General features: G+C 41.1%; 12 protein-coding genes and 2 non-coding genes across 14 annotated transcripts; 6 read left to right on the top strand and 8 right to left on the bottom strand.

The window, feature by feature from the left end:
• The first annotated feature begins 25303 nt into the window (after nt 1–25303).
• slc43a1a (solute carrier family 43 member 1a) lies at nt 25304–47253 on the top strand. The gene is made up of 15 exons (XM_070837018.1): nt 25304–25346; nt 30467–30630; nt 30738–30930; nt 32175–32230; nt 33349–33425; nt 40783–40875; nt 41242–41375; nt 41495–41622; nt 41962–42108; nt 42226–42261; nt 42366–42501; nt 43004–43133; nt 43273–43346; nt 44102–44225; nt 44556–47253. Exons 2-15 carry the CDS (start codon nt 30477–30479, stop codon nt 44751–44753), a joined length of 1680 nt encoding a protein of 559 aa, XP_070693119.1. The 5' UTR covers nt 25304–25346; nt 30467–30476; the 3' UTR covers nt 44754–47253.
• A 201-nt stretch (nt 47254–47454) lies between these two features.
• med19a (mediator complex subunit 19a) lies at nt 47455–50506 on the bottom strand. The gene is made up of 6 exons (XM_070836836.1): nt 50149–50506; nt 49577–49699; nt 48710–48843; nt 48412–48508; nt 48238–48332; nt 47455–47872 (listed from the first exon to the last, which is right to left on the bottom strand). The coding sequence occupies exons 1-6, from the start codon at nt 50366–50368 to the stop codon at nt 47807–47809; spliced, it is 735 nt and encodes a 244-aa protein (XP_070692937.1). The 5' UTR covers nt 50369–50506; the 3' UTR covers nt 47455–47806.
• A 121-nt stretch (nt 50507–50627) lies between these two features.
• pmf1 (polyamine modulated factor 1) lies at nt 50628–53069 on the bottom strand. The gene is made up of 5 exons (XM_070837268.1): nt 52722–53069; nt 51887–51992; nt 51692–51792; nt 50901–51096; nt 50628–50778 (listed from the first exon to the last, which is right to left on the bottom strand). The coding sequence occupies exons 1-5, from the start codon at nt 52934–52936 to the stop codon at nt 50713–50715; spliced, it is 684 nt and encodes a 227-aa protein (XP_070693369.1). The 5' UTR covers nt 52937–53069; the 3' UTR covers nt 50628–50712.
• Nucleotides 53070–53122: 53 nt separating this feature from the next.
• On the top strand, nt 53123–56541 carry tmx2a (thioredoxin-related transmembrane protein 2a). The gene is made up of 8 exons (XM_070837267.1): nt 53123–53311; nt 53431–53491; nt 53998–54111; nt 54424–54500; nt 54862–54968; nt 55495–55560; nt 55722–55851; nt 55960–56541. The coding sequence occupies exons 1-8, from the start codon at nt 53123–53125 to the stop codon at nt 56137–56139; spliced, it is 924 nt and encodes a 307-aa protein (XP_070693368.1). The 3' UTR covers nt 56140–56541.
• Nucleotides 56542–56582: 41 nt separating this feature from the next.
• Nucleotides 56583–68457, bottom strand: zdhhc5b (zinc finger DHHC-type palmitoyltransferase 5b). Its single transcript, XM_070836612.1, has 12 exons — nt 68368–68457; nt 65448–66890; nt 64745–64866; nt 64383–64540; nt 63685–63857; nt 63424–63526; nt 63197–63288; nt 62763–62895; nt 61342–61450; nt 61118–61209; nt 59348–60282; nt 56583–58851 (listed from the first exon to the last, which is right to left on the bottom strand). Exons 2-12 carry the CDS (start codon nt 65594–65596, stop codon nt 58746–58748), a joined length of 2172 nt encoding a protein of 723 aa, XP_070692713.1. The 5' UTR covers nt 65597–66890; nt 68368–68457; the 3' UTR covers nt 56583–58745.
• Nucleotides 68458–69936: 1479 nt separating this feature from the next.
• Nucleotides 69937–72601, bottom strand: clp1 (cleavage factor polyribonucleotide kinase subunit 1). The gene is made up of 6 exons (XM_070836835.1): nt 72532–72601; nt 71966–72237; nt 71679–71786; nt 71459–71578; nt 71044–71181; nt 69937–70901 (listed from the first exon to the last, which is right to left on the bottom strand). Exons 2-6 carry the CDS (start codon nt 72233–72235, stop codon nt 70215–70217), a joined length of 1323 nt encoding a protein of 440 aa, XP_070692936.1. The 5' UTR covers nt 72236–72237; nt 72532–72601; the 3' UTR covers nt 69937–70214.
• A 433-nt stretch (nt 72602–73034) lies between these two features.
• selenoh (selenoprotein H) lies at nt 73035–76474 on the bottom strand. The gene is made up of 5 exons (XM_070837190.1): nt 76409–76474; nt 76149–76284; nt 74963–75105; nt 74111–74230; nt 73035–73292 (listed from the first exon to the last, which is right to left on the bottom strand). The coding sequence occupies exons 1-4, from the start codon at nt 76422–76424 to the stop codon at nt 74124–74126; spliced, it is 402 nt and encodes a 133-aa protein (XP_070693291.1). The 5' UTR covers nt 76425–76474; the 3' UTR covers nt 73035–73292; nt 74111–74123.
• An 8261-nt stretch (nt 76475–84735) lies between these two features.
• Nucleotides 84736–88927, bottom strand: rtn4rl2b (reticulon 4 receptor-like 2b). The gene is made up of 4 exons (XM_070837124.1): nt 88882–88927; nt 87267–87493; nt 86923–87153; nt 84736–85608 (listed from the first exon to the last, which is right to left on the bottom strand). The coding sequence occupies exons 1-4, from the start codon at nt 88925–88927 to the stop codon at nt 84736–84738; spliced, it is 1377 nt and encodes a 458-aa protein (XP_070693225.1).
• A 6061-nt stretch (nt 88928–94988) lies between these two features.
• LOC139207686 (equilibrative nucleobase transporter 1-like) lies at nt 94989–102943 on the bottom strand. Its single transcript, XM_070837426.1, has 13 exons — nt 102769–102943; nt 102506–102635; nt 100744–100790; nt 100549–100625; nt 99195–99287; nt 98979–99118; nt 98387–98496; nt 98055–98198; nt 97746–97853; nt 96167–96353; nt 95675–95798; nt 95424–95545; nt 94989–95118 (listed from the first exon to the last, which is right to left on the bottom strand). The coding sequence occupies exons 1-13, from the start codon at nt 102941–102943 to the stop codon at nt 94989–94991; spliced, it is 1587 nt and encodes a 528-aa protein (XP_070693527.1).
• Nucleotides 102944–110626: 7683 nt separating this feature from the next.
• Nucleotides 110627–118735, bottom strand: LOC139206888 (equilibrative nucleobase transporter 1-like). The gene is made up of 13 exons (XM_070836488.1): nt 118673–118735; nt 117903–118224; nt 117616–117745; nt 115734–115780; nt 115548–115624; nt 113907–113999; nt 113671–113810; nt 113366–113478; nt 113064–113207; nt 112821–112928; nt 112504–112690; nt 110955–111078; nt 110627–110825 (listed from the first exon to the last, which is right to left on the bottom strand). Exons 2-13 carry the CDS (start codon nt 118087–118089, stop codon nt 110703–110705), a joined length of 1473 nt encoding a protein of 490 aa, XP_070692589.1. The 5' UTR covers nt 118090–118224; nt 118673–118735; the 3' UTR covers nt 110627–110702.
• Nucleotides 118736–125803: 7068 nt separating this feature from the next.
• On the top strand, nt 125804–125875 carry trnaw-cca (transfer RNA tryptophan (anticodon CCA)). Its single transcript has one exon. It is a non-coding gene; the product is annotated as a tRNA-Trp (tRNA).
• Nucleotides 125876–126148: 273 nt separating this feature from the next.
• Nucleotides 126149–126220, top strand: trnaw-cca (transfer RNA tryptophan (anticodon CCA)). Its single transcript has one exon. It is a non-coding gene; the product is annotated as a tRNA-Trp (tRNA).
• A 3238-nt stretch (nt 126221–129458) lies between these two features.
• smtnl1 (smoothelin-like 1) lies at nt 129459–134041 on the top strand. The gene is made up of 5 exons (XM_070837131.1): nt 129459–129588; nt 131327–131985; nt 132092–132206; nt 132352–132503; nt 133351–134041. Exons 1-5 carry the CDS (start codon nt 129508–129510, stop codon nt 133733–133735), a joined length of 1392 nt encoding a protein of 463 aa, XP_070693232.1. The 5' UTR covers nt 129459–129507; the 3' UTR covers nt 133736–134041.
• A 2256-nt stretch (nt 134042–136297) lies between these two features.
• On the top strand, nt 136298–139741 carry LOC139207452 (oocyte zinc finger protein XlCOF8.4-like). The gene is made up of 4 exons (XM_070837176.1): nt 136298–136641; nt 137798–137898; nt 137999–138074; nt 138636–139741. The coding sequence occupies exons 1-4, from the start codon at nt 136347–136349 to the stop codon at nt 139436–139438; spliced, it is 1275 nt and encodes a 424-aa protein (XP_070693277.1). The 5' UTR covers nt 136298–136346; the 3' UTR covers nt 139439–139741.
• The last annotated feature ends 1559 nt before the right edge of the window (nt 139742–141300 follow it).

The following is a 141300-nucleotide window of genomic DNA, read 5'->3' as shown; positions in this document are numbered from 1 at the left end:
TTCTCTCTCCTATTTGCTCTTTATCCTTTTTTGTCACACTCTGACTCCCAATCTTTTTGCCATATGTCTCTCTGTCTTCCTTCACCGTGGCCATCCACATGCCATCCTCTCTAACTGCATGAGTAGGCATTTTGTGTCATTTTGTGTCATTTTTGCTTCATTTTCACAACATGTGTCCCCTTTTCTCTGCCACAATCAAACCCTTTCACGCTCTCCTCAAATTCCCTCGGCCACCCCCGCGTTCTCTCCCTCTTTTTCCATCTGTCTATCTCCTTGTCTCCTCTTCTCTCCGTCTCCTCTTCCCTCTCCCTCCCTTTCTGTTCTGCTCACCTGCAGCACATAAAAATTCCTCTTTTCTTTCTCCAGAGGATTGTTCAGTCGCTTAGGGATTTACTGCATTCCTCTATGTTTTCTCTCCATATCTGTCTCCCCTTGTTTCTCTCCCTTTTGGCAACACTACACAGCGCTTAATTCAGCCTATCCTCTCCTTTATCTTTTTAACACATTTATGTCCCTCTTTAAGCCCTTATGTGTTTTCTTCCTCCATCCCTCCCTGTTGTTACAATAACACATACTAATCCTATACCTGTGGTTTCCATGGCCCCACCTTATTATTATTTTTTTTTACTCAGGAGCAGCCGCTGTACCTGCCCCACCTGGCCTATCCCTCCTGCTGGGTTTCTGCCATATGATGGAACAACCCGCCTCCACTTACTTAGCTGGAGGGTGCAGGGTTGGGCTGCAGCTTCTCAATCCGTTTTTGGGTTGGTGGAGGTGGAGGGGCGCTCCAGGGCCCGGGGCCTGGGATGAGGTTGATTTATGAGTTAATCAATTGGTCGTCCGTGTGAGTGAGCAAAACCGCAGAGCTCTTTCATGTCACTGTCTGTGCTTGTTGACTTAGACCTTTAGGAAAACACCAGGAGCTGTCATTCCCCATGTTGCTCAGCTCCTCGACATGTTTTCAAATGCAATTAAGGAGAAAATGGGGCTGGGTGCTCATTCATCTGATGGTTGAATGGCTTCTATGTGTGGATGTTGTGTGGGTGTTAAGGTTTTACAGAAGTCTTACCTGACCATGAAAAGCAGTGACATCACACACGGTCATAGGGTAAATTTTGGCCTTCTAAAAAACTTTTTTTCATTTACTATATAATGTGGGATCATGTAAAGGGGTTGGCAACATGAGTGACTCAAACATTTGATTCTTATCGACTGGAGAACCCAAACAATGACCTAAAAGCAGTATTGTTCACACTGGTTGTTGATTCTCAGTGAGATCGGCTGCACTGATATCTCTTTTCTGTTCAGAAGAGGAAGCAACAAAGCCCATACTCCGCATGGTTTCTTCTTGTCTTCTCCATTGTATCCACCCATCAGTACCTCTGAAGTTATGGTAGTTGATGGTATGACATCAAAATGCTCACAGATACATCAAGCATAAATCAGGCAATACAGAGAAGGTCATGGAGGTAGGTCATTTAATCCCCTGGACAGGCCTCCTAGCATTTTAAAATCCAGTATTGTTCCAGTAGGAATTCCAGGATTGCTTGTGGATTTTGGCCAGGCACGTACACCCATTTTAAGGATTTCTGTGCTTCGTGTGAAACAGGTTAGATAAATTAACACAGGGGAGTTGCCCATGCCCAGCTTCAGACATTCAATGAAATTGAGACACCATTTGGTAGAACAGGAATGGATGTAGTGGGGACCAGAGAGAGACGTTTTTTAGGAAATCTGCATCTTGGCCTTTTCCTCTAAGATATATTAAGGTCAGACAGGTTCTGAATTGTCTTTTGTAGCTGTGTTTTGCTGCAGCAACTTTATTAGTTGTTGGTAGTGAAGGACATCAAGACCATCCCATACCACTCCAGACGGATGGGCTGGTTGACAGAAAGCCCAGGGACAGGACTTTTCATCCAAGCCAGCAGGTGTTCCCAACCACTGACTGTAAGTCGTTGGCCAAATAGCACCAAATCACCAAGCATCAGGGTAAGGCAACCTATGCACTGTACATGCCTCATGAACTGAAAAAAACATGTTTTCAAAACTGTTTTCATGTGAACCTGTTGAGGAAGTGTCAGGTGCTAGCACCGCCAATCCAGCAGCTTTTCCAGCAGCATCTCCTGATCCGTGCCTTTGACAAGGAGGAAGAGAGAGAACAGTCGTTCACCACCAACATCTCTGAGCCCAGTATGTCCCATGTGTCCCATTTCCCCTCTGTCCTGCAGGGGGAGACAAGATTGTTGCTGGATCCAGAGCTTTTCCAAGAAAAACCTGGCTTTACAACTCCGGTCCAGCACAAGATCCACCTGAAGAAAAATGCTACTCCCCAGTGGTAGTGCTACAGGATCCCTGAATGTTTGGTGCTAAAGGTCAAGAAGGAGAGTGTATGGATGTTGCAGCTGAATCCTACCCAGTGCCCCACATCGATGAGCTGCTGGAACGAGTGGCAACACCAGCAATTTTTCAACCATTCATGAACCAATTGTTGAGGGAGGTGCCACAGTTTGCAGCCACCTACTTGGAGGATGATGTCATCTTTAGCCAGACCTGAGAGAAACATGTTGCTCACCTTTAATGGGTCCTCGACCTATTCAAGAGAACTGGGCTTACCATCAATCCACACAAATGTACCAACCACTCGTAACCTGTGCCCACCACCAAAACGAAGTCGTGTGCCTGTCTGATGGTGGAGTACAGTACGTTTCCACACACTTTTCTGAGAAGTCACCCATCCTCAATGACCACAGAATATTTGTTAAGTGAATAGTGCCATGTAAGACTATAGCAATGTGTTACAGTAAATTGAACTCTGTTTTTATGCCACAGTGTAAAAGTTGGTTGCAGATTACAGTCAGGGACAATTACACTCAAACTTTCTCATCTTCAGATGTGTCCAGCTTCAAATGCGGTAAAAACTAAACATGTTTGATGAAATTATGATGGCCGATATTGATCAGAGGCTTGGTCAGGAGGCAAGAGGCTCAAATCTTAAATCCCCACATATTACAAAACAAACCAACTGTTCATAATGTCTTTAGCAGAACAGTTAAGACTCAGAGTAATCTTGAAAATCTGGTGTTTTAGTTTCTGAGAGGCATTGTCTGCCTCTTTTTCATGCAGTTGCTCTGCTTGTCATTTTCCTATTTTCTCTTTGTGTCTCTTCCTTTCTGCGTACTTGTCTCGCCAGTGTTTGCATTACTATGTATGTCTGTGTATGTGGTGAGAGTATTGAAACGAGAAAACAAGCAGCAGCTACTTTTAAGGAGAGAGAAAGATGGAGGGAAAGCAGAGCCAAATGACAGGGAGATGATAGAGGAGACGTTTGATGGCATCTAATAAGTCTGATAACTGACATGCATCCTGGCAAAAGCACTGACGCTTAAATGCAAAACAGAGGGGAAGCAGCAGGAACAGAACGAGGTAAACACACGCATCCAAACACAGGGTATATCTCAGCACCTTTGTTCCTTGAGCCAAGCTATCCTGAGGCGATTCCAGCAGCTATAGCCAGGAACTTCCCTCCACGCATTTGTTTTGCTCATTTTATGACAATCATATTCTTCGCCATCCCTCGTAAAATTTCATTTATGATTAATGGCTGCAGTTGTGTGTGAGCAAAAAAATTTTTTTTTCACTTTTCTTTTCCCTGAGGCTTTGGGTGGGAGTCAATGAGGCATTTTACGTGTTGCTGTGTCGCGGTCTACGTTACATGTTTGACGTGTCACGGTTTGTTAGAGACTAAAACGCCTGTTTTGGACCAGCTGTCCACCCACACAAGGAAGACTTACAGTGCTCTCTCTCTCACTCTTTCACACGCACACACACACACACACACACACACACACACACCTTTATCCTGCTCTGCGACCTGAAAATGGGAGAATGGTGCGAAAGGTAAATAGAAAGCTTTTAAACTGTCTGCATGACACACAAAGACAGGAGATTATGGAAGAACTACAGACTCCCTCCCTCACACACACAGTCGCACACTTGTTTTTGTCACATAGGGGTAGACATTACATTGACTTACATTCATTCCCTGGAGACCTATCCTAATCTTAACCCTAACAACTACAGGCCACACAACCAAACCTTAAATCTAAAAAAAATTAATGGTGATATTCTGTAAATAAATATATTCTGTAAATAATAATAAATCAAATTCAATAAATTCAACCTTTTGATAGCTGCCTGTATAGCCAAAGTCTGATACAGCTTATTCTTCATTCTCATAGACCTCTATTCCATCCTGCTGACATACTCATTAGAGCACCACATATTATATCAGACCATGGCTGAAAATGTTAAAAATTACAGTGGCCATTTTTTCAATGTTAATTAAAGCACATTTTAAAAATGTGTGACTTCAAGAAACGTCAGGTTTGCAGCCGTAGTCGGAGCCAGAACATTTTGAGATGGACTGATGCATCGTTGGTTTTGGCCTATGGGAAAACCCATGAAAATTAATAGAGTAACTAAATCTAAGGCAATTCCCCAAAATGTGACTGTATAAAATGATAACTATATGATGTATATAATTTTGCCCCCACAACACGTGTTATAAAAGAACATACACAAATACATTCATAAGCAGACCACTTTATTTCCACCCCTCCAACCCTTCAGTGTCTTGTGCACACCTGCAGAGACACATACTTGTCTACAGCTTCCTCTTTTGTTCACAAACAGGACTATTTTCTTTTCCTCTCCCACAGTGCACCATTTCAAAAGTGTAGGACAAGCAGACCCAAGCATTTTCCTATTTTCAGGCGTGGAAAGTACACAGGGCAGATCTTTTTACGGTCCTTTTAAGAAACCCCACAGTAATGTGATGCTATTTCTTCATTCCATCATGCTGTCTGAGTTTCCTTTTCTTTAATTCCTTTTTGGCCTTTCACCATTTGAACACAATAAGACAAGACCGGACCAAAACAAACACAAGCAAGACATGCCTGTGTCTGCCTGGAAGGACGGACAAGGATGAGCAAGTAAGAAAAGTTAAGAGAGAGAGGATCTAGATTCAGCTTTTTCCTCTTTCTGACCGACCAGACGGAGGAATGAGTCTGAGTGGTTTTGATTCACATCCTATTTGTGGCACCAGTTTGATGTTTGACAGAGATCTGAACTCTTCATCTCAAACCTGCAGAACCAACACACCACTGCAGACATCGAGAGGAGAGGTTCCCACAGTGTGTGACAAGGCTCTGTTTCTCTCTGTCTCTGTTTTTCTCGGTGTTGGCAGTTCGGATCCGGAGAGGTTTGACATCTTGAATGTTTAAATGCCATGCAGCCCTGCTATGCAAGTATTTACTGCTAGGAGCAAGAATATTCAAAGGGATCCAGAACAAGTTGTTTTGAATAAGTTTGTGCTTTCAAGTTCGGTTACTTGTTAGATGGAACAAAGATCAGATGCGCTGGTCCGTTTCGCCCGGGGTTCCTTGGTTCTGTGTGACAGTCAGAGTTAATCCCTCGGCAAAGAGCTCAGTGGGAGCTGAAATAACGAGTGACTAGAATTAGATTTTGAGCAACGTGCCCCAGCTTGATTGACACATTCTACAATCAAATTAAAGTGCTGACAGCTGGGACTGATTTCCCACAACTGTTGTGGTTTAGGGACAGAGAACCGAACGAATAGGAAAGCAAAATACAGAGAAACACAGCAAAACAGAGACAGGGCTGGAAATAAGGGTAAAGAATGGGACTTCTCTTTTTCCTGACGTGACATGAGATTATTATTTGGAGCTTGGGTGCTATTTGTTTCCTATTAGGTTGACTTTTGTCATTTTTGACTGGGAATTGTGACTGAAAAGTAGGAAATTGAACTGTGCCACAGAGATGCTCAGATACAGTTGTTTCATAAGCCACAGCAGCTAGCCGACAAGAGGCTCATTTTATTATCCTCTTATTAGTTCAACATGAATGTGTAAGAAGTTTATAGTTTCAGATCCCACGAGTAGAAGCTGAGGACAACACTGATATATTATCACCTTAGAAAGTTTAGTTGGCTAACTAAACTTGGCAAACTTGTCAGCAAACAGTTGCTTTACACATCCAGCTGACACAGAAAAACATTAGCATTTATTCACAGTCGTCTTTCTGGTCTTAATTAATGTAAGGCCAATATACACTCTTCTTTTAGTTCTGTTTTCGCTCTCTACCAACTCCTGAGGCAAATGTCTGGCTCTTAAGCTGCTAAATTATCCACTATATTCATCAGCTACTAGCTAACTAGTACTACTGACATGACTGACATGTGCTACTGCTACGCCTCGTGGAGCTGAGGGGACTGTAGTGATGGATGATAAATGTCACTTGTACGAGTGGCCCCTTCCACGTTACACATAGTCATCTGACTGTTTGTTAAAAGATGGAAATATTGATTGGAGCAGCTTCGGGTTCGGTTTATTTAAATCAAACAAGACTATACAATTTAGTGTTGAACCATATCCGAACACAAAAGTGTTCATACCTTTTTTCAAACTCTAATACAGGACATGAAGCTGGACGTCATAGCTTCTGCCAGATTGCATCACACTGCATCGTTGAACTCTTTACAAGACTTCTGTGAATTTTGCACGTCTTTGTAATCTTGACCTGGTGAATCATACAAATGGGGATAACAGTGATGGCGGTACATCAGTGCTGACATTTCAGCATGCTTGTTTGTACTGGAAGAGAGAGCTTTCTGCAGTTTGTACCTTTTTTTTCTTTTACATTTTTTTGTATCTGTCAGTGTTTGTTCATATTCTTTTGTAAATTGTGATTTTAGGCTACATAAAAGCCTTTGCTTGACTTATGAAGTAGCTCTATAGGAAAATAAAAAAACACAGTCTGACAAGCACTTTGTTTGAAACATACTGAGGTCCTTACTCTGACACATGAGATTCCAATAAGGGTCAAAGTTTAGAGTTGACTCAATCACTGTTGATTTGAACCCAGTGACGCGGTCACGGTTGTTGTGAATCCTGAAATTGTTGTGCCCTTTCAAGGCTATTTGAAGTCCCAACATTTACACAAGGAAGTTTGGGATCTCTTTTACATTTTTCTCTGCTGCAGATTTTGAAAAAAAAAGGTGAAGAAAGATGGGAATCCTACTGCAGCCGTTCAGACTGTAAATAGAGAAACCTGGTGAGTGTGAAGAATGGTGAGAAGGGTTTAAATGCAAAATCGTGAACTAAAAAACATCTATCATGAACATGTATTTTCCTAACCTGCACGGGACCCGTCTTTGCTTCTCTCTCTCTCTAAAGCTCTTGGTGCATTTTCATTAAAGTATGCTTTTAAGTTAATGCAAGATGTTATCTGGCATCTCCACTCAGCTCAGCTCCTCTCTGCCTCTCTCACTTCATTTGTTATCACTTCTAATCTTCTTCTTCCTTCCACTGTTTCCCACTGTCTCGCTCGATGCACCCTCACCCTCCTCCCCTCACACACACCTTGTCTCCCTCCCTTCGTTGTTCACTGTCTGATTTACTCAGCCTGCTTCAAGGCACTCATTATCTACTTGAGGTTATGGAGTTCCTTAAAAGGCAGAAATAGAAGAAGGTTGAGGGGAGAGGGGTAATACTTGCGGCCTGAGACACTAAGACCTCCACCATTCTCCTTCAATCCATCTTTTGTTTTGCTTTTCATTCCCATCCCTCTGTCCACAGTTTGTGTTACACCAGTAACCCTGTCCCTTTCTCCGCTCGCCTTGTTCATGTTTTCTCTCTCTGGCTCATCAATCATGTGCTGTCGCCGGCGGTTGTGACGCCGTCATGTAATTATCTCATATTTATGCGAATATGCTTGTTCTGTACTAGAGCTGCCTTAGTTTTATGCGCACTCAGGGTTCCTTTGACTCCATGCCCCTGGCTTAAAAAGCTTCATGTCATAATTCAAGCCAGAGGGAGACACTTGATTGGCCCACAGGCCCAACGGCGCAGTGGGATCTCTTTGATTTGATCATTTTCAGACAACAAGAGTGCCAGCGGGAAAAAAACATGAATGTGCTAATTACTTTTAGGCACCTACTTGCCTCACCGGGTACAGATGCACCACAAGCACTTTGGAGGATACATTTTATTATTGGTCTTTCAGTACATGCAAACATACAGTTTTAATTTGAGGAGCCACAGTGGGAGCGTAGCCCCTAACCACAGAACGTCTGGTGCCATGCTTTGCCCATTGAGCTTCAGAGCAGGAGCGTGTGGAGGAACAGCAGGGAGACTAATCACAGCCTACGCTCAATGCCCTGAGGATCCAAATGCCCCTCGAAAGTATAAATCAGACTGTGTCCAACCTGGACTCCATTTTCACATCTTCTTTCAATTCTGACCAAAGTCTTGTTTGGTTATAATAAATCTCTGTATATCTTTCTTGCCAGCATGCCTGGCTCCTCACTCCGAAAAACAGCCTCAAAAGCCCCCAAGGCCTGCTTGGTCTGTAATGGTGGATAATGCAACAAGATTTAAAGTCAAATGAAAATTTAAATTTTCTTCACTTTTTGTGTCAAGAAATATGAACTATGGTGCAGCTATTATGGACATTTTTCCATCTTTCAAAAAAGAATAAAGCAGTTGGTGGATATTTCTGTAGAAGCTTCTGCATTTCTAGAGGAGGCTTTCTCAATGTCTGTAAGGAACCTCTGACCGAAACACATCATAGCTCTGTAAAGCCTAAAACACTGATACAAGCTGTTTGATTCCCCTCTTGCACATATCAGTGTTTATGCAACATGATGTTGCGCTTCACTCTACGGTGAATAGCACATGATGAAGACCGCATGTTTCTTTGTCTGTGGAACTATTGGACTCCATTCCCCAGTGTCCCCCAGTTTCACAGATAGGTGTGAAATCACCCCCGCACCCAGCTCCACAGTCACCATTGGCCGGAGTGGGACATATGATTTTACGACCTCAGGCCAACAAAACCAGTTCACCCCCACTGAACTTTCTCTTTTCCCATTGTTTCTCCTGGAGGAGAGACGTCTGTCCTGAGGAGGACAGACCAGCTCTTTTTCCTGGACCTCTACTCACAAGAGCAGGCCACCTCCTTCATGGTAGCGACACAAGGTCCTGCCTATACTAAATAGATCAGCGCCAGCAGGTACGACCCAGAGTCTGCCAGCTGATAACCAGAACCAACAACAGGAGCACACCAGCAAGTTGGTATCAAGCTGCTAACTAGCCAGAATCAAGGAGCAACCGGATTCCTCCAGCCTGTAACCACAGCAAGGACACAACCAAACCCCTTTTCTCCAGCAACCAGCAACTCATCTCAATGACTCCTCTTCTCCCCCTTTAAGGACTGGTAACAAACTCTAACTGGGCATAATTAGCATAACATTAATGCATACATGGTCTACCCCTGTTAATGTATTTGATTTGCTTTAATGTACAGTGAGTTATATTATTGTGATGTGTTGTAGTTACTGTGTACTGTACTGTACTGTACTGTGCTAAGCTAACAGCTTAGCTTTCCTTTGTCTCCTGTGCCCCACACCCCAGGGGGTCTGGCCATCACCATTTGGGCTCTTCCCCCCACCCTTGTGGGCCCATCTCACATTCCTCAGCCTTATCACACACACACACACACACACACACACACACACACACACTCTTCCTATTATTTGTTAGTTTAGTCATAGAGACTTAGTTAGATTGTTTGATTGATTTTGTTCTGTTTTAATAAATGTTTTAAACCTTTAAGCACCAAAGTCGCAAAATTGCAACAAGCAACATTGCTGAATAAAACAGGCTGTATCTATAAATGTGGTGCCGAATCTTGTTATTACTTTTCACCAGGACATGGCGGACATGTGTGCCTGTAATCTGAGCAGCATTTGTGGGCGTGGTTCTATTAAAAGTTTTACAGTAAAAAGAGTTTGTAAAACACCCTCCGGCGCAGAGACGCGGCGGCGAAGCAGAAGTAGTAGTGCAGAGTGTAGCGAGAGCGAAAGAGTGTTTTTTCATTTACTCACAATGCCGAGAGGTCGGTTTATCATCGACGAAGTACTTTGTCAGGTACTGGCTGACTCCGATTCCGATGAGGAAGACATGCAGTTGTCCAGTGAAGCAGAAACTGACATTAGTAGTGACGGCGAGTCCGCGCGCCATAGTCTACAATCAGCACATGGTATAGCGGGTGCTTCACCTCAGCGTGGCCGGGGTAGAAGCATTCTGTGAACGTCAAGCAGGGGACGTGGTCGAGGTGGCAGGGGGGCTCATAACACCGCAAATATGGGTGAATGTGGCGGGGATGAAAACAACCGCGGTTGTCGTGGCAGACGTGGGAGAAGCCGCGGGAAAAAACACACCGCTAAAAGCGGCGGAGGTGGCGTTCATTGCAGCACCGTAAATCGCGGCGATGATAATGATGATGATGGCTGGCAGTTCTTGAGAGAAGAGGAAGAGTATCAAAAGTGGATCCGAAATTTTGATGAGCCTGTTGGTTATTGTGGAGACGATCTGACAAATTCTGAGCCCATTGATTTCATCTCTCTTTTTCTGAATGATGAATTCTGGAGCCTATCCCAAATTTCGTTTCATACTAAAGATATTTCACATTTACAGTATGCCTTTATCTCAAACCACTTTAAAGTTATAGCCTTTTGAAACCTTGATATCAAAATTGAACATTTTCCAATATGTCCGCCACCTTGTGACATCATAATATGCAAATTAGATGAACAATTCCACTCCCATCACAGACTTTGAGTCATACTGAACAATTTTCTCATTGACAGTATACCTTTATCTCAAACTACTTTCAAGTTATAGCCTTTTGAAATCTTGATATCAAAATTGTATATTTTCTTGAAAAAACTCTGGCGCCTAAAGGGTTAATACCTGCTGTCTCCTTTAATGTTGTACAAGGGTGAACACTGCCAACCTCTACACTGTCGAGAACTCCAAAGTCCTTCAGCTACCTATCAATGTGGTAATTTTGGTAGTAATTATTAAATTCATTATAAAACATAATTCCAAATTGATAGTTCAGTATTTTTATGAGACTACATCAATTAAAACGGCTATCTTTTCCTCGTTTTTCGAGGTGGTGCCCCAATCGAGGTGGACTTTATTCAAAGTTCATTTATTTTAATGATTATTAATTATCTTTGATAATTATTAATTATTTCTGATAGCCAAATTGAACTTTACCACTTGTTAAACCCCAACAATGATGTTTATCCTTTTGCAACATTAAACATTTGAGAGGACCAAGGTTGCATTTTGTCCGGAAAGTTGAAGCTACCATGCTAATCTAACTAGCCTCCATGAGCTATTACTTATAATGTTTGTGTTATTTCAACACCTTCTTAGTGCCATTGTCAAGATCCGGCACAGTAAGTGTTGTATTCGATCCTGTTGATAAAATCTCTCGGTAACCCTGCTACCCCCGCACTCCATATGTTGACCTGTGATTAAAAACACAACACTCTCAGAGTAAAGATTAGCCCCACAGCCGGCCTTGTAGACACCAAATAAATACATTAGATTAGCTACTTTTACATATTTGTAGCATTTTGTTGGCAGGTGACCCCAGATACAGACAGACATTGTATGGCACCATTTTTATAATCTGAATCTAGTGTATCAATGCTAATATTTGGGCTGATTGAGGGGTAGCCATGTTCCCTGTGGTTTGTTGACACTTGTGTGTGAGATTCAGAGATTCACGGTTTTCCCCCCACAGCAGCTCATAATGGCAGTGTTCATAATTTGACGTAAACATGACAGCAACAGCCCAGCTGGTACACTGTTAAAATGTTATGTTAAACTACTGTATAGTGCCCCTCTACATGCAAGATGTACCAATCAAGTTACCAGTACCAACATTGTCAATTATCAAAGATTCGTGACCAATAAAAATATAGGGGGTGCAGCCACACCAGATATATGAATAAAATGTAAAATTCTTCTTTTGAGGATTTTGACCAAAGCTATTCTCAAGTCAAAACAAGCACCAAGGCGAACTCAAGAGGTTTAACTTATTTGAATTATCAGTAATTAAAAAGAATTTTAATAGAAGTTCAACTTAAAACAAAACAAAAACTAAACTAAACCAAATTAAACAAAAAACACATTCAGTTTTGTTGTGATCATTATTGCCCAGGTGTACATTAGTTTGTCAGTTTAGTGTGTTGGGGCTGCTCTTGGGGTTGATCTTTTCTGTAAATCCTTTAACTTTATAGGATTGACGGAGTGCACTCACATGAGGACGATGTATGAAGCTCTGCAGTGAAGCAACAGATGAGATATTGGGCAGAATCAGTGTAATGAAGAAAAATGGGACAGCATGTTCCAAGTTGGATAAGGCAAGAGTTATGTGGACTGAGAGGCAATAGAAGCACTTCCCAAGTTACTGCAGGGAACAAGAGGCTGGAACCAAGGAGATGTGTCAAAAAAGCTTATTCGTGCTTTGTTTTTTGTGTTAGTAGAGAGCACTGGATTACATTAAGGAGTAAGCTCCTGCTCCAAAACTTGCCAGGGGGTAAATAACCCAACTGGAAACTGTTTTGTTTCATCCCACAGTACTGTTTCCTAAATGACTGGCCAATAGTTAAAGAGGTTAAATAGACTTCTCTTGTAAAAAGTAGCACCATGTTGTTTTTTACAGGCCTCTGTTGCCCTCCTGTGGCGAGCGGTGAGCATTACTATTCGCATTTAATGATTTCTCAGGAGCTGTGAGCGTGTTTGACCACCTGTGTGTAGTTTTGAGCTGAGAAGAATGATGTGTTATGGTCCTCTGCTAATGGAATCATGGGATTAGATATGTTTTATGTTTCAGGTACCGTGAGACTTGCCCACTCCCCTGCCAACCCACCAACCTTCCCCATATTAATGAAAATTAAGACCACATTGAGCTTGAGTGTGTGTGTGTGTGTGTGTGTGTGTGTGTGTGTGTGTGTGTTCACTGATTGCTGTCTGGACCTTATAAGTAGAAACAGATTGAAGAATGATAATTAGGTATAATAAGATGGAATTTCCCTAACTATGTCAAAAAGCAGCCGCATCATTGGGCTGCTTTTAAAGGGGCTTCAGGTCAATTGGAACCACACACACACACTCACACACGCATACACACACACACACATACACAAGTTATATGAGGCCTTTGATACCGTGATACCTCTTTCTACTGCTATCTTCATGGCAAAAATGTTTTTCAAAAATCTTATCTTATCTTGTCTTAAATCGTGTGGGTTCTGCAACATATGCATGCTTAATGTGAACTTAACACAATAATTTGACATTATGGGATGTACACTTATTTACTTTACTGTCAAGAGTTGAATAAGATGATTGATACCTATGTACCACTGGACCTCTGTACAGTAAATATGAACCTATAGTAAGCAGCTGGTTAGTTTAGCTTAGCATTGGGACTGGACACAGGAGGAAACAGCTTGCCTGGCTGTCTACCAGTACCTCAGGAAGTCACTGCACCAGCCCAAGAAATATTCCAGCACATAACTCCCTGTAAAACCACAACTTGTCATTTTCACACTTTGATTAGTCATCCGTTGCTAGTCTTTATGCTAAGCTAAGATGCTGTCCATGACCATGTTGTCTTATGCTTATTTGTTCCAGAAGGTAAAATGAGGGTGATGTTAGATGAGAAGATTGAAACCACTCTCATATCTGTAAGGTGAATATAGCCAGCAGTCAATTAGCTTAGCTGAGTGCGAAGACTGGAAACAGCTAGCCTGGCTCTGTCCAAAAGTAACAAAATCTGCTTATCAGCACCTCTGAAGTTCATTTGTTGAATTTGTATGGAATACAGAAGTGTAAAAACTAAAACTTTTTAAGAGGGGTTTGGTGCCTGACTATCTGTTGGCCAGGACCACTTACCAGGCAACCAAGCAAAGAGTCCAGGAAGTTACTGCTCAGTCGAGAAATCATCACATATCTCCTTGTAAAATAGTACAAAAGTAGCAGCAAATTTACTGTTTGGTTTTTGTAGGGATTAAACAAACAAGATATATGTTTATTAATGAGCTTTAGATATCTTCTGACAGAGCCAGGCTAACTGTTTCTCCTTGTTTCTAGAGTTAAAGCTAAGATAATTTCCTGCTTGCCATAATCTTAAATAAAAACATTTCACAAAATGTGAAACTTTTCCTTTAAATGCTAACTTTACCCAATTTACTGACATTGAAATTAGTCAGATCAGTAGGCGTCAAAGATAAGATTAGGTTATTTTCTGCCTCTTTTTTAGATTATTAATAACTAATATTCCTTAACTCTTTCACAAACATAGCAGCTGTCCTGTCTGATCTGGAGAACTGGTCAGCAGACATCTGAGAAACTTTGGCCTTTACCGTGAGAGAAAACCACACAGGTTTGAGAACCAGGTCACTTCATGATCAAACATAATCCCTCAACATCTCCAGAGGGACGAAGTTGACGCCTGTCAGTCTGGAAAATCTTCCAAAGTCATTCCAAAAACTCCAGGGCTCCACTGAATCCCAGCCAACTACATGCCGTACAAGTGAAGAAGCTCTAGCACAGTCGTGAATCCTCCAAGAAGTGCTCATCCTGCCAAATCTCTCCAAGAGCAATGTATAAAAATCATACAGGAAGTCAAAAAGAACGCTGTTTCAACACCCAGGGGTCTGTAGACTTCTTTTGTCCTTGGCTTTGGTCTGCGTTCATGAGTCCACCATCAAAAAGAAGCTGAAGAAAAATGAGATTCGTGGCAGGGTACCAAGACAGAAACCACTGCTCACTGGGAAGAAAAATGAATGCTTGTCTGAAGTTTGCCAAAAAGCACCTAGGTGATCCTTAAGAGTGAAATCTTTTTGGCAAACACACATACAGTAGCCTTCATAACAAAATCCTTGCTGTTTATAGAGGAAAAACAAAGTGCGTTCATATTGAGATGTGCTGTGTATTCACAGTTAAACATTGTACGAGGTATTGCTGTCGCAGCATTGTCAGTGCATCTGGATTCAACAGGCTTTGATTAAGCCTCTCTGTCCATGAAGCCAGAACCAGAAAATCTGCAGATGACTGTATCAAAGCCAGAAGTTTTGGAAAGGGTCTGGATACTCCATTAGCGCAGTTATTTTTGTTCCTTTGTTATCAGGACTGACGTTTTTGACTCAAGCAGTTAGAAAAGCAGAAATATCTGCAGTCATAGACCTATTTTAATTTCTAGTTTCCGACTTAGAAATAGCGTTCACGTCAACTTTCAGGTTGTAATTATGAGTGGAAATCTCTGATTTTTCTGAAAGCTACAGTATATGTGACTTGGCAAAATATCAGAAAAAAAGGAAGCCTCACGTTAGACCATCATTCATTGTGATTAAACACAAATGTAATTGATATGTTGTTTGTATGCATTTTCAAAGGCACAGTATAGTAATCCTCACATGACCAACTCTGTAATCATACAACCATGTTGATGATACTGGCAGGTCTTTCCCATCTCTACCATCCATCTCATATGATGAGAACATGCAAGGCAAAAGCACAGGTGTAACTGATGACATTAACATTTAGGTGCTCCATGGTCCTGGTGTAGTGCTCACTTTCATGACCTACTGGGACACCTGATGGAGCAGAGTCGTTGTTGAGGAAATGCGTTTCATCTGTGCTTTTGTTTCTGCTATGAAAAGGGCCATATTCACTAAAATGTTGGAACCACAAACGTCCCCTGGGTTGAATCAGTTCTGACTTTGAGAGCGGGTCAAAGTTCCTCAGTGGGAAGAATGCGCACTGTGAGAGGGATCAGTTTCTAAATATTTGGCTGCTAAAGCTTTTTCTAAATGTGATAACTGCTGCTTGAGTTTAACCCTGACCCTTTTGAGCAAGTTCCAAAACCGTGATTTCTTTAAAGCCGTCTATCTTAAGGAGGGACACTACAGGTGAACGGGGTAAAAAAAAAAAAGATTAGCTAATGCATATCACCATGAAACTTCAGCAACTTACATTAAGACATTTATTTTAATTTTTCTGAAATGTTATGTATGATACTGAAATACGGTGGTTTCCATACATTTCAGAAAAGTAATCTTAACATTAGATAAAACCAGGTTCAAAATTCTGACATTGACATATCAGTGCCAAAGGTTTTTACAGAGGAAACTTTGGAAATCTTTTTTAATCTTTTATTTTAATCACTCAGAAAATGCTGTCAATAGCAACAAAAACACTTTACATCAGGCTATGAATGATACATGAACAATTCCCTCTGAACTTTCAGAATATAGAAGAAGAAGAAGAAAAAGTTTGGTAAGTGCTACTGTTGCGGAGAAACTACCCTTACGCGTATGAATTTAGGAGAGAAGTGTATTTAAGGAAAAGCCTAAATGAGCATTTTAAACTTTTTCTCCTCCACTAGTCTGAAAAAAGATGTGTTCTGAAAGCAAAATAGCCAAACTTGACCAGTGCATGAATGAACATTGTTTTTTCCTGTGGTTTCTCATTTGAAAAGATGCGACTTCAAACAGAAAAAAGGCATTTTGAAATCAGTGTTGCAGAGGAACATACCATTATTATGTTGTTGTTTTTTAGAAAAGGTGGAAGATGAAAAGCAAGAGGTGGCATTTGTCATATTGTATCAGGCACAGATTTCTCCATAAATCAGTTCCTGCAGCTCTTAGTTAAAAACAAATTGTTGCATCTCACATATTTTCTGTGGAGAGATTGAGGACTCTGGTCCGAAAGTTAGACTACGTTGTGAATGACACCCAAAGTTGGTTGACTTTTTATCTCGTAATTATGACTTTTTATCTCATCTTTTTTACGTTTCCGCCAGTGAAAAAAAAAAGATGAGCTAAAAAGTCATAATTACGAGATAAAAAGTCGATATTACGAGAAAGGAAATACGCATGCGCTTGAGTTGTACCGACAGAGCAGCAGTTCTTTGTATGAATCCTGTATAGTTTGACAGAAATGGACTGCCAGTACATTGAGGACTACTTTAAACGGGGCTTTACAACGGATGAAATACTTCATTTACTCTCTGATTTGCATTGGATTATACTGAGCAAACGCACACTAGAAAGGATTTTAAGCAAGAAGAACCTTTGGCGTAGAAAGAATAAGACGGATGTGGCAGAAGTAGCATCCTTCATTGAGCAACAGCTGGAAACATCTGGTCAGTGTCATGGATATAGATGGATGCACCAAAAGTGTTGGTTACATGGAATTGTGACTGACAGAGAGACAGTCCGATGTTTGTTACGGCTTTTGGATGGGGGAGGTGTGGATCTGAGGTTTACCACAGTTGTGGTCCGAACTATGTCTGGCACATTGATGGCTATGACAAGCTTAAGCCATTTGGACTTGCAATCAGTGGATGTTGACGGATTTTCCAAAAAGATGATATGGCTTGAAGCTTATAAAACAAACAATGACCCAAAAACTATTGCTGGCTACTTTATGGATGCAGTGATTAATGCTGGTGGGTGCCCTGCTAGACTCAGACTTGATTTAGGAACAGAAAATGGCCATATAGCGGAAATGCAGCGGTTTTTGATTTTCTCTGAGAACCAAGCTGAGAGGGACTGTGTAACCTTTGGTACCAGCACTGGAAACCAGCGCATTGAACGATGGTGGCTGATCTTACGAAGTGAGTGCGTCCAGTTCTGGATTGACCAATTTGACAAACTGAGAGTAGATGGCTATTTCTCCGACAACTTCTTGGACAAGTCCTTGATCCAGTTTTGCTTTCTTCAGACAATACAGGTAATTGACAAAGTGTGAGACGAAGACCTTTCCAATTAGATTTTAAGTCACAAATAACCATATGCAAAAGAAAGTAATTCACAGTTTTTTTGTGCAGAGAGCATATATAAACAATAATGTAAGATGCAACAGAACAGCTCTGTATCAAATAAGTAGGCATCATTGTCTATCCATCATTGTCCCGTGTGATGAATGTCATGAAATAATTAAGCAAAAGCACTTTTGTGTTTTGGGTTCTGCAGCATTTTGATAGCTGTAAAAATATAACTGCAACATTAACTGGCCTGCAGTGACTTAAATTTGATTTTTTTTCCCCCTAAATTATTTTCTAATAGTTGTTGAATATTATTTGGCCCCCACAGGAAGAACTTTATGAGGCTGTTATGACATGGAACAACCACAGAGTCCATCAGGTCCACAACTCACGATCACCTCATGGACGTCCCTCCATTCTACATGCAGTCCCTCACCTTTATGGAGGCAGGGATTATTTGCACCACGTGGACCTGGAAAAAGCCCATGTCTGCCTTGAAGAATGTGTGTTTAAGGACTTCCACTGTGATGAAGACATTTTCCATATCTGTGTGGACCTGATGTCAGAGTATGATCTGAGAATAACAAATGATGTGTTTGAAACAGTACATCTCTACATCACACTTAGACAGCTGATATACAATGAACTGGATTTAGATCATTAACTGTCTTGGGTCTGTAACAGTGTGTATTTACAAAGTCTTTCATTTTTTATTTCGTCTTCCATTCCAACCAAATATTACAGTCTGACTGAAAATGTCAAAATCATTTTTTGAACTGCGATAACTGCAAAAATAAAAAGCTTAGCTATGAAATTAATGTTGTAACAAATATTTCCAGGTCAAAATAGATACAAAAAGTACTTTAGTGGTCTAACATTTAGGATTTGTAAAAGCAGAGTGAAAATGAAAAATGCAGACACGTATTCACTAACTTTGTTAAAATATTTGATTCCAGGACACAACACAGCAAACATGGTTACATTTTCTTTTGCCATGGCAGGGAACCTTTGGTAGTAGCCCATGTATGTGTATGAATGATTGACAATGCCCAGCTATCTTTTGTAGAGAACAATAACAGGACATAATTTCAACATGTGTGCTTATTCTTTTGTAAAGAAGAAGAATTTTACATGAAAATATTTTGAGACTCTCTCTCTCTCTGAACTTCCTTGTGTTTCAGTCAGAACGCTGAAAGCAGTTGATGTTTTATGTGCATAGTAATTTCAAAGAACTTGTAACAATAGCAGTTATGTGAACATAATGAAAAGCCTTTAATTATGAATTAAATGAAAACAATACAAATAAGCAGTCTTGGTATATCTGTAAGCAGCTAAATGCAGTTTCTTTTGGTACCCTTTGTGACATGGGCTCACTTATGTGCACACAAGTCATAAACTAAACTTGGCATAAAATGCTGCTTAAATGAACTGGTAGTACACTTTGGACTGCATTAAATGTGGATTTACATCACAAAAAAAAAGGTTATACTGAACACACACACACACACCTGAAAGGTGTTATTTAACAAGAGGCACCTCTCGTGTAGAGAAACTTTTGTGGCAGAGGTGGCAACCATTATTGAACAACTGGAAATATCTTGTCAGTATAACTGAAAACCAAATGATTGAACGGTAGTGGTGGATCTTGTGAAATGACTATCCAAAACGATCCTTTCTCAAAGAGTCAAGAGTCAGTTCTTGTTCCTGTAATCTGCATACATTAAACAATGTCCATTACCCACATGTTGCTCTCCAAGACTTTATTCATTTCATGTCTAAAATCTGGGTAGCTGTCATAACTGACTGGCAGCTCCAAGTAACAGCCACACGTATGAGCCACAGGTCTTCTCTGAAATCCCTAAACCTGTGTGAAGCTGACAGTAATACTCTTCCCTGTGAACAAGTCTGACCCAGTGCAAAATCTAAGGAAAGATGATAGGTGCTTGGTGTCTGACTCTCTAAGGTATGCAGCCATATACTTGACAATTTGTTTCTCCTGAGCATTTGGGGAAGTGGGGTAAGTGATTGATCTTGTGATCTTTCGCGAAGTTGGCTGTAGCTCCTCATAGATGGCTGTAATGCCTTTCAAGTCTGATTTGACAGGTCCAAGTGTGGTGCTCCACTGTTCGATCACAAAAGCGGGCTCTTGAATCAGTTTTTGATGGGCAATCTCCTGCGAGATTTGCTCCATGTTATCTGCTGTTGGAAGCCTGCGACATATCCATGGTTTCCAACAGTTCTTCTTGGTCAACATTTTCAAAATCTGAAGGACAAGATTCTAAGATCACTCGGTCAGACTCTGACACATACTTTAAAAAGCTCTCCACAAGATCGCTCTCCACAAAGCCTAAAACAGCTTACTCTAGAAGCACAAGTGAAAGCTTTACAGGAAGATACTTCTCTTTTTGCCAGCCAAATGTGATAATTCTGCCAACACTTTCCCATTCTTGTTTACCAAAATCATGACGTAGGTATGGCACTTTGAAGCCATTGCCCATAGTGCACTGCTCATAACATCATCTCTCAAAACACCTCCATCATCTAGTAAATGTCACTGTCCAAGATACTTTCCTCAGAAAACACTTGAATAAGTTCTTTCAGTATCTGTCCACGATGAAGAACAATAATTTTCTTGACTCTTTCTCTCCGATTGGCTTGCTCTTGCACCATATCCATGGAATGTGGCAAGGGTGATTCAAAAGATGGCTCCTGAGAGAGAGGCAAGGTATCATCAAGACTGACTAACTCCATCCCAGAGACATTTTCTGGGGGGAAAGTTACAATGCCACTATCTTCTAAAGCATCAACATGAAGTGTTGTTTCATGTTCTACCAAGAATGATGCCTCAGTTGGGTTGACTGTCATGTAAGAATTGCTTGTATTTGCAAATACTGTGGTGTTTTCAACATAAATGACATCTGAAGTATCTATCCCCACATCATCTGTTGCAAAGGTGTCAGGGTTATGGATGTCAGGTCTGTGATGTGTTTGTTCAACATCTTGTGCAGCAGGATCAGTATTTTGTTCCTCCACATTAATGTGACTGACAATGTCCCTCTTCTTGGTTGTTAAATAGAAACGCAAGAGAGGTAACTTTGTCTTTTCATACAGTTCACCAACAGTGATACCATCTTCTAATGAATTCTGCTGAAAGTCCAATAAGTCAACGTCTAAATCAGCAATGCTGCCCTCTGAATTTTTTCCACCTGGAAAAAACAACTCAACAGCTTTTTCAGTTAAGTTCTGTTTGTTACTGTCTTTTGGGACACTCATTTTTCTGGTTCCCCCACCCTTTTTGGTGCGAACTTGCACAAATGTGTCTTCTCTGAAATGCAGCCATCCCATTTCAATTTTTCGGTAATTCTTCTCAGCATTCTTTGCAGGATTTTGATGCTCTCTAACAAACCCTTGCTCAAGATCACCTTTGCTTTTTGAAAGCTTTCCTCTGAGTCGCTCAAAGAGCTTTGACTTGCGACTGCAGGGTTCTTTTCCTTCCGTCTGCAGAATCCAAAAACAGCTATTCGATCACCATAGGATGGCAGACAGTCTCTTAGCTGGTCATCTGTCATGAAGTGTATGACACTGGAATCAATCTAAATTAAAGAAGTATACATTTTTAGGTCAAGTTCAATAAATGACCACAAACACACACCTTTGTGTAACACCAGATATCATACAACAAGGTACAACAAATGTTAGAATTGCCAGAATTTAGCATTTCCCATATTAAGTACCTTCTCCTGTTCCATTCATTGTAACCTCTGCTGAATAAAATCAAAGCTTAAGTGACCTTAAAGCAATTAAATCTGTATTTACTTTTTTGCAAAATATTTTTTTAACCCGGGCGCTCAATACATTATCAAAGTGTAAAACTACAAGCACCTGTTTACATGTTATTTGTAAATATGAAAATGGTTTATGTTATGAATTTGTTGGCAATGTAAATAGTCTGGATTTATGTCAGCAATTTGCAGTAAAAAGGAGTTTGTACAAAAGGGTTATTATTTGCTTGTACTGGTATCATATGATAAAATTAGCCAACCAACTTTTGATTTAAAAGTTTTGTGGATGTTGGACTGACGTAAAGTAAGTCCCTGCAGCAGCAGCAGCAGCAGCAGCAGCAGAGCTGACACTGTAACGGCGACCACAGAGTTAGACATTAGAAGATAATTTCAAAAAACATTAAAGAAATTCTCGCAACTTGTTTTGCTCCCTGCAACAATGAACTAATTTAATATTTCAAAGCTATATCATGCAGTCATGAAGTCAATTGTAATAGCGACCTTTCAACCACAGGGTAGCGTCATTGCTGTAGCTGGACAAGCGAGGCGTTCATGGACCCCTTTCTCTGTCGGTACAACTGAAGCGCATGCGCATTTCCTTTCTCGTAATTTCGACTTTTTATCTCGTAATTATGACTTTTTATCTCGTAATTTCGACTTTTTATCTGGTAATTATGACTTTTTATCTCGTAATTATGACTTTTTATCTCATCTTTTTTTTTTTCACTGGCGGAAACGGGCTTCCATAAGAACGAGTATCTGACTCCATGTAGAACAAAAACATATAATAATCTAAACAAAAACTGTGCACACATTAATGTTATTAATCTAAACTGTCTGAACATTGTCAAACTTATACTTTAATGTGAAAGTTGAGCTACTGATGTGTTCAATAAATGGTCTGTATTTGTATATCGCCTTTCTAGTCATTTCGACTACTCAAAGCGCTTTTACATCACATCCTCGTTCACCAGACTATTCTTTCACACACATTCACAGCAAGTTGGGGTTCAGTGTCTTGCCCAAGGACACTTCGACATGCTGACTTATAGCGAACCACCAACCTTCCAATCGAGGGATGACCCACTCTACCTCTGAGCCACAGCCAAATATAGGTATGTAACACATACATTAAGTAGTCATATAAATGAAGCCATGTCAAATCAAAGTAGTGACTGTGTGAATAAATTAATTTTGCCACTTAACAGCCCAAAGGACACCACAGCAGCAATATCTGCACAACCTGATGTAATTCAATACTACACGTCACAGTAAGGCCTCAAGAATGAAGGTAGAATTGAACACAGTTGAAAAACGTGGACTTCTGTAACATAAAATGTTTCAGTCTGACAAACCAAGTTTGGATAAAAGCTGAGGAGCCTGTGTAAAGCTCACAAAAAGAAAACTGCAATCATTGCTGCTGAGTGTCAGACTGAAAGTCCTGATGGTAAAACACACAGGCTGCCTCTCTATAGCAAGCACATGAGAAGAAGTGTATGATACAGAGGCGGTAACTTGGAGAAAAAGGCAATTCTCCTGACTTGGTGTTTCAGGAGAACATTTTGCAGTTGTTGAACAGATCTCTGTGGAGCCAAAGATGGCTTTGAGCCAGAAAGTGATGATCTATCAGTGGCACGCTGACTCACACATGGTGTAGAAAACGGTCTTTTATTAGTATTAGCTCTCAGCCATGGTGGCAGCCGCTTGTTTCAGAAACAGTCCCTAGAAAACAGAGGTATTAATTAATGGAGGTTGTGAAACCTGTGGAGGTGTTTCTGCACTGTGTCCACTCTGTGTAGAATCGCTCAGCTACATATTTCTGTCAGGCTTCCCTGCTGTGGGGTGAGTACAGTATGACTTTGTCAACCTTAGTACAAACTGTCCATACTTTTACTTGTTCTCATGGACATGCGGTGTGCAGGTGGGGTTAAAGGGGACATTTCCAGGTGTCCACAGCTGGAGAGAGCTCACACAAATTCCTACAGGATTATTTTATTAAGAAATTGGGGCCCAGGGTTCCTAGATTTGCTCCTGCAGCTGGAACAAATGTTTCGTGAACGACTGTAAAGCAGTGACTGTCAGGAACCAACACTGGCAAATTGCTATATGTCTGAAATGGAAAACTGGACACTTCCCCATAGAGCCCAGCAGGGTGCAGATTTTCTTTTGAGGTGTGAGCACTGTTGGAGCGAGCAATAAGCAGGACTAATGCTTCTGTATGGAAACCAGACTTAACAAAAGGATTATTAGAGCTCAGCTATCAATCCAAGAAAGTAATAAAGATGGAAGTTGGATGTTCTGTTCATACAGAAAAGTTAAGATGATATAAGCTGATGTACACCATGTTCTAAATGACTGACGTCTTTGCTTTTAGCTTCCCTGAAATCTTAAGTTTGGAAGGGCCCAGTAGGAGTTTTGACCACAAGTAGCACTAGGGAGCAATGTTTGTATGCTTGGATCCCCATTTTATTTGTTTTTGTGCATAAGGGCGCATGTGATGGGATACACATTTGCTGCCAATGGTTTATGATAAAAATAACAACCTTTTTTTATAGAGCACTTTAGAAATAGTCAGCTAAAAGAACAATTTATTATACAAAAGATTACAACATACAAGAATAAAGGAGAAGTACTTAGAAGCACAAAGCCGTCCTGATTGACAGCAGGACCCAAATGTGCCTGTTGCACACGTCCTCTGATCAAAGAGTGTTTGTGATTTGACAAACGCTAGAAACAGTAAAGGTAAACAGAAACTTTGTCTATTTACAATGAACCTCCAAAGGGCACATTTAAGTTTTAAATTTCAACTTTAATTTTTCAGTTGAGTATTTCTCCTGAAAACTGCCTGCTGAAGGCCACAGTAAAAACATAAAGCTAATATCAATGTTTAGTTTCCAAGAAGATGAATCTCAGAACACATAGTTCTGTGTGGACTATGCATAAATTATGGGCCACAATAGCAGTAACATGTGTTTTCTCTTTTAAACGTGACTATCTCTAATCAAAAAGTGTGTTTATTCCTTTAAATGACAGTTTAGATAAGATAGGATAAGATGTGTTACAGCAGCAAGTAAGCAAAAGTAAAAGAACAGCAGAAATACAACTTCAATAAAACAATAGATAATAAACCAGAGGACAGAGATATACACATAAAAAGTATGAACAATTTAAACAAGAAGAAAGTATTGCAAAGTATTGATGTGACTAATTGTGAGACATCTCAGTGGCTCGATGATGTTTGCTTTGGCACACTGTTTTCCTACTTAGTAGCTTTAAATATTATCATCAGCAGCAGCAGCAGCACATGCACATTCAAGATATCACATATAACATTAACTGTGTGGGAAATAACAGGCATGAGGTTTCTTGAATCCATCTCTTCTAGACAGAAATGACAAAAACTAGTAAAGCTTGCTTTTGCTGTAATAAAAGCCTGATCTTCATGACTTCTTTTTTCTATCTTAAGTCTTTTAGAATCTCCAGCTGCGGGCTGCGAGGGCGGCATTTGCATGGGGGAGTGGGGACATTTGTTGTAAGCAGGGTGGTGACTGAGAAAGTCACACAGAAAGAGGGAGGGAGTTAGAATCAAATTAGGAGGAGAGGGGGAGTCTGCGATGAAACCCGAGAGAGAAAAGAAGTGTGGAGTCTCGTAGGGACAACCACGACACCTCCAGAGCACAGAGAGGAAGCAGAGGGAGAGAGAAAAGGTTTCATTCAGGAGGTCAGAGAAAAGCAAGCAGCCGCCAGAGCAGATTTTTAATCCTCATTTTTACACTTAATGAGCAACAAACGTTTCTAGAAGAAACATCAGACGCGTTTTTTTCCTCATTGAGAAGACACACAACCAAAGTAAGTAAAAACCTTAAATAATCTGTGTTGCTGCTCCACGTTAATGCGTGTTATTAGGTGTAATGTGTAACGTGTGTATAGAGGCGGAGTGAGGCGGAAGTAGGACCAAATCGGGTCACACGTGGCAGGAGACTTGACATCTTCTACTTTAGAAACAAAAGGAGGTCTTTACTCATGACTATGTGATTAACCAACATTGATTTATAATGGTAACAATAAAATGTGTGGCTCGTCCACAGACAGACTGAAAGTGTCAATAAAACCTCTAACTGAGGCTGAATGACTAACCTGAGAGAAGCGGGCTGCTGAGGAGCTACTATTCAAATGACTGCCACTGTTTTTACTGCTGCCTCTTCAACTCTCCATCCTGATCTGTTATTAACTACTAAACTCCTGCTCCTTTGTGATGGTGCTCATTTGTAACTATATAAGCACGCAGCTATAATTACACCCAGTTGGCTACAATTGCGCACACGTGTTGAATTAAACTCTTAATTTTTAAAGGTTCTCAGGCAGAAGCAGGCACGTTTGGGTCAGTAAGATAAAGACACAGCCTTTGTTGCCTTCATGGACACCCCGTGAAATCAGCTTACAGCATACAACCCTTTTATGATTTCAATAACTTTAGAGTTAAAGGCTTGTAACAAACGATGATTTTGAGTGGGATGTGTTTCACAACTCAGAAAGTTTGTGCAGAAGTGGTGGTCATCAAATTAACAAAAGGTAGCCTGTGCTTAGGCCCATACATCGTGTTTCCTTACCAGTATGTCAGTGAAGATTCTCAGTCATCCAGGTCATAGTTATTCCTTAGGAGTTGAGCAAAAAATCAACTGGACTTGTTGAAGGTACTTGAAGACGTTTCGCCTCTCATCCAAGAGGATTCTTCAGTTCCAGTTTCAGTAACAGTAATTTTCTTAATTGAAATATCTCGATCTATCAGAAAGAAAGAAAAAACTGACTGGGTGGCAAATTTAATTTCTTTAGTTTTTCTGAGCACCAGTCTAAAACACCAAGATATTAAATGTAACACTGATGTAAAACACAGAAAAGCAGCAGGATCTTGTACGTGTTTGGTATTTTCCGTTCGTGAGGCGAATTATAGGCTATGATTAATCAATTAGTAAAATCCTGGGGGTTCAGTTTCTGTTTATTAATCGATCAATCAGGTCTAATCATTGCAGCACAACTATAAATCCATTTTGCCACATGTTGTTGACTGACATCACCTCTCTTGCTGCCTCCTTTGCTGGGACACCTATAGGCAGGTGTGGTATTTAGGGGAAACAGATGATGTCTGACACTTTTATGGGGAGGGGTCGTTGGTTTGTGCACAATTCCGACTTTTCGGACAGCACTTGAAGGCGGCAGCAGACTTCCGCCGGGACGGGCCTTTTCAGCTCGCCGGTAACCAGACTCCGGGTTGAGGTCATGCCCACGGTGAGACAGCTGCTCGCCGGCCGGGCAGCCTCTTTTCTGGACTCCTCTGGACACAGATGCTCCTACAGCGCCTGGTTTATTTTGCTAGAAAGTTGTGAGGATAAAGAGTTTGGCTTGCGGCCTTTTGTGTCCTGCAGAGGTTGATAAACACGACTGGTCAAGGTCAGAAACATCCCCGCGGGGAATAAAGAGCAGGACTGGATGGGAGCAACAACACAGAGACTTAAAAGAAAGCAGGACACGTGATGAATTGAAAATGTGACAGTCAGATTGTAACACAGAAGCAGGAGAAACAATCTGTTTTCATCATAATAATCCAAAATATAACACACAGCCCTCCCTCATCTAAATATAAAACTCTCCATGACCATGACAGTGGCAACATTGCATCATTCAGCTGCTTGTGCTCAGGTATTTCAGGAAGCAGCTTCCCTATATGGTGTTTCTCTCAGCCCAGACTTCACCTGCTCCACCCCCCTCCACACACACACACACACTTCACAGTGTTATGACAATGCCTCACAAGTGCCTGCAAACCCTTAAAAGACGTTTAATTTTCACGTCTTAGCTTGTTTGCCAGTGTGTGTTGTGTGCAGGCCTTCCCTCATCACTACCAGGACGCTCCTTACTATCATTAGGGCCTTGTTGTAGTAATTGTTGAGCAGCAACTGCTGCAGCACATATCGGGCGGGAAACGAGCGTAACAATGTGTGATAAGTAGAAGTAGAGGCGGAGGCAGCAGCGCCAAACGCTGTGTGAACTTGCATGACTTGTGTGTCATGCATTAGTCCACGTGGTCACACAACCTGAGCTCAAACGCACACTGATGTTACCCCTTTATTGCTGACACACACTCTGTTCTCATCACATCAAGTAGCCATGACTCCGTGTTGCATTTATAACACTGTCTCCTGAGCAGTGAATGCCCACAGTGTGCGTGTGAGACATGTGTTTATTGTGTGTTGCAGCCACAGCACCGTAAATCCAACCCATGTGACACTGGGCTCTATACTTAGGCCTTTAACGGAGTGTGTCCGTTCATTCATGTTTGAGCGACTGGCCTGCCTGTCTGTTCTGCTGGATTAACACATAAACACACTTTATAAATGTTATATCCTGGTTACTACACACAGACACTTTTGAGACCAGTTCTGCACTTAATATTTGTCTAAAATGTTAAACAAAGATGCACGACTGTATCTTTTAGTGCTTTGGTCAATCAAAGGGAACGTGGAGAGGATTAATGGCGTGCAAAGTGATTGGCATTCAGCAGAGAAACTCCGCATGGTGCTGCCAGCTTTATTTATTAAAATAACGAATTAAAATCCAGACATCTGTAGTTTGAATCCACTCTCCTGCTGCTGTGACATCAGCGTCTTTGCTGTTTTCACCCAGCAGCTTGGAAACGTCCACCACTGCTTTGCTATCATTAGCAGCTGTAGCTCCGACTGATTCATCATCTTGCGTTTGTTTTACTGACTTCAGGCATCTTTTACAGTTTGTTGCAGTAATCAGATACTAACGCAGAAATGCTCTTTTAGCTGTCAGAAAAAGTCGTTGCAAGATTTGTAACCTGATAACCTTCTCCTACGTGCATTCCAAACAGGAAGTCTTTGCTATTTTCAACATCACAGGATGTTCACAAGTAAATGTTATGTTTTGACATCAACAGTCCACGTGTTTTCTGTGACTCATTAGGAGAACAACCTTATTATTGACATTAAGAAGGTTAAGTAGGACCCACTGGTGGTTCTTATATGTGGCCCATGGTAATGAGTGTGTCATAATAAAGCTGATTTCTGATAATCTGAGAAGTATCCATATTAATGCTGATTAATCATGTAGTTGATCGAGAGAAAATTCATATACAACTGTTTCAATAATTGATTAAGTCATTTTGCAAGCAAAAATGGCCACAAGAGTGGTTATTCTTAGCTTCTCTAGTGAGAGAATTTGCTGCTTTCTTGGTTTTACGTCGCAGTGAAGTGAGTTTTTGACTGTTGTTTGGACAAAACAAGACATTTTCCAAGGTCATCTTGGACCTTTGGCAACTGTGATCAGCATGTTTTTAATGTTAGGCCAAAAAAAAAACAAAAACGGAATTTTCAAAGAACAAACATTAAGATTGAAGCTCCAGTTTCATTACCAGTTATAATGTCACCTCTGAATATAAACACCCACAGCCAAACCGTTAGCCTTTTCACTGTCTGTGCACTCATGTGATTTAATGAACAAGTTAACACACACACACACACATTTAAAGGACTTGGAGAGGGTTTGTGTGTGCTGAAGGGGTTTTCAGCATGGGGTGTCAGTTACATAGAAATCCCCTATTTTCAAACTCTTTTCAGCACAAAGGGAGTTCACTGGGCTGTGGATAATCGCATTACATGCACGCCTCATGAGCACATACGCAGACTCATGGGCACACGCAGAGATGAATCTGCCCCATCAGATCCCCTCTACTTCTCCATACAACACACACTTGATGAAGAGACGTCCTCATTAGGACTTAGTGAAAGTGTTTCCTGTTTGCGGCCTTGACTGCACCCCTACCCCCCACCTCCCCGCCTCTCCTCAAATCAAGCGGCTGAGACTTTTCCTCCCTCTGTTCCTTTCCACTTCTTCTCTGGTTTGCCTCCAAATAAAATAGCTGGTTATATTTGGATCTTTGTTTCATGCTTAGATGTTTTCCAGATGTGTGTGACCCTGTCAGGGCGATCGGACTGGGTTCTGTGTGTCGGTCAGTCGTGTCCCAGGTTATAACGACATGTCCTGTGGGCGTGTGTGTGTGTGTGCACTTTTCTAGGTGGTCATGACTAACCTAGCATAGTTTGGTCAGTCACGTCATGACTTCCAGTGTTCTCTTTTATTTGTGTGTGTGTTGTTTACATAAAAGCTGCATCATCACTCACTTTTGACCCATTGATCCCAGTGAGATAAACCCAACGCTTAACTGTGGTCACATGCTGTTGAAAGACTCCTCGAATCCAACTCTGAGCTGCTTTCAGATGGAAATGTCTCCCTTTTATGATACTATCCCTGTTTCCACAATAAAAGCAGACAGATCGAATGCCCTGCATTGTTTCCTCCAGTAAAAATCAAATGTGAAATGGCTGCAATGTTGACAGCACAGTGGGAGGATTTCTGAGGACAATGCAGTGCAAGGCGTCAGATACCCAACTGTGATCTACAAAACAATGACTGGTCACATGGGTGCTCATTAGGCCAACTGAGAGGAAAATGTCCTGTGTCGAGGGAGTGTCTCAGGTCTCCCCAGTGAATTAAACATAATGAAATAACACAAAATGCTATATTTTGTCAAAAGAAGAGAAAAAGAAAGTCAAAACCAAAATGGATCATGCTATTTTGCTTCCATAGCATTTGCTCTTTCAGACAAGTGGAAAGAAAATATCCAAAATACACATTTAGATGTTTATTTTACTACTGTTTATCTATTTGCGTCTTTAGAGTTCTCCAAAATTCATTTCTTTAAAGGCCGTTTTCTCAGGGTTTGTTGTCAAGGCTAGTTGCGGTTGTGGTATCACATCGTCTCTAAAATGTGAAAATACCATCAAACTTGAAGCCCAGATATACTCAGTTCATTATCATATATAAGACTCTTCTTATCCACCCCTCCACATCTTCTTCCTCTGTCTCCCACCATCCATCCTCCACCTCAGAGCAGCAGCGATGGCGCCCTCTCTGCTCCAGGCCTACAGGAGGCGCTGGTGGATGGCGGTGACGGCGGTGATTGAAAACCTGCTGTGTTCTGCTGTGCTGCTGGGCTGGGGCTCCCTGCTCATCATGCTGAAGAGGGAGGGCTTCTACTCCCACCTGTGCTCAGGTAAAATCAGCAGCTCTGCATCTCGTAACCCACCCATGAACATGAACAGCTCCATGACTTTTCCTAATTTTAGGAGAACTGACTCCTCTCCTCTCCTCTCCATACAGTGAACGAGTCCATGGTCATGACTTTGAGCAACTCCTCCAGCGGTGAGGTGGATGAGTGGCTCCGCTGTGTGGACCAGGAGGAGATGCTGAATCTGGGCTTCACCATCGGCTCTTTCTTGCTCAGCGCCACCACCTTGCCACTTGGTATCCTGATGGACAAGTTTGGGCCGCGCCCAATTCGCCTGGTGGGCAGGTAATGGTTGTTAAATACTTACGGATGAGTCACATTTGTCAAAGAATGTGCACACCTGCAGGGTGCAGGAATCTTTCATAATTCAGAAACCGCTTTTTATAGATATAGATTTACTTCATGAAAAGTTTGTCAAGTTTTTAGATTTGATTTTCACATTTCTTTTATAAATGTTATGATGTTGAGAATCTGGAGTGAAAGCTGCATAAAACAGTAGTTAATTCCTCAACTACTACTGAGGTTTTAGCCAATAGAAAAGCAGACAGATCACATTCCCAAAGAGGGAGGAGGGACATTGTGTCTTTTGTTTTCTCAATGTGTGAATATGAATGTAGGTGAGGCACTACAGTGTGTGTAGTTGTGAAATTCCTTCTAACTGGGCTGTGGAGACACTACCATATTTTCTCATATATCAATCAATCAATCAATTTTTATTTATAGAGCGCCAATTCATAAGAGCGTTATCTCAAGACGCTTTACATAAAGAGCAGGTCTAGACCAAACTCTTTAATTACAGAGAGACCCAACGATTCAGGAATTCAAAATTAAGGATTCAAGAATTCCCACATGAGCAGCATCAGATATTACATTGAGCAACAGTGACAAGGAAAAACTCCCCTTTAACAGGAAGAAACCTCGAACAGACCCAGGCTCAATGTGGGCGGCTTCTGTCAGGGTCCGCGCTGGGTGGAGGTTTGGACAGAGAGAGACATATAATATACCACACATAATTATGTGGTACTGCACGCACACACACACACACACACACACACACACACACACACACACACACACACACACACTTTTCTCATTCACCAGTAGTGACATCACATAGCTTTGCAGTTGGTCATAAGATGAAAGCTGAAAGACATGGAGTTTATCTTGAGCTGCACGCGTTCAAAACGTTCAGGCCGTTAAACCACTTTTCAATCTGTGGCAGATAACTAATGAATTACCTGTCGTTATGTGAACGGTACCTCTAAGTCTTAAAATATTGTTTAACTTGTGCTGGTGGATACACATCTGCCGGCAGACGCTCACTTATCAACGTGGCGCTTGTGTGACATGTACAAACACAGAGACCGCTGAGTCAGCAGTTAACTATCCTGGGCTATTTGTATCCTATTCCATCCTTCTTGTCGCCTCTTATGATTTTTTTTGTATGTATATATGTGTGACTTTCAGCATGCTAAGATATGATTTAGTATGCAATAATTAAAAATAATTTTGTTGTTCTTTTGTCACAGTTCGTGTTTCGGTCTGTCCTGTGTTATGATGGCTGTGTCTGCCTATGACCCTCTTGGTGAGTTCACTGACACACAAATGGTAGATATCAATTAATCACCTGCAAAATGTGACATAAGAAATATGTAAATCTCAAATACTTCTGGCCAATGTGGCCATCAGGTTTATCAAAGTGTTGTGTAGCATGTAGCGTCTGGAAGAGCAACATTCTCCATGTTAACACACTTTTCTGAGGATTTGTTCATGTACCTTTATTATATAACACAATGCTCACAGCTAAGACAAGAAGGGCAGAGTTTGGAGTATTTAGTTAACTGGAACTAAATAAAACTTTGCCTCCAAAGGGCCAGAGATGAAAGAGAAATAGTGCAATATACATACAGTAGGATATATTGGATTTTGTAAGCTGAGTTATGGTCTTTAGATTCATCTAAACAGCAGCAGGATGATCTGTGTGGTAAACTTTTAGACACAGACATTTGGACAGCCACACCAGGTGAAATTGGACAACTGTTCAGAGACATTAAAAGTGTCAGATTTCAAACGCTCCACAAACTATTTTCTCCACATTCTTCTCATTCTGCTTCACACCTGTGTCACACACTTGTGAGACAAGCTGCAATGGAAATGAAAAAGTTTCAGATTGGAGGAATGAGACTGAAATCAGGATGAAGCTCAGAACAACAGCCTCCCTCCACACACCACTTCACATTTTTAATTCACAGTCACTCAGCTGGTATTAAGTACACACACCAGGAAATGTCTGTGTGCTACCTAAAAATGTAATATTAGCTCATACACCAGCGGGTACTCCCACCTCAATATGCTCCAACAAAGTGCTTGTTGCATTATTTAGCAGCGTCGGATCTCCCACACACACAACTTTTTTTGTGTGTAATTATTCAGAATTTTGATCAAAGGAACTTACAACTGTAGCTGTAGAAACATAAAATGCAGTAAACAAAATGTATATATAAAAGTAAAAAGATTACAAATAAACAGTGAGTGAATAAAAAGTGGTTGAATTCATATTTAAACCCATAAGATGAGGTAACTGCATCCAAAATGTTTTACCTGGTTATGACAATTAGTTTCTTGACTTTTTAAGGTGTTTGCTGGACACACTAGAAGACGTTGTTGCTAGTAGATTCTTGTATTAACTCTTTTTCTCTACAGTTCTCTCGGCGCTCATTTTCTTGGCTCTCTCCCTGAACGGCTTCGGAGGCATCTGTCTGACCTTCACCTCGCTAACGGTGAGACACACAACTGACAAGAAACAGAAAAAGACACAGATTCTCAATGATTTATGGATGAGAATATATAAATACAGTATTTATATCTGCACGAGTCAGCTGGGTAATATCATATAGCTGACCCTCCTTTTCCTCTTTAATTATAACAGATCCAGTGTAGGTGTTGTCAAACTGTCCAGAAAAGTTACATGAGTGGTTTCATGGTGTCTTTTCTGGTTTTGATAGTTAACTGATATGATATATGTTGTAAGGAGGTGATCATTCTTCTCCATGCCAGATTTTTTTGGTGGGTCAGGTCCATGTTTGTTACCAACTCCAGCACATGAGGCCTGTTCTGATCATGTCCGAGAGTTTGCGCAAAGTCTGAGACTTTGGAAAATGCTTAATTTTAAAAGTTATGTTTTAAAGATTAGGTATATGCTTCAAATATTCCTCAAAAAATGCTTAGTTTTCAACGTAATCTGGTATTTCATTGACAATCTTTTAATACGTGAAGTGGAATGATCTTGTCCCCATATCTGTTTGTCGTGTGGCAGTGAAGAGTGATTACTGTGGGTGTAAAGGAATGCTGTAAACTTTATTCTTCACAAATGCATTGATAGGAACAATTTAGCTATAATGATAAAGTCTGCAAAAGTTTGGAAATTTTTGGCTTAGGTACCTTGAAAGAGTTCTACTCTTAAAACACTGTACAAACCCAGTGTTATATGCAAATCACAAGTTGGAATAGATGGTTATCTAACGCTCCGAGGCTGCTTTTGCTTTCACACTATGTATTGTATGTGTGTCCCTGACCACTGCCAAAAATGGGTGGAGAGTGGATGAGTGGATCTCATATTTATTGTATATTTAAAGCTGCCTACACCTAATCAGGACACTAAAATAAAGGAAATAAAATGTGAAATAATTAAAATGTTTTACATGACACAGATCAGATCAGATTCTGAGCCAAAAGGAAGCAGGACGATTTAACCTTCCTTCCTCCTTCTGTCTCTCTGAGAGGCTAATGCTTAATGTGAGAAATTATCATATCTTTCCTTCCGTCTTACATCGGTGTTAGATATCCATGTTGTCAGCAGGGAGAGGAGGATCAATTTGAAGGGTTTTAGTCAAAATTTGGCAAGAAAACCTGCCTTTTCCTTGCTCCCTGTACGATGTTCCAGCACAAATGTCTCAGCTGATGTTACACAACTCATATTCTGAGAAAGTGTGAATGTACGCATGTGTTCTTGGAACAAATGAGCAGAAAGGTTTTGGTAGCCGAGAATCTCAGCGTGGCAGGGGCCTCTTTTTGTCTCAGCTGAGGAAACAGTGTGTGTTGTGACTGGGAGCCGTGTTTGTTTGCACTCACCTCAGGCATGTGTATTTGCGTGTGATGTGTCAGCTGGTACCAACATTATCAAGTGCTTTTTATTGTTGCCGCTGCCTCCTGTGTCCTGGCAAGTATTTAGGTTTGTGCTGTGTGTGTGTGTGTGTGAGTGTGTGTGTTGACAGTGTTTCCATCTGAGCTGCACATGACTTTCCCAGATGGAAAGTCTCCCATTTGCCACTCGGCCAATAACGGCCTGCCGTTGACCACACACCCTCCCCAGAGCTCGGCCCACTCACCTCTATTCAAAACACAAGACCACACTTTTTGTCGTCTCTTCTGTTCGCTCTTGCTGCCTTCCTTCTTCCTTTGTTCTTGTCTTCCTGCTCTCCTGTTTCTCCTTTCTACCCAGCAGTCAGCAGAAAATCAATACAGAACCTTTTCAACTCTACATGACTGTGCACACATGTGGACATATGAATGTGTGTGCATGGTTATGTACACACAGGGAGACGAACATGAAACAGATGTTTAGATAATGAAGGTCCAAGCTGAGTATGGACAGATGGACCTTCTCCTGTGACTTTTCCCCTGTATGCTGACTGTAGCCTGGCTCTGTAGAGAAAAAATGCTCTCTCTCTCTTCAGATGGGCTCAAATTAAATAAACACACTGCATCTTTATAGTCTTCTGCACCAGTATATCTTACTGAAAACTGCTGACAGATTGACAGATTCCAAATTGTGATATGATCCACGTAAAGGATGTGACGTTCATGTGGGGGCAATTGTTGACGCAATTGCCCAAATTGTGTTTACCAGACAGAAATTTTACGTCATCACCAACTCGTGCTGTGCAACCTCACATTTGATAAACACACAGAAATATATTTACAATTATAGCAGGGATCCCAAATTTGTTAAAGACACCAAATATGTCGGGCTGAATTGTGGGGAGATGCCAATAAAATTGGAGACAATTGGAGAGAAAATTAACCGATGAATTATTTAGGTAATTTTTTAATCAAAAAGCTCAATATTTGAGGTTGAGTTTCCTTGTCTTGCATGATTGTAAATTGAATATATTTGGGCGTCGGCCAAATCAAGACATTAGACTATATCTCTTTGGGCTCTTGGAAACTGTGATGGACTTTTTGTTTTATAGACCAATTTATTCGTTCACAAGATGATACACAATACAATATAGAGGATTATGATGATTTTAACCGTAAAGCTTATAGGGAAAACAAAAGAGGAAATGGCATGATATAGATGAGTTAAATTCATTGTTTGAGAGAAAATCAAAGTGAATTATATATTGTATAGATACAAGAATATAGACATTAAAGTCAAAATGAAAAAAGGAACGGCTGCATCGCACAGCACAAAGCACAATTTAAACCAGATTCTTTGCAATCTCAAGAAAGTGCACACAAGCATGGAGTGTCAGTCTCACGTGAGTCATTGTCTCTCCGTATCACACACACACAGTGAAGAATCCTGTCAGTGCACATACACATCATTTTGACGCTCAGAGCTTCAGCAAAGCACAGTTTGACAAGAAAACCTGTTTGCGTAGCAACCTTGCAGTAACGTGGAAACTCCTTTCAGTGTGGCCACTAACACATGTAGCTCTCATACAGGAAGTTCTGTGGGCTGTTTCTGTTCTATTAATTACACACATTGGAATAATGTTCAACTCTCCCCACCCCTCTTGTCCCTGTCTGACCTCTGTGTCTCTCCTTCCCTCCCACCCTCCATCTCTAATTGGGGCGGGTGTATGAGCACTAACTGACCTGTTGTTGGTTGTTGTTCTGAAGAGCGAATGATGGCAGAGCACAAGGACTGAGAGACAGACAAACATGCATGCCATCATGATTTAAACCATGCGCTTGAGAGCAGTATCTCAAAATGGATTATAAAACATGAAAGTTCTGTCTGTTGAGTTGAGTTACTCTCTAAAGCCAGTTAGCAATAATGAGGGACATACTCCCCTAATACAGACGGCCATTCATATGATTTCATACAATGACAAATGGCAATTTATACTGTATGAAACATGGAGAAATTGCAACGTAAACAATTATCAACTTTTCATCAAAATGGTGCACATTTACAATGTGCATAGTAAAAATACATTAACTCATGCTGCAAACAAAAGTATAAGATTGGCAGAGAAACATAAATTCCTCAGAAGGAGCCAATAAATTACAACAAGAGACCAAAGGATTAAGAGTTTTAATTCAGGCAGCAGTGACAGAAATTGTAATTGAATGAGTCACACAGCAGCAGCGTAGCAGAACAATTTCTTTTGTGGACAAAATAACATTTTTGACACCTGTTCATGTGTGTGACTCAAAAAGGTGTTGATGGAGGTTTATGGTTTGCATTGCAGCTCATTGTGGCTGCATTATGGTTGCAGTGTTAAAAACTGACCCGCCCAAAAAAGCTTTGAAAAAAGTCCAAATCTCACACTAGATCATTTTTTCTGATAGTTATTTTTGATTGATCTCCAGTCTCACAAACCTGTGCAAACACACTCTAATGGTTGTGAAGCTCGTACAAGGGTACTTTGGCACAACAATTCCCTAAGGCACGTCTGCATACTTCACTGCCTCATCTTTGCCAGGAGTACACAACCTTCAGAAAGTCCTCGTTCCTGCATACTTACTATTAATAATTCAGGTTAACTTTGGACAGTATGTCTGTTGGCTTTTGTGTCACATTCACAGTGAAGTAATGAGGACAGTCTGCTTGCATGTACTATATCAGACGCGGGACTGTCCCTCAACAGCACTGGCTGTGTGCAGGGGCCTGTCTGATCACATGCTACCGAGAGCTTTTCGTCCTCTACGTGCTAACTTTGGTCTCAGCTAGCCGAGAGACGTTAAGCTTAAATTTACTGAGCAAACAGGGGCCACTACAGGGAATTGGAGATGATTCTTAGAAAGATGCTTTTGGTAAAATACAAAGAAACGTCTAAAGTGAGAGTGACACGTCGTGGTTTGATGTTTCCACAGAGGGCAGCTGAACCACCATCTTTAGTTGTTCTACTACTTTTTTGTGTTATGTAAGTCTGGCGCAGCTGAACAAGACCACTGTGCCAATGCTGTTAGGGATAAGAGTTTTACGAATCTATGAGCAGTGAGAAAGGGCGGCAGAGAACTGAGGTGGAGCGAAGAAGCCGATGCTAATCAGCTGTGGTTTAGTGTTTCCTGCTGGGATCTCCACAGAGAGAGGGGCTGCAGCTGTGGCTTGGGGAGATCAGTCAAACCAAAAAAATTTGACTCTCCTACCTCTTTTTCCTCATTTCTGTCCTTGCTTATTTTTATACAGCTCTTTCTGTCTTTCTTCCCTCCTCCCTTTTATTGCACCTTCTCTTTCTGTATTCTGTCTCTCCTCCACGTGTTTAAAGCTGCGTTGAAATTTCAGTGCCCATTAAGCTACTATTCGGCCCGTTCTCTCAGTAATTAAAGTCTTAATTAAAATCAGTGCCAAATTCTTACAACACCCAAGTGAGTGAGCACAGCAGGAGTAGAGCCTGACCTGATTAATGGTGACAAGTGAACAGCCAAAGCTCCATTTATGTCTGACTTTTTGACACTAGTTGACCCTTATGTGCCTCCTCTAAAGTCACGTGTGTCTGCCCACGGCCCCCTGGCAGCGATAGCATGCAGGACATGTGCTGCAAGGCCCTTTGTGAAATATGTATTTTTATGAGAACTGCCAGAACACAATGTGGTGGGAACCATGCCGGCTGCTGGCACATGCACACACACATGTTCACGCTTTTCATTGCTTTCTGCCTCATGCACAAATCCTTCGGACACACTCGTGTTGCTGCTTCCACACTTCTGAAAGCAAACATCACTTAGCTGACATCTCACATGGCTGGAATATCTTTGCTTTAACATTAGTAAGAGATGCAAACTCCCCTGTGTGTTCAGAGGGCCCTCTGGTCTGCATACCACAAACCTCTGCAGTAAGAGAGCCCAGCGCTGCAGATCTCATGGCCACAGACAGGCTGTGAAATATTTGGATTCTCAGAAGCGCTGAATGAGGACGGGTGTTCACTGGGATGTTTTTCTCATCTTGCTCAGACAGGAAGACTCCTCTCATGAACATCCTCAGGAAAGCTTTTTTCCCCCTGTTTACCTGCCGCCCTCATGGTTTTATCAGCTCTTGACATGACCTCTCCACAGCCTACTCTCCCGACACACTCACACACACACACACACACACACACACACACACACACACACACACACACACACAAATATCAACTTTAAGACACGTGAATTCACACTTATACCTTCCACCTTTATGTCTGCCTGACAAACACACACATAATTGTTGATTCCTCCATAATTGTTCCCCTCAGCAGGCAGCTGTTTTCAACTAAAAAACTACAAACTCCACTTTATGTTACTTAGCGCCAATTGGCAAAGTTAGCAGCTACCTGGTTAACATAGTGGAGCATTCAGCAGCGCAAGAGGCAGAAATCTCCCTCAACAGCTGATGAAAACCACAATTAGATAACATTTATCAGGTGGCCACAAACACATCTCCAAATTAATGATAGTATTGTTCCATGCCTGCAGGATCTGTAACTAAACAACTGTTTGCTCATGTGTTCGCTATATCAACTTTATATTGTGATAATTCTGCATGATTTCGCAGGTTTAAATAGCTTTAATGGGCACTGAAATACTATTATAAAATCAACACTATTTGCAATCCTTATCTTCACATTTTGTATTTATAGTGCATGTTAGCATGGTTTGTAGATTTGTAATCGAAATTGTCATCATCCGGCCAACCTTCCATTTCTCCATCCATCTGTTCACCCTTCCTTCACCTCGTTCAAGAGGGCCTGACGTGAACATTGGACTTAATAAATGTCTGACTCTGGTGTCCTGGTGGGCCAGTGGTTACGACACATGCCAGGGAGCCGCAGCATCCACAGTTCAATTTGAACTTGGGACCGTTGATGTTGTCATACGCCTCTTTCCCCCCATATTTTCAGTCTATGTTTTTACTCAGTCAGTCTATACAAGAAGGTCAAAAATAATAATAAACATCTGAATTGGTTTGCTCACTCTTTGCTAAAAATGTTAATATACAAATGCCAATGCTAATTGTCTTTTGGCTCATTCTGTTCCCAATTTCCGACCTTTTGACTTTTGGTCAGGTGAGATCGGTGTCAGGGTGTGGAACACAACTGTGGGAGGAAAGAAAAAAAAGACACTGACACTACACGATGAACTCTGACCCAGCGAGGAGATTAGGTGACGCTAGCAGAAGTTTGGAAAACCATGGTCAGTGTTGAGAGAGAATAGTCAGCTTGTCATGCTGCACACCTAAAATCCCACACATGTGATTTTATAATCGTGATTGACCCATTTAAACCTCTAATCAAAGGACGCTGGCAGCACAATAGGTCATTGTAACGTTTGCTAAGCTTCTTACTACTGTAAATAGGTCGACTTAATATATGATGTGTTAGTGCCTGGTGCCCACCACCTTGTCCCCTTTGCTGTGTGTCATGCATGCCCCCACGCTGGGTCCACCGAGCTCTCTGAAGTTCATCGAGACCTGGCTATAGATCGGCTTCCACATTTTTAATCCTAACTCAAAGAATTTGTTGAATAAGCAAGAATAAAGGCAGTGGATATGTGTCTAAGTGTAGCTTAGTCTGGTCTGGGGTCAGGACCCAAACTGGGTCATGACTGTGTTTCTTGTTTCCTCATGACATGGAAACTAATATTTTTTTAATGAGTCTGCTCTGCAGGGTGATTGAAGTGTTACTGGGTGCAAACTCAACAGGCAGGAAAAGTTCACAGCGTCTCACTAACAGGAACTTTCCCAGTCTGGTTCATCCTGCTCACACTAAGCACCTTTCTGTCCTCTGCTGGGCAAAATAATCCACTGCACCCTGATGAAACTACATTGAGGAAGTCTTGGTGAACATTATTGTAATAACTGACATCTATAGTGTCTATTTATTAATGTGTTTCTTATTCCTTCCTTCCTGTTTCCTGTCTCTGCAGCTCCCCAACATGTTTGGTGCTCTGAGCTCCACAGTCATGTCTCTGATGATTGGCTCCTACGCCTCCTCTGCTGTCACCTTCCCTGGAGTCAAGGTACTACTGCAAAGGCTACACTCGCAGGAATAGGCAATAATATTGACACATTCTTCAGAGTTTTCTCAAATAAACCACATAAATATAAATAGCTACAATACTACATAATGGTGCTGTAATGGTGGAATATATAAACATTGTTATGGCCAGAATTAGAGAAGATAACAAAATTGACAAAAATACATAATCTTTAAATTAGAGTTCCTGGGGTCTTGTGTGGCCATATGTTGGCCTTCCAGAGAGATATCTAGGTGATAACATGCCAGAGTTGTTTACTAGTGGCCAAATCCATCAGTGAACTTTAAAAGCAATTGCAAGTTGCTTAAAAATATGTAACTCTCTCCTCTTTATCTCTCTCCTTTGCAGCTGATCTATGATGCAGGCGTGTCCTTCCAGGTGATCATGTGGATGTGGGCGGGTCTTGCTGGGTTTGTCTTTTTCAACTGTTTCCTCAACTGGCCCACAGAAGGCTTCCCAACACCAGACGAAGTAGACTACAGGTTAGTGAGGCTGCCAGTCTGCTGCTTCGTCTCTTTCAAGAGACACTCGGGCATGAAAAACATTACCGGACCATCACTCTATCACTCCAGCCTCAGTGTGTGTTTGATATATTTAACAGTAAGATCCTCACGCTGCAAGAGCTGCCTTCATCAGACCAGAAGGCTGTTGGAGAGAGACTGAGCCAGAAAAATGGAGACATCCGACACTCCACGGAAAAGCTTCCTAATGGACCTGAAGCTGCACCCAGTAAGTCAATTCTCTCAGCCATTTCCTTTATAGTTTATAGTTAACACTGTCTTCCAATCTTTTTGGATTGTGTTCCTTCAAAACTTTATTTTGACCAATTCAAACAAAAAGTAACGTTTTTGTTTTGTTAAATTATCTTCTTCTGCTTGTCTCTCCTTTTAATCATCTTGTGACAGCTCAGATACTTCCTGAGGGGTCACATAGATGATTAAGGTGTACCTCTCGTTGGGTTGTGACTCCCCACCCCCAGCTTGGGAACCGCTTATTTATACTATACCGCTTTGTTGAAAGGCTGACTGACTGAAAACCACCCGCCTCCTCCTCCTCCTCCTCTCTCAGACACTGTTCCCTTCCGTCGGTCAGTGTTTTCTCCCATCTTCCTGTGGAGTCTGGTCACAATGGGGATGTCCCAGTTGAGGATCATCTTCTTCATGGGTGCAATGAACAAGATGCTGGAGTTTATGGTCACGCATGGTGAAGAGCATGGTGAGTGTCGAAACCTCAACCACATCCCCAGCAAACACTCACTGGGCTTTTTAAATGTATTGTAACAAAAGCATCTAAGAGTCACTGACAGAGTGGGTCTTTGTTTTCATATTTCAGCCTCCGAGCAACTGTTGATTGAGGCAGAAGAGAAAGGTGAGTAGCCTAAGAAAACACGGCTTTGAGTTTGTATATTTAATGTAACTTGTCTGGAATATCTTTTTTTTATTCTTAATTTGATTTCATATGTTCTCCTTCAGTGAGTTTCTACTCATCCATCTTCGGCACGCTGCAGCTGCTGTGTCTGGTCACATGTCCTCTGATTGGATACATCATGGACTGGAAGATGAAGGAGTGTGAAGATGAGAAGGCCGTCCCCCTAACCACAGAGCAGAGGTGAGCAGTGGATTCAACAGCACAGTCATGGTCTCTCCGTTCACTGACGTGGCAAGAAAATCCAGAGTATTCTTAGGATGACGTGGTCCATTTCGTGTGTGTCATGTGCCCAGATACGACACACACAAAAAATGTGTGCTTCTTCAGCGGCTCTTTGGGGCGGTTGACGTGCTATATAGCACCACTGCATATAAAGAAACTGTCAAGGCCCCATATCATTCTTTAGAGGTTCTTTACTGGTTCTTGTACTTAATTTAGTTTAGTTGGGGAAAGGTTTTCATTTGACATAGGTCCTATGTGGCACCTTTAAAGATAGGTACCAGATAGACACCAAAGGTGGTTCCCTTTATGATTACAAGCCAAGGAACCACTTTCAGTGCTATTTAGCATCATTTTTGTTAAGTGTGCAGACATGCATGTGAATTACGGATGGGGTGATTATAATGGGAGTAGTCCAGCATACCATTGATGTTAAATTACCTCTGCATCTGTGCCCCATCAGACAGGCCAGTGGACCCAAGAGAGACCGCAAGATCCAGAAAGTGACCAACGCCATGAGAGCCTTCATTCTCACCAACCTGCTGCTGCTTACTTTCGGGGGCTGCTGCCTCATAGACAACCTGCCTCTACAGGTAGCACGCGCACACACACACACACACACACACACACACACACACACACAAACACAAACACATTATGGCAGCCAGCAAACAAGGAAACATGTAAAGAATAAATAGTCCCATTGATGTGTTGCCTCTTTTCCTTCCTCAGATCTTGACCTTCATCCTCCACACTATGGTGCGAGGCTTCATCCACTCCTGCTGCGGAGGCCTTTATGCTGCTGTGTGAGTGCTACTAATTCATTCAACCACATCACCAACACATTCACACCTTGGAGGATGATTGAATATATTTTCTATCAAAGCAGAAAAACTGAGTAACTAAAATGTGCATTAATAAGATAACACACATTCAACTTTGTAACAGTATAATATTTGAGATCTGGCAATGAAACTGTTAAGTCTTTTCTGACCCATTTATAGCTGCTTCTAGCACCACATAAACACCTAAACATAAAGCAGCATTTTACAGTGTGATAAAAACTACCAGATGTGGTGACAAAAGTAGGGGATGCTGTGTTGTGTGTAAAACAACCACACCACTGCAACCATTCAACGCGTTTTTTTAACAAATTTCATGAACTGAGTCAGTAGTGACCATATTGAGTCCAGTCTTGCATTCAGTTTGTTTTTATGATATGATACAGTGTAATATTTAACCTGCTTAATATAAAGATGTTGATCACACAAGATGGCGTGTGGGCTTGCGCACAGTTAAAATATGTACATCACTTCTGAGTGTAAAAGTCATTTTGACAGTCTGAGGCACTCAAACAACCCACCAGTAAAAGAATAACTAATTGAAAAGTTACATTTAATGTATTACGAGTTTGCTTCTTCTGTGCTTCTGCACTGTTCTACAGTGTCCCATCATAAATTTGTATCACATTTGGTTTTATAACATTTTCCTTATTAATCTGTGTCGCATCATTTTTTGTGGCGTTTTGAACTCTTGGTAACCGCCTGTGTATCTCCCACAGCTACCCGTCCAACCACTTTGGCACTCTAACAGGCCTCCAGTCCATGATCAGCGCTGTGATCGCTCTGCTGCAGCAGCCGCTCTTCATTGCCATGGTCGGACCACTGAATGGAAACCCCTACTGGGTTAGGATGCTCACTTATCTCTCTTTGTGTCTTAATTCTGAGGGTGCAATGAGACATTTTGAGCACAGATGACATTAAAGTTACATTTTATAGAGAATTTACCATCAGGAAAAGAATACTTACATTTGGGGCAGACATTCATGTCCAACTCACGATTAATTGCAATAACTTCAGTCATCCTCTCACTTTTCATCCAGCACCATCAAGTCAAAAACGTATCATATACAATAAGTATATTTGTGATTATTTTCAGGGACAAAACAAACACCTATCATGAACTATATGACTGTAGCTGTAACTTTCCACTTCTGTCGTCCAACTGTCATTCAGATCAACTTCGGCCTGCTGATCTTCTCATTGGCCGGCTTCTTGTTGCCGGGTTACCTGTTCTACCACCGTCGAAACCTGCTGAGGGAAAAGGAGGCCAGAGACAAGCGAGCCGCCGAACAGGAGATGCAGGCGCTCAACCACACCGAAGCGAACGGCTACAAACCTCACAGCAACGGCCTCGCCGCTGTGGAGGCTTAGAGTGACACGGTGGAGCCGAGGATCGGGGGAATTGTAGGATTTATTTTTGTATGTGCCTTCAAAATGAGCACCAGCAATCTACTCATCCATTTATATCTAGTTTTGATATATCCAGTGTTTTTGTTTGTTGTGTTTCTGGTCATTGCTGGTGCACATTTTACTCACCACAAACATATCAAAGAGCAAACACAACCCCCCCACGTGTTGTTGTGGCTCAGAGTTAGACTTTGAGTTCCTTGTGATTTCGGGAGAAACAGTGTCATCATCATTTGTTACTGTTTATTTATTTTGGTGTAGGTCAAAGAGCCAAATTAGTGTGATTTAAAGCCATAGATCTCTATCAAAAGCACACTCAAAGACACATGCACACATCCTGGTATGGCCTTTGTGTCAGACTGCGGATATCACGGTACTTGAAATACTGTTATATAGTTTTCAAAGACTTCTGATGATCATCACAATGCTTGCTAACACCAAAGAACAGTATAAAGATATTAGGAAAGCTACACTTTCTACTTCAGTATTGTTTCAAAAGTGTTCCTAATGAAGCAAACCTTAGTATATTGTGCTTTTCCTACTGTAATCCCATTACCAAAAGCTATAAATATAAATCTATATAACACTATTAAAAGCATACAAGCTAAGTTCTGGACATCCGAATACCAGAGGGCATTTTCAGAGCTTAGTTATTCACAGACACACACACACACACACACACACACACATACATGCACAGATAGGCTGGTTGTAGAGACACCAAATCTACCTCCTCTGTTTCCTTTTTTGTACTGTCTCTCTGCAACTGACTCCTATGCCTGTCCATCAATTTCGTTTTTTAACAGTAGGAAATATTAATCATATTAGTCAGTTTGATTGTCAGACACGCAAATAAAATCATTCATGTTCTTTAGTGGAATTACTGAGTCAGTCCTTGCATTTCTGGAATTTTTATATGTAGGAAAAACATTTTTATGGAAATTTCAAAATATGACTGATTTTTAAAACGCTGACGCACAGTGTGTGTCGATGTTATGAAACACTTTTTACTGCTTTATGCACAGAAATGAACTAGTGTGTGTATAAAATATGTATTTAAGTGTCTTTTTATACTCTAGCTGCAGTAGCATTAAAAAGGGAAGTGTTTGTTTCAGTATCAGCAAATGTCGTTTTTGCAGTGTGCTAATTACAAATGACGCTCAGATGATTTACTGTGTACTCTACTTTTCCGTTTTCGCTTTTTTTTTAGTCATGTATTGATTTTGGAGCAAGCGAACCTCCACCAAAATTGTTTTTTGTAAATAGCACTGAGGTGTGTGTATTGTATGTTATTACATATTCTGCTTGCTTTACCATATATGCGTGTGTACAGTATCTAAACTGATGGCCGAGGAGACACTGGCTGTGGTCAGACTTGTTTTTTTAAACAAGATGCTTGGATGCTCAACGTCACATTGGAAAGACAGATTCAGCTGCAGCCTCTGATCCCCTTGTTTCAGCCAGCTGCAGATCAAAACAGAAAAATGTACATTCTTCCAAAGCGACAACAAAATGTGTCTTTTCTGTACATGTTTTTCTGCACACAGCCACAGTATCATGTAGATTTATGGAATCATTTGTAATAGCTTTAATTTTTTTTGACTAAATCCATTTCAGTGTTAAGACATGCTCTAGTAGATTTTTCCTTTCTTGGCTGATGCTTTTCTGTCCTGCTTCTCCTTCATATAGAAAATGTGTTTAGCTTATTGAATCTCGCTTTAAAAGAGATTCTGTGTTTTTTTTTTCCAACTATGTGCCTTTGCTGCCATCTTGGCATTAATGCAATAGATATGAATGTAAGATAAGCGCCTCTGCCAAACGTCTTTCTCTGTAAACCAAAGCCACGCTGCACTTTTCCTCAGGAGAACATACAGGAGCAAAATAACAGGAACTTACAATACAATGTGTTTGTCCTGCAGTAAATGAATACCACTTCTATGCTTTTTGTTGATTCAGCTTGATGGTCACTTTTGAGCCCATACTTTGTGTTTTTGATACAAGTACTTTAAAGTGCATTTCAGTGTTGGTGAGGTTTTCCAGTTTGGTATGCCATTACTTTCCTTTTGCTGAAGTACAGTATTCAATAATGTTTCAAACCAAAGTACCAGCAATTCCACCAACAATTACCTTACCTCTTTACGTTGCCCTAAAAATCCCTAAAACATTAAGCGGTTGTCAGACCTTTGTTAACGATGACAAACTCTGCCAAACGGCATTCAAGTTAATGTGATTCTCTCATGCTCACACCTTTGTAATTTGGGATTTATAGTAGTTGCCTGAACTGTGTATGAATCAACACCTCTGACAGCCTCCTCAACAAAAATAAGCATCCTTTGCTTTATCTGTTTAAATTTTTTTCATCTACAGTGGCTTATCTTTTCCCTTAACCCTTGGGGATGGAGTGTTGGTATGTCTTGTTAAATGTACATCTTTCTTTCCTGCCTTCAATCAATATATCCAGCTTGTGCATTTGACAAACAAATAAATGTATGAATGTAAACATGTTGTCTAAGTGACATTTTTGCCATCCATTCAGACAATTCTCACAGCAACAAAAAGACTCAGCATTAGCTGGTTGTTCCTGCTACAGCACATTCAAACCATGTATCCATGTACTGGATAATCTAAAAAACATCAAACAACAGGTCTTACAAGGAGACACAAGCAAAATCATAACCAAAGTTTATTTGATTTTGGCATTATGGTCAAAAGATATCACAACAGAATCAAAGAGGGACATACATACAGCTGCTTCTCAGTCATTCATGATGCCACACAGATCATCAGCCGGTCTGCCTTTTATACATGTCCCATAACATTTCTTTCCACCATTACACACATCCACTGTGTCACTGCTCCTTTCACTTTCACACACAACATACAAATATTTGCTTTATTCATCGCATCTCTCGTTAAACATACTCCCAGTTATACAATTATCTGTGAAACACACGCATCCTCTTACAAAACTCACAGTCACACATTCAAACACAGGCGTGCACACAGTGGGCTCCTCTCTATCTGAGGCTGTTGCTGTTGGGTTGTGACCCAGCGAGACCTGGGTGGTCGGGACTGTGGCGGTTCTGGAGGGGGAACAGAGAGCAGCAACACAATGGTTTATATGTAACATGTACATCGGCGTGAGTGAGGCTACACAGGAGCAACTCAACTTTCCATCAGCTTTCGGAGGTATCTGATGAGGATCAAATTTTCATGTTTCATATATTAATTAATTAAATAGCTTAAAAATATCATCAATATGCTTTTCAGTATTTAGGTAAATTCTTGGTATTAGGTATAGGTTTTAAGAGACTAATGGTTTGAAAGGGGTATAGTGTGGTTTAGATCAGGGTAAGTGTCCCATTTGGCCTTCCATCTCTGCCCATAACTGCATTACGATCCTACAGGCAACTTTATAAAATTCTGGGGTCCCGGTAGATTTTCTTACCTTCTTCTTTTTCTTGTCTTTCTTCTTTTTCTTGCGATCAGGATCATCGTCCCTCTTCTTCTTCTTCTTCTTGGGATCAGAGTCTGATGGGGTTTCTGTGACGTCAAAAAGAAGCATGTGAGACAACAGATTACAGTCATTTGGGATTGTGTATATTTATACTTGTTGTCCCACCTTGTGGTAATGGGTCCTGTGGTCGATGGTGTTTGTGCTTGTGTTTGCTCTTCTTCTTTGGAGGCTGTATGTGCATCAGTCTGTACTGTTCTGGGAGCTGAGAAAATCAAACACAAAAACATGCATGCATATTCAATTGAACAATATAGTCAAGATGTTTCTAGCTGCCCATAATATTCTCACTACAGAGAACTTGCAGTAATACTGTTAATAATTTGAGCAGTCAGTGTCAGCATGATGGAAATGTGTGTGACTTTACAATTTGTGTGTGTGTGCATGTATTATATTCAGTTAGTACCGGTCCTGTGTGTAGTCTGAAGCCTGTGAGCAGAGCGCCGGTCAGCGGGCTGAAGGAGTTCCCACACACTGGAGGCTTATCGATCAGAGAGCGTAACGAGCTGCCGTCCTGAGTGCCCGGACAGTCGATCATGCCTACAGCACAGAGGAGAGAAAAAATTGGAATGAGTCAATCAAGTACATTGAGGAGTTTATTCAAATTCAGGCCTTTTCCAAACCTTGAAAACACGACTTAAAATTTTTGTGCAAACCCCGTAGTAGAGTTGGGGTTTCTATCACAACTTCAGAGAAGATCAAAACTGCAGCAACACCTGTAGCATTAAGTACAATTTCATTGTGACACCATTTCATTTTGGCTTCCGACGAGTCACTGTTTGATCTGCATGTTTTCGGTGCCACATTAGCTAAGGAGGCTGTCGATTTGATCCTGTAAACATTCTCATGTAAACGTGTTGAAGTGTCCTTGAGCTGGACGCTGAGACTCAAGTTGATCGTGTTGAGCAGGCCAGCACCTTGCATAGCAGCACCACTGACATCAGTGTGTGTGTGTGTGTGTGAGAGAGAGAATGAGGGGAAAACTTGCAAAGCCGCTGAAAGTGCTGTGTAAACGATGCTGTCCATTGTCACTTCTGAAGAGAGAGCATGACCCTGATGAAGGTCACATGGTGTAATGTTCTAGTCTCAAATTGAAGTTATGCTTCATACTGCAGGTGACTCTGGCTTTAAGATAAGCAACCAATAATCAAGGGTAAAGTAACTAACTAGTGTCCTACTTTGAACATAAACCACAATCTTTGTATTTATTTATTTTTGCTAATGGTGGTGTGTGTGCAGCCCCAGACCAGATTAGCTCCCAGCCAATACCCACCTGGTAACTCTGGCAGAAAGTTGCTGAGCTTCTCCTTCACCTTCTTCCCACAGAATTTGTTGTAGGCATGCTCCAGGTTGTAGTGCGTGATGAGGTTGGTGTTGCCCGTGAGCTCGTTTCCCACTAAACACACAGACTCATATCAGTGTAATCCATGCAGACTTCACATGTAATGTAATTTGCAACTAGTCTTTACATTTTGCAAAACGAATATTCCTGCAAAAATGCTCAATTTTCAAATGGAGCTATCGTTGATGTTAATGCAGGAATGTTCATCATTGATGTCAGCAGTTAACTTTCATAATGTTTAACTTAAAATACAAGAGCGTAATTAAAACAAAGGAAACTCAAAGACAAGATTTTAAAAAACCTTCCCATGTAAAACAGGTGTGCCATTATCAGTAACTAGCATAACTTTCTCTATTTTCGGCAACACTTCATCTTGTTGGCTAACGTTAGCTAACTGTTAGCATTGTTTACAAACTGCTTAGCAACCTTTCTCAACTCAGCCCTTTCTCTAAATTGACAGCTAATAATCAAGGAACACGGCAACTACATTAGTACAACAGTACCAGGCAGCTCTCGCAGTAAGTAGAAAGGTTCATTCATGGCTCCAGGTTTCCGCAGAGCAGGCCCTTCATCCCCGAGCTGCGGTGGCATCTGCCCCGCCATGGAGACCTGGTTCTGCGGCACAGGCGGCGGAGGCTTCCCCGGTCCGAAACCCAGAGACGACGAGCCGGGCGGTCCCTGAGCTTCATTTTGCCCGAACAGAGTTGAAAACATTTCCGTCATATCTATCACGAGTAATACATTAAAATAAAAAGAAAAAGCCGGTTTCCTCAAGCGTATGGCCTGTTGCCTAGCGGGATGGACCTCAACATTTATCCATCCGAATGTCAACTACTCGACTCTTCACGTCTTTGTGGCTGTGTTTCCGCTTACCGTAATACCACGAGCAAACACGCACATTACCATAATGATCCGTGTATGTTAACCACCCACACGGATACAATCACTGTCACAAAGCAAATTTTATTTTCCAAATTCTTCACGTTTATTTTGAGAGAAACGGGCATTGTAAACAAAATTAATATGTACAGTTAGTTAATATGTGTGCAGGTCATATACTTTGAAGATCACACATCAAAGACATCTGCAGGGCAGAGAGAAGATGCCAGCCTTTCAAACTCTGTGACTGATGCCTAAAAATAAAAGGATAAAAAAAAAAACACATTCAAAAAAGTTAACACTCAAGGCAAACTTCTATTATATATTTCTACTGCAGAACAACAGCTGTTTTGATATTGTATTGTTTTTCTCTCACCTTCCACTCATCAACATTGGCAGAAATTCGGTGTTCAGTCTGGGAAATACTCTCTCTACCAGCCTGAACCTTCTGTGCCAGGGCTGCATTTTCTGCTTGAATCTTTTTCAGCTCCAGTCGCATGAAGGCCTCCTGCTTTTGATAGTATGGCATCAAAAAGCTGCAGAAGTCCTGCTCAGGAACGCCACTTGGCCGCCTACCAAAACAAGAAAGATGGTGAAGGATTAAAATATTTTGTATTTCAATAATGTTGCAAAAAGGAAATTATATAATGGTGATATAGAGTACAGTGAAGTGGAAGATGTCCATTAGTGATTAGCAAAACAATTCTGGGACAAATTATTGGTACGCTTACCCAACAACTGCCCACACAGTTGCCCTCTATCCATCTATATGTATTTGCTTTTTAAAAAAGTTTCAATTTCCATGATAAATAAGCTTTAAATCTTCAAATATCTATCAGATTATATTTGACCAAGAGGAGTCTTGATACAACACTACCATTATTTAACTAATTAAATGAGAGATGGGTGGAGTGAATCTCAGCACTGCGCATTCAGAAACACACAAAAACACAACAGATTCAAATGCAGGTCATAAGGTCGAGATTTGCTGGATTTTTTAGCAAGAAAATCAACTTACTACTTCAATCTTATTTGAATGAGTTGTGCTAATGGGAGCAGATGGAAAAGAGGACAGTGTTTTACAGGGAAAATGAGCATTTATGAGCTCAAAAGCTTGACATATAACCAGTACATTATTTCATTGGAGACTTTTCAATGTTTACTGACCATGCAGCATCTGGATTGTTTTTGGCAGCACGCTCCAGTTTATCCAGCTCATTCAGTTTGAACTCTAATCGGCCTTCGTCAATCAATCTGCTGATGTCCTCCTTCACATACACAGACACAAGCATCATTTAACAATTGCAAATAAAGGTAGGCAGACCATTTTCATTCATTGTATTAATGTGATGAGCTGCATACCTGTATAGTCCTCTGCAACTCCTCTATGAACTGCTTGTGAATGCTCTCCATCCTCTGAGGGTTTTTCTTGTACAGCGGCCGAAACGTGCTGGCAAATCTGTTAAAACTGTGAGTGAAAGCAGCGTCAACCAAATGTGCAGCGAAATGTGTCTTTTTCCAAACCTCTGGACCTTTTCTTGGTAAACTAATCTAGCTCAAATGATTAGTCAAATAGAAAAAAAGGCTGATTAATTAAGTAATTTATCAAGAGAAAATGCCAAAAAAAAAGTATATCGCTTATTACGGCCTCGCAAATGTGAGGATTTGCTTTTCTGTGTCATTATTTCAATCAATCACATTTGGGAGCTGGACTGTTGGACAAGGGCGTCACTCTGGGATCTTAAGATGAGCATTTTTCACTATTTGCTGACATTTTATGGTGTAACAAACTATTCATTAGTAATACATATAATTGAGGGATGAGTTGATAGTGAAAATACTATTTTTTACAGTCTAAAACACATCCTTGTGGTATTTTAAGAAACAAATCTATGTGTAGAGAGCTTGGGAAAATAAGAGTGTACAGGTCTTAGTGGTTAATATTTCCTTGGTTACTCCCCATAACAAATGTGCCAATAAAATGCTGCACAATTATCATAGTCATTCACAATAATGCTAAATCTCCCCATTATGACCAATAGCAATGTATAACAAATAATAATTTCATTTAATTACACTGTAATTTACACTAATCTTGCTCAATAACACAGGAGCTATAAAGTGTGACTACTGCATACACGGCTTTCGCTGTCATTTCAGGGCAGATTCCCATAATAAAACACAAATGACACCTTACCTTGCATGGTGGATCAACTTTTCCAGGCTCTTCTGCATCACTTTTTCGAACAGCTTCAACCGGTTATACCGAGTTTCCGGCTCTTCGGACGGCTTACAAACCGATCCAGGGTTGGACATCTGTGTGGACACTTCTCCTGTAGCTGCAGTAGTCTGGTCTTTAGCACAAACGTTATCTGCAGCCTCCTTTTGAGTTGCTACTTCGCTTTCCTCCATCTTTCAGCGTCCTCTGTTTACGTTTTGCAGGGCCCGCCAAATCTACGGCGAGTCGATGCGGCCAGAAACTACAAAACTCGCTTTGCTTGGCGCAGGCGCAGTCGCGTCCATTGACCCCGTCCTTTCAGTAACTTCAGCTGTCACCCCTCCTCAAACTCTTTGAGGTTGACAGTCGTCTCAGCCAGCATGGGTATAATTACAGGACTCTGTACTTTCTTGTACCACTTACCTCAGATCTACAAATGGCTGCTGAAGCCATATTATATTATCTCTGTCTTCATGACCGTCGCCTTCCTGGTTGTCCGAAAGGCTCCCGGTCTGTGCGAGCACCTGGCGACCCAGCGAGAGGACGGCAACTCCTGTGACTTTGACTGGGTGAGCATGGTGGTGTCTGCTGCCGCTGCTAAATATGGTGGGACTGAGGTGTCTGCTGTAAGATGAGTTAGCTCACCCATCACTAAGTTGTTTTCCATGTTTCGTCTCTTTTTTCGCAGAGAGAGCTGGAAATTCTTATGTTTCTCAGTGCAATAGTGATGATGAAGAACAGGAGAGCGTGTAAGTATCTACCCCCCCCCCCCCCACCAAGCACACACACACACACTCACACATTTGTCTATGTGTAAACTAAATAATGTCATAAGTGTTTGTTACAATGTAAACATGATGTTCAGTGTTCAATTTAGGAGCAGGGAACCACAAGGATTTATTGAGTCATGTGAGAAACATATCTTTAAAGAAGCCTCATCTTTAACCTAAACACTATGCACTTATCTGACTGTGTTCAACATCATATCTGACAAGGACACTAGTTGTTTGTGTCCTTTAGTATCGAGCTGTTAAACTTCAACCAAATAGATATTTGTGACCCAATGTGTGTCTGTTTCAATTTCTTAAATCCACGAGAGAGGCCCTGCAACAAGCCACAACCAGGAAGAGCTTCACTAAAGAACTTGTTGTGTAAACATTACAGTTGTTGTTCAGTCTTGCTCCTCTGACCTTGTGCGAAGGTTTTGTCCTCTGCTTCATTCATTGTTCCTCCCCCTCTGCTCTCTTTTCCTCAGTCACCCTGGAGCAGCACATAGGCAACTTGTTCCTGTTCAGTAAGGTGGCCAACGTCATCCTCTTCTTCAGGCTGGACATTCGGCTCGGCATCCTTTACGTGGCATTATGTATCGGTCAGTGGTTCTGTAACTCTTGTTGCCCCATTCACAGCTTCATTTGAGTTATGAGGAAGGGATGTTTATGGAAAACCATCTTCCATTAGGACAAATTACAGTAGAGTTCCTTACAAGCAACCCAATGCCTCCACCTCAAAATGGTTTGATTAAAATACAGATGTAGGGTATCCCTCAGAAATGGATCCTTACATTTATATAGTAGTATAAATGGATAAACCTAAGCTGAAATATTTTGAACCTCAGAAAAACGTAATCATTTTCATGCACTGGGAACATCTGTAATGTAAACTTTTCTGTGCCTTTTCTCAGCGTTCGTCCTGACCTGTAAGCCACCGGTCTACATGGGCCCCGAGTACATCAAGTACTTCAGTGACAAGACCATAGATGTGAGTGTTACACAACTGTGACTGTGCTTAGGTAGTTCAGCTTTGAAACAACACAGTTGGTAATAATTACTACTGAGTTATCAAATGAAATATAAGAACATAAAGATGTTAGCCTCTTATTTCCTTTTAGTTCCAATCAAGTGCACTCAAACATTGTCAATCAAACATGGTATATTGTAATAACAAGCATGTCAAATTAATATTCTATGTTAGTTGAACATTAGACATGAAACTGAAATATTAAAACATGAGCCCTCCCTCACTGATGATGCTCCGGTCCTGGAGGTGAGTCTGTGTGAAAGATGGAGATCTACTCCTGTGTAATCTGTTCTAATCTAATATTGTCTTATTGAGTCATTAGGAGGAGCTGCAGAAAGACAGTCGTGTCACCTGGATTGTTGAATTCTATGCCAACTGGTCCTCTGACTGCCAGTCTTTCGCTCCGATCTTTGCCGACCTTTCTATCAAGTAAGAGATAAGTAACTATAGGCCTTCCACTTTCCCCAGGCGGCCCCTCAAGTTAAGTGGTCAAACACCGGTAAAACAGATACAGTTGTGATTGGCTGCGCTGTGTTCAAGACAAGACTAAACACTAGTTGATTTCTGACTATAAACCTAAAAATCACCAGTTACACGTATGATTAAATATACTGTAAATCATGGTTTCTAATTTAAGCACTTTGTTGGAAATATCATTGCTTGAAGAAAGTTTAAGAAATTATACTTTAAAATCCAAAATATAGTTTATACTGAGCATTCTGTAAGCTGTAATAACATTAGTTCTTCCTCCTCAAGGTCGTTGATGACTTAGAAATATAAATAATTGAATTGACTTGATACAGCTACAGACTCTGGTGTCTGTCAGTGAGACAAACAAGAGCCTTCTGGGTCGTGTAGCGCTGATACATAAGAGTGTCTTTGGTTTTGAAAGCATATTTTCAATGGAAGACTGACTGAGTAACTCCCTTCCATATTCCACACTGTGTTTCTACAGGTACAACTGTGCTGGACTTAGGTTTGGGAAGGTGGACATTGGACGCTATGGAGAGGTCTCAGAGAGGTCAGTTATTTTCTCCGCTCTGCCACTCCACACCAGTCTTTAATGGTGTAGGCTCAGTTTTAATGCCACAATATTGTTTGTTCACGTTTTCCACAAATTCCTTACTTTGACAGCTTCTCTGAGCACAGGTATTGACTGCTCCATGAACTCTTTCTGAACAGGTACAAGGTCAGTACCTCTCCTCTGGCTAAGCAGCTACCCTCACTGATACTTTTCCAAGGAGGGCGGGAAATTTTGAGACGTCCAGTGGTGGACAATAAGGGGAGAGCTGTATCATGGACCTTCACTGAGGTAATTCTGGTCTATTATGAGACATGGAGCACGTACTGAGCAGGTGTTTCTTGCAAGCAGCGCCACATTCACGTGGGAATGCTAATATGAAGCTTATTTCTTCCCTAGGAGAACATTATCCGAGAGTTTAACCTCAACGAGCTCTTCCAAAAATCCAAGAAGCTGAACAAAGGTCGTGGTTTGAAGGAAGAAGAGCAGAATGGCTGTCAGCCAAAGGAGGGCAGCGACGAGCTACATCCTGAAGCCAGCGACTCAGAGCAGCCCAGAGAGAGCAAGAAAGACCAGTGAGGAGAAGATAATTCAGAGATGGACGGCATGAAGTCTTTTTTCTGATATTGCTTTGCCTTTCATTGATGCCAAAGTCCAGAATATTATGGAAAGGAGAGAAGAAAATGGGTTCAACCACTACTAGTTGTCATCTCTAAGTGACTGTGCCAAGTAAACGGTACACAAAACAGCTGGATCATGTCTCCCCGGTCTGACTGTGGATGATGCAGCATGGCTTGAAGGCAGCTATGCAAAGATAAGCAGTAATTTGGGGACATTTTATATTTAAGTTATTTGAGAACAAAGGCCTTTTTTGTAATGATCATCACTGCGTGTAAAGTTACGCTGTGCTTTGCATCTAGTGTGTTTACTGATGTCTCTTGTTTCAAGACCAAAGTAAAAGGTGAGAGGTGAAACTGAAATAAAAAAAAAAGTGTGCAAAATTCACGAGGCTTTCCGTTTTTCATCAGTTTGACCTTTTTATTCTGAGAAGACATCTTTTTAAAAATTCTTTATAAGGCCATTTTGGAAATGTCTTTAATGTACTCATTACAGATATTTGTGAAACTCGTTCCATTCATCACAGCCCACAATAGCGATATTTTATCTCACATAGAAGGATACCTACTATACTCATGAAGTTTCAAATTGTTCAGTGGCCAAAATCCTTGGCCAGAGCAAGAAGAAAAGTAACACAGGTTCTCTTTATCTCCGGACGACAGCTGCTTGTGCCAGTAATGATGCCTCTTTTCTTGTTACCACCCACACATGAAGCGGGTGGGCATTTGACAATATTCTCACAAGTATGCACGCCAGTGAAGCATTCAGCACGACAAACAAAAAACACATGCACACCGAAGACATAGCCTGGGAGGGGTGAAAACTCGTAACACCGTCATTTGGGTTGAACAATGATTATTGTGTGCTTCAAGCATGTCCTCTGCCCCAAAGACGTGCTACATTCAGCCAGCTTTGACATTCTACTGCAAACATCGCTGTGGGCCTTGAGAGAAAAAAATAAAAATAAATAAAATCATTATTGTAATGCCCAATCCTGTAAGACACAAACTCACACACACAGCTCCCTTCCTCGAATTATTCTTTTCTCAACATGGCTGTGGGTAAAAAATTAACTGTACCTTTACAGAAGTTTTTTTTTTTTTTTTAAACGAGCAAATTCATAAAAAAAAACCTAATCTGCCGTACATCATTTTTCTCAGAAAAGTGTAAAATATAAAAACCAATAGAAAAAAACAAAAATACGCCTGCTTACTATGAATGGTCTCAAGGCAAATTTTTTTTTTTTAAAAATCAATCAACACAGTCTTCAATTCTCCAATTACAAACCAGTCTCTCCATAAAAATCTATTAAGTGGCATATCGCATTTACAATTTCATTTACAGCATTTTTCATAAAAAATATTCATATTTCCTCTTCTTTTCTCAAAAAAAGACAACCTAGTAGAGACTGGTTTGAAATTGTTTCCAACACTTCAAGGTTGTCATGTCTGGTGAAATAAATAAGCCCTTCCCTCGCTGCCCCTATTTGGCTGGCCATCTGGTAAAGGTATATGGTTCTGCTAGCATCCTGACTGACTGACAGACAAAACATTGCAGAAAAGAAAAAAAAAAACACCAAAAAGACATACAATGGTCTTAAAGCTACCAACAGATTTTGCATAATGTCTCTAGCATTAACATTACAAGCGTACATTCCACAAAGATGCTTGTGCGGCAACCGTGATTCAGAATTTCTTTGTGGCTTTCAAAGAAAACATAAGCTCAATTATTTGCCACTTCAGGTGTCCACAAAAGGATCATCATTCTCTTTGGACGATGTCAACTCCAGCAAGAGCTCATGAGTGGCTGATGCAGCCATTAAATATAGAGAGGCAACTGATTTGAAATCGCTTTCATGAATAATTACACACAGCACATCTGCCACCCTCATTAAGTCACCTTCAATACCTGACAATTTGACCCAATACTAATCTGTAAGATTTTATACATTTATATAAAACAATATTTAAAAAAAAGGTTTAGAAAACTAAAATGATACTGTGTTTATACGTTGGACTCTTCTCTCCATGATTCCTATCGATAAACAGGTGGTCCGTTCAGATAGTGGAGAAGACGACGTTTCTATTGGTCAACAGTCCTAAATCCTCCCTCCTAAAACTCTGCATCCACTGGATAAAAGCCATCCTTTCCTTAAATTTCGGACACCGTGGTCAATACTCTGTGTGATAATGTACCAAAGTAAAACAGCAAATCATTGAATAGCGACGTGTGTTCTATAGACATATCTGTACCCAGCCGTGATGATACAGTCACATCAGTCTATGGCTCACAAAGTGGCTATATGGAGACGAATTGATCCTGTGAAAAATGAACCAGTGTCCCCTTTTACTCTTTGTTCAAATCTGAAAGGCTAGCAGAGAAGAGTGGCCAGTGGCGTTATAAAGATAACAAAGTGAGTACCAGACAGGCCTGCTCCTTTAGTCTGTTGCAGTGGAAAACATCTGTCAGGGGCCTGCAGTCGTGAATAATATCCAGCTCAGGTAAGTAGAAGTAGTCCCGAAACTTTTTCCCCCTCCTTGTGATTGACCGCGAAGGAAGTCTGTCACTCAAACCGATATTTCGTAAGTGGTCCCTCCGACGCCTGTCACCTTCTTCACCCCGCCCCCTGGTTTGGATGTGGTGTGATTGGCCAAGACTGGGCGAGAGGTGGATCTGATTGGACAGTCATCAGGAAGGGGAGGGGAGGAGTGGGGGGGCAGGATAGGGGATAAATGGATGTGGAGGTGAGTGGCTCTACTTAAAAAATAACAAGTAAGAACAAACAAGTACAAAAATGTGTCTCTAGCATTGATCTTGTAAGGCATTTGGTAACTATATTTAGTGAGTAAGAAGAGGAAGAGGACAGAGGTAAATAGCAGCATCGGTAGGCATGCTTTCACAAAGCTAAACACATACTGGCATGCTTTTAACACTAATACACACATTCCAAAAACAAACGCCAAAACAACTTCCACACACACGTCCATCTGCTAAACACCAAACAGGCAAACACTGATTGTAAACCGTAAAGGAGGAAAAGGAAGACTCACACAGGTCAGGGAGGAAGAGGAGGGCTGACACAAACCAGGGAGGAAGAAGAAGAGGATTAGGAGGAAAAGGAGGAGGAAGAGTAGCAGGCTGACAGATCTGGCAATGGATTGCTACTCACTGTGGAGTCTGATGCCCTCCTCCAGCTCCTCCCCCTCCCAGCACAGTGCCTCCTCCTGTGGGCCGAGGCTTGTGCTGAGGCCCTGCCTCCCCAGTGTAAGACTGGGACTTGCCGAGAGAGAGACCACGAGGTGGCGGGGAGACAGGGGGCTCGAGTGAGCGAGCCCCAGGGGAAGAGGGTGTGGAGGAAGGGTTATGAGAGGTTCGGGAAGACGAGTCCTGGTTATGCTGGAGAAGGTGCTGGGTCTCAAGAGGCCCAGGGGAGGAGGGAGGGGGCGGGCTGACGGCACGCAGGTAGGCCCTGTGGGGGGAGGAGAAAGTGGCAGAGCCCTGGAGCAGCTGCCCCTCCCTCTGCTGGGCAATCTGAGCTGAGAGGAAGGGCGACGTGTAGCCCTGTAGCGGGGCATTGGGTGACATCACCTCATGCTGGCCTGTTATAGTCGTTGAGGGAAACAGAGCATGAGGCTTCTGCGGCGACAGCTCGTGGGCGGCTGACTCAAACTCTGGGCTCTCGGATGGTGTCAGCAGGCTGTCATAGGACAGGCTGCCATTCCGAGGCGTCTGATTGGCCAAGCTTTTGTAGCTGGTGTCTGTGGTGCCTTCTGATTGGAGCGTGGCCAGAGGGTTATGTGCCACGTGCGCTGAGCGCAGGCTGGAGGAGCGGGAGCCACCAGTAGACAGAACCAGAGAGGATGGGTAGGAGGTGTAGGAGCGCCCAGTCAGGGAGTACCCTGACATGCCCCCTGTCATCCCCCCAGCAGTCCCGCCAGGGCCTCCGGGGCCCTCACCCCTCTCCACTCCCCCTCTGCGCGCCCCTACACCTCCTCCCACCACTGTGGCCCCGTCCAGGCTGCTCGGCTCTGAGCGGTAGCTGGGCTGGCGGCTGGACTGGAGGATGGAGGGAGATGGAGAGTCAAGACTCTCCCCACGGATCATCTGAGGAGAGGAGAGAGGAGGAGAAACAGGCCGAAGGTAGAGAGGGAAGGAAAAGTGTGATGAAGATGAAGGCAGGAGTGAAGAGGAAGAGAGAGATGAAAATCACCATGTTACCTTAGGAAAAGATAACATAGCACATAAAATCACAGTTTTTCTACAAACTCTAACAAAAAAAAAGTGGTGGGGAGAAATTGGATGCTTGACCAGTGCTCTACTCCATCATCACACTACTGGACTGGAAACATTGACTGGCTTGAACAAGCACTGACACTGCATGTCAAAGACTGTGTGTATCAACACTTAAATGGAAATACAAATACATACAGTACATGAACTACACATTCCAGTCAATGCAGTCTCCAGGGAAAGGATAGATCCACTCAACAAACAGAGACAGCCAAAGGGATAAAAACACACATACAGATGACACTAGCTGAGACTTACTGATCGACCGATGGCCACTGAATGATCAATTTAAAGTAAAAAAAAAAAAAGAGGGGCATGATATTAACCACAAAGGAAATTAGAAGGGACAGGGCATATCAGCCACCAGACCATCTGTAACAGTAATATATGAAATATTGTTGGTTCTGTTCTCTTTACTTCTTTTTGTGTTTCACAAATGCTAAAACCAGATTCCTATGTAATGATCAACAGTATTGTGTACATTTAAACAAGAATGTTTAGCTTTAGGTGTCCAATTAGGCACGGACATGCTGTTAACTTCCCTCAAACCGTATTATTCCTGTCATACTCTCAATATAAAGCATCTACATGGGAATAGTTTATACCCAATACCTTGAGATCTGTGCAAGTGTGAATTGGCATATTGTACCTTGTTGGGGTGTGTGAGGGCTGTGTGGTTCCTTCCTGGTCGGTACTTGTACATTGACGGTGTAGGTGGAGCTTCAGTCAACAAGCTGCTCTCTGAGTGGCAAGAAACCAAATGTAACATTTAAAAAGAGGTGCTTTCTATACGATGAAATACCTCCAACCACCTAGGATCACTCATGTATTTGTGTGTGTGTGTGTGTGTGTGTGTGTGTGTCTGTCTCTCACCCTCCGTGTCAGCACGGGGCAGGCCAGGATAACGAAGCTCTGGCTTTGGAGGAGGTGGAGGTTCTGCATCAGCAGACTGGCTCTCCATCTGATCTAGACTGCTCTTAGACTGGAAAAAGACACACAGGAAAGTCATGTAAGCAGACACACAGTATAAAGCGTTGTTCACATTGACAATACAACTGAATCCAAAACTGATTCCATGAGATGAATGATGGGATTGCATGGCACAAACGGCTAAAGTAAGGGAACATTTGCTGCAGCCCGATGCAGTATCTGCCGAATGAGTTGGTAAATCAAATGTGTGAAATAATAACTAGCAATAATAACTTGGGGTATTAAGTCCTGTTTTGTCATCTGATAAACTTTAAACACTATCAAAATATTTTTAGTCTGAACACCTTGTTTAAGCAGCTGCCAACACATTTGGTGGGGTTTTCTGGTACGGCATTATACGCTCTTATTCAATGTGTGAAATAAACAGTTTTCCCTCATGTCTCCTACTGCTTAGACACATTCTCATACCTCTCAAAAGCTGTGCATCATATTACGCAAAGCTGTTAGAGCGTGGATACCTTCATTAATTATTTAAATCTTCCAACACAACATTAATTCCCCAAACATTAATTTGTGATTTAGGTGTTAACTGACTGTGTGTGTTTGACACTGACACTGGTGAGCTAATCACAGACGAGTCACAGTTTACATTTAGATCATTTGTAGAACAGCAGCATACCAGAAAATCTCCAAAGCAACATGTTTTATTATTTTGTTTAGAGATTTTAAGAATCTTTCCACTGGACAAATAAGGACACAAGGTTTTTAACATGGAGAGGAGGAGCAGTTTGCAGAAATACTACGAGTGCCAGTATCCATGTCAGCAGCTGCAGCACCAATATAAACTGTATCAGCTGCCTGTTCACAGTCCGTCACATCTCCTGTGTTGCTCGTCTGCTTTCAGTATTCAAACTCAGTTGTTGTTTTTTTGTTTCGTCTGTATAAACCGTGTATGATGAAGGTCTCAGGTCTGAGACTTTATGGTGTACAAAAACAATTTTTTAAAATTTAGACCTGACAATATTTAAACATTAAAATAAGATTTACAATGCAGATAAGCAGGCCTCATTTGGGGGGCATTCCAAGGTATTTTGCACACTGCTCTTATTGTACTACTTAAGTACTTCCATGAACTGAAGACCCAACAAACTTATTCAACACAGAAATTGTAACAAACATAGGCATCAATTTCCTGTATTCCTAAAACAACATTTCCAATGTCAATATATGCAGTTAACCATAGAGTATATACCATTCATTTCTAAATAACATGAAAATCCACGAACTTGTCTGTGGAGCACCTACATTGAAATGTCCACATGTAGATTGTTTGTCATTTGTTTGTTAGTTTTAGTGTCACTCACCCTGGTGCTGTGTCGGTCATTCTGGATGCCGTTGTCCAGGACCTTGGCTTCTAGCTGGGCCTCAGTGAGAGGCGGCCTAAGAAATGGTGGCTGTACTTCCACTGCCTGAGGGCTCCGCCACCTGCCCATGTATCTGTGAGACAGAAACACAAACATTTAAATCTTAATGAAAATGATAGTCATTAAACAACAGGCTTAGTGTTATATTGCTATATTGATTAACGTAATCTAACACCAGAGGCCACTCACACTGGAGACGTTTACTCATACATTCCATTAATTAAACAGACAAGTGTGAACTATAAAAGATGAGGGAGGAAATGTGGAACAGGAGAGAGAGCAATGGAAAGAAAGAGGCAGTGGAAAAAGAATAACTGTGGAGCAGCCCGTTAAAGGAGTAAACAGATGAGTGCAGAGGAGAGAGTGAGGCTGACCTGGGGGCCTGGGAGCTGCAGAGCACATGTGAGATATTCCTCAAGCAGCCATTGGTGAAAGGGTTAACGCCTCCCCGAAACTTTCCTGTCACCTACAATGACAGCAAGGAGAGAAAAATGTTCCAGCTCACAGACACCAATATTAGTGACAAAAAAATATAACAGTACAGAGACAAAAAAAATCTGTCAATCATCATGCAGGGTGTGATGTAAACTCTTGTATGCACCTGTTCGTTTGTGGTCCTGCCGCGGGCCACTAACACCAGGTGGAACCCAGTCAGGCCAGCGACTGGGACAAAAAACAGACCAGCCACACACATTACAGCCATACTAGGAAGAGACGGTCAAGGAGGTTACAGCAAATTCAGCAAAAAAGTAGAATAAAAAAAACAAAAAAAACATCATGATCATCATCATGATGCAAATAAAAAAAGACCCCATAACTGGGCCTGCATCTTTGTGACTGCAGTGAGCCATGTGAAGGATACGTAACAGCAGCATGTGGCGTGTCCAGCTGCTGGCGGTGGTGCAGGACATAAACCAAGCCAAAGCCAAACACGTTCATGATGTGGGTGGTAAGTGACAGCAGGAAGAGGAAGAAATAGCGATAATTCCTCCGACCAATGCAGTTGTTCACCCAAGGACAGTGATGGTCAAAATCCTGGAAGAGCGCAGGGTCAGCACCAGTAAAGACATGACAGAGAGGAAAATAATCAGATATCTAGGCAATGTCTACCTCCCACGCTCACACATGGAAAACTAAGAATAGCACAGATCTAGGTTGAGTTTATAAATGCTCACTGTGAAATTGGGACTTGCTATTAAAAAACTACAAGACACATTACACACTCTCTCTCTCTCTCTCTCTCTCTCTCACGCACGGGTATATGTAATACTATACGTAGTAATATATGTAGTAATATACTCAGTAGCATTAAGTAGCATTTTCAGACTTACTGTTGAGACCTGAATACACTCATTTTCAAATATACTATATTCAAAGTTTCACTGACATTCAATCAATAGGTGAAAAATATAGGAACAGTAATAACAAGACAACAAAAATTCAAAAAGGCAAAAATTAGCCTCTGATCTTATACTATCCACCTGTGCCACCTAATTTCCCTGTATAACTTTCTGTGAAACACTATACTAAATGTGTGTGTGTGTGTGTGTGTGTGTGTACCTCCACACAGTTGTCACACACAGAGCAGTGCGAGCAGCGTGGCGGGCGGTAGAAGCGGCAGGTTGAGCACCACTTCATGCGCACCTGGATGCCTTTGATCTCCACTGTCTTATAGAGCGGAGCGCGGAAATCATCCTCTTTATCCTCATCCTCCTCCGCTAAAGACAACAGACACACAAACACTGACACTGTACTAACATGTCTGACCATATGGTCTCCCTGCATTGTGTTAAACTCAGTACATTTCTAGTAGATAGTGGTCATTATATCATGTACTAATAAGCACTGCATATTGCACATCAATAGTACGTTATACCTAACATTCTAGGGTTTGCACACCAACACTGTTCACGTGAGTTTACCTCTGGGAAAGACTCCAGGGTCCATGAAAGTGGCCATGCAGAAATTGGCAAGGGTGAAGAGGAAGATCACAGCATTGTAGATGGGAATGACAGAGGAGAGATACTCTGACAACCACGGGCATCTGGGAAGCATGAAATGGGATGGAAATAAAATTACAGTTTTCGTCATCGCCATAACTACTAGTCTTTCAGAGCCTGACATATTTTCTTGCTATATTCAAGACAGAAATGGCAGCAAGTAGAGATTACACAAACAGCCTCAAATCTCTGCACTTGCCGGCAAGACACAGATGGGAAAAAGGAGCAAGTAACACTCCGCACTCTACAAACGACTGCTGATGAGCCTTTGTGCAAGGCAATTTAGCGCCAAACAGCTTGTGTTCAATGGCCAGAAATAGAAGACTGTGATTGTACATGGGGAGCTCACAGGTGTGACCATGAGGGACTGTGTGAATGTGTTCAGTAAACTTTCTCTGAATATATTAAGGTTGAACAAACAACAAATACAACAGGACGTCTTCAGATAAAACATAATACATAGGAATATTTACACATGCCCTAAGCAAACACAAATACCTACAATCATTATTGTTACATTGACACAAATGTGTGTACATACATCAAGGCAGGCCCTTCCCACCATGTTTGCATTATGTGCAAGTGTAATTACACATATGAGCGACACAGACAATGAGATACTTACGTGAAGCAGAAGAAGAGGGTGGTGGATCCAACAAGGAAAGTGGTGGCTGCAGACACCGGGACATATCGGCTGGGTCGAAATGGCCGGGGAGGAGCAGAAGCAGGACCACCTACTCCTCCCCCAACCCCCCCACCACTGAAGCCCGGCATCAGAGACAGAGAGAGAAGGGAGGAAGACAGAGAGAGAGGTAGATATCTACTGTCTACCTACTGTAAAGGGTGCTTTACAGGTCAAAATGTCAAATATGGTGTTTGTGTGGATGGTGGGGCCATGACTACAGACTGGAAAAGAAAGCCAACACTATGCAAAGCAGCAACTGAATGGAAACATGATAAAGTCTCTGTGTGCAGACACTAAATATCTTCCAGCACTAATACAATCACTTAAAAACAGAGAATTTTCTTAAATTTAGCAATAGACAGCCTGTGGTAAATACTTGTGTGCATAATCTTAATAGAGGCTTATAAAAGCAGAACTATACAAGAGCAATGTGATACAAAAATATGTGTAAGTAGTTCATAAATATTTTTGTATGGCTTTAATGTAACTGTATTTGGTGCAACTATATAAATAAATGTAATCTTAAGCTGCTCCCTGGCACCAGTGCAACCTTAACACCACTGTGCATGTACACAAAAGCACAACCACTCCGGCCAAATCTGGAGCAATCTAGGTTTCTCTCCACTCCAGAAACTCTGTGTTTACATGAATGCTCGTCACTGTGCTTGGGTTCTGATTATGCCTCTCAGAGAAAATGAGTATATAAAGAAAAAACCAGGAAATTATAGAGGTAGTGGGTGGATAGCCAGCAGGCTGAGAGCAGAAGCACATAGAGGAGAACAGGCAGAGGATTGAGCGTAGCAGCTGCTGATAACTTCTGTGATTGTCCAGAGAGGGCTTATTTAGGCACTGGGTGGGTGGAAGAAGCCGAGGATGGTGGCAAGGAGGGACAGTTCCAGCGTTTCAAACTAAATCAGCAGGAGGAAACAACTTAACATCACCTTTAAACCAGTTGCAGGAAGCTGCTTGAAATCGAACAAATGTCCAGCTTGAATTTATAAAGCTGCTAAAAAATGTTTTAAAAAAATGATATCTAGCCTTGCATTTATGAGTAAACCAACTCAAATTGCCAAGATGAGGCCCCCAAATCTTTTGAGACCCCTGCCCTCAGTCTTTGTGTCAAAATGGGGACAAAATCAACTCATTCCAAAAAGAGGCCCAGTGTATGTCACTGAGGTGTCACCGCACTTGGCCGTGTCTGGGTGTAGAGACTTCTCCCACCTCCAAATTCTCAGCAGATAGACCTCCTTTCCCATTTTGCATCTCTTAAATAAAGCCATATACAACAGTGGTGCTATGAAGTGTGATGCATTTTAATCCTTTTTTTCTTTGTTGTTTTTCACCCACTGGCTCTGTGGGTTGTGTGTAAGCTGCTGGATGCCTCTGTAGAAGAAAAACAAATTACACTGTCAGTGGGCAAACCCTAAGTAGAAAAAAACAAATGTTACAGCTGAAACGAGGACTCTGTCACATTAAATGAAAATTCTATTTTGCTATTCAATACATCTTTACAGGAAAAAATGCCAAACATTATCTAGTGTTCTTTGTCCAACGTGACAACCTACTTTGGGCGTTAGCAAACTGCGATGGTCATTTAATTTTTCACTATTTCCTGACACAACAATTACTTGAGAAAGATGCTTTGCAGATTGAAGAAATACATATTGATTGTTGTGGCCCTACACATGAAAACAGAATGGAGAACAAAATAACATATAATGATACCATGTATGAACATGTCCATGTTTCATTTAACAAGTTTAAACTTCACTGTCAAAAGTTAATGTCCTTGTTAGGTAAGAGGCTAGACTTAACTCGAAGAAGGAGAGGTTTTGCTCTGATTTCACAACAATCAGCCTGACTAACCAACTTCTCACTGCCCTAAAAACCTTGCTCACCATTACTCATAAACAGAGTAGTTCAACAGCCTGCTGTTGTTGAACACACAGCTGTCACTTCAATGCCCTCAGGTGGTCAAATGAAACACCTCCCACAACTGGAAATTCAAAACACCATGGAGACAACGATCTGTGACGAGGGTGGACGCCTTAGACACACACCCACACACACGCACGCTAACTAATTTCCCAGGTGAAAAACTAGTCCGTGCGGTGTGAACACACCAGAAAAAGGATCCGGAGTAAGAGTGTAATCTGATACTTTGGACACACCCCTCTTCTCAACAATCATCAGTACTAACAAACACAGAGTTGCGACCGAGGGACGGTCAGTGTGCCTGTTGTTAATCATCTCATCTGCCCCACAACAAATCCCCCCCCTCGACTATAATGGATGTTAATCCTAAAATCTCCGTGTCGAGCCTTGCCCGTCATGTCACCGCAACAATTTGCAAGCTAACTACATCGTTAAGTGGCCGGTGGGGCACATTAACTCAGTTTTTCAAGCGACACCTACACACAGATAGTTTGTAGCGGATGTCTTGTCAAATGTACACCACTGAACTGACTGTCTTCATGTTTGAATCATACGTTGACATAACAACAGGCCAGGGCTGTGCTAACGTTAGGGTTCAAACTACGTTACCACAATGAACCTCTTTAAGAAATACTTTTAAACTAAGTAATCTACGCGGCGATGTTTTACCTCGAAGTAACAATGTTCAGTGTATTAGTGAGAGATTTTTACACGACCCATACGTAGTAATCAGTTAGCTCTTACCTAGCCTCGAAAGTTTTTTGCGACACTGCTCAGTCCTTTACCACAGCTAAAAGAGTTAGCTAACGTTACCTGACAAGCCTTACACTCGCGGAGTAGCTTTGATTAATGTCTGACGCGATAAATGAAGCTACGTTCAGCTAAACAGTCAACGTGAGGAACCAGTAAAACAAGCAGGACATACCTAATACCGAACATGCGACATGTCTTGCCTGTAGGGTGTGGGTCGTTTCGGTCCTCCTTGAGTTAGCCGCTAGCAAACTAGTTAGCTCGCTAGCTAGGCCGACATCGGAATCCCGGAACCAGTAGGTCGTCCCTCAGGTGGGACGAACAGCCAATCAGGGTGGGGGGGGCGTGGTCTCAAGAAACCGCTTTCATACCCTGCATTATTAGATACTATAGATTTGCTGTTAGGAAAAATAAATATCAACCTCATATTTGTGTATTATCGGTTAGAGTTACAGGACTACATCTTAAAATAATACTCAAATGAATTCCTTGCAACACAATGAGGACAAACGTGCACTAACTTCCAAAATGTCAACACCCATAATGTGTGGAAACTCTTTCTCAGACGATTTCATCAAACTTCTGAGCCTTCTTCTTCTTTGAAAGTTCTACATTCATAAGTCACGAATTATTATTTTGTAATCTTTGCTTGTAAAATTCTGGATAATTTTAAATGTACATTTAATTATTGGGCAGATACTTTTGTCCAAAGCAACATACAAATTTGGGCACAATCCAAGTTAAAGCAGATCAAGTAGAAGCCAAATTCCACCTAACAAAATTGCCACAAGTTTGCTGGTGCATTAAGTAAAAAGTATGTATCTGTTTTTCCTTTTCAGATTCAACAATCTGTGTGGGCAAGGAAACCCATAGAGCCCACTGTGATAAAGGATTAGAAGCAGAAACTGCTTCATTTAAAGAGGGCACCAGTCAAAAAGGCTGAGACCAGCTGGTGTAATGGCAGGGCTGTCTCTACGGTTTTGGAATTTCTGAGGTAACCATTTCAAATCCCCCCTGTCCACCCCAAACTCCTAAGAAATGCTGACAGGTAAAAAACAAGTACAGCAAACTAGTGCAAATGTTTGTGGGAATTGTGAAGGGGTTGTCTGTACAGTAACGTAGGAAAAAAAATTCTTTGTGAAGTTTTCACCACAGATCCCAGATGGCCAACTCAAACCTCCCACAACAGATCCACCTACATTCTGCTGATATTGTTACTGTATGTTAAGAACTTGTGTCCAACTTAATTGTTAGTCATATTGCTGTCCTAACATTTAGAGAAATATCCACATCTTAATGAGGTGAATCATTACAACAGCAAGTATTCTACGTCTGTAGAATATTTGATGAGCTCTGGTATAAGTTGGCAAATGTTTACAGAACAAACAGCAAATTAGCTCACATTGTAATGCTAAACAGCTGCTGCCATACTGGTACTGTATGCCATTTAGGATATGGCCAACAGTTTGGTGGCCTTTGCCCTGCTTATGTCCAAACAAACATGGTGAACACTACAGGATAAATACAACAAAGAAAGCAGGACACTTTTCCAAAATCTACTATGTTTGTTCAGCAGTAAAAGCTGCCATGGAATATTATGTTGTCCAGGCTTGGTTAAGGTGACATATAGGAAATAAATGTGACCTGATTTACAGTAAACATATAGAATAGAAAAATAAGCCGACCATGAAACTTATTATAAGTAACGCATAACAGGTTACATTTAAAAATTTATTACTCAAGAGAAAAAACAAGTTTTATAAAAAACACATTATCAAGAAAATAGTTTTTGTATTGATAGAATATCCTTTGCCACAAATTGTCCAAAACATCTGTCAATAAAGTCCATCAAATGGGGTATAATTTACATCGGCTACCAATTTAAGAACTGAAATCCACTCTTTTGCCCTCAATAGTCCTTACAAAGCACAAACAGTACAAGTTGGAAACATAGTTCCTCTTAACTGAAATCCCCCCTGACATGATCCCCACCAAGTAACTCCTCCTCCCTGAAATGTTATTTTATTTCATGTCCATGAAGCGTATGTCCATGATAAGCAGAGTGTGCCTCGGCAGTGGTCTGGGCGCTGGGGACAACACTTTCATCACCTGTGTTTGCGTGTCCACATAAGTCACCACAATAAAACCACATACAGGGCACTCCACTATACCCTTTCTAGCACCTTCTTCTCCATCCTCGGCACTGCTCACGCTCAGCACATGATACGTGAGGTCTCTGCCTGGTGTCACAGGCACCAGCTTTAGCTGTGTGTCATCCTGAGACATTCCCAGCGGCAAGCATGAGTCTGGGATGGATGGTGCCCCGATCTTGTAGATGCGAACATCTGAGAAACGCACTTCAAAGGAAAAAGGGTAGAAGGACACTCCACGGAAGCCATAAAAATACTCGCGGATCTTCTCATCCCGAGTATCCCGCCGGCACTCCTTGGAGCGCTCCACCACCCCCCCGGACTTAGGTAAGAGCACAACCCGCACAAAGTGAGGGAGGTCTCGTTTAAGTTCATTGTAGAGCCTTTCATGGTCCAGCACCAGGACGACATCCACCTCGAAGGCAGAGGCACAGTGGACCAGAGCCTGGTATCCAGAGCCCTTCACCCAGCCACAGGTGTTGATTATACAGCCTCCCACGCTGGCCTTCCTGTTCACCTCACAGCGCTGGGAAAACACCTCCGCCAGGCGGGATGTCAGCTACGCATTATGAGAAAAGAACAGATTAAACTGGGCAGTGAAAAACTAAATAAACAATGACAACGCAGACTACATTTGTAGTTTGGCAGTGGGCTTTTGGCTTCATTCTGTTGTGTTATGAAGCATCCAGAATTTCTTTTACCTTATTATAAAGTTTGATGTTGGTCCCTGGGGTTGTAGAGCCAAAGTGGTAGACCAAAGGAGCCTGGACTGAGAAACCTTCCTCCACATCAGCCGGACGCTCAATACACAGTGCTGACACTGTCCCAGGTACAGACACCTGAGGAGCAAAACAAACTTTACACTTAATATTGATAAGTTATAAGTCTTCACTGGTGGCCAATGGCATTTTAAAAAAAAAAACAACCTTGATAGTGCTTTTTCTTTAGAATAGAAGCACTGTAATTTACGGGATTTTATGGATGGAAAAATTGTAAATGAAATATCTATGTGACATGATGCAAAATAATAAAAATATCAGCCAGTGACATTCCTCTAATTTCTGTAACCTGGGTAGATTCTTATTATGATTATGACATGAATCCAATTCATTTTACCCCACTCTGTCCGACATCCAGTTCCACCAGTGTTGGTCTCCGGCCCACTCTTACAGCATAGCTTAATAACAAGCGGCACACTGTTGACTTCCCCACATCTGTAGGTCCCACCACCATCACCTGAGGGAGGATTCATTATCCAAAGTCACTGCAAACTGCAAGTACAGAAAAGCTTGCATAAAAAAGCCCCTAAAGACAGTAATTCTTTATTCAAACCTACCCTCGGCCCCCTCTCATTGTCCCGCTCTGCTTGTTTTCTCATCTGTTCTAGGGCAGCGTGTGTGTTCAGGTAGAGCAGCATGGGAGTATCCTTGGACACGTAAGCCACCTGTGGTGAGGAGGGAGAAACGATGGTGATTTGAGCCTCTCATTCCATCAAATGTCAATCGCAGTAAACCACACAGGATTAAATGTGATATCACATATCTCTGGTGAGTTGAATCACCAGGTAAGCCAGAATCATGAGAGCTTACAAACTCTTGCAAAAACTCTCTTCCAGATGCTCACCTCTGGCTTCCCGTAAAGATTCACACTGCAGCCTTGCCAGGTGAAAACTGCGATCTTGGAGCCCGGTCCAAATGTGTACTTCTTGTTACGGTTCAACTCTGAGCCAAACACCTCAGCCATTCCTGTGAGAAGCTCCAGCTCAACTTGCTCTGCTGCCTCCCCTGCCTCCACCTCAAACCGAAGTTCAGTCTCCTTCTCCAGGTCAAACCTGGTACTGACCTTCCCAGCTGCTGGAGCATCTTCACTCTTTTCTACACCCTCTGTTGCCATGACTGACAAGAGAAAATCATATTGCACAAACGCTGACTTAAGTAAGAAATATCTGAAAGTTTTTAGAACATATGTAGAAATCGATAAGCACACTCTAACGGAACAATTTAGCGTTAACTCGTCGTCTATAAGCAGCTAGCAGCATAATCTTAGTTAGCAGGCCGTAGCTAGCTTAGCCTTACCAACTTCGTCAGTAAATGCGGAAACATCCTACAGATGCTCCAAATTTAAGTAAACTACACCCACATCGTCAGGTAAATGTCTACAATGTGATTGTTTTATTATATAGTACTTACTGAGTAATTTCAGGCCTTATTGTAAAATGAAAATAAGTTCCCAAATCAGGAGGAACCGCCGCCGTGGGTAGTCGCGTTAAGATGACGTCACGTCCTTAGTAACCAATCATGTTGGGAAAAGACTCAGCAAATCACGAGAGCGACGAGGCTGTTAAGCTGTTCATTTGTTAACTTCATAAAATATAGTTATTTTAGCACCAAGTGAAAACTTCAGGTTTATTTTACAAAAAGAAATTTAAATTGTGTTCTCTTGAGGCTTTGAATGTCAGCAAGTTGATCAATAGTGGATGACCCATGTTTTACATTTCAGAGAAAATAAATCTTTCATAATTTCTGAATGTATTAAAATCTTGAGATGTTTTAATGGTTATCAGAATATATTCACTGTTGTATCGTAATTTTTTAATTCCTGACACTACAAACGAAATAACTTCATACACACACACACACACACACATATAGATAGAGTTAAAAACTAAACACAAACCTACTCACACAATTACTAAGGAACAAGAAATTCTTTATTTACCAAAAACAGGCATAAAAGCACAAAAAAACCTTGAAAGACAAGGGAAAACACAAACAGCAGCACAGTGTAATACTGAAAAATGTGTTGGCTCAGAGACGCTCCACCAGGTGTCACCATGTATCCAGAAGATGTGAGCTGCTGGAGCCTCAACCATCAGAGGAGGGACTGAGAGCGCCCCATTGGTCACTCCTCATCATTCTGCATCCACGGGCCACATCTCCTGAACTCCTGGCTGTGTGAAAGACAACATTTTCTTAGCTAATCTATAAAATAAACCCTAAACATTAAAACACCATAGCCCTGTTGAGTCTAAGCATTTACGCAGAGTATGGGGGTTAAGGGAGTTTTGACTGAACTTAATAAAACTCATTCTTGAAACCTCATTCTACATTGAACTATGTGAGTAAACATGCATTTAAGACCTGCTAATCTCATTTCATAGAGGGCTAAGGTTAACCTTGCACTGACAGTAAGACGTCTAATTTGGAACAGCCTAATGGCTGAAGGTTGAGACTGCGACATAAGCTCTACTAACAAGCAGTTAATGTTTTCCCCTGGGCTGGTGACTCATAAAATGCTAAGACTTGAAAGGAAGTCCAATTTTAGCTTATGACACATTGCTCTTGGGGAACACAAAATTTAAATAAATGGAACAGTGAATCCAGACTAACATTTAACAAGATCAACTGCTTAAAAAGTACCTTAGGAGACACTGGTAAAAACAACTAATAATCCTTGATTAAATGTGTATTGTAACTAGTTCTATGATAAAGTATAACAAAACAAATGTTCAGTGTGTATGCGTGTCAAGTTTAAGGGGAAAAAATCCTATGACATTTCAGCATTTTAAGTATGCCACAAAAACCTGAGTGTGAATTGAGAAGACCAACCTGTATTGCATAACCTTCTATAAATGCACCAAGTTGTTATGTTTCATTCTACAGATTAATTGAATTAACCAATTATTGTGACTATGCAATCTTTGGTGCATTTTATATCTAGTGTTTTCTGTATTATATTATTCTGTCAGACAGTTTTGACGTGACAAACCTTCACCGGGCGTCTACTCGGCCTTCAGAGCCTCCTGGAGAGCAGAAACTACAACATCAGGTTGAGGAAACTTCAGCTTACGAGGCGGACCCTTTTTTATTCCACTCCACAGAGATGTTTCTGTAGGGAAGAGATGGAGGAGAACAGCGCCGTGTGTGGGAACAATATAGAGGAAAATCAGTGATATAGCAGTAAAGTTAAACACTTTATTTAGGATGTGTTAGCACTAATACTCAAAAACTACCATGTCGAACGAGTGAACAGCAACTGACACATCTTAACTGGAGCAAAATAATCATACATATGAACATGATAAACGCAGGCACACATTAAACCTGATTAGACATGGGAGTATCGTGTGTTAGCATGTGTCATTGTTTGTACTGACTTCTTTTTCTCTTGTGTCTCTCTAATGTGCACTGCTGGTAAACACAGCCTCCTGTTGACCGTTTGAGCCGCGTTTAATGAGACGGAGGAGGCGTTCACTCCGAGTAGAATTTTACTTTCCCCACATCCAAAGTTAACACTTCAAATTTACAGCTGATGGGAGACCTTTTTAACTTTAAGTTTAAATTATATTTTCCGGTTCCTGCTGGAGTTTGCACTCACATCACACACTGTATAAACCTTTCCTGCTGAAATGCTCCATGTCCTTATTGGTACTCTGAGAAAACACATCACTCAGTGATATTTTCCAAAACCATGAACACACAAGCGAGCAGTAACATACTAAAATAAAATTCTGAATTTTTGAACCATTAATAGCTACACTGCAACTAGGTAAAAGAACAGTGGTCTTCCCTTGGCCAAATCGGCAAGCTATTATTGATTTTCCATTTTCGCCCTCCTCACCTTTGTCTCCATCCAGCAGAGTGATCTCGAAACTGTTCCTGCGGGGTTTCTCAGGGTTGAGGACCACAGTGAGTCCGGCGTGGGCAGCCAGAAGGGCAGATCTCACCTCCTCGGCATGACGCCCGTACACTCGTCAGCTCTTGCTGCCAGAAACAATAGATCAACATGTCAACAGTTTTAAACACCCTAACACAGGTAAAAAAATCCTTATAAAAAGGAGTTATTTCATGTCACATAAGTCATATGTTGGAGAGATGAGATGAGAACTGAAAACTTGATTTACTGAACACAGATGTACTGTTAAATAAAAAACCATAGCCACCAGTTGCTTCCATTATTAGAACTGCGTCCATAGCAACAGTCTGCTATATAGAAATAACAGACCATAGGATGCCATCAGAATCAAGCTTTCAACAAAGCTGTGTAATATTATGACGAAGTATTTTCTGTAATTCAACTCTATTTATTAGATATTTAGATCCAGTTGTTTATGATTTTCATTTAGAGCTGAGGATGAACTTTTTCAGTTCATCGATAAGAAATCTACAAACAATATATGCGTTTTTAACATTTTTGAATACACTTACACAAAACAATTGTAATCAATAATTTTACAAGTGATATGGTCTTTGTTGCTTTATTTGAAGTGACTGGATTGGCTGCATTTCCTGTCATTTTTGATCCAAGAGTTCTGATTCACTGAAGGCCTGTTGATAATTTTTCTCACCCTGATGGTGGAACATAAAGGAAACATAACAACAGTTAGGAGGCTCTGGTACATAAATATCTGTACCAGAAATGTTTATTTCTGTACAACATCTGCCCACTGACTGTATAAGCACATTTGATTTGCTATTTGCTCTCTCTATATAGATATATTCACATATCTTTATTTTATTATAATACATTTTTCTTTTACAAAGGCGTACATCTTTCTGTATGAGTGTTCTTAGCCAAAGAATTTCACACAGATGTACTGGTACAACCCGAGTACGCTTGCGTGTGTGTGTGTGTGTGTGTGTGTGTGTGTGTGTGTGTGTGTGTTAATACTTTTATGCAGAGAAATACTTCTGCAGAGAAAACAGGAGTGGATCTATTGGCTGCACATTAAAGACTGAGTGATCCTATTTTTCCCCTTTGGCTCGATTTAAATTAATTACCTGAGTACTTTCACAAAGTTACTTACCAGTGTTCAATGACCACCCTTTGGCCCTCCTGGCCTTTCTCCCCCTCTCCTCCTTTGTGCTCCTTCTTCTTCTCCTCCACAGATGGTTTCTCCCCCTCTGCCTGCGCCTCCACTTTACGCTTCGTCCCTCGGCGACCTGAACACACGTGATGTTACATCTTTGTTTACATAACACCAGTTTATAGGTTATAACACAGGAACCTGCTCAGTAACCAGACAACATATGTCACCTTCATGATGAATATGTACAACACACCCACCTGCTGTAGACGCCATGGCTAATAGTAAACTTTGACGCGCCAACGACCACTTCCTTCTTCTGCTGTTTCGTCTTCTTCTACTGTTTCTTCTTCTTCATATTCTACCACCTTAATGGCGCATTACCGCCACCTTCTGCTCCGGAGCGTGGATCAAAAGATAGACTTTAATAAATAAAAAAGCAAAAAAACAGGCAAACAACCAAACTACATCTAATAGAGACTTCTTCTTATTCTTGTTCTTCTTCGAGGTTTCTTGGCAGCTGTAAAACAACGGATTTGCACTTTACCGCCACCAGCTGTAATGGATCAGACTGTTTAGTAATCACATCATTTCATTAAAAAAACTAATATCTTCTCAATCAGATTAGTTAGTCTACGATACTGAAGTAGGATTTGATAACACTCTTCTCTTGACTTGTGTCTCAAAGTGTACTTTTGTCTTTCCGAGGTGGATTCAATGCCTTCTAGTTTAGCATAACATGCTTTACTATTATTTCCTCATAGTGGTCACATCTGCCTGGATTAGGTGTTATGAATAGTGTAATAATGTTTAGATCCAAGTGTATTGTTTCATAATTCCTGTTCTTTGCTGCACACCTCATTTCTCCCACTTTCCTTTGAACTCCGTCCGTTCCTCTCTTTCCACCAGTCTGTGCACAATAATGCTCTTGATTTCTGTCTGAAGCTCACTGCCAAATTAATGAGATTATTTTTTGTGTCCTCCTTTGCATCCTTATCTGCCACTTCATTTCCTTTGACACCAATTTGTGGCACACATAAAAATATTGCTTTGTTTGTTTTATATCTTCCAAGGTGTCTGTAAAATGAAAACTGGTTGGTGATGAGCTTCAATCTGAACAAATGTTTTCTCTCAGCGGTATTGTATCCTCTATCCACAATATTACAAACACCTCTCCTATATAAACAGATAATTCAGATAAATCTCATCTTTTCCCAACCTTGAGATGAAAATCTCACACAATAAATGCTACTCCTACATTATCAACTTAACTGATGCATCTGTGTAAATATGGAATTAACCATGGTAACTATAAATTAACCATAAAATATCATACATTAACATGCATTACTGTACATTACCATACGTTACTACACATTATCACAGAATACCATATGTTACCTTAACATAGAATACCATACATTACCATGGATACTGTAAATTCTCGTACCATACTATAGAATAAAATACCATACTATTAGATACCAATACATTACCATAGGTTACCATACCATGCTTCATTGTTTGGAAATGTTGGGTATTACAGCATTTGATCTATAATCCCCCTGATGAGTACAATCTTCTCTTGCTTTGGAGATGTAACAGCCTCCCTCCAGTTTTTCCAGCTACCCAAACATTATATATATGGTTCAAATATAATGCCTTTGGGTGATTTAGGGAGATGGTTTATCATTATATAATGATAATCTGATCCTTGCCCTGTGCTCTATGCCAAAATATTTGACTGAGGGGGTTTCAATATGACGAACTAAATCATCTTAAAGAAATCCTTCTATTTAACTTCAGATTTTCCTTACTGGTACGAGTAGCAACATACATGTATTGATTCAGTCATCATTCATCTCACCTGCTCGATTTTGAACTGGCATTATAAGCTAATTCATCAATCTAACCTTTTGTAATCTTCACCTGAGCATTTGCTTTTGCCCCCTCAGAACTTCTGTCATGTAAAGTTGTTTATAGTTACATATCTGCTATTTCAGATATGATGCCAACAATCATCTGCTTTTACAGTCACAGGTTGAAGTGTTGAACATATATATAATATAACAGAAGAGCTTGAGAAAGACGCCACCAATGGCCTCTTTTGTTTCCAGCAGTTGTATCAGTTGATGTGACAACAATACAATGCTGCATGCAATGTAACATTTTTTAGACAAGTTTTCATTGTAAAGAAACCACTTTTGATGCACACAGATGGTGTGTTTGGACCTCTGACTCAATCATGGGAGTCAGACTTTTTTTGGTCTCATATTTGCGTCATCCCATCCAGATAAAACCTCCATACGCTTCCCCCTCCCGCTATTCCAACTGAAGATCTGTATGATGCAAACAGTGGGACAGATGAATGCATGTCCCAAGGGTGTGTTGCCTTCTTCTCTAATTGTTTGAATAATCTCCAAATGTGGACATGGGAGAGACGGCTTAATGACGGCATCCAAAACAAACAAGGAGAAAGTGAGAGTAAACCCTGCAGAGCAACAGACGGAGGGTTGTGAATACTCCAGGAGCAAATATGGTGTTACCGGAATAGCTTTACTGAATCCCTGCGTTTTTCACAATGGATGCGGCAGTCACATTTTTGGGCACTCAAACAAAATGTATGAACGACGTCACAATCTGCGTCTGTGCCAACAAACATGGGCTATACAAGCTCCCAGAGCGAGGCGGTGTGACTGACTCACGCAAACTCATCTCATCACTGTTCTTTTGTTCCCTTGTTAACAACAAACTCAAGAACCACTCTTAATCTTGGCTATACAGTCTTTTTTTTTTACTGTTGCACTCTTTGCAATATGATTAAATCTTTCACTCACTGTGTCCTTCTTTCTTAAAAAGACCAGACACTAAGACACCATCAAATCTCTACTGTTCCTTTGAATCCCAATCTGTCTTTGCAGTCTGTTGCAGTGTATTTTTAGTCATGTGCATAAGCCAGAGGAGCAGACAGACCGTGGGACAGATGCGCCCTGTCTTCACCCCGCTCTCCTGTTTTACTCAAATGACTCAAGACCGGATGCACACAGAGCTCCTGGTTGCCTCCACACTTCACAAAGTGTAGTCCTGTGATCACAAACACTCATGCATGTGCGCAGACATTTCTGTGCATACACATAAGCAAGCACAGGAGCAGCAACAGATGGCAAATACTTCATTCATAAATTCAAATCTCTGTCTGTATGTTTGCTGCTCTCAGTTACAGAATCTTATCTCCTGATTCTTGAGGACTCTGCAGCTGATAAAGACATACTGTGCTGTCCTTCTTCCTTGTTCATTGGCTACATAGTGAATCAGTTGCACACTTTGCAACATTACACAGTGAAATGTTACAAGAAGTAAAAACAGAAATCTCCCGCTGCTTTGAAAATGTGATATACTGAACTAAATGTTCTTAATTTATTCTAATGTATCGGCTGAGTTAAGTTCACTGGTTTTGATCAAGTTCAATAAACTAAAGATGCTGTTCACATATTGTATGTGCGTGTTTTGGGTCTCCTGCTTTTGTTGTTATGAAAATCATTTTAAAGCCAGTTTCTTCTCCTAAACTCCTCTTTTTTTGACATTTTGTAACTATTTAGGATTCCAATGGATGCCCACACACACAAGCAATAGGCTCATTATTGGGTGAACTGAGAGCCAAGTCTCACTGTTTCTGTGAGAGTAGTCAGTGTTTTCTCAAAATGATTTATTCAGATAGTCAGACGATCTTCTCGTTCCTTTGTTGTGCCTCACTCTTTTTCCTTCCTTCCATTTGGTGAATTGTCAGGAGCAGAGGTTCACTGCCCCTGGGGCTCATGTTTCCACGTGCTGGACAAAGGGAGCTGGTCAGTGCAACAGTGCTGCAAATGATGTTCATCACTTATGGATGTCACATTGACTGCAGCACTGCATTGTCGTACTGTAGTTATAAAACCTGTTCTCATATATAGTGTCTTTTCTTTCAGTGTAAAGCTCATCATGCGCTGTCAGTGAATCCATTTCATCCTCCTGTTAGTCTTTCAGCCTTTTAGTTTCCATCCCAGGCCCTCTGATGTCAGGGTGTGAGTCTCAGTTCATCCTCTGCAAATAGGACATGTGTGACTGTGAACGTCACAGAGAACACGCCAATGACACGCAAGCAAACACGCCAACTCATATGAGCCAACACACAGGCTTGGCCAAGACCAGCATAACCATGTAGGGGAGACGGTGTGACAGGCAGAGAGAGGCAGAGAGAGGGAGAGAGAGAGAGAGAGAGAGAAGTGCTGGAGTGATAAGAGTTCAGACAAAGACTGAGTGACAGCATATGAAAGGCAGGCAAACACAAAAGGAAAGAAGGAAGGCAGAGGCAAGACAAATAGGATAGAGAGTTGGGGGAGAATGAGTGGGCAGAGTGTGTGATAAGTGCACATCATCAAAGTCTGACGACTTCAGAGACATTTTCTCTGCTAATGGCCTGGTTGTGTCCCTGCAGCAGAAAAACAGTAAATGTGTCCCATGACCACCCAGGCAGCTGCTTTCAGGCATAGAGGGTGAACACCTACAGCTCTGCCATGAAAACGCAACTTGGGGATATGGAAATGGTAATCACATCAGTCACGATTTAAGTTTTTGATGTGCATTTCTGTCATCTGCACAGTGAGATTATGACCCATATTAAATGTCTTTTTACAGAAAGAAGTTCAAAGATATTTCTGCTGTTTTACAATGAATGTTCTTTGAAAATTTAACTAAACCCACTGATGTTTTTTCACCATTGTTGGAAGGCTGAGCTGCCAGAAGACATGCTCTTGATCTCAAAAGAAATTTGCTTGCTGTTTGAGTCGTATGAATCTTCTCATCTCACTCCCGGCTGGGACAGCATTCCTCAAAATGTCAAGGTGCTCCTTTAAAGCACGAACACCCTGACATCAAAAGCAAACTCCACCCTTGGATTGCCTTACATCATAATGTGTGGTGGTATAAAACAGTGTTTTTGGTCTTTGGTTTGCCCACGTTTCCTTCATCCATCCAGACTCCATCCAGATCCAGATGTTTCAACATTTATTAGGTGAATTGCTATGAAATTTGCAACACACATTGAGATCCCTCTCATGATCAATCTTTTCTTGTAAGATCATCAGATTTGAATTTGCCAAATTAATCAGTGAACACCACTGTACCCAGTACCAGTAGAGCCTCACTGAGCCCTTTGCATGATTGTTTATTTTCTATTTTGATCTTTTTAAGTGAGATTCTTACTCTTCTTGCTCTCAAACCTTTCAAACCTTTCATAAAAGACCATAACCCAACTCATGATCCATATCATGTTGAGTCTTAGATTTCAACAAGTTCCATTTGGTTTATAAACAATAGTGGCACACCCAAGTTTATACTAAAGTCTGCTCTATGGATTATAGCAGGATGTTGTCACAGAGCAGTGCACCCTCAGAATTGCATAAAGCTGCTTTGTGGTCAAAATGTGTTGTTAAATTTGACTGGAAAATGTAGAGCAGAGGAAATTAAAAGTTCTGAAACAGATTTGCCCTTAAGACCATTAATGTGGGTTGATGATGATTTATCTACTGTAAACTATGACTGGATAGGAGTGAGGAAGCTTTCGTCACAGAGAGGAGAAAATAGAGGAGAGAAAAGAGGAAGAGGGAAAGGTGAGAGCAAAGTAAGGTGTGAAAGTAATGAATAATTTGTGAACTGAAAGACAAAAAAGAGTAAAAGGCTGCTCAGCCAAACTTATCTGAACTTTATAATTTGCTTTTGTGTGTTAATCATTGTGTATTTGCACATGTAACTCTGCGCATGTGTCCTTACACTCGCAAACACATGCATAACGGTATGCATCACCATCATTACCATGGTGAGAGTTAATCTGTTGAGGGGGTGTCCTGATTCCAGGACACATCGACACATTTTTATCCTGCCGTTTTCCCCATTCTGCCCCTTCCCTGAATCATACCACACCATTAACTCACTCCATATCCCTCACTCAACCCACACAGACACACGCACATACTCACGCACATGCACACACACCAACCTCGACAGCTCATGCACTCATTACCCATCACTCTGTATAACATGGCCAAATATAACTGCCTTCTGCATATGGTGAGAAAAGTGATTGGGTTGAGGAGTGAAGACAGTTGTGATTGGTGACATTCACCCATCTCCCTCACACTGTTACATGGATTTATTAGACAGGAGTACTATGATATAATTCTCTTTTAAATTTTTTTCCATACTGTTGACTTATTTGCCCAAGGATGCCAAGGTTATCAAATGTCAACATGAAAGACAGCTCTGATGATGCCAATCACAGTCGTACCAATAAGTCTCTTACTTTATGGTGCAACATGTAATGTAATACATATTCTACTCAGTAAGGTATTGATTCAAGAGGTGAATAAGTTGTTGCAACACCAGTCTACAGGCATCTTAGTGCTTTGATACTCAAACCAAATTTATGACGAAGTCAATGTTTCTAGTATCTATTATTATCTGTATACATTGTTTGTTTGTTAGCTCATTAACTTAAGCCTCTTTTGTGTTCCCTTGTGGCATCCTTAGCAACCAAAGACAGCAGTGAAACAACAAAGAAACTCCCACACACTGTTTGTCTGTTTGTTTCTGTCTTTATTTTCTAATAAAGCGAAACACTTTCCCAACTAGTTTTTCCATTGAAAAATACAGAATCTAACAGCGTCACGGTATCTTTCATGTTTTATGCAGAAACTCACAGTCATGGTTCAGGTTGATTGATGTGGACTTATTAACATATGGAGTTGGCCAGAAGCATACGGCCCCCCATGAATTAATGCAGATCAGGTTGGACTGGCATTGTGTTGAATAGATTGCTGATTAAATACCCATTCCATTTTCTTAAAACACACAGCGGAGTCAGGAAGGTTCTCTTATAAAGTACAGCTTTAATATGGGACAGATGGTTTTATGTAATACAGTTTGATTGTATTCATGGACTGATTAAGGTCTGTGGTACCATAAAATACAAAGATATATTTCACTGAATTCAGATGAAACCCTTGGATTTACCAAACTTGTTCAGAAAATAATAATTTAAAAAATGATATAGAGATTCCCATCCATTTCTAAAACAATACAGTTATGACATAGTTCTGGATCCTTCAGACATGATAGTTTATCTGTGCATAAAGGACTTTTTCCTCATACACATACTCACAGTCACACTGATGGAGATCAATTGCAGGTTAAAGTGTAATGTCACATGAGCCACCTGAACAGAGGCCTGAGGCTTCAAACAGCACAAAGGGCTGTGTAGGATTCAGCCTGGTGTTGTTTTTAAGCTTGTTCTGTGTCAGTTTAGACAACCAGACTAACAGACAGAGAGAGAGAGATAGCCAGGGGTCATGTTCCTAAGGGGAGAACAGGAATATACACACATGCACTCGTTTTAAGAAGAGGCCAAATGAATCTGGTCTTCGCAGGACTTTGGTTATTAGTCACTCAAAACAAATAAAGAATCAAACACACAAAAATCAGAATATGCTGTGCAAGATGTGCCCTTTTTGGTAGAGAGAAACAATTTCTCTGCTTATTTTGAAAATGAGTACTAATATGTTTAATCTCATCAAATCTTTAAATTTTCCATTTGCCATCTCAGAGGGGGAGAGACAAGACTGGAAAACACAAGGGGCGAAAAGGAGTTTCCATATTTAATTTGATTGCCTACGATTTACAAACTAAGTATCTCCTCTATCACCACAAGCTGTCATTTATTAATGGTACTAAAAAGAAAAGTGAAAATCCAGCTAGTATAAATACAGAGCAGTTTGTGATGGCTGTATGTACAGCAATGGTGTGTGATATGTACAAGTGTAGGTGGTGGTTTGCTGGTATCTCTGGTATCACACAGGATTTTTTAAATCTGAAGTAGAGAGGAGAGTCACTTTTAGCTGTAGATCTAATGATCCTCTCATCCTTTTGTGTTTTAAGATTAACATCTGAAGCTCACTCTGCTCACACTGCATCAATTTTCCTTCCACTTCTCCCTGTAGTTCTGTGCTAATCCACACCTTTCTCCTACTTCTGGAAGTGTCAAATAACCTAGCAGTAATCACCACTTTTATTCATGATGAAAGAAAGAAATTAGTGGGAGACAATGTTTGCAATGATTGGATGGTGAGCACTAGTTGATATAGAAAACAGTCACAACGCCTGCGTTGTTTACACCTGTGATATCAAAAAACATCTGGAGACACCACCACCTGTCTGCATGCAGCGTCTCTATCATTTCATAATGTTGTTGTAGGTTTCTGCCTTCGTACTGTCACTATCAGTCAGTTTCCATGATGTGGTCCCTGCTTTTTAAAGGCTGTACTAATAAGCAGCAGCTACTTCAACATTGAAATCCTGTCCTTCTCTACATCAACTAAACTGATCTGCGTTCTTTACAACAGCTCCCTGCTGCCTCACCTGTCTCCCGCATCAGCGTAGCACCCCCTGCAAATCGAGGAGGTAACTGAAAGGAATCGAGATCCAGGCTTTTTGTTAGAGTTGGAAAGAGCAGGGGAGAAATTAGAGGAGAAGAAAGGGGTGTGGAGGAGAGGAGAGTTCAGCCAAAAAGGAAATGAAGCGAGACTGTGACTACGGAGAGGGAGAGGAGGCAAAGGAGTGATGGGATGCTGGGTAGGGAGGAGGCTGAGGAGAAGGCTGGGTTGTCATAGCCTGGCGGGCATTCCAGCTCAAAGCAGCGGATGGAGGCGTCTTCGTTGCCGTAGTTGGCCCAGTACTCTTCTGGGTCCAGCTTGGGGAGTGCCACCTCGTCCGCTGACAGTTCATACTTGGAGGAGATGGTTTCGGTGGGGGTTTTAGGGAGGTACTGAGGCTTGACGGCGGAGAAGGGGAAGGCCTTCACCGTTTCTGTGCTCTTCTGGTATGAGGCCTTGGATGACGATGCAGGCTTGTGCTTGGAGAACCACCAGCGGGTCTTGGTGCTGAAGGTGGTTGTGGTGCTCCCAGCCAGAGAGCCAGGGTCAGGCAGGGGGCAGAGGGCGAAGTCCAGCTCCCGGAGGAATCGGAGGTCCTGACCACGACGTTGGGATGGGGAGGTGCACATGAGCTCAGAGGAGGAGATGCGGGCCTTGCGGAACCACTCCCAGAGGGGGCGAGCCTCACAGCCGCAGGACCACGGGTTACCATTGAGGCGGAGGAACTGGATACCTTGGGTGTCTCTCATGACCTGACCGGGCAGCTCGGCCAGGGAGTTGTTGAACAGGTAAAGGATAGTCAGGCGCCCCAGGTCACGGAAAGCCCGACGGTTGACCTGCCTGATGCGGTTGTCATGGATAAGAAGGCGGTCCAGGTTGACCAGGCCTCTGAACACATTCTCAGAGAGGGCACGGATGCGGTTTCCATGCAGGAAGAGATGTGTGAGGTTGACCAGATCTGAGAACAGGTCGTCCTGCAGAAAGTGGAGCTGATTCTCCTGCAGCAAAACCAAAATACAAGATTTAATGCTGCGGAAAAGCATGTGGCAAAATTAAGGCTGCTTGGCTGCTGTAGTTGAAAATAGAGTTAGATCTTAGGTGCTTTACAGTTTGATGTGTCATACATGCACACTTGGAGAACTTCCTATTTGAAAGTAGCTTTACAGTGGTGAGAAGTGACCTCTACCACCTGGAACCACAGAGAATGTGGGAGTGATTTTTTTACTGGCAGGGATGGATTCAAGGACTCTCCAACAGCAGAGATCTCACTGTCATCTGCCAAAAAGCTGACAACAACTTTGGCAAAAATACAAGTGACATCTTGAAAAATGTCTGTGAGCTAATTTCCATACTGTAGTGAAATGAATGACTGCCTTAAAAGTAGGAAATCAATCCAAATGGGAAAAATTAAATGTGTGAACATGTGTGACAAAACTGCAACTGCTCTGTGTTGCTTTTCAGGCACTTTATATATCAAACTCAGAGTTAAGTATTTTTCATTGTCCTGTAAATTATTCCTCAGTACTTATCTTAAATATAAGACAGTATTTATCCAATTGTATGCTGAACTTCAAAGGTGCATGTATGGAGCTTTCCCTCTGTATTGTAGCCTGACGTTGAGGTGAAATGTTGCACTGTTTAATAATTATAGTCATTAGGCTGCAGGTTTACTTAAAGACATGAGTATGTCTTGGTTTTATTTTCACTGGTAAGATCTGCCTCTACCTTGTGCCTAGTTGTGTTTGCTCATTCTGTTACATATGACTTGAAGCTAGAACTGCTGCTGAGATGAAGTGTGTGGGCACATGCTCCCTTATGTGTATTCAGTTATATGTGCCTAGGCAGTTTTGTGGTCACTCACTTCACTAAGCCTGATCATTCTGTGTAATTTCTTCACTACAATCCATCTGAGGGCAATCAGTTGTGTTTGATTCATAATATGATTTAAATTTAGTTTCCAACTGTTGATTAGTGCTTATTTTCCTGCTGAGGTGTGCTACTGTGTTTCTAGATCTTATGAGTATTTTCATATTTACTTATATAGATTCTCCGTTTGTATCTTTGAGACTGTGTGCAACTCACTGAACCTACTCAAAACAATCCTTCAACATGCACAGTAGAAACGTGTTTCTATGTGTGTGGGTGTGCAGCCTTCATGTTGGCAACTATAGGGTGACTGATTTGTCCATAAACCAACTCTACTCTCAAAGTGTGTCTTTCTGCAAGCATCATGTTTACATGCTCATGCATGAGTGTCAAGTATCTTTGCATGTGTGTTTTTAGGAGTGTGTGTGTGTGTATGTTGGCTTTACCTGCAGGTAGAGGAACTGCAGGCTGTATAGCTTGTGGAAGAGGTCATGGGGGAGACCGGCCAGCTTGCAGCGATGCATGTGCAGGCTCTGCAGCTTCTCCAAGCCCCTGAACGCTCCACCTTCCAGGCGCTGCAGCGGGTTATCACCCAGATCCAGCTCCTCCAGCACCCTGAGGTTACTGAAGGCCCCGGCCTCGATCCATGTGATGTTGTTGCCATATAACCAAAGCACCTGCACAGAACCAAGAGACAATAATGGGATGAGAAAGGAGACATAAAACTCTATTAAGAATGGCTGCAAATATTGCTTCAAAATTCAATTAATGCAAAAATACACATTTTTACCTGTGTCTCAAAACCAAAAGAGTCTGCGCGAAGCTCTGTGATGCGGTTGTTCTGCAGGAAAACACGCTGTGAGTCATACGGCACACCAGCCGGAACTATGGTGATGTTCTGGGACTGGCAGCTGACCGTCATGGGCGTGGGGTAACACACACACAGCCTGGGGCATGCTGTGACTCCACCCGGCTTCACCACCACCAGCCACAGAACCAACCACAGACACAGTCCACCTGGAGGGAAGCAGAGAGACAGAGGTTAACTCTCAAGTTAGTCCTGCAAGCATGCACGCTGTGAAAGAGAGACAGACAAAGAAAGAGTGACTGATTTCAGCTTTTGGCACCAATATTTCTTTGCTGTCTGTCTGTCAAACCTGCAGCTGTTGTCAGTGATTCTTTTAACACTGCTGTGCTCTCACCCCTGACTTGTTGATGGCTCCCAGAACTTTGGAGCTCATATATAATTCACCAGCTTACATTACAGAAATCATTCACCCATTCATATCCTCCAGATCACTTTACATAGGTCTCCATGGCTGTTGTAACAAGGTTCATATCACTGGATTTCAACAATTTAGAATAGAAAAATCATCACAAATCTACCATTAAGACCTTTAAGAGACCTAAACCATTAAGAGACAAAACCCCCGAATCACACGTGCGTGTGTGTATTAAATCAACCTGGTTTCCTAGTTCTCAGGGTATCAAAAGGATGCTTCCGCTGAGAGGTTTGTCACGCAGAGGGCACGCGTAAAACCAGCAACCAAACCCAGATCAGTTTCGATCCTTATCAATATTGCAACAGCTTCTTGGCACAGCTCGGATAACGGTGCACAAAAGTGGCCACCGCGGGAAAAGTACATGCTTGAAATAATAATGAGGGTCCCATTCATCTGTTGTGCGCAAGATTTTCCAGCGGCTCACCTCTTGACCTCTTAACAAGTTGGACTATTAGCTGCGCTGGACGGTGAGAGAGAAGTTGAGCTTTGAAGCTGAATGAGACAGCTTCATGGGGGGTTCGCAAGTCATATTTACCCCAAAGTCTACATGACATGAGGAATAAAGTTCAGAATCATGTGCGCGTAAATCATATCTGCAGCACTCCATGCGTAAAGGAGGTGTGGAGAGGCTGGATAAGGACGTTTTGGTCAATTTTACAGGGGAGTTAAAACATATAAACCGACTTTGATCACGCATTGTAAATGACAATTCATATCATATAAATTCACACAAATTTCTTCTACAGCTTTTACTGACAAATCTGTGCCCCAAACGCGCGCACTCTGGCTCCCTCTGTATGCTACATTCCTCTAAATTCCTAACATCCATAATTGACAAAGACGATTTAAACTGATGATGAACAATCTATACGTCTTGGTAAACAATTTAACATACATGCAAAAATGAAGCAAAATGAAGTACATAAATTCAGCTGTTTTCCACAGACACAAGAGGAAATACCAGCGTGATTTTCATGTTTAAATATAATTATTCCTCAAATCACTTGTTTAAATTTTAAGAAGTGCCACTAAGTGACAAGCCGCAATCACAGAAGCGCATTGTAAACAATCAAAAACTCTCAGTGCATTCAAGCTGCAGGTGCATGGCGAAGAGCTACTCACTCTTAAAGTTGTGGGCGCTGGAGCGACGAATCCAACGGGCCTCCATCTCGAACCAAAGCCGAATGCGAGTTAGCCTGCGCGGCGAGGAAGTGCCTTGCTTGCTGCTATCTCTGCTGGGGTTCAGCTCTGGTGGCCGAGTTGCTGCTGGTTGAGGCAGTGACGATCAGGAGTCCCGGGGAGCTGTTTATACCCGCAGCCGATCCATCGCCCACAGTCGTGGGCAGCGGAGGTCCTCGTACGTCAGCGCAGGAGGAGGGGTAAGAGTCACCGGAGGAAGCGACAAGAAAGGCAGTGGCAAGGCGGGATTTGTCGCTGCCTTCACTGTGGCATTACCTAAAGAAGCAACGCATCACTGTCTGTCAAAAGAAAGTTAATTGATTATTAACTATGATGGGTGATGATGTAATTAAAGTCACAATAAAGCGCAGTTTTTTACATAGTCTTTTACATTTTATGACATGTTTTCTTTTGGTTTTTTTGCCTGAACATGTGCAAAGTATCCCAAGATGTACCCTGAATTCACTTTTAATGTGATAAAGCAACTCTTCCGTGCGTCGTTTAAAACAAAACGCAGTGTGGGCTGCAGCCGACTGGTGGTGGTGATGGACTGGAGGTGGGATCGAGGTTCTCTGTGTTTCTGGCAACAAGTACGAATATTTACTGCATGACTAGTGATTATCAAGAGCGTTTGTGTTTGTGTGGTTCCACCGTGGCACATGCGCTCACAGGGGGGATGGAGGAGGAGGTGGGAAAAATAACTTGGCATTAAAGCCAAAAATCATCTGGCTCATTTCGTGTAGGCCAGTTTGGAGAGGAGCCGAGAGCCACCTACAATTCAGAACAACAGATGAACGTGAAAGGGAGACCCAGCGGTGGAGAGAAGTGATCTCACGCAGCATATGGACTCTGGCGGAGAAGTGACACGTGGGACAACACATACTGCGCGTACATGCAGGGACACAGATCGCCTATGATTAATATTGTCGTCCTATATTTATTATAGTAAAGGAATTCAATCATATCTTCCTGTAGATGATGTGATAGAGAGAGGTAATGGTCTTTCTGTGCATGGAGGATGTGAAGGAGGATGCTGTCGATGCGCTGACACCGACAGTGAATGACACTAACTGGTTGAATAAGTCACAGGTCCGCTCTAATTATACGTTGGCTGCAGTGCAAATGATTTGGTGGAGAAAACATTGTGCAGCACGCGGACGGGACGTGGGATGGCACGGTACATGGAGGTCTTCTGCATGTGAAATTAACCGTGTCAGGGCAGGGTGGGCTGGGTTTACTCACTACTGAGTCCTCCCTTCGTGACAAAGGTCAAGACCAGGTCCACCATGATGCACATCATCTGTTCCCCAGTGAACACACACTCACAACAACCTGCTCCCTGGAAGGTCATCTGTATCTCCAAGCTGTGAGCACAGCGCGGGGCACAAGTTAGGCGTCTGGGATCACACTGATTCTTGGCTGTGGTGGAGTTACTTGGGGAGGCAGACAGCTCACTGATCAGGCATTACATGGCTGTAGGACAGATAAGGTCGCGTGTGTGCGTGCGTGCATGTAATGTATTCACACTGTTCTTGGCCCCGGAATAACTGGGGGAGGCAGCCAGCTCACCAAACACACTTCATCCTCAGCTCAGGGAGGCTGTGGGAGTGTGTGTGTGTGTATAGTGTAATTATGTTCCTTCCAAATGCATTAGCAGAGAAAATGCACCAATGTAAGTAACAACATCCACTAACACATCTCCACTGCCTGATCCACTCCCCTCCCCTCACTAGCCTGCTGTGTCTAAGTGAATCATGGGGACACTGACATTTGAACTGGTGTAAACACAACATGTTCAAAGAATCTGTCCTGATCCTAAAAAAAAAACGTGTTGTTGACTCCGTCCATAACCCCCACTCACATGCACAAACACCCTCACACACAAAGCTGAAGACCTTGTGTGTAGACAGTGTGTTTCTGCCCACTGGGTACATCAGGGTCAACAGGGGAGTAACTCCTTGAATACAAAAATTAACTTTGTTAATGAGAGTTTTTTGATGCACTTTCTCGAACCTGGGCTGTGTCACAAGTCACCTAATTGAGATATTTACATACATACATACATTTACTTACACTTTTATTCTATCAAAACTTGAGACTGAACAGTAAAACAGTCAGTGGTTGTCCATTCCCAGAATCTCAATATCAGCTGGCCATTAAATGCCACAGTTTTATCCATCTTCAAATCCAAGCTGTTAAATGCAGTGTGCTTGTTATGAGTAGAAATGTATGAATCAGACACAATGTGGGTGTCACTTGGGACAGGAAAGGTCTGACAAGACTTTGTTAACAAGATAATGAATCATCTGATATTTAGTTGCAGTGCCAAAAGAGAGGCTTCAGTATGCAAAGTTCATATTTGCAATCAATTTAAATAATCGCCTGTTAAGGTGCTTAAAGGCCTCAAAAAATTTGCTAAATGTAATGTGGCTGTTTGATAGGTGGTTTGTGCATGCTGAGGTGAAATAATTCTGTTTGGTCTGCTTCTTTATGTACATTTTTCTAATCATTCAACCTTTAAATCTTCTAAATACCTTTTATAAATTTGTGTACCCATGTCTGCATTTGAGATGGATGCGTATCGTACCATCTCATACTGTATGTGTGCTGATGGGCACTTGGACAGACACAACATCTGGTCGGGCACCAGCCTTGGTGTCTATTTCTTGGAAATGCAGATAGCCTCTTGTTACAATGCACATGTTTCCATAATTCAGGTGGCAGGGGTCTCCAGGGATGTAAGTACAAGGGCCTACACATAGATCAACCCCAAAATCCACATACACACTCATCCCAGCTCATGTGAATAAGCCAGCTTTAACTACCCAAAACATTAGGAATCCTCTTTCAGTACTACAAGTCACGGCTATTGTTTTAGTGACGTGGAGCCTTGTTGCAGTTTTTTTTTCATCTTGTTACAGATACAATGTTGTGATTGTGAATGGGTATGTTGCATGAAGATGAGCAGCCACGGAAAAGGGGAGCGAAAGTGACATAAAGATAATCTATGAGGGCATAAGTATGTGGACACGAAAACATCACATCCATATGAGATGAGTCATTCAGGTTAAGTCAGTTTTGCAGTCAGAGAGTTAGTGAGGTGATAAGGCCTGCCTCATAGTCAGAGTTCATCCCAAAGGTGTTGATGGGGCTGAGGTTAGGGCTCTGTGCAGGCCTGTCCAGTTCTTCTGCAACAAACTGGGAAAACTACTTGACATTACATTTACTAACATCTGCATATTTGACTTGGAGAGTTGGAAATTAGAAATAGCTGTAAACTTTCTGTACATCCCATCAGTGCCAAGCTTTGTAGTGGAACTATGTTGAATTGCATTGTCCCTATCAAATAATATATAAATAAATAAATATGTCTTTATGGACATTGCTTTGTGCATTATTGTCATGCTGAAATGAAAAAACACAAATTGTTGATACAAATCTGGAGGCACAATATAACAAGACTTTCTCACAGCGGACGTTTTGACTAGTTGTAATGGCATAAATGATGGCTCTGTTCTATTCAAGTGTCCCAGTGAGCCATGACCGCGTGACAGTGAGCCATATTACTATATGTTGTGCCATTAATATTCCCCTTAATTGGAAGTAAGAAGTGGTAGACGAAAAATTCAGATCAGTTATTGAAGTAAAAGCAATGATACCACATTGTAAACACTGCATTACATTAAAATAATGTAGTTATGTAATTACACTAAAATTGCATTACAATTACACAGGTAAAAGTCCCACACAAGTCATTTGATTTAAGGAAAAGCACACAAGTATTATTAGAAAAAGTAAAACTACTAGAGTTAGATTATCATGCATTATATAATTGGATTATTATTTCTGATGCCTGATGATGTGGCTAATTTAACTACTGTTGGGTAGTTTATGTTGTAAGGTATATAAAACTGTTTTATTATTGTCTATAAAACTGTGATCTGAAAAGTAAGTAAAAATATTACCCAGTAAAATGTAGCTAAGTAAAGGTATAAAAAGGGCATAAAACTGGAACACAAAGAAAGTACAAAATACCTCTTAACTGTACAGACAATGGTTCAGCACTTGAGTAAATGTACTTAGTTACTTTCCTCTGTTGAAACAATCCATTTTTATGGCTTATTACGATCTCTTATTATGAATCACAGGCATGAGAAACATAGAAGTTGCTGTGTTAATATGGTCTGAGTAGTTTGATGCGCTAATTTGCTCCCACTAGCTCCTCACAGCAGATGGAAAACAGCAAATTAAGGCTGATCAAGTGAGGCCATGACAGTTTTTCTCCTGTTGCTCAAATGAAAGAAAACAGACAGTTGGCACATTTGGAGTAAGCCTGTCAAATCTATGTGTCATAAAGACATCCCCGGTCCCCGCAACAGAATCAGTCTGAGTAAAGATAAAAACAACACATAACAAATCGCCTCATTAAAAGACTGGCTTATTTTTACACTCCACCTCTCACGCCTTCGCCCCTATTTCTGTCATACATTTATGCAAGTCTGTATTTTTACATCATTAAGATACTGTGATCATCGATGACGCAGATGCAAGGGAAGAACCTGTTACCATGCACATGTTCCCTGCGCGCGCACACACACACACACACACACTGATGTGACAGACTTTCTGGAGTTGCATCACATTTTACTGGGCTCACTGTTCTCTCACACAGCAGGTGTACAGAGAACTTGAGTGAGGCTGTTGTGGGGGAGTGTCCCTGTTATTTCAGCTTTAAACCCTGCCAAAGCTTTTGCCCCGTGTGAAACCGCTCCACAACCATCAGTAATGACATGGCAACTCCTACCCAATCTTCCAAGAGCCACAGAGTGACTGGAGATGCCACACTGTCCTCTGAGGCTGATGTGAGTCCTGCAGGTTTGGACTTGGATTCACAGAATCAGATGTTTCTATAAAGGAGTTCGCCACCAATTTAGCAAAGTCATCCTGAAACATTGTTGAACACACAATGGGCAGCGTAGACAAAGAGACACTTCAATGTTAAAGCCTTTGATCAGCTGTATTGTGCTTAGACTAATGCATTTCTCTTCATTGTGTCCAGTGAAGTCGAGCTCCAGTCAGCTGCTGTCGTTTCACCACATTATAACCATTATAACTACATCATGCAAGATAGCTCCAGTCACAGAATCATTTTAGGGCAGTGAAATGAAGACCTAAACTTCATAAATACATTTCTAAGGGTCACGTCACCAATTTAGCAGTGAACGTCCATGAAGTTGGAAGCGTTGTGAGGGACAGATTTTTAAAAAACAGACTGCAGAGATCTTTGTCTGTCACACTCACAAGCACAGTCTGTGAGGCAGCCTCTGTCATGTCCGAGCCCAAACTAGGATGACATAACCAGGGTTATTTTTTCAGACTTTTTAAAGCTCCTTTCAGAGCAAAGACATTATTCATTATTCTGATTTCACATGGTGAGTCCTGCTCCTGATGGCGAGTAAACTATTCTTGGTATGTAAAATCTGTGGAGTGACCCTTTAATGTGTCATGCTTAATGATGAAAGACTTCAATCTGCAAATGAATGAACTTCAGAGCATATGGTTATTTCTGTAAATGTTTGCAACTTAATTTTCTAATCCTCTGGAAAGTCAACACAATAAATGTTTCTGCTTTAAAATTTGGTGGAAATAATGTATGTGATTATCAGAATAAGTTGAGAAGTTGAGGGAAGGTAACATTCAGACCATATTCTAATTTAAAAGAGCTTTATTGCTGCTTTATGCGGAAAAAACTTAGCAACAAGATCTTGTGCAGCTGACGTTAAATACATCAAACCAAACACTTTGAATCACTTTTAGTGTTTATTTTATTATAGTTGGATATTTGTATGTCATCACATCATATGTCATGTGTTTTTCCACTTCCAAGATGAACCTCTGATGCAAAATACGATCAAAAGTCTGCACAGGGTGTTTTATTTTGAAAACTGACAGGATTCTCTTTGTTGTTTCGCCGCAGCACCTCTGCTGTGAATGTGGCATTCAACACAGTTGTTTATTTGTTAGATTGAAAAGGTGAGAGAGGCAATCAGTCAGCAGTTGTGTGAAGAATGAAAGATCCGGTGGGGGCCAGTCTTCTCATCACTATCGTGGACTCGCCCTCCAGCAGTAACGTCAGGCAGCTTGTTCATGTGTTGTTGGGGACTGGCTTTGTTGAGAGGTCTGAATAAAAGAGGGGGATATTTTTGGTATTTTGATACTTTCAAACTATCTGCTCTTGCTGTTTCTCCAATTTTACAGACCCAGCCTTTAAATTTTATACATATATTCAGTTTGGCTGTGAACATGCTCCAAGAGTGTGGCAAATGTGCTTTCACTCTGCACAAACACACAATCTGCTTTTACAAGCTCTTCATCTTCTGAAGAGGATACATGTGGCAACACAACACAGCCATGCAAACACAAACAATCAAACAAACTGACAGTGTCACTGGTTATATTATAGAGTCACTTTGCAATTTACTGACTTGACTTTAAGAGTAGTGGCGTTGCTCTTAGCTCGCTGGGAGGCAAGATTTCGACAGTGCAGGTAGACTGAGAGAGGATGGATGAAGGCGAGCAGGCTGAGGACCGTCAGACCGATGTTCACCTGCAGACACATGAGGGGAGAGAAAGGGAGGAGGAAGCAGGGAGAGGAGATGAAGATGAAGATGGTGAAGAGGAGTCAAAGTAAACGGGTGAGATTTACAGGTGTATCACTTATATATCATGTCCTCACGTATAAAGGGTCTCCATCCAGGACTTCGTTCACCAGGGCAAAGCAGGCATACTGCAGCAGAGAAAACACTGCAGACAGAGCCATGACCAGACCATACAGCTTCCCAAAGTGGCATGACGGGAAACTAGACACACACACACACCAAATGATGACATGGCAAAGAGCAGGAAGTGTTGATTATAAAAAAGTAAGATTTAAAAAAACTTTCTACTTTAACCCACCACTTACTCATTTATACACAGTATATAAACATAATAAATTGTTTAACACATTATAATGTTGTTATAAGCACATAACATATTTTTGCATGTTTATTAATGTACAGTATTTGTAACTGCTTGTGGGAAGGCATGTTATTTATAATCAAGACAGTCTTATATTGTCATTCATTATGTATTTATATACAGCAGTTTGTTGTTTTTGACAACTACAATATTTAGACACTTAATCTCAGGACCACACTGATGTGTAGTAAGTGTATTTGATACTCACGCCATACTGATGAAGGCTGCGTTGCCGCCAAAGATGAAGGAACGGTTGATCACCTGCAGGATGAAGGTGAGGTACTGAAGCGGCAGGTACGGGATGGTGGCACATATTGAGAACAACACACACTGTAGTGCCGTCAGAAAGAAAGAAAGCACCGAGGCCCGTAGATCTGCCTCCTGTTCGCTCTCCCCTACAAACAGACAAACACAAATGTAAACACAGACCCAAGATCAGCGTCACCTTTCAGTGTCTATGTGAAATATGGTCACAACCTCCCCGTCTGTTCCTGAGGCATGGCTTTGAATAACGACCAGAAAAGCGTTTTTTCACAACATTATAATGTCCCAGTGATGTTGACCTGTGACATTTTGACCACCAAAATATAATTACTTCATTTTGAGTCCAAATGGATGTTTGAAGACATTCCTTCAAGGCCTTCCTGAGAATGGGACGGACAGACAATAGGAAAACATGTTGCCTAAAGCCACAGTTGTCAGTGTGGCTTTAAGCACACATAACTCACATTTAGTATTTTCTTATTCAAACATTATACATTTTCTTAAGTTAGTGAGTATTTACTCATTATCCTTTATTTGTGTAGCACCTCTCAAGAGCAGAGACATCACAAATTGCTTCACAAAGGAAATAAAGCATCCAACATACATGCAGACACAAAACACCACAAACAGAAATAAATAGAGAATATTAAAATTAAGTGTCCATAGATCTCAAATCCAGAGAGCAGAGTCTCAATGTGCATAACACTATTATAGAAAACTAATAGACATTTGGGTACCACCTTCTAAGATAGCACATTTTATACATTTTTATTAATGCTTTATAGATCAGTAATAATCCATCAATAAGGATAAGATTTGTTCGAAGTTTCAAGGTAAAACAATTCCAACTGTCTGCGGGTTATTTTCTCCACCTGAAAATTGAATGGCTTATTAATAGAGTATCACAAGCTTCTCACTGTATAATAAACCACCAGATCAGCAGTTGTTTAAAAATGCTAAATCCTTCATAAAGAGTTCCTCTGCTGTAATACTCAGTCATCCGGTCTGGTGTTGTAAGTATTAATAAATTGTTAGCAGATGTATTTTAATCTGGATGTCCTGGTGCATTGGTGCCTTCATGATGACTAGTTGTGCAAGAGTAGATTTTCCACAACTTCCCAAACCAGCCTTTGTTCTACAAAAGGTTTACAAACGTCCTTATTACAAGTCAATAAAGCAGTAATAAAAGCTTTATTGATGATGAATAAATCCATTACTTATAATGTGTAAACCTTTCATAAAGCAGGACTATGCCTTGTTTTACACATCAAACTTTTTCCCACATTGTTTTCTTACATAAATTTGTTTTGTGTAACTATCAAAAGGAGCATAGGGTTGTTGTTCTGTGCTTTTAGACTGCTGTTTATCCACTACAGTTAATAATGGAACTTTTTCAATCAATATCTATGTTCTCTTTGGATATGAAAGAGTCCATTGACTATTAGAGCACATCCAGGGACACACACATAGTAGGTCTGCCATTGTTGTGGCCTGTTGAGTCATTGCTAGTGTTAATGTGATACCTGCAGCACGAGGTTTGCCTTTCAGTCTGTCCATGATGAGGCCGTTCCAGGGAGCACACAGCACGCCACACAGCTGTGTTATAGCAAAGGCATTGATGTACTGACTCACTGCAGGGACACACAAAGCGAGGATAAGAGAAGAAAACTAGCTCATAAAATATTACTTCATTCAAGCGCTCTTAGTTGAAGTATGGGCTAACTGGTCTTTATTCAGGGAACTTGAAGGATGACTAGAGTTTATCTAATTAAGAAAGTTTGCACAAACTGCAGTCCTTGCTAAGGTGTGTGTGTTCTTTTTAAGGTGTTTACCCAGTGAAGGCTCTCCCGCCGTCAGCCGGTGCAGGAAGGGGTTGAGTGTGCCGATGAAGAGGTAATGTCTGAGCAGCATCACCGACAACCAAACCAGGTTCCACATAAAGAGTTTGGACAGGAAGCACTCACGTAAACTCTTCTCTGGGAGAGACGATGGGAGACCAGAGAGATGAATGAAGAAGAGGAAAGAGAAAAGAAGAAAAACAAAGAGGAATTCAGAAGGTGGAGGAAAAGGAATAGAAATGATGGCATAGAAATAGGATATGTGATTAGTTCATTCTGCTAAATCTTACTATGTATTAATCTAAGCCACAGTAAACTGCACAAACCTTGTTTCACAGGTTTCTCGTCAGATGTTGTTTCCTCTGTTGTCCCGTCTGTGTCATCATTCGTTGCTATGTGCTCTGTGCTCAGAGTCTTTGATTTACCACAGGTTATCCTGACAAAAGTCAAAGATCATAATGGGTCAGCCATAGACAAAGAGTTCAAAATAAACAAACTATGCTGGTTAGATTTAAAAAATGTGTTGAAACAAACAAATGTTGTTCGCATGGATTTCAGTATTTGCAACTGCATTTTTTGATAAAGAAAGCCCTGTGTTTCATATTTTCACTGAAATACATGCTGATTAAATTGAGAGGATCAGATTGGGGTCACATTCAAAACCAGCATACCTCTAAAGTGTACAGTACACTGATGTGTTTACAGTACAGGAAGAAAAGAGCCTCAAGAGCTCCCAAGTAAGACAAGGCAGTGAATTAAAATGACATTTTGAAAATCTAATTTTTACTTATATTTTTCCATTTGTTTTTTATTCAATCTTCAACAGTTTTCTAACTATTTGAAATAAATTTGTGGATTTTTCTTTCGAAAATAAAAACAGAAAATAGTGGCAGAAGCATGTATGAGGGATTGTCGTACCCATATGTGTAGTGATCAGGCAGTAGGTAGGGAATGAACTTTCTGGGCATCAGGAATAAAGTCCTTAACACATGAATGACGCTGCAGGCAGCCAGAAAGAGGAAGGAGGCGAGGAGAGGGATGCCGGACTCGTGTAACATCTGCAGGAGGAGACAAAATGGTATAAATATGTACAGTAGACTTAATTTATGACAGCAGTGTGTCAATGTCTCTTACCTTGATGACGAAGAAGAGTGCTGAGGAAGAGTCATATGCCCCGTTGAGGAGAGTGATGATGGTGGACCGATGTGAACCGAACAGGTTTCCTATCTTTAAGAGACAAATGTGCATTGAAACAGATTAATGTTGTATTTAGGTGTATAATTCTGACTCAGCAGTGTCCTTTTTTGCATCTAGCTCTGTCAGATAATGACAACAATGGTGCCCTGAGGGTAGATTCTCTGTCTTTCTTTTGTGTTCTTGTTTAAGGCATAAGGCCCTTGTTGGGACAGTGGCAACAGGGCCTGGGTTTATTTCCAAGCTGCCAGACCGGCAAAGACAAATGAAAGGACTGACAACATCTCTGCCAGAGAGTGCATGCAGGGGAGTGAGGCATGGGTCAGCAAGATGGTGGGATGTGGACTGCAAGGAGCATAACAAGTTTGGAAAACACAATGCAGAGGAAGATCACTTGATTCTGGCAGGGTGACCTCTACTGCAACAGATTCCTGGTTAAGGCTGTTTATGACACCTTACCAAATCAGGCAAACCTTCACACATGGCAACATCTTCATGTCCTCTGTATGCTCACAGAGGGTTCCTCCTTAGGAACTGCCCAAAATCCTCTGCCAATGTCCGTGATCGCTAGCACAATGACCATGGTAGTAGCAGACATGGTCACCACAGCCATTCAGCCCAATAAACACCACCCAGGGAAGAAAACCATCCTGTTTCTCAAAGCTGGAGAGAAGCCCTATTCACCATCACTGACTGGTAGCTGAGAGTGGATACTGGAAAACAACTAAGGTTCCCTGATCACATTATACAAACAACGCTCCACCCAGACATGATCTTCTCAGATTCCACAAAGTACGCGATCATGTGGGAACTGACAGTGCCCTGGGAGGAACACCTGGCGGAAGCACATGAGAAGCTTGCCAAATACCAGGGGCTGGTGGAGCAGTGCAGAAGCCAAGGCTGACGGGGCATTTGCAAGCCAACTGAAGTCGGCTGCCATGGATTTGCAGGGCTTTCATTCTGAAAATCTCTGACTGGGGTTGGAATCATGAGTGCAGCAAAGAGAAGGGCCGTACGTTCCATCACTCAAACCTCAGAGAAAGAATAATGAGGGCAGGAGTGTGACCTTTTGCTGCTGGGATGCAAACTGGGACTTAGGAGAGGTCGTCTGCTGTTAAAAAACCTGATACCCTGTGTGACTCCTGAAATAGCACTGATGCATACAAGAGATGTGTCTTGCAGCCTTTAGAGATGACCTGAGGAGAGACCTGGTCATTCTTAGACAGCCAATCTGTTGATTGTGATTGATAGATAGAGAATAATCAATTGAATAATCAAGAAAACCTGGATGTACCTGGATGTTGGTGATTAGAAGCAAGATGCCACCCACTGCAATGAAGGAGAGAGCTGGGAAGAGCAGGTTTACCAAGGCTGATGGGAAAATAAAATTTAAAAAAATCATCTACAGCTGTAACTTCTTACTTCTTGTCAGAATTTCTTTAGACAGAAAAGAGAACTCAATACAAAGAGATGGAGAAATGTCTCTCACCTGGAGTCGAGAAGGCCATCATCGCGGTACCCATGGTGTACAAAACTCTGGTGGAGAAACAGAAATTCCAGTGTCATCATGTCACTTTATTAGCATCAGTTTATTATGATGCTTCAAGTGCACAATTAAATCATCTTTCTCTTTGCATGATTATAAACATAGACGGCTGCTTATATAGCTGATATAAGTCAAGAATGATCTATAACAAACAGTCCCTATGACCATAAACTAATAACTAACATATCAAAGATCATTGTAATCAAAGTAGTGTACAGGTTCATGAGTGCATTAAGTTATCAGGAGAGAAAGCAGGAGAGCAGAACAGCAGGTGTTTCGATAATGACCTGAGCCTGAGTCCCTTGTTTAAACAGTTGTATGGCTCTATCTGCTGGCAGAAGGGTTTGTCACCTCACACAAGGAGAATCCTCAATAGACACAACTTTACAAAACACAATCATATTAATCGTAAACACATGTTCACATGCACGTTCTTCTGCTACCAACTTTTGTGCTTCTTAGTCACAGGGTAGCAATATATGCATAAAAAAACAACTAATTCCTTTCCTCCTGTAATTAATAACCCTGATCTTTCAATTTCTTAATCATTCTTCCGCTTTTCTTCTTCCTCAAATGCATGAATTATCTAAACTTGATAAAAATTGTTTTACGTGTTTCTATTACTTAAAATTGCTTAAATAATGGAAATATTTGAAAAATAAAAAACATTTTAATTGGGGGTAGTTGGTAAATTGTTGCCATGTGGCAACAATGCGCAATCGTGGAATGTACCAAAATATCTACTTTTTCTCTAACAATGTGCTTTTATTGGAAACAAGACTAAAGAAATTCAATGTATACTTGGTGAAATGTATAACCCAATATTTACAAAGTGAAATTAATATAATATATAATTAATGGCTAATATGGTCAAAAACAGCCTAAAATGCAGCCTACTATTGTATTAATGCTCCCAAAATACATGCTGTTGGTATACGGTCATTTTACGAAAACGTTATCACATCTAAAATGGTTCTGATGATGAAAATTACAAGTTAACTTACCCCAGATACTATTTCAGTTTTTTCTTGAAAGAATTTAGCCTAAATATTGAACAGTTAGTCAACTTTGGGATCATGATCTGAAGGCCTCAGATCATGACATTCTCACAAAAAGACCTTCCTGTTTGAAGGTCTTTTTGTGAGAATTTAGTGGTGATTTGATGTATTCAATTTTCTGCTCTTACATAGTAAAGGACATCCTTTTCACAACTAAAAAATAAAACATGGATTTTATGTTACTGCCTTTTAGTAAAAATTAGATATAATAATTGTTGCCATACGCCCTGCAATAGAGAGTAAAGGGTCTGGCATTTCATTTCAACCCTTTACTGGATGTTTTTGGCACAACAGCTGTTATAAACACAAATAATTTATTAAAATGGACTAAATTAAATTAAATTGAATTAATTAATTTATATTACATTAATTTAAATTAAATTTAGATTTATTAAATTTATTTTAATTAATTTAATTTAGTTTTTTGTGTTTTGTAATGAACTCTTGATGCAAAAAATATCTGACAAATATTTTATGTTTATCACTTTTTTTGTCTTATAAAAGTTATTTTGTGATAACATTTCAAAGTGCAACTTAAACTTTTCCCTCAATTATTTCCCTCAACTTTTTTTCTAATAGATTGCACAGGAAACCCTTTACAACCACTGATCATTTACTCATAATACACATAATAGAGGTAAACTCACATCCCACAGAGACGAGACACTGTAGTACCAAACCGGTCAAAGAAGAAACCAATAGGCAACGTCATGAAATTGTTCAGAAAGGCGGCGATGGTGAAAACAAGTGAGAACTGTGCATCTTGTCCACTGCAATCTGGAGACACAGAACAGATAGCGAAATAGAGAACTGATTTTAGAAATCCTAGAGCTTAGGCTGCTTTTTGCTGGTTACAGTTACTGGATCATTCCTAGAGACATTCAAAGTAGCGGAGACGAGGATAACTGACCTAAGACCTGTGTTGCATTGACTCCTGTGGTGTTGACGCACAGAGAGCTGAAGTAGCCCTCCGTCTTCAGGACAAAAACAAGTGAAGCCCATCCGAACACGGCTCCAGCGAAACACAGACACTCCACCAGACCTGAGGCAAAGGTGAGCCAGTGTCGCACCCCACAAGTCGGCATGGTCCCACACACCTACACACACACACACACACACACATCCAGGTACAGGGCAGCAAATGATAAGCAAACTCCCCTGTCACCCCACCCCTGTCCTCTATACCCTTATATATTCCTGGTAGAAACGACTTCAGCCTTCCAATAGAAAGAGAGACACAGAGAGAGAGAGAGAGAGAGGGAGACAGAGAGAGAGAGATGGGGGAGAGAGAAAGGGGGGATGCCAATGAGTGTTAATCTGCATACTTGTTCATCGTTCTTGAAACTTAGTTCTTGGTGAGACATTACACTAGAGATCCTTTACCACCATTGATCAGCATTGAAGGTGGACTCACATCGCACAGAGATGAGCCACTTTAGTGATGAAAACAAGCAAGAACTGTTCATCCTGTCCACTGCAGTGTGTAGACACAAAACAAATAGAGAAAGAGAGAACTGAGGTTTATAAGAATGTGAATGAAAGGGTGACAGTGAAGGCCAGAGAGGTCTGCATAAAAAATGTCTCCATTCACCACATATTTTCAAGAATTGATTTTAGAAATCCTAGTGTCTATGCTGCTTTTTGCAGCCTACAGTTATTTGATAATTTCTACAGACATTCAAAGTAGCAGAAGAGAGGACACCAAACCGAAATAAGACCTATGCTGCATTGACTGAGTGGCTGAAGTAGCCTTCTGTCAATGTGCAAAATAAAGCCCTTTAAATTGAAAAAATGAATTGAATTGAATTGAGCAGTAGTAATAGTAATAGGTTTTTACTTACTGATGTTTCAGTAAGAACTTACTGATGTTTCTACGCAGGTTTAACTTAGGGGTGGAAGAAGGACTCAGATGATATACTTAAGTGAAAGCGATGATACCGCCATGTAGAAATACCTGCTTTAAAAGAAAAGAATTGACTACAAAAGTATTAGGATCAAGACATACCTACTAATCTACAAATAGTAAAGGTGCTGATGCAGAATATGCCATTACAGAATAAATTACTGAATTATAATTACTGATGCATTCATGTGTACATCATTTTACTGTCACAGCTGGTACAGACACAGCTTATTTTTACTATATATACTTATGGGCAGCTTGTGAATGTCACCAAGGAATCAATAACATCTTATCTTTTGCCATAATACATAATTTATTTGTCTATTATGGTTTGTATAATATCTGCAGAGTAGTGTTAAACTATTTAGAGGAGTAAAAAACAACTAGTACAACAAGTATAAAATAGTAGAACATTGAAATACTCAGATATTCTACAAATACCTACCTCCTACAAGCATTTTAATATTAGATGGACAGCTCTTCTATAGTTTACAGAATTACAAGAACAGAAACTATACACACATTTGGTTCAACAACTATTTAATATCTAGAAAATATATAAACGTGCAAAATACAAAAAAAATAAGGCAATTGTGTGAAAAGGAATGGGTGGGCAAGAATAGATGGAAAGCCGTTCTGAAAGTCTCTTTGAAGTTGTCTCGTTTCCTCTGCCACAGGCAGGAGGAGGTGTCTCTTTGGCTTCCTTTTGTTTCGGCGTGGCTCTCCATTAGCAAGTGCATGCACGGATCCCGATACTCCTGATGGCCCAGTTTGTATTGTCCACGCCCTTTGGTGCACCAATAATGTCTTCTTCTTTCTGTTTTTCTCATCCCATTTGAAAAATGACACAGAGATCAACCACAATAAATAAACACAAAAGCACAGTTTGAAGTAGAAAGCAGGCAATGGCATATTGTGAATTGGTAGGTATTTGTAGCCTACACAGTAATCCTAAATTATAAGTAGAGATATATGGCATTTATGTAGGATAGACAGAAGGGAGCCTGGTTTCACATGTGAAATGTGATTGCAATACGTCCTTAAGAAACTCATGAAGAAAGAGTAAGAGAAAGGCAAGAGGATGAAGACAGCTGCAAGTTTAAAGACTACATAGACCATCAGTAAACCAACTGAACAGCAGCAGAATATGTCCAACTTGTGGCTGCAAGAGGTCACCAAAAGGTATGGAGAAGCTTATTACCTGTTTTGTATTTTGACACATTGTCTTCTTATGTTGTTTGAGTCCCCACCTCAAGTTTAGACATATTTTATTTTCATTTTTCCACACACCTCTGACTTTACTTATAAGCATAAATAAAATAAATAAAAACTCTGGGGAGACTCCTCCCACAGTACTTAGTTGCATCTCTGTTGATCTTAAACCTGAACTAAAATCACAGTAATTGTGATGATGATTACTTGAACTGTTTTCATCAGTTGATCAATTGACTGCAATAGAACATTTGTGTTCTTGTTTTACAGCTTGTTGTCAAGGCTTCATCCAGACTGTCTTCGCTATCAAGTTTCAATCCTTCACTGGGAAGTCACTTATTGAAATTCAGATATCTGAGTCTGGAATTGAGAATTATTGTAGTACACAATACATTTATTTTATTGAAACAAGTCTTCATCTATGGGCTCAATTATTTCTGCTTGTGAAGGATTTTTCCCTTTTTGAAGGTGATATGTCCCAGATCATATCCAGGAAAGTTGTGAATCTAAAAGTAAATCTGTCTGTTAGAGGTGACTGTTAGAGCAGCATTCCAGTAAAGGTTTTAGCTCTATTTCCCAGCCCTAATTGCATGAGATATACTGCACTAACTGGTTTTCACCTCTAAAAAGTATTTACCACCTTTGAGATTAATCCTGCTATGTAAACTTCAGTCTATGGGAGTGAAACTTCACTTAACTGGTTCCGCTCATACATGACAGAGACCTAAGATCGTTATTGTTGACAGTTCTCTGTCAAGCCTTCATACCATCACAAATGGTGTGCCACAGGGATCTATTCTTGGTCCATAGCTGTTCACATTATACATGAATAACATAATTATTCCCAATCAATACTTCAATGGCCTTTTTTGCTGATGACACTATTTTATATGCCCCAGGCTCCACCCAAGCCCATGCTCTGACTCGTCTTCAGTCTGTATTTGATTCTTTCCAAGTAGCACTTACTGATCACAAACTAGTTTTAACTGCAGAAAAGAACAATAATAATATTCTCCACCTCCACCAGTGACTCCAACTGTCCAACCACATCACCCTTACTGATCCATGCAGATACTTAGGAATTTGGCTTGACAGCAGGCTATCATCATATCATATAGATATCCCTCACGTCTGCACTGACGTTGGCAGAACTGAATTTAGGTACCATGCACTCTTTAAATGGACAGTAATTTAACAGTAATCTGCTGTTAAACTTGACTCATTCATTCCTCTAAGAGATTTTGAAGCCTCATTACCTGATGTCTTAATTTTCTTTTCTTGTTATTTTCTTTTTTGTGTTTCATGTAACTGCTTCGTTAATTCTTGTTAGTGTGTAATTGTGTAAATTCCTTGTTCTGTTTGTGTTCTTGTAAATGTTGTTTGTTCTCAAGTCTCTCTTGTAAAAAATATCTTAATCTCAATTAAACTGCCTGACTAAATAAAGATTGAATAAAAAATAAGTAAAACTATGTTTGACTCTTCTTGGGAATGTGCTGATTGTGACCTGGAGTGAACACACAACATAACTTAAGTAAGCATGATTTCTTGAAGGGCTGTCATGATATCAGAATTCATTATAACAGCATTGGTGAGATATATAGAAATTTTGAAATAATAACTATAAAGCTATCAGTCGAATTCATCTTTTCTTTGTCATGTGCAATTTGTCTATTTTTTTTAGGGCAAATGAATTGCACTTAAGATATGAACGTAGTGAGGTAGAGAGTGTCTGTCACCACATCTGTAACCACAACTGTACAAAAGCATTAGAAAAGAGCAGTGGATGTGGTAGTGTTAGTGGCAACCAGATGAACTGTTCAACAAAAGATCCACATGGCCGAACGTCTGCCATCAATACAATGTAAGATGAAACAAAACCACTTGCGGGGAGCAGGGGACAGAGAGTTTGTGTGAAGGCCACAGGATGACAGCTAACGACTCTGATACGCTGTGATTTATAACCTGGTCTGGGTGAACGCTCGAATCTGGGTGGCTGCAGGGTGTGCATTAAAAGGTGACATAGGACACCTACGAGGGTTCCAGTCAAACTGCCCGTTCACCGTAATAAATTTATATGATGGTTATGTCACTATCCTCCCCAGATCGTAGCTGTGACAGCGGTAAATCTAACACAATGTTTCTGTGTTTTACATATAACTGGTCTAGCTAGTGCAGCATTCCAGTAAAGATTGGCGCTCGACCTCCAGACCAAGACTGCAGAATATATGTTGCACTATATCTGTCACCTCTTGAGAATGTGCTGATTGTGACCAGGAGTCAACTCACAATATAACTCCGGTTGGCCTGGTTTCCGTATTAATTGAGTCTTCACACATGTATAGCTGGGTGGGGAATAGCCTTGTTTGGGCTTGCTGGCTTGGCTTTTCTTTGTCCACCTTGAGCAATTTTGCACGGTATGTCACAAGTGATTATCTTGTACCCCATATTTATAGTTATAATATGATTTTTTTTTTTTTCAATATTTGAATTAGTTTAATCTCAAAGTGTGTATTCCTGGCTCCTCGCTGCTTCAACTAGCAGCAGACACAGATGTAAAGATGGTGAGTACAAGCAGGTTTAAGAAAATTATCCCATGTGGTTACATATATTGATTAATAATTATACATTGCGTTTCCATCATCATAATGTTTGCATAGTGACTTATAGAAAGATCAATGGAAGTGTAAGCCTACCTCAAGTTAATTTATACCCTGAGAAGTCTTATCCCTGCCTGTTTGCTTCACTGCAGCAATATTTATTTTTACAATAATGGGCCTTTAGAAAACACTCAGTCTGATGACTATCTTGCATAGGCCTGCATCTATACTTCATGTACAATCGTGTGATTCACATCTCTGTCTGGAGCCGTCAATTGAGGTATCAGCTGCTCACATCTATCCAATAGCACATCAACACACCTCCATTGTCAGCCCATCATCTTGCTGTTATCTTTTTAAATACATTTCTCTCTCTACCTTTAGTACATTCATGCTGCTGTTATGTGCACTCCTCCTCCTCCCCATCACTGCCTCATCTTCACAGGGTCATCAGTGTCATTATTTCATCTCAACCTCATCAGACTTACCAGCCTCGGCAGAAGTCATCAGCCACTGACAGAGTCTGTACTCCGCAGGGGGGTTTATCAGTCTGCTGCTGTGGGCTGATGCCCTGCGACTACAAAAATCTTCCTGTAGCTTCTAAGCACTCTAGACTTTCCTGACAAGACTTGATTATTACCTCATTCACTATGTCTCTCCTTACTGAAATATCTTGCCAGTAATGCAAGACATGTGTATGTCATTGGCTAAAGTACGTGCGTGTCATGAAGTACTCAGTGGCACGTTTAGTTGTTTGTCTCAAATGCTACATCAATGCTGCTTTGCCTCAAAAGTGGAGGTCATCATTGCTCTATTGTAAACATGTTTGGCCGTCTCTGCTGTCATTCTTGATTATGTGTAATCTAAAGTCATGTTATATTAGTATATTATTACTTCTTAAATACATTTCCATGGGTCATTTTATCAATTTGGCAGTGAACATCCATAAAGTTGTGAGCGTGATTAAAAAGACAGATTAAAAACAAAATACAACTGCAGAGATATCCTCTTCTTTTGATAGGGCATCTTTGTCTGATAAATGTTCATGTCTGTCACACTCACAAGCACAGTCTGTGATGCAGCCTTTGTCATGTCCGAGCCCAAACTACGATGACATAACCAGGGTTATTTTTCAACTATATTTCGGACTTTTCAAAGCTTCTTTCAGAGCAAAGACATTATTCAACTGATTTCACATGCTGAGTCCTGCTCCTGATGACGAGTAAACTATTCTTGGTATGTAAAATCTGTGGAGTGTCCCTTTAATTTCAATCAATCAATCAATCAATCAATCAATCTTTATTTATATAGTGCCAATTCATAACAATGTTATCTCAAGATGTTTTACATAAAGAGCAGGTCTAAACCAAACTCTTTAATTAAGAGAGAGACCCAACGATTCAGTAATTCAAATATTTACGATTCAAGGATCCCCACATGAGCAAGCATCAGATTTGTCATTGTTAATGATGAAAGACAATCTGCAGATGAATCTACCTCAGAGCATTTAGTTATTTCTATAAGTGTTATCTTAATTGTTCTAATCCACCTGAAAGTCAATATAATAAATGTTTCTGCTTTAATATTCAGTAGAAATAAATTATGAATATACTATAATTAGTTGAAAAGTTGAGGTAGCATTCAGACCATATTTTATTTTAAAAGAGCTTTACTGCTGCTTTAAATGGAAAACAAACAGTAAATTTAACACGTTAACAACAAGATCTTGTGCAATCGAAAACATGTACTCAGTAAACCAAACACCAAGCAAAATCATTTTGAATCACTTTAATGTTTATTTTAATATAGCTGGATCTTTGCAGGTCATCAACATACAGTTTCTGCAGTTGGTTAATTTTTGGTCTTTCTTTTTCTTTTCTAAATATCTCCTTACTCGATTACAATTGCAGTTTACCGTTCACAGGTAGTTGCCTGCAAGTATATACATTTTTCTAGATTTTTGGGCCAAAAGTAAATATCAAAAGATAATACTTCCCTTTACTACACTACTAAAGTTCATACTGAAAGATACATTTCATTTGGTGCAGCGCAATGAAATTTGCATGTTTGTAGTATTTATAGTAACATTTAAAAAACATTACTTCCATTTGAGAATTGGCACTCCAGAGAAATACAGTCAACCTCAAATATAAACATACTAGTAAAAAAAACTAAATAAACGTACATATTTCCCTTTACATATCATTAAGTGTGTCACATTTTACAGTCAAAAAGAGAATCCTTCATAACACCAACTACAAACTGAACACCTGAGACTTTATATGTTGGAACATAAAAGAAGATCATATCACTGTTGGTTAATGTTTGGCACAATCATATTCATGTATCTGAATGAACCCACATGCAGAGACATTAGACACAAATCGGCTTTCCTGAGAGGTTTTTCTGCCAAAGAAAGAGCCTGAGTTAAATATGATTGTGACTCTCAGTTGTCCCTCATGCAGCCACTACACTCAACACTGTTGGTCCTATACTCTGGTCTGAAATAAAAATATAAATACAGAGAGATAACTCAAAGAGGTTCACACTGATATAAACATTAAATGCTTTTTACAATACAGTGCGTTATCGTTTGGCACTCTGAAGCCACCGTAACCCTGGTGTGATGGGTGGGTAGCATCACACAGAATATAAAAAACAGCAAAGTTAAATTGTAAGATCGTACAAAACAAGAAACATAATGTCAACAGTCATGGAAAAGCAGAATTAGAGCAGCCAACATGAGGAATTTTAAATGTAAACAAAACAATCAAAGCTAACAGTTGTAATAGCTGGGTTTTATGCATCAGATCATTCAGTGCAAAAAAAATAAAAAATCAATAAAATGTATCCAGGAAATCTCACAAGAGGTAAGGGGTTATGCAAAGGGTCAAATGCAGAGAGCTGCACCCCAGAGGCCCAGTTTATCAGTTTGGCTGTGAACATGCTCCAAGAGTGTGGCAAATGTGCTTTCACTCTGCACAAACTACAATCTGCTTTTACAAGCTCTTCATCTTCTGAAGAGGATACATGTGGCAACACAACACAGCCAAGCAAACACAAACAATCAAACAAACTGACAGTGTCACTGGTTATATTAAAGAGTCATTCTGCAAATGTATAGGCTTTACTTTAAGAGGAGGCAGTGATGGCGTTGCTCTTAGCTCGCTGAGACGCAAGATTTCGACAGTGCAGGTAGACTGAGAGAGGATGGATGAAGGCGAGCAGGCTGAGGACCGTCAGACCGATGTTCACCTGCAGACACATGAGGAGAGAGAAAGGGAGGTGGAAGCAGGGAGAGGAGATGAAGATGAAAATGGTGAAGAGGAGTCAAAGTAAACGGGTGAGATTTACAGCTGTATCACTTATATATCATGTACTCACGTATAAAGGGTCTCCATCCAGGACTTCGTTCACCAGGGCAAAGCAGGCATACTGCAGCAGAGAAAACACTGCAGACAGAGCCATGACCAGACCATACAGCTTCCCAAAGTGGCATGACGGGAACCTAAACACACACACACCAAATGATGACATGCCAAGAGGAGAAGGAGGTGGTGAATGTGGGAAAGGAGGATTTTTTAAGCTTTAAAAAAACATACCTTAAGAGGGTAACACTTTCATTTACCCACCCTTTTTCATCGATATGTTCAAAAGGTCAGCATTAGGGCATTTAATAGTCTACTAGCACCTCCTTGTGGACAAATGCAATAACCTGCTTTTAGCTTTAAGTATCAATGAAGGTTCTGAGTGTTCAGGGAAGGACACCGATAATTGCTGTATCCTGTTTCACTGATATTGATCTGAACACAGTCGAATAAAGAGTATCACTGAGGACCTTCTCTTTTTCTACAGTTCTTACTGGACTATCTGTGGTAAATGCAAATTGATTTAAATACTACACCTGTAGAATCTTACTTAGGAGGTCTTAGCTTGGGCTCACACAACCAACACTTTCTCTGTCACATATATACAGTATATAAACATATCAAAATGCATTATAATGCGTTATAAACAATTATCATATAATCATTATACGCAAATATAACAAAATTATTTTTAATGTACAAATTTGGCAACAGTAATAACTTTTCCCTCAAAGGTACAGTATATTGTATATATATTGTATATATTGTATATTGTATATATACAGTATATGTGTGTGTGTGTGTTTGTGTGTGTGTGTGTGTGTGTGTGTGTGTGTGTGTGTGTGTGTGTGTGTGCGTGTGTGCGTGTGTGCGTGTGCGTGTGTTGTCATATTATATAAAGTTAAGATTGTTGACAAAAGACATACATAATCAAAATCATAGTAATTAAGTATAGTCATTTTATAGTATAGTATAGTAACATTGAATATTTATATGATGCTTACATCAATATACTGGCTCAAGAAAGTGTTACTAAAACAAATATGTCAAGCATTTATTGTATTTACTTTCCTTACATTAATTGAATTCACACGTTCATACTTAAATCCTGCTCAATCCTGCTCTCTGTCTTCCTGAACAAGTTTATAAATAGGCTCATTTCTAGATACATGACACAACTTTTTTTTTGTTATTATATTTTTCCTGTATTCTAATGTTTTAGCATTTAACAATTAAATGTGTATCTTGTGGTGTGGAAAAACACTTTTGGGAATATTTTCTGTACAGGGAAGTGTGTTGAGGTGGTTTGGGCATCTGGCCAGGATGCCTCCTGGGCACCTCCCCTTAGAGGTTTGGAAGACTCTGGTCATGCCCATTAGGTGCACAGGTAGGCAGGTATGTAGTTATCCATCCAGCTGGACACTGGATTGGACTGGACTGGATTGAACTATGTCATTCATAGATTGCTGTCGGGCTGTTGTGAGAATTCCTACCAATAAAATTTTGTGCAGTCCAAAAATGGGAGTGTGCATGTGTGTATTTGTGTATGTATGTTTAACACTCACGCCACACTGATGAAGGCTGCGTTGCCACCATAGAGGAAGGAACGGTTGAGCACCTGCAGGATGAAGGTGAGGTACTGAAGTGGCAGGAACGGGATGGTGGCACAGACTGAGAACAGCAAACACTGCAGCGCTGTCAGGAAGAGAGAAAGCACCGAGGCCCGGAGATCTACGTCCTGTTCGCTCTCTCCTGCAAACAGACAAACACAAATGTAAACACACTTGTTTCATCAAGTTTTCTCCACCTGGAAATTGAATGGCTTGTTTAAAGAGTGGATAAGTCATGAGTTCACTAGTCATTGCTAGTGTTAGTGTGCTACCTGCAGCACGAGGTTTGCCTTTCAGTCTGTCCATGATGAGGCCGTTCCAGGGAGCACACAGCACGCCACACAGCTGTGTTATAGCAAACGCATTGATGTACTGGCTCACTGCAGGGACACACAAAGCGAGGATAACTGGTGAGTGTTCAGTATATAGGATGACTAAAGTTCTAATAAGTACAGTCTGCACAAACTTCCATCCTTGCTAAGATGGTGACCACATGATGTGTTTTTTATCTTTACCCAGTGAAGGCTCTCCCGCTGTCAGCCGGTGCAGGAAGGGGTTGAGGGTGCCGATAAAGAGATAATGTCTCAGCTGCATCACCGACAACCAAACCAGGTGCCACATAAAGAATCTGGACAGGAAACACTCACGGAAACTCTTGTCTGGGAGAGACGAGGGGAGACCAGAGAGATGAATGAAGAACAATTAGGAAAGTGAAGTAAATGGAATAAAATTGGTGGTGTAGAAACAGGATATGAAATTAGTTTATTCTATTATATCTTTCTGTTTATCAAACTATGAAATAGTAAACTGCACAAACCTTGTTTCACAGGAACGCCATTGTTGGGTGTTATTTCCTCTGTCATCCCGTGTGCATCACCATTAGCTTTTGCCTGCTCCAAGCTCAGAGTCTTTGATTTACCACAGTTTACCCTGACAAAAGTCAGAGGTCACAAAGGGTCAGATGTAGACTGAGGGCATTGTGGGAGTTATTTGATAAATATTTACATTATTGAAGTCCCAACCCGCTATTATCACATGTAACAGGATATGAAAGATATTTCCAAGGAATGTGGGAGGTGATGTGTTTACAGTACAGCAGTGAGCAGCCAAGTTAGCTTGTACCCGTATGTGTAGTGATCAGGCAGTGGGTAGGGAATGAACTTTCTTGGCATCAGGAAGAAAGTCCTGAAGAGGTGAAAAACACCACAAGCAGCCAGAAAGAGGAAGGAGGCACGAACAGAGACACCAGCCTCATGTAACAACTGTAGGAGAGGACAAGATTGGGTTGAGATCATCATTACGACAGGATGGTATAAATATGTTCAGCAGATTTCTTCTATGTGAGCCACGTTTCTCACCTTGATGACGAGGAAGAGTGCTGAGGAAGAGTCAAAAGCCCCGTTGTACAAAGTGATGATGGTGGAGCGACGTGAGCCGAACAGGTTCCCTACCTTTAAAAGACAAATTTGGATTGTTTAAAAGCAGTGAACATTGTATTTAACTGTATAATTCTGGGCAATGATCTTTTTTGCATCTGCCTTTCTGACACTCAATGTAAAATCAATTATTGCTGAGTTGAATTGCCTCTTTGAATATGAGGATGTGGTTCTGGACTCACATCTAAACCATTCAAACATTCTTCCTCTCCATCATTATGTCTCATGTCAGCCAAATGTCTGCCTCTAACTTGTTATCTTCCACGGAGCCTTTCTGTGCTTTCTCATCTCTCAGGTTCCTGTGGATCCTGTGGATCCTGGTCCTGGCCCTGCTGATGTGGTTCTCTGGTTCCTGTGGGTCCTGGTCCCGGTCCCGCTGATGTGGTTCTCTGGTCCCTGTGGATCCTGGTCCTGGTTCTGCTGATGTGGTATCCTGGTTCCTATGGATCCTGGTCCTGGTCCCGCTGATGTGGTTCTCCATCAGCCAATGGATGTGTGTCTGTCCAAGGCTACAGCCTGTCCGTCCTTAGGAGCTGGATCTCTCCTTCACTGTGGTGCTCCTGGAGGTTTCTCTTTTCCCACTGGGTTTTTTGAGTTTTTCCTTCCCGAAGAAGGAGGGTCATAAAGGGCAGGTGATGCCTCGGACTGATCCACCGGACTGATCCTTTGGCCTCATCGACTGCTGGACTCTTTATTAGATTGTTTGTTCGCTTACACTTCTTGTTTATTTCAGTGAACTTTGTAAAGCACTGTGAGACACTCTGTTGTGATATTGGGCTATACAAAATGAATTGAATTGAATTGAAACACATAAAATGCCAGTTTCCCAGAGAGGGCTTTTTGTTTTTTCCCCATAAGATCATGAGTTCAAGAGAAGCCCTGCAGCCAACAAAAGTGCACGAAGGGGAGACTCCATTTATCATTTGTGTTCTTGTTTGGTGATGACCTGAGGACACACCAGGGTATTTTTATCTGTTGAACTTGTGAACAGTGAAGTCAAACTTCTGTCACTCACAAGAACACTCTTACATGCATGTTTCTGAGTATGCTTTCCTCATAAATAGACCATGGCATGAGTGACGTTTAGCGGTTTTTATCATGTGCCTTTGCCACCTTTACATTTCATTGACAGAGCACACATGCAGGCACCCAGAAACAGATAAAAAAAAATGATACATCACCAAACTTAAAATAATGAGACAGAACCCTTATTGTTTGTACAGCAAGAACATGCTTTGAAGTTTAACAGCCTAATAAAGAGCAATAGATGCAACATTCACTATCCACTGATTCAAATAATCTGAATTTGAGCTGAAACAATTAATCATCAACAGTTTTGGTGCAGTTTGAATAGTGAAAATGCTAAGCATTCTTTGGATGCAGCTTCTCTAGTTTGAGAATTTGCTGCTTTTCTCTGTTGTATATCAGAGTAAACTGAAGATTTAGCAGTTTCAGACTTTTGTTTGGACCAAAGAAGGCCCTGAGAAACTGTGATGAGCAGATATAGAGTAATCAATTGAATAATAGGCAGATTAATCAAAATCTCAGTAATCTTGTCTGTACCTGCATGTTGGTGATTAGAAACAAGATGCCACCCACTGCCACGAGGGAGAGAGCTGGGAAGAGCTGGTTGGACAAGGCTGGTGGGAAAAGAAGGAAAAAAATGAACATTTACAGCTGCAACTTCTTGATTCTTGTCAGTATTTTTTAGACAGTAAAGAGAACAAAAAACAAAGAGATGTTTTTCACCTGGAGTCGAGAAGGCCACCATCATGGTACCCATGGTGTAAAGAAATCTGGTGGAGAAACAGAAATACAAGTGTCATCTTGTCATTTGATTGGCATCAATTTATTACAATGGGAGCCTCACGATACCAGGCATGAAAGCGAGAGTGATGTGGTAACACTTAATAACATGGTGCATAAAATTGTACTAGTTACTTAAGAAAAAGTGAGGAACAAATCAGGGAGCCACCCGATAATTAATGAATCATTAATGAATAATTCTTGAATAACTCTGAATCAAGGACTCAGAACACACACTATATGAATGAACAGTGAACAGACAGACTGACCACTTTCTTCATGAGAAGTTTCTGATTAACTATGAATTAGACACTGTGGCAAAAAAAAAATGGTAACGACTCATCAATTACTCATCAGGTAATCATTAGTTACTCTTTTTATAAGTAATGTAATCAGGTAAATAGAGGAAATCATGTAATAATGAGGGATTACTCAGTAACTACTCAGTACGATGAACTACTTTACTTGTCAGTGCACAAAAAGAGCAACTAATGATTAAATAATCAGTAATTACTGAGTAATTTCCAGTTGTTTGTCACTCTGAGTTAATCAGAAACTACTGATCAGTATTCAGTAGTCTATTCACAGATATTTATGAGCTGATCATTACCTAATTATTCATTAATCTAGTGTCACCCACTCTGTCCTCTTGTAATGCATCATATCTGCTACTCCATTCAGAGTTAATCAGAAACTACTAATTAACGATTTATTCATTTTCAGGTTGCTCCTGATTAGTCCTAACATGTTGCTTGATAAGTATCACTATTTTGTGCACCATACCGTAAAGTGCTACCTAATACACTTTGAGCAATTAAGAGGAAAAAATATGAAACTGAATATGATGAGTATATCACGGTTAACATATGTTCACAAGCACATTCTTCTGTTGCTGTTTGGAGAACTTTAATTTCCTTTTCTTGGCCGGTCCCAAGCAATCCTCATCCGCTCTTGCCGCCTCTTATCCGACTAGCATTCCTTGGCCTTCTATTTTCCCTCCACCCTCTTTTAGTGGAAACATATGGATGGCCATAGTAAAAGTTTGTTTTTGTGGATTTAGATACATCTGGGGCAATAGCAGGCCAGGTATGTGAGTGGGATGTACTGCTGAAACATCAGCACAAAAAACAACACATTTCTTTCCTCTTGTGATTAATAGTCCTGAACTTTTGATTTCTTGAACTCACTCACTTTTCCTCCCTCTAGTTTCAGTCTTTTAAGGGTCTGTCTGGCATTTCATTTCAGCCCTTCACGGCTCCCTTTTTTCATAAAACATTTTCTCTTCATTCTGCATTACTAAGTGTCAGGCTTTGGTATGTAAGCTGCGTCTCCATTTGTGTGTATATCCTGCTTTCTGGAGACCTCGGTTACTTTACATAACATCAACCTTGACCTCAAGCCATTCTGATCTCTCTGTGTTTATGCTTCGGCTGATCTCTTGTCACTTTCCTAGTAGTCCCACCTGTCCCCTTTACTGCAGAGACAGACTGAAATTACAGCAAACTGCCTATTTGCACAGGCAGAGAGTAACAGCCAAGCAAGGAGATGAAGCAGACAGAAACCCATCTGTCTTTAATGACAGTGTGTTTGGTTCAGTAAAAGCAGCAGGCCGCTGCAGCCCACAACTCTGTTATGTGAAGTATCTAGTAAACAAGTTTTCTTGCTTTTTATGCGTTTCATTTTTTATCATGTGAATGCACAAGTTACTGTTACCTTGATTCTGGTGGGTCACTCTACTGAGTATTCACTTTTTTGGTGAGAAATTGCACAAGAAATCCTTTACAACCACTGATCATCTACTTTTAAGTAATTAAGGTTGACTCACATCCCAAAGAGCCGAGCCACTGTAGTACCAAACCGGTCAAAGAGGAAACCATTGGGGAGCGTCAGGAAATTGTTCATAAAGGAGGCGATGGTGAAAACAAGTGAGAACTGTTCATCTTGTCGACTGCAATCTGGAGACACATAAATAGCAAAATAGAGAACCAAGGTTTATGGTTATGTGATTGAAAGGGTGACAGTGAAGGCCAGAGAGGTCTGCATAAAAGATGTCTTCATTAATCACATATATTCAATAATTCAAAGTAGTGGAGGTGAGGATAGACAACTGACCTAAGACCTGTGTTGCATTGACTCCTGTGGTGTTGACGCACAGAGAGCTGAAGTAGCCCTCCGTCTTCAGGACAAAAACAAGTGAAGCCCATCCGAACACGGCTCCAGCGAAACACAGACACTCCACCAGACCTGAGGCAAAGGTGAGCCAGCGTCGCACCCCAGAGGAGCTCTCACACGTCGGCATGGTCCCACACACCTACACACCTACACACACACACGTGCACGCACTCTCACAAAGGCAGACAATTTACAAGCACTATATTCTCACCTGCATAGACATACAAGCACACATGCACACAAGTGGCTTCTGTGACCTCACCTGCCCAAAAAAAATGGGAGATAAAGTGAGAAATGTATTTTGTTGTTTGGTTACCTTTAGAAAAGCTTAAGTGCAGACACAAGTCCATTCTGCGCCTTTAAAGCAATTACACGCTCATTTTAATCCAAAAAGAAACTGGCCTGCCTGACAAGTCAAGAGCAATTCAATGGAAAATCTTAAAGTTGTACAAGTGAGACGTGAGCTAAAAATGGTAACAGTAAATGGTAAATGTCTGGTAACAAATCCTGCCAGTCCCCCCAAAAATGACAGACTTCTGCATTTATTCAGAAGTTGGATAACAGAAAAAAATTACCCTCATTAAAAATAGTGGAAGTTCACAAAACCCCAATTTTAACAATAGAAGGAATCCATTAAAAGATGTAAATATCTCTGAGAAACTGTGTGTTAAATTGTAATATTCCCTAGTTTACGACTCTCAAGTACTCACAGTTTGGCCTCTGAGGTTCTCCCGTAAGCGTTCTCACAAACCACACCTCTCTGCTTTTGCCCAACTCCCTGTCTTTATATAGACCAGCTTCCTCTTCTTCACCAGTTCCCTCCCTCTCCTCCCTCCCCAAATGTTTTCCTCTTTCTCAACCACTCTCCCTGATGTGTAGCAGAGAATTCCTCTCCTAAGGGAGTTGGTGGCAGCTGAGAATAAGCGCTGCTGTAATCCCACCAAATCGAACAGCAGTGCCACTGAAAGAATTAAACATATTCCAGATGTGGATGCTGGGAGTGCTGGTTTAGTCTAGCCTGAAGGTCATGTGACTCGCACAAAGAAACAACTCAGTGAGTGCCGTGTGGAAACTGGCTCTCTGACATGACTGGGTGCACATGAAGGAAGAATCCAGGCTGTAAGGCAGGATGCTGTGGTGACTCATGGACTAACCCAAGACTCTCACCTGCACCTCTTGGCTGTGTTTGGAATTATGTCTTTACATTAAAAAGAGTTCCTTAAAACTGCGATATGAAGAACTTTCATTTAATAACAGTGTCTTTCACATGAATCTGATATCATAAGTTTAAAAAATGACATAAATTTAGTGCAGTGCTGCGAGCAATGTTTAGTATTAGATTCTAGACAGAACAACCTGGTGTGTTGAAGGCCATGACCACAATGTGACAAAGACATAAGATGTATCATTAACAAAGGGTTGAAAACTACAACTTTAAATGCTGTCTCCGCTAACCCTTTTTCAACTTTTCGAAAAACTGAATTGACACCGAATGAAGAGAAATATGAAGTTGTTTTTTTTACCTAATCCCCTTTCTCTAATAACACACATTAAAACCAGGAAAGCTTCTTTTACAAACGAGGAGTGTGGAGTTTGAAAAACATCAGTATTTGCAGGAAAGGAAGGTCTAATAAAAGATCCTGACAAGTTGCATTATGGGAATTTAGACTCTGGACTAAAAGTCTGCATATCTCAGTCTCAGTTGCATAGATCTTACCCAGTCTTTTTGAAATCTAGCAGTCCCTAAAATACAGGTGAGTGCAATAGTAAGTGGTTGGATTACCCCTTTACTGTCTATATCTATACTGTCTATATTGTCAATATTTTTTATACACACACACACACACACACACATACACATACATATGAAATCACTGTCGTGTTGCTGGTGACAACACGATTTCAGAGGCTCAACATTAACAGACCAAATCAATACAGACACAACATCCCAATGTCAGCCATGTCATCAAGCTCCAGTCCAATGTCAAGTCCATCTCTGCAAAAACTCCTGAATTAACCAAGTGTGTCACTCACTATCAAAGAATCATGAAAGACCACCTAGGTCAGCAGGCTGCTGGAGGTTGAGGGAGAGGTTGCTGCCAAAGATATACACCACTCATGAGACCTCCATGTATGGTTTACCACAATCATCTCCTTATCACAAGACACAGTGCATTTTACACACACACACACACACACACACACACACACACACACACACACACACACTGTGCAAGTGTTACTCACTTCCTAAACCCAGTGACCGAGTGTTAAGACAGCATCTTTATACATGTCAGTTTGTGTGTGTTTGTGTATATGTGTAGATGACTGTAAGTCCAAATGATACGCATTTAAACAAACAGAAAAACAACAACAAAACAGAAAAGTAAACACAGAATGAACATGCTCAGATCTAAGTTGTTCGAAGGTTAAAACTTGTTTTTACTGTTAATCTCAGGTTTACTGTAAGTGGCTGGTTTAGGAGGGGTCAGGGAAACAGTTAGCTGCTGGGCCTCTATTAAAGCACCATTTATCCCCATCTCTGTGCAATCTGAACAGTGATCCCCTGCCAGAATACTACATACTAAACCACAATATCAGCTGAAACAATGAATGTCTTAAAAGAATAGGAATAGGAGTAGACATTTTGGGGAATACACTTATTTGAGAGTTAGATTGACCCCACTGTCTTATCTGTGCTATAACCATGTAGTTGGAACCAGCTGATGGTTATCGTAGCTTAACATGAGGTCTGGAAATGGAGAAACAACTAGCCTGACTCTGCCCAGACCAAATCCACCTATCAGAACCTCTAAAGGTCACTAACTAACAGGTTGTATCTAGCTTGTTTAATCTGCACAAACAGAAGTGTAAAAATGATATTTCACTGTTTTACAAGGGTTATGTGACTTTCTGAAATCTCCACTGTTTATGTCCTGTGAAATGGAATCATTACACGTCATTATTTTGTTCACATTTACAAACAAGATATGACATAGTTAGCTTTAGAGGTGCTGATATGCAGATTATTTGTGTGGACAGATCCAGGCTAGTTGTTTTCCAGCTATTGTGCTACACTAATGTAACCAGCTGTTAGCTATAGCTTCATATTTATTAGACTGGTAGATGAGACTGGTATCTTCTCACCTAACTCTCAGTAAGGGTTAGGGTTAGGGTAACTCTCAGAGGCAAATCAGTGTTTTAAAGTAAGATTTTAACACAAGAATGCTCCTGAAGACAGGGACTCAGGATCCTGTTAGTTGATGCCATGCCACAGTTCAAGGTGCTAAAGAGTAGAGTTACAATAGATTATTACCACACACAAACTGCCCCACAGTGGTCTGTGCGTGTGTGTCTGTGTTTGTCAGGAAAAAGTGCCAACATCAGCAGCTTCTAGAACAGATAATGGTCAGATGTCATCATCATCTCTCATCTCATTTCTTTCATAAGAAAATGATGCCAAAATAGACACAAACCACGGGACTCTCTTTCTCCATTCCATTCACTGCTTCTTCTTTCTAAAAATGTTGAGGTGGAAGAGAAACGTAAAGACGAAATGTTGCACGTGACTTATAAGATCATCTGGTGACTGGTGACTCTGGCACCAGAGTGTTTTGATAAGCATGTTTGTAATGGGGCAGCATGGTGGTGCTGTGGTTAGCACTGTTGCCTCACAGCAAGAAGGTTCGAATCCCGGTTTGAACCCGGGGTGTTTCTGTGTGGAGTTTGCATGTTCTCTCCGGGTACTCCGGCTTCCTCCCACAATCCAAAGACATGCACATTAGGTTAATTGGTAACTCTAAAATTGCCCGTAGTGTGAGAGTGAGTGGTTGTCTGTCTGTCTGTCTGTATGTGGCCCTGCGATTGACTGGCAACCAGTCCAGGGTGTACCCCGCCTCTCGCCCGAAGCCAGCTGGGACCCTGACGGATAAGCGGTATAGAAAATGGATGGATGGATGTTTGTAATGTAGGATTTTGCCCTGTGATCTGCATAGTGTGTTACTGTCTGGATGGGTGTTATGTGTTGTTTGTTCCTCCCTCATTGACCAAATTATGTTTGTATGTTTTGAACTGATATGTGTAAAAATGTGTGCATGAGACTGAAATCAGTTGGATTCAGTTCACCTCTTATCCTGAATTACTAGCAGACCAAGAAGAAGTCAATGTCCCTTTGGCCTCTGACAGGGTTTAACATACACCTGGTTAATGTTTGACAGCTGAACCCCAGTACTAAACCCAGAAAAATGCTAAGCCTCTCAATGTGTCATATTTTCATTTTGTTTTCCTCTTTTGGCTCTGTACTCTAGTTCTAGCCTGAAATAATGACAGTTAAAGAGCTGAGTTTCAGCTTTACCCTTGTTGAGGGTGTTCAGATCTATATTTGGTGAACAATTAACTGAGCACCCAACTGAAGGGAAGAAGCCCATGAAACAAGAGCAAGGTGAAGAAGGCTGCTTCACCAGGCATGGATCAGAGGCTGTGGACTGCAGAGGATTTGCAACCAAATATGAAATATGACGACCTCAAGTTCATCTGTTTGAATATATTTTGGTCCCTTAAAAAGGGAGGACTATGCATGAAAGAGGCTATGATTCCTAGACTTTGAAACAACTTGCCTGAGGAGATTGTGCAGCTTTTTAAAATAGCTTTTTATATAGTCTTAAGGATATATTTCACATTTAAACTAAATTTCCATGGCCATATCTGCAGATCAAATGAAAACACATGAGATCCAAACACCCAATGACAAGAATCTTTACTTTGAAAATCATACACAGCTGTAAATTATTCAGCCCAGCCCCTGTTTCTGTAGCTCACTCTCATTAGTGATTCCCATCGTGGGTGTCAGGACCAGACAAGATCTACACAAAATCATGTTGGTTTTTCAGACTTCTCCAATCTTCACAGTCTTACTTCTTCGTGTCGTGTCTGTTATTCATTTTCATATTCAATTATTCATTTCTCAGAGGAGAAATTCACTTTGACTGAGCTGCTTGTGACTTATAGACAATGCAACATGTGATGAGGCAAACAGATATGGTTTAATATTATGAAGTAAGAAGTCGAAAAGAAAAGTTGGGAACTTCTGCTCAACACTGAAAGACCACACCACGGAGTCACCCTCAGAAAATCACAAAAAAATCCTACAGGATGCAGCAAGATTACACATAAAATCACTGCAGTTGAATCGGAGTGTGACCAAGGTCTTAATGCATGTAGTGTAATAGTGAGACTTCATGCAGCAGATAACAGTGACATTGCTATGTGGTGCGGTTTCTGCACAGCCCGGTGGTCATGCTTCTGCCCACACTGAACTGTATCCCACATAAACAGCTGTAAGTGAGAGCTGCGCAGGGGATCAAACAGAGGACAGCTTCTGATCTATTTTCCCTCTATAGCTATAGCTATAGTCGAGTGTCTTTTCATGGCAGGATGTACACTTACGTGATGTTATGCCCTCCTACAGTGATCCCATTGTCCATATCATCCACATATTGTTCATCCCATCAGATGTAAAAGGCGGACACACATGCTGCAGCCGCTGCTCACAGGGTTGGCGGGGTGCAGAGAGTCTGCTGCTCCCATCTCTGGCCTGTCCATGCTTCCCCCAGGTCCTAATGCCCCTTATTCCTCACTGCTGCTGGGAAACTTCATTATGACTATTAGTGTAAACGGATACAATAATGTATCTTTCGGCAAGTAAGAGAAAAACTGATGGAGATTTAGGATTGTAAGTGAGTGAGTGTGTTCTTAAAATGAATTAAAGTTGCCTCACAGTTTTTGGTCTTTGGAGATTTGTTTGTCGACAGCTGTGCCACCTCACCATCTTCCAAGTTTGATAACTATAATATGTAAAGACAACAATAAATACAAGTAATTTATAGAATTTAGGGATAAATACCTGTCAAAATGTCAGTGCTCTTCAGTGCCATTAAGGCTTGAAAGAAAGACCTTGTGGCGCAATGGTAGCGCGTTTGACTGGTCAAAGGAGGTATCTTAGTCTTTCCCCTTGAATGCCTCTTCCTGCACTCATGTCATGGTGAGCTTTTATGAGTATGACAATAATGAAAATGCCTTTGCTCAATTGTTAGACTGTGCTCTCCACCACCGTCATCGAATCACCATATTAGGGAACATCTTCTGTGCAAAGAGCACACAGGCTCCCTCTTGAATCCTGTAGTGGATAACATTTGAACTTGAATGCCATCCCTGTTCACAGTAATGACAGAAGGACTGCTCATGACCACAGCCCTTTTGGTGCAACCATAGACTGTATATAAGAAGTTGCCATAGTCTCCTTGACATCACTCATTGGTTTATAGGGTACCTTTGAAGCCATGCATGACTTTGACCACTGTCATATTGTTTTTGTTGGAGCCAGAAGAGACACTCTCTGAGGTTTCAACATGGCCAGTCTCAAGGTAGCCCTGCTCTAATGCTTACACTGTTTTATTGTTTGTTTTAATCTAAATGGAACCATGATTTACGAAATTACCATCATGCTGTATTGAAGAAGATTTGAAACTAGCCATTAACACCCATAAGGAAAATGTAACTGAGGCAATAACTGAGCAGTTGGACTGACAAATCAAATGCACTTTATCAGTAAGGGCAGAGCAGACTGGCTTCCCCCAGGTCCAAATGCCCCTTATTCCCTACTGCTGCTAGAAACATTCATTATGACTATTTGTGTTAACTGATACAATAATGTATCTTTTGGCAAGTAAGAGAAAAACTGATGGAGATTCAGGCCTGTGAGTGTGTTCTTAAAATGAATTAAAGTTGCCTCACAGCTTTTGGTCTTTGGAGATTTGTTTGTCGACAGCTGTGTCACCTCACCATCTTCCAAGTTTGATAACTATAAAATGTAAAAACAACACCAAATACAAGTAATTTATATAATTTAGACAGAAATGTCATTTTTAAAGTCAGTATATGAACAGCAAACAACAGTTGGGTGTCTAGTCTCGTGGCGCCATCGTGTGACCATTTGATAAAATTGCATTTCCTTTTGAAAGTGAGTTTTTAGTAACTCGTAAATAAAAACATGATGATAGAATTTAATGATGAACAGACCTTATGGCAGGGGTGGAAATTAAGTAAGTACATTTCCCAAGTACAGTACTTAAGTACAGATGGCAGTACAGTACATGGCTACTTCTATTTTATGTCACTTTAGACCCCAGATCAGGTTTGATGAGTAAAAAAGTTATTGAATCATATGTCATGTCCTCTGTTGTTACCAGATTCTAACTCAATTGAACATCTGAAAGAGATTTTGGAGCAACGAATCCTAGCTCCTAGCAACATCCTGCACCAAAAATGTAAAGGAACTGTATTTTCCTTAGATATTACATCAGATCAGATACAGTGTGAGGGATTTAGTGGTATCTAGCGGCGAGATTGCAGATTGCAACCAACTGGTGATTGTACACGACTGAAAACTTCCTTTTTGTTCGAATGGCTCCCATGCCTTCCACTTATTATCTTTCTGTAGTCTGTGACCGAAAAAAAGATGTTTAGGGAGCCCTGAGAGTGAAGCACTTGAATCTCTCTGTAACCTGAAACTCTCATTTGATTTAGCAGGTGTTTGGACTGAGCATCAAGGCTATATACTGTCTTATGGAAACAATGTCAGCTGCTGAACCAGTGTTTCTTGTCTGTTGTTTCGTACATTCTGTTTGAAATAGATAGCAGATTTTCAACGCCACAGATGGTGCAATGACTATCCTTTGCAAGTTCTGTTTTATGTAAAGCTGACCTCTTGGATCAAGTTCACTCTTGGATTTTGGTTCAAAATGTCAGCTCTCTTCAGTTTGGCCATTTGGTCTTCAAAGACAGACCTTGTGGCGCAATGGTAGCGCGTCTGACTCCAGATTGTAAGGATGCGTGTTCAAATCACGTCAAGGTTAAAGCCGGGTGAAGACAAGAGTGACTGTGCTGTGTGGAAATATGTTAATCCTGCATTGAAAACATCTGCATATAGTGAATTTCATGACTGTCTGTTGCAGTCATAGATTATATATAAGAAGTAGCTGTAGCAAGGTTTATCCAGCTTTTCTTTTTATATCTCCCCCTTCTTTTTTATATTCCCCCTATGTATATTGTTTCTATAAAAATAGAAACAATATCTGTTTATGAAATCCCGGGTGATTTGTCTGCAGTAATACTTTCAGTCAAAAGCAGACCTTGTGGCGCAATGGTAGTGTGTCTGACTCCAGATCAGAAGGTTGCGTGTTCAAATCATGTCAAGGTCAAAGGAGGTATCTCAGTCTTTCTCACTGAATGCCTCTTCCTGCACTCATGGCATGGTGAAGTCTTATGAGTATGACAATAATGTAAATGCTTTTGCTCAATTATTAGACTGTGCTCTCCACCACTATCATCAAATATGGTAATTCCTGACATGGTGGAAATACCATTTGCGCAAAGAGCACACAGGCTCACTCTTGAATCCTGCAGTGGATAATATTTGAACTTGAATCCCTGTTCAGCAATGACAGAAGGACTGCTCATGACCACAGCCCTTTTGGTCTCAAGGTAGCCCTGCTCTAAAGCTTACCCTGCTTTATTGTCTGTATTAATCTAAATGGAACCATAATTTACAAAATTAACATCATGCTGTATTGAAGATTTTAAACTAGCAATTAGCTCCCATTAGGAAAATGTAACTGAGGAAATAACTGAGCAGTTGGACTGACAACTTAAATGCACTTTATAAGAAATGGCAGAGCAGACTTTATCTGCTCAGGAGGCTCAGCTCTGTCCTGGGTTGCAAAGCAATCATCCATGAGACAGAACCACTCCCACCCCATGCAGGACACACTGACAGCACTGGAGACCTCCTTCAGCAACAGACTCCTCCACCTTCAGTATCTTATCTTATCTTAAATCAAGTAGGATCGTACCTCTGGAGTTTCCTTTTGAAGCAAGTGGAACAAAGGATTTCTGTGTTTTTGTTTCTGTTTGAACTGACTGCCACACCATACAGTATTTATCCTTACATGTTAGAATAGAATAGAATAGCCTTTTATTGTCATTGCGGTACAATGAAATTAGGGAAATTAGGTTCTGTGACATATTGAAAAATGTTTGGCAATCCCAGGTGATGTAGATGAAGTACGACATCCACTGAAAGAAAGTAGCGCGTCCAGCTCAGAAGGCTGCGTGTTCAAATAACGTCAAGGTCAAACAGAGAGGTTTAAGTTAATATCCCCATGTCTGTATGGTGATGATCTTTTCCAGGCTGCGAAACTATGACAGCCCTAGTATCTCCTCGTTACAGAAATATTCTCCCAAATTTCACTCCACATGGAGTAAGACCCTCCCCTTTGTAAGTACTAGTCACATCAGCAAATGTTGTGTTGACAGCACTGTTTTTTAATTGGATTGGAAAGATTCCTATTTTGTGGTTATTACTGTTTAAGATTAGACATTTGCTTCCCGCCTCTCCACTCTGCAGGCTGTAGTCCTTCATCTTAAATGATGTCTTCTTTTTTTGCGGGTGATGTGTCCTCAACACAACAGCAGTGGCAAAATAAAAAGGATAATCACACAGCAGCTTTGACATGTTATCATTTGACTCCACCCATGGACACACAGGCACACACACACTCACAGTCATTTTTTTCATCCATTATAGTTTTTGTTAATAAGAGCCTACATGCTAATTGTTCAGCATCTATGTTGTTTTTCCCATTTGATAGTATCTAATCCTCTACTTTTCCAAACAGAATGCACAAATACAATGCGAAATGTGCAACAGATGCATATTGATTGGACTTTGGTGACTGGGCCATGAGCAGGAGGGAGTGGGACAGATACACAAGAAGGCGCTGACATATTTATAGCCCCCAAGACTTAGACAGAAGGGAGGAGGAATAGAAGGATGTGGGGGGTAGGAGAAGATAATGACAGATAGACAGCGAGGGAATAAAGATAGGCATTTATTTTTAAAACCATCTGTTTGGTGCTGAATGAGTAGATACATTGTTCGGCCAGGACACAAGTTTGAAAAGCTGTTTAACCATGTATCTACTTTTCTTTAAGCATATGTCATTTGAATATTTTATCAAGGACAAAAAGAGATGAAGAGTGAAGGTATGTGATGGTGGACAGGAAGAGTCAAATGCAATTTAATATATGAACAGATTTTTAAAAATGACAGAAAGACGGGACATGAAATGTGACATATAACTGTTAATTTACATATTTTTTATCTGAACAGAACAGCACAGAATTATGGAAAAGATTGCAATTTTGGATAACTGGGTTATATCATTGTTAAGTAGATCTCCTTCAGTCAGCATAACGAATAACTCACGTAGCTAACTTCGGGCAAACCCAGTATATCGGCCTACTTTATGCATAATCTCACTTGGAGTTGTCGTTTTAAAGCAGCACTGAAAGGTATTCATTGAAAACAGGAGTGTGTATTAGGAAACACATTTTCCCCTGAGTTCAGCGCAAAAGGCAACCTGAGTTGTTGTACTACATGAGTGTTTGGTATCTCACAATTTATTACATCTCTGACATCAGTGTATAACTATTCTCTTTTAAATTCAATGAAAATGTTCCGTTAATTTAGTGTTTCACTTTCAAAATTTGTGAAACAAACAGTGAAGCTTTTTTGTGTTCTTGATGAGAGTTAGATGAGAAGATTAATAAGACTCTCATCTGTCCATTCATTATCAATGATAGAAAAAATCATTTTTGTGATTTTTGTGACAGATTAAACTTATTTATCAACTTATTCATTAGGCAGATTTTATTACTTGGAAAGAGTTAAGCTACCTGTTATACCTTGTTCCCAGTCTTTATGCTAAGCTAAGCTAACCGTCTCCTGGTTGAAGCCCCACATTTACTGTACAGACATGAGAGTGGCATTGACCTTTTTATCTAACTCTTGGCATTAAAGCAAATAAGGGTGTTTCCCAAAACAATTACTTTAAATTTGATTGACCGACACCTTCACTCATTTGAAAATGACAGCAGTCCAAACTGATCTAAAGACTAAGCACTAAGCACTAAGAGCGAAAAGGAAGTGTCAAATTGTGTGTTTGTGAGCATGTTTAATGGACTGCATACACGCACCCATGTGTTTATTATATGTGTGTGTACAGCTACGGTTTCCACAGCAGACGCAGCTGTCTGGCCCGCTGGACTGCGCCTATGTCACCATGACTCTATTTCAGGACCCTGTGTTGTTCGAAAGGTCAGATAAAGAGGCACAGGAATCCTCACAAAGCAGAGGGTGGAGGTGTCGGGTGAACGGGGGTGAAGGTGGATATCCACAAACCAACGCACACATCACAACCATGGGGCAGTGCTGACAGAGAGGGGGAGAAAGGGAGACAGGGACGGGGAAGCAAAGTAGAGTAGTTCGATGCAGAGAGATTAAGCAGTGAGGAGGATTCACCTTGGACTGAATGAAAACTTTCTTGGAAAGAAGGACGGGGTCATTCAAGAGTCCTCTGGCATTAGTTTTAAAAAAAAGTCTTGTTTGACCTTCAATTCTGTGAATAAACTGTTATCTCTGAACATCATGGATGGAGAATCGTCCAGCCAGGAGTCATCTGAGTCTACAGGGACGACAAGTCAGACTGACACCAACAATAACAACCAGGTTTGTGTTTTTGTATGTTACATGAAACTGCACAAAAATGTTTTCACATTGTAAAAACCCACTGGTGTTGTGATCTGTACCAGGAGGAATAGGCAGTAAGTATATTTGTGGCCGTGACAGGTGTTGTGTTTGGACAGCAGGACAGGAGAGGCTGTGCTACACCTGTTCTTAACCCTGGCTGAAGAGCATTACATACAGACACGCACAAGTTATGCAAAGTATTGCTCATGCACGCGCACAAACACACACCTTGGAGTTTCACATTTACCTCTGATGAGTCACCACTGCAAGGGCTGACCTGGTGTGACTGTTCCTGGTAGTAGGTCATCATACTGACATTTTACCAGATACATAGCATTTTAAATGTGATTACATTAATCTGTAAAAGGGAAATGCTGTATGCCACATTCTGCCTGGACAGTAGTGAAATCACTGAAGATTTTAGGGAAGTTAGACCCTCAAGTTACTGATGGCACCTTTCTTTCCTCAGATTATCTAATAGCACTCATGCCACAAGAAACTACTTTATATTATATTCTAATGTAAAGATTTGATTGGATGTGGATTTCAAAGGTTTTTACTAAGATTAATTTTACTTGTATTTTAGCTTGAGGTGTGATTTAAGAACTACAAAAGGCACATTTTCCATCTGAAGGTGAACCATATGAGTCATATTCATATAAGTGAGGTACTCGACAAATCCCAGAGTAGAGCTTCAGGTCTCACATTACAGTCTCCTCTTTGGCTCGAGGACCACGTTATCCCCATAGTCATGCGTGGATGCTAATTTTAGTACATCTGACTTAATAACCTTTAAGGCAGAAGTCATATTCACAATAATTCAAACAAGATCATCACTTGATTAATTTTTCTTCTTAAATTCTTCTTTGTATTTTTTAAAGTAATTCAAAATTTAAATTGTTCTCTGCAGTGAAACTGGAGCAGGACAGAGGCAGGATAAACACAGAATGTATGTTTGCACACCACTGGACACTAAAGCTTTCACACTAAAGAGCCAAACAACAGTAAACATGTCCATTATAAATGAGTACAGTAATTTACATTGGTCCAAGCTACAGCTGTGATCAGTCACGCTTATTTTAAATGCTTTGCATGTGATACATTGATGAGTCAATATGTGATGCAGATCTCTTGTTGGTCTGATCTGATTAAAAATATTTAAATGGCAGATGTGAAATACATCATCCTATCCTATCCTATATCCTATTTGAAAAATCAAAACATACAAATACATGTTACATGTTGTACAAGTCTCCTAGTAATTTCAACCAGGAACTTAGCTGTGGCCAAGGGAGAACCATCGAGCCATCCAAGTTAAGTCTGGATATATAGATACATTGGCCCAACCCTAACAATAAATACGTATTGAAGATAATCTTGAAAATAAAAATGTCTTACCTCAATAGATGAGTTGCTCAGTAATGAGATGGTTTAGTTATATGGAAGTTCAGTCACGCAATACAGGATAATTTAATTAAATCTGAATGTGATTTACAAGTAAATTTCAAAATTTAGGAATTATAAAAGATTCATCAGGTCAAGGCAGATTTATCAACAGGTGTACAGGTTAGAAATAGATGTGTGAGAGTGTGAATCGCACAGATCTACAGAAATGTGTGTAGATGCACAAACACACTTTCGAGCCTGTTTATCAGACAGTTTTTGCGGATGGCTTTCATATATAACCAAACTCTATTTCATGTTGCTTGTCCTCCAGACAGATGAGCCAGAGCTGGAGGAGAGTAAAGACCCTGGGAGAGAGCTTACAGCAGAGGAGACAGCAGAAGGTCTGGGGGGAGTGGAGGGGGAGAAGGGTGAGGAGGATTCAGTACCAAAGCAGGGAGGAGAAGAAGAGGGCGGCGCTGGAGATACAAAGAAGCCCCAGACTTCTGCGTCAGAGCATGTTGAAGGTAACGCTGAAGAGGCTGGACAAGAGACAGACAAAGCCTCTGCTGACGTTGACGTGAAGGATCCTGAAGCAACGAGTGGAGAAAAAGATGGAGAGGGAGAGAGAGAGGAAGAAAAGAAAGGTGGACAGGAGGAAGAGGTCAAGAGTGGTGAGAGTGGGAGAGATGGGGAGGAGATGAAGGACAAAAACAACGAGAAAGCGAAGAGTAAAACAGCAGAAAAGGCAAAACAAGCACAAAAAGATGTTAATGAAAAAGCAGCCAAAGGGGCTGAGAAAAAAAAAGTCAAGGAAGTGGACGTAGAAGCGAAAGACAAAGGAAAGATAAAAGAGGTAGAAAAGCAAGGGAAGCCCAAAAGAAAAAGTGATCCTTCATCTTCTTCCCTCTCCAGACCAAGACCGTCTGCACGCTCTATCAGAGCAGCCGCTAAAAACGACATCATTGCCAAGTTCCAACAAGGTGCACCGGAGTAAGTCATTGTACACAGTATCTCAAACTGGTTTAGAGAGTGGCAGTAGAAATATAGTACAATAAAAGGTTTCACTGGAAACTGTGCAATATTGTGACATTTTTAGGACACCAATACCCCGCAACTTCAAGATTCAGAGGTCATCTGCAGCTATGGCTACAGGAGCTTCAATCAAACAGAAGATACTTCAGTGGTGTCACAGCAAGACGCGAAACTATGAGGTGAGTTCAACACAGACTCCTCAAAACATGCACCAATTGTACAGATTTGTTTTTTAGATTTGGGACCAGAGAAGTTACAAAATGATATTTTAAAAAAGCCTTGCTGTAGCTGTGCTTTGCATCTTGCTGTCTTTTCACCTTTTAGGGTGTCAACATAGAAAACTTCTCATCGTCCTGGTGTGATGGCCTGGCCTTCTGTGCTCTGATCCATCGTTTCTTTCCTGATGCTTTTGACTACAGCTCCCTGAATTCTGAGGAGAGGGAGAAAAACTTCACCCTGGCCTTCCAAACTGCAGAGTATGGAGTATTCAATTCTTTGTCTTTGATTTACTCCCTCAGTTCGGTTCCTGACCTTTCATTGTCCATCAAGAGGAAATTATTTTGCAACAGAATGGCATGAAAACATAAAACATTTACACACTAACAACAAAATGGGACAATTAAAGACAAACTATGGGTACTATACACAGAATACACAATAAAATCAAAGCTCCCTGTAATAAAAGCAAAGGAAAACAGAGGATGAGAATGTTAAAGAGGACACATGTAGTGATGAACCTACAGAGAAATATCACATGAATCTGCAGCTCCCCTCGGCGCATCAGAGCTTATAGACTATAAGCTATAGTGAGTCACAGCTCATTGTTTAGCTGCCAGGCTCCCAATTTTACTGCTACACAGTCTACTGTCAAAGTGTCATTTTGAACAAGGCTCTGAAAAACCTGCTGCACACGACCTGTCTAGCTCCCAAATGGCAGACAGACACAGCTGTTTTGTGGAGTATTTAGCAATTGATTTTCCAGATATTTCCCTCAGGAGTTGGTAGAGACCAAAAACAAAACTGAAAGAGAATGAATACTGGACAAGTTATTGTAGGTTTAAGAATGCTTATTACACTTGAAAACTTCTGTCTAGAGAGACGGATGTTAAATTGACTGTGTCAGATTTAGCTGTGTGTGCAATTTGCCTGTTAAGAGATGATTCCTGTCTTGCACATTTAGAATACCCATACTGGCAAATCCATCAGAAGGTCAGTACTCTCTTTCTCCATATAGTAGTAGTTACTATATGTCACTGCTTTGTCTGACCTCAGTTCTCTGTTTTTCCTTTCCCCTGTCCCCCTTGTCACCTCAACCCCTGGCAGGTCCCTGGCCGACTGCTGCCCTCTGTTGGAAGTAAGTGACATGATCTTGATGGGTAAAAACCCTGACCCCATGTGCGTGTTCACATATGTCCAGTCCCTCTGTCACAGCCTCTCCAAAATAGAGAAGGAGAGGAGGGACAAAGAAAAGGAGGAGAAAGACAAGGCTGGTAATGAGGGAGAAGAGAAAGAGAAAGGAGAAGATGCAGCTGTGGAGGCGTCACAGGAGAAGGAGGAGGGAGAGTCCACTGAGAAAGGGACGATGGAGAGCCAAGAGGACAAACGGGGAGATGTGACAGAGACAGAGGGAACTGGTGAGGAAGAAAATGCATCAAAGAGCTGTGAGATGGAGGGAGATGGAGGAGCATTAGTTGAGGCAGAGTCCTAGAAAAATACTGACGGCAAACAGAAAGACTGAAAAGACCAAAAAGATTATTGATGGCTGCGAATTACAATGAGTAAGTCTTAGTTTGCTGTTGGATCTACTACTGGCACAATAAAGAGACACATCAGGTTGACTCTCAGCTCAAATGGTATTACATTTAGCTGTATGTTTGAAAGTGTACAACACTGTGTGCTTTTCTTAAATCACTGCTGTGTTGTTGTATATGTTTGTTTTCAGCACATAAAAAAGACATGTTCACTTTCCTCATTTGCTGTGTGTTTATAGAGACGATGAATTAAATAATGACCTTGTGACTTGGAAAGTTGTTTGTGCATTAAGAAAATCACAAGCACACACATTATATTACACCGGAACATGAACTGATGAACGTATTCAAAATGGATGGCCACTACTTCATTAAAAATCCTTTTTGTAAAAGCCTATTAATCATAAAGCGATTGTTGTTGTATGTGTTCCATGGGACAAACTGAGGTCTTTAAAGAAAAGGGTCGCCCCAACATTAAAATGTATAGTAGTTGAGAAGCAGCTACACTTTCCACTGACTGACAGGCCTTTAAATATAAGGACTAACACTGAGGCACTGTCTGAGGGACAGTGCCTCTGGAATGGCAGACCGGGGTGGTGGTCACTCTTTTTAAGAAGGGGGACCGGAGGGTGTGTTCCAACTATAGGGGGATCACACTCCTCAGCCTCCCCGGGAAAGTTTATTCCAGGGTACTGGAGAGGAGGATACGGCCGATAGTCGAACCTCGGATTCAGGAGGAACAATGCGGGTTCCGTCCCGGTCGTGAAACACTGGACCAGCTCCACACTCTCCATCGGGTGCTCGAGGGTTCATGGGAGTTTGCCCAACCTGTCCACATGTGCTTTGTGGACTTGGAGAAGGCATTCGACCGTGTCCCTCGTGGCATCTTGTGGGGGGTGCTTCGGGAGTATGGGGTCCGGGGCCCTTTGTTAAGGGTTGTCTTGTCCCTGTACGATCGGAGTAGGAGTCTGGTTCGCATTGCCGGGAGTAAGTCAGACCTGTTCCCGGTGCATGTTGGACTCCGGCAGGGCTGCCCTTTGTCACCGGAATTTCTAGGCGCAGGGGGTCCGGTTTGGGGACCTCATGATAGCATCTCTGCTTTTTGCGGATGATGTTGTCATGTTGGCTTCGTCAGGCCGAGACCTCCAGTGTGCACTGGGGCGGTTTGCAGCGTGTGAAACGGCTGGGATGAGAATCAGCACCTCCAAGTCGGAGGCCATGGTTCTCGACCGGAAAAAGGTGGTTTGGCATCTCCGGGTCGGTGGAGAGTCCTTGCCTCAAGTGGAGGAGTTCAAGTATCTCGGGGTCTTGTTCATGAGTGGGGGAAGGATGGGGCATGAGATCGACAGGCGGATCGGTGCAGCGTCGGCACTGATGCGGTCGCTGTATCGGTCTGTCGTGGTGAAGAGGGAGCTGAGCCAAAAGGCAATGCTCTCAATTTACCGGTCGATCTGCGTTCCTACCCTCACCTATGGTCATGAGCTTTGGGTCATGACCGAAAGAACGAGATCACGGATAAAAGCGGCCGAAATGACTTTCCTCCGCAGGGTGGCTAGACTCACCCTTAGAGATAGGGTGAGGAGCTCGGCCATCCGGGAGGAGCTCGGAGTAGAACCGCTGCTCCTCCACATCGAGAGGAGCCAGCTGAGGTGGCTCGGACATCTGTTTCGGATGCCTCCTGGACGCCTCCCTGGGGAGGTTTTCCGGGCATGTCCCACCGGAAGGAGGCCCCGGGGAAGACCCAGGACACGCTGGAGGGACTACGTCTCTCGGCTGGCCTGGGAACGCCTCGGGGTCCCACCGGATGAGCTGGAGGAGGTGTCTGGGGCCAGGGAAGTCTGGGCATCTCTGCTAAAACTGCTGCACGACCCCGGATAAGCGGTTGAAAATGGATGGATGGATGGATGGACTAACACTGAGCAACAACTAAAAATGAATAGAATATAAGAATACAATATAATATTTAAAATTATTTCTGAAAAATCATGTTTACATTGGCTAAATTTATAAACACAAGAGCTAAGCAACACTTTCATTCAATTTCATTAACTCTTTATCCTCTTTCTTTATCCACCACAATGTATATATATTCGTTACCTGTTCATAAGCTTTTTTTGTTACAGCATTTATTTATCCAAACCAGTACATTCATGTATCTCTGTCCACAATCTGTTCTCATTTTGTAATACAGAGTACATTGTTGCACAACCTGTTTGAAGTTCAGTTTATGCATTTTAGTATTACTCACCACCAGGCTACCACATCATACAGAAGGGGATTGGGAACACAGGTGAAAGAAAGTGAGTTTAAACTCAGATCCTCACTTAAAACCTTCTGTCAATAAACTCAGTTTAAGAATTCTCAGAATTCCGAATCAGAATTTGGAATTGTGCGTCAGAATTTGGAATTCTACGTCAGAATTCTGATTCTCATCTTTCTTTTCTAGGAGTTACGGTAATCAGCGCCATGCTACCGGAAACGTTACTGAGTTGTCGTTTTTTGTAAGCTAACCCGCCGACTGTGTCGCGCTGTTTTTCAACATAATTTTCGGCGGCAGCAAAGTGAAACATGACCACAGACATGCCGCCAGGCAGCCTGAACCTGGAGTGCCAGCTCCTGTCCATAATGGACGTGCTGGTGAAAGCGGCGGTGACTGAAATCAGTCAACTGTTCTCGGAGAGCTCGGAGTCTCTCCGCCTGCATTTAAGCCAGAGCCTGAAGGAAAACGAAGCCCTGAGAATGAGGATGAAGGTGATGAGGAGTGAGCTTTTCTCCCTCCGGCTGCAGACCAGGACCAACCGGCCGGCCAGCCGCTTCGGCCCGATCAGGGGAAATATCCCCAAACCACGACCTAAATCACAAGGTAACTAGTGCTTCCACTTTAACAATACTTCACACTCGAGTATCAATTAACGCAGCTCCTCCTGCAGGTCAGTGATTCTGAAATTCAGATTTCATGTTTTTTTTTTAACTTAGTTAAACCGTGCTTTGACTATTGTTCTCCAATGGCTTGTGTACATCTGAATATTCAATAATCTGATAATAAATCAGGCGCCTCCTTTTCACATGACACATGCACCAGAGTCCAATGGCTTACCCCTGTGCCCTGACTGATCAGTTTGACCTATTTCACTTTACATGACACATTCAACTTCAAGTAATTAACCAGTTATGGCTGCTAAATCCAGATGTCTCTAATTATTTTGACAGTGATGGCTGTCAAAATGCACATTGAGAACATCTCCAGTTATATCCTGACCAGCTCATGCAACCTAACGCTCATTAAAACTAGTTTATCTTGCTGTAAACTCAGTTGTGACTATTCATGATTTCAGGTAAATGTATCTTTAATCCCTCACAAATCAGTTAGTTGGTCTCTTCGGTCTCTAATGAAACTTTGCCTTCATCTTTTAAAACAGAGGTTATTAGGCCACTACTGAAGAAGCATAATCTGGACACTGATCTCATTAGCAACTGCTGACCAATCATAAACCTACCATTATTTATTAAGGAAAACAATGGATGTCATCTAACTTCCTCCTTTTAAACGCTGATAAAACTGAAATGTTATTTATCCATGCATCAACATACATATATATGTGTAAATTGTACATTGCTGTATTTTCAATTTTTTTTTTAAATGTTTTGTATATAATGTTCTATATGTAGTCTACTGCACTTTTATACATTTAGCTGTTTCTCACTATTGTTTTCAAGTACAAGCCATTGAGACATACCCTGTAATCTTGGGCTATAATAAACTTTGACTTGACTCAACATGATTTAAACCAATATATTACAAGTCAAGTTATTGGTCTCCTGACACTAGCACTATCTTGCAGGTATAGTATGTTAATCATCATTAGTTGGAATCTGATGTTTTTTTCCTAACATGACTTAAGATAAGTTAGTAGTGATACTGATGGTGATAGTAAACACCTCCTCACCCATACACCCCATCCTGAACAATATCTATCACCTTCACTGGTCCTAAAATGTTGTCCTCCTCTTTCCTCTAGTTGTCATTAAGCCACCAGAGGCTCAAAAGACTGCTGTTGAAGCTGCTTCTATTTCTCTTCAATCAGACAACAACACGTCCTCCTCTACCACGCAAGTGCAGGTAAATACAATGCACACACAGTACATTTATTTCCTGTAATTAATGGTTTAATTGTCTAATGCATTTTGTTTCCTCATTGATATGTATTCTTACATATTAGTGTGCAGATGTGGAGAGCCCTGATGTCATCCTGATCAAGGATGAAGATGACGTTGGAGGATGTGAGCCAGTTGTAGGTGTGTAGGCTTTTAACCATGAAAAACTACTGTACAAAACTGTCAGGTAGAACGGTCAAGAGCTGGTAGCGATTCTGTTTCTTCCTCAAGAGCACACAAGCGTGTCCTCATCAATTCGATTAGATCATTGATTGGATTCCATTATGTTTTCTGCTTCCAAAATACATATCAGCAAAGACTCGCTTGACCAGATCTGGTGTTTTTCATTATGTAAGCTTTCTCGTGTCATGTTGGATGTCAATGAGTAGGCCATTAGAGTGATTTATTACAACAAAGCATGTATGAACAGTTGTGTATATTTTACATTTGTGTTTATTTTTATACTCATTATGTCCCTTGTTTTTGCACTACTTCTGTCACTGACACTCTGTTTCTGCACCTCTTCTGTCTTTTGACTCTGTAACAAGAGAATTTTTCTTCTTGAAGCACAGTTTAAAGCTCAACATTGGCTGATTTAGTACTTGTTGGAGGGTGTTTTGCGTTCTGCTCTTAGCCGTTTCACACTAAGCTTTTTCACACAAACTCTGATTTATAATGTCATTTTGTCATTTGTCTTCTTAGGTCAGGATGACTTTGGAAACCATAGTACGCAGGGTGGTGTGGCAACAAGAACTCAGAATTTAGAGCCCGTTGATTCCTCCTGCCTGACCGGTAGTGACGAGGGGCTGAGAATCGTGAGTGTACATGGACGAGGTGAAGGGCCTCTGCAGGAGGTGAGCGATACCCTCTTCTCCGTCTCCGAACTCCAGGCTTTCAGCTCTCTCTCTCCTGACCACAATGTCACGCATGACAGTGTCCTGAATTTCACCACTGGTGCCAGTGACAGAGCCCTGATGAGAGGGATGCAGGACAACAATGTTGGACAGGCAAGAAACAGCCAACTGGAAAGAAATCAATCAACTCAAATGGCTTCAACAGCATTGAATCCAATAGTAGGAGCTGATGGTCACGTGGGACACCCCAGTCATGTCAGTCAGTTATCCCAGCAGCAGAGCATCTTCCCTCAAACCGTCAACAAATCCCTGGACTGCAGCTTCTGTGGCGAGCACTTCCTCAGCCGTGAAGACCTGATTGTACACCGGGCAAGTCACACCGGGGAGTCACCCATTCCTTGTTCCTTTTGCGGCAAGTCATTTGTCAACAAGACCACACTGAGCATCCACATGCGCATTCACACAGGGGAGAAGCCGTACGCTTGCGCGCAATGCGGGAAACGTTTCACTCAGAACGGCAGCCTGAAGATCCACCTGAGGACTCACTCTGGAGAGAAGCCGTACACCTGCAATCAGTGCACAGCCAGCTTCAACAACCCCAGCAACCTTCGCAGGCACATGATCACACACAACACTAACGGAGTTCTCTGACTGTGAACATTTCAAAGGTTTTTCAGCATGTTGCTCTTACTGACATGTGTGCCACAGTGTGTATTTGGGGAAAATGTGTTTCCTGTGGAAGAATCTCATCCTCCTGTCCCTTGTGTTTCTGGTTTTGTCACTGCACATGGAACATGATATTTGTCAAATGTGCTTGATAACCAACAAGTACACCCACTTATATCTTGACATCTCCTTTGTAAAATCAATAGGCTACTGTGGTTTCAAATAAGGACACAAGCGAGATCTCTGTTCAAATTGATAAGACTTGCATACTTTTTAATTCCAGCAATAGGAAAACAACCTTCAAAATTAAATTGCCTTTTTCATTTTTACCCTGGCTCAAAGGACTGTCAGAGTGAAACTTTTTATACAGTCTGAAAAGCAGACAAACTAGATTGCCTTTTGTAATGCATCATTCCCCATTCAAGGGAAATATACAGTATAGTGAAAGCTCGCTATTTTTTTACCCCGACATGACCAACTCTGCATATTGTTGCAAACGTAGCTCAATATTAGATGAGTAACCATTCAGTGCATAAATTATACTCATTAACAGTGTTTGAAACACTGTGCAGGTCAGAGACACGGACGTGGACAGTTAATTCTGCAGCAGATGCAGATTTGGATGCTAAAATAGACAAGTGAAGTAAAGAAACACGGTACAGTTAGGGATGTTGAATCACTATATTGATATATACATTAAAATAATGTTTTTTTCACATTAATCCAACAGCCCTGCCAGTTCAATATTGTTATAAAGCACCCTTTGCTCTCATTGGCCTAATGCAAATATCAATGGGATAGCATGATGTAACTGGTCTGGCAAAATCCAGTTATGATATTGTTCACAAATGTCTGTTGTGTCACTGTCTATATTGCCATAGCGCACAATCCTAGGTACAATTTAAACTTTTACAAGAGTGCTAATGGGAGTTTAAAATGTTTGGCTGACTTTATAGTAAGCTGTGGGTGTACCATAAGGAGAGGGCCATTTCTCCAACTTTCATTTGTGTGTTTGTGTATGTATCATTTTAACAGCAAACTACCTCCTCGGGTGTCTCTGTTGCATCTCTTCTCCTCCTTTTGTACTTCCTGAGTATTTTCTGACTGCGCAATAATCAATTCAGTGTGAATTCTGTTTGTGGATTTTGTAATCTGGGTATGAAATTATGAATAAATATAGATTTTTTCTAAAGAGCTTTCAATGTTTGACATGTCTGTTCTCATTTTGCACCTCTAGAGTGCAGCATTGTTTTTGTTCCCAGTGAGTATTGTGGTTTAAGTTTACTCATAATGTAGCGCAGTGGGGGGACTCACGAGGAAACAGGGAAATTCCTTGCATTTGTTCCTCTTTCCACCCTGCCCACACTAACATATTGTTTATCAGGACTCTATTTGTTTGGATTTGATTTCTTTAAAGTCAGAAACATATGAAACACTATGAGACAGAACTAAACGTACAATAATTACTGTTTAAGCTATGAAATTAAGAGAAAAAACAAAGTTTTAGGTGCATTAATGTTTAAGTTCTGCAGTAGTCCTGAAATAGTTAAGTAGCCATGCATGATTCATACAAATCAAGAGATTTCAGGGGATCTTCCCCATCAGACCATTAATTGTTATGGCACATGCAGAGGATGTGGTGGTGACTAGTAGTGGTTCTGTGTGCCAGTAGTTTTGTCGTGTTGGTGTGGAATGCAGTTGTTGAACTTCCCCAAGAAATGCTGCTTCCTCCCGGCCTATTGTTCTTGGGCAATCAATGAAATGACATCAGTGTGTGTATATGTGAGGGAGAGGGAGACGGAAATAAATGGGAGGGGAGAGGAGGTGGGCGGAGGTGGCCTATTCAG

Source organism: Pempheris klunzingeri, chromosome 9, assembly GCF_042242105.1.
Source record: "Pempheris klunzingeri isolate RE-2024b chromosome 9, fPemKlu1.hap1, whole genome shotgun sequence".
In the NCBI taxonomy this organism is placed as follows: Eukaryota; Metazoa; Chordata; class Actinopteri; order Acropomatiformes; family Pempheridae; genus Pempheris; species Pempheris klunzingeri.
Note: the sequence above shows the minus strand (reverse complement) of the source record. Positions and strands in the feature narration are given on the sequence as shown.

Bases quoted from the DNA above. Each gene is read 5' to 3' on its own strand.
- tmx2a (XM_070837267.1), top strand. From the start codon at position 53,123: ATGGGTATAATTACAGGACTCTGTACTTTCTTGTACCACTTACCTCAG. The intron at 53,312-53,430 runs GTGAGCATGGTG...CTTTTTTCGCAG, and splicing joins ACTCCTGTGACTTTGACTGG to AGAGAGCTGGAAATTCTTAT. The intron at 54,112-54,423 runs GTCAGTGGTTCT...GCCTTTTCTCAG, and splicing joins TTACGTGGCATTATGTATCG to CGTTCGTCCTGACCTGTAAG.
- med19a (XM_070836836.1), bottom strand. From the start codon at position 50,368: ATGACGGAAATGTTTTCAACTCTGTTCGGGCAAAATGAAGCTCAGGGA. The intron at 49,700-50,148 runs GTACTGTTGTAC...CTGTGTGTTTAG, and splicing joins CTTACTGCGAGAGCTGCCTG to TGGGAAACGAGCTCACGGGC. The intron at 48,844-49,576 runs GTGGGTATTGGC...TCTGTGCTGTAG, and splicing joins CTTTCTGCCAGAGTTACCAG to GCATGATCGACTGTCCGGGC.
- slc43a1a (XM_070837018.1), top strand. From the start codon at position 30,477: ATGGCGCCCTCTCTGCTCCAGGCCTACAGGAGGCGCTGGTGGATGGCG. The intron at 30,631-30,737 runs GTAAAATCAGCA...CTCTCCATACAG, and splicing joins CTACTCCCACCTGTGCTCAG to TGAACGAGTCCATGGTCATG. The intron at 42,109-42,225 runs GTGAGTGTCGAA...TTCATATTTCAG, and splicing joins CACGCATGGTGAAGAGCATG to CCTCCGAGCAACTGTTGATT.
- zdhhc5b (XM_070836612.1), bottom strand. From the start codon at position 65,596: ATGCCGGGCTTCAGTGGTGGGGGGGTTGGGGGAGGAGTAGGTGGTCCT. The intron at 64,541-64,744 runs GTAAACTCACGT...TGTTGTCTTTAG, and splicing joins CCCTGGAGTCTTTCCCAGAG to CGGAGGAGGATGAGGATAAA. The intron at 63,858-64,382 runs GTACACACACAC...GCGCTCTTCCAG, and splicing joins TGTGTGACAACTGTGTGGAG to GATTTTGACCATCACTGTCC.
- rtn4rl2b (XM_070837124.1), bottom strand. From the start codon at position 88,927: ATGGAGGCCCGTTGGATTCGTCGCTCCAGCGCCCACAACTTTAAGA. The intron at 87,154-87,266 runs GTAAAAATGTGT...GGTTCTGTGCAG, and splicing joins CTTTTGGTTTTGAGACACAG to GTGCTTTGGTTATATGGCAA. The intron at 85,609-86,922 runs GTAAAGCCAACA...GTTTTGCTGCAG, and splicing joins TGCAGTTCCTCTACCTGCAG to GAGAATCAGCTCCACTTTCT.
- pmf1 (XM_070837268.1), bottom strand. From the start codon at position 52,936: ATGGAGGAAAGCGAAGTAGCAACTCAAAAGGAGGCTGCAGATAACGTT. The intron at 51,793-51,886 runs GTATGCAGCTCA...GTGTATGTGAAG, and splicing joins AGTTGCAGAGGACTATACAG to GAGGACATCAGCAGATTGAT. The intron at 50,779-50,900 runs GTGAGAGAAAAA...TTTTATTTTTAG, and splicing joins CCAATGTTGATGAGTGGAAG to GCATCAGTCACAGAGTTTGA.
- LOC139207686 (XM_070837426.1), bottom strand. From the start codon at position 102,943: ATGCCGACTTGTGGGGTGCGACACTGGCTCACCTTTGCCTCAGGTCTG. The intron at 100,626-100,743 runs GTGAGAGACATT...TTTTCCCATCAG, and splicing joins GATGGCCTTCTCGACTCCAG to CCTTGGTAAACCTGCTCTTC. The intron at 97,854-98,054 runs GTAAACACCTTA...GTGTCCCTGCAG, and splicing joins GGCGGGAGAGCCTTCACTGG to TGAGTCAGTACATCAATGCC.
- clp1 (XM_070836835.1), bottom strand. From the start codon at position 72,235: ATGGCAACAGAGGGTGTAGAAAAGAGTGAAGATGCTCCAGCAGCTGGG. The intron at 71,787-71,965 runs GTGAGCATCTGG...TCCTCACCACAG, and splicing joins ATCTTTACGGGAAGCCAGAG to GTGGCTTACGTGTCCAAGGA. The intron at 71,579-71,678 runs GTAGGTTTGAAT...ATCCTCCCTCAG, and splicing joins ACAATGAGAGGGGGCCGAGG to GTGATGGTGGTGGGACCTAC.
- smtnl1 (XM_070837131.1), top strand. From the start codon at position 129,508: ATGGATGGAGAATCGTCCAGCCAGGAGTCATCTGAGTCTACAGGGACG. The intron at 129,589-131,326 runs GTTTGTGTTTTT...CTTGTCCTCCAG, and splicing joins ACACCAACAATAACAACCAG to ACAGATGAGCCAGAGCTGGA. The intron at 132,504-133,350 runs GTATGGAGTATT...AACCCCTGGCAG, and splicing joins CTGGCCTTCCAAACTGCAGA to GTCCCTGGCCGACTGCTGCC.
- LOC139206888 (XM_070836488.1), bottom strand. From the start codon at position 118,089: ATGCCGACGTGTGAGAGCTCCTCTGGGGTGCGACGCTGGCTCACCTTT. The intron at 115,625-115,733 runs GTGAAAAACATC...TTTTCCCACCAG, and splicing joins GGTGGCCTTCTCGACTCCAG to CCTTGTCCAACCAGCTCTTC. The intron at 113,479-113,670 runs GTACAAGCTAAC...GACTTTTGTCAG, and splicing joins CCTGATCACTACACATACGG to GGTAAACTGTGGTAAATCAA.
- LOC139207452 (XM_070837176.1), top strand. From the start codon at position 136,347: ATGACCACAGACATGCCGCCAGGCAGCCTGAACCTGGAGTGCCAGCTC. The intron at 137,899-137,998 runs GTAAATACAATG...CTTACATATTAG, and splicing joins CCTCTACCACGCAAGTGCAG to TGTGCAGATGTGGAGAGCCC. The intron at 138,075-138,635 runs GTGTGTAGGCTT...TTGTCTTCTTAG, and splicing joins AGGATGTGAGCCAGTTGTAG to GTCAGGATGACTTTGGAAAC.